The sequence below is a fragment of the Primulina tabacum genome, chromosome 10 (genome assembly GCF_025594145.1).
Source record: "Primulina tabacum isolate GXHZ01 chromosome 10, ASM2559414v2, whole genome shotgun sequence".
NCBI lineage: Eukaryota > Viridiplantae > Streptophyta > Magnoliopsida > Lamiales > Gesneriaceae > Primulina > Primulina tabacum.
The window spans coordinates 7,348,141-7,476,606 of NC_134559.1; the positions used below are offsets into that span (position 1 = coordinate 7,348,141).

Sequence of the window (128,466 nt, forward strand, 5' to 3'; positions counted from 1 at the left end):
AACAAGCCTCAGAAGTACAAAATTCAGAAATCAATCTTTTATTCATAATATTCATTGTCTGATACAACTCAAAGAGCAAATGTTTTACAGGCGGAAATGTACAACCACACATAACAGTATCTTAACAGATGCAGCGGAAATAACATAAACTAGAATCAGAACTGAGAACAACGATCTTCATCAGCAGCCCCAAAATTAATTCTGCTCCTCTTTTTCTAACATTTCTTCAGTATTCTTATCTGAAATGGGTTTAGTGGGTGAGTGATATGGTTGTCACTCAGTAAGCGGGGGCGGGAATAACTCCCAGTTTTCGAAATCAATTTCATACAGAAACAGTGATATGAATAATATACATCAGTTCTTATTTTCGTAACAGAAATCGATATTCAGTATTCCGAAATCAGTAATCAGTATTCAGTAATCAGTAATCAGAAATTTAAACAAGTAAGCACTGAGCACATTCGTGAATTTCATAGCTAAACTGATATCATTCCCCTATATGTTCTTTCATATAAGGGGTGAGGCCAGTAATCAGAAATCAGTAATCAATAATGTTCAGAATATATATTCTACCATTAGTTCACTAAGTTTCAGTGCTTCAAAAATCAGATATCAGAAATCGAACATACAGAAACTTCGCTTTAAAACATAAATCATCAAACTGGATTCAAGATATTTATACATAAGCCCACTTACAGTAATTTGCTTAAAAAATTTCGGTTGAAGTCTGGAAATCTGCTTGCCTCGCTACTGGATTTTACAGCTTCGAAAAATGCACTCTCTTAGCTCTAATTTCAAATAATAACTCAAGATTTTGGTAACCACAATTTCAGATATTGAGGGTGCTATTTATAGGCCAAAATCTGACTGTTAGCCTTCCAATGAATGACCATAATTTGCCATTAACAACCTTTATTCCGTGTTAAATGTTTTAGTTACAAGTCATATGCTGAATTAGTAACTGTCTGCTGGAATTCTGTTTGCCGCTGGAATTCTATCGGCTGGAAAAATATCAGCTTCTGAAATATTAGCTGGTGCTGGAATTGTTAGCTTATGCTGGAATTTTTCTTTGCTACTGAATATTGCTAGCTGCTGAAAAATGCTCGCAGCTGGAAATTCAGGTTCTCACATCCCTCTCTCCTTATGAGAAGTTTCGTCCTCGAAACTTGGCTATACATGATCCTCAAAGAGATAAGGGTATTGTGCTCGCATATTTTCTTCCAACTCCCAAGTAGCTTCTCTTTCGGTATGGTTGGACCATTGTACTTTGACATATGGAATAGTTCGTCGTCTCAGTACTTGGTCTTTGTTATCCACAATTCGAATCGAAATTTCTTCATACTTCAATTCTTCATTTAAATTGCCCTCAACTAACAATGGTTCAATGTCAAGAATATGACTTGGATCAGAAATATATCTTCTTAATTGTGACACGTGGAAAACATTATGGATCCTTGACATATCAGGGGGAAGTGCTAATCTGTAAGCAAGTATTCCCACTTTCTCAAGAATTTCAAATGGTCCGACGTATCTGGGATTCAGTTTCCCAGCCTTATTGAATCTGATTACACCCTTCATAGGTAACACTTTCACATATGCCTTTTCTCCAACTTCAAATTCCACAGGTCGTCTTTTCTGATCAGCCCAGATTTTCTGTCGATCTTGTGCAGCTTTTAATCTCTCCTTGATCAAATCGACTTTATCCACTATTTCTTGGATCATTTCGGGTCCAACAATTGCTTTTTCCCCTGCCTCATTCCAATACAGTGGTGATCGACACTTTCATCCATACAGAGCTTCGTATGGTGCCATTCTAATGCTGCTGTGGTAACTATTATTGTACGCAAACTCGATTAAAGGCAGATGTTCGCTCCAATTCCTACTGAAGTCTAGAGCACATGCTCTCAGCATATCTTCTAAAGTTTGAATTATCCTCTCTGTTTGGCCATCGGTTTGAGGGTGATATGCTGTACTAAAAGTAACTTTTGTCCCCATAGCTTGTTGAAAGCTCTTCCAAAATCGAGAGGTAAATCTAGGATCTCTGTCTGATAATATGTTAGCTAGAACTCCATGCAATCGTACGATCTCATTCATGTACAATGTGGCTAGCTTATCCAAATAATAGTTCATACGCACAGGTAAGAAATGCGTAGATTTCCCGAGTTTATCTACGATTACCCAGATGCCGTCATGACTTTGTCTAGAATTTGGTAACCCGACAACAAAGTCCATGGAGATTTGTTCCCATTTCCATTCTGGAAATTCTTTCTTCAAATTTTTCTTCAAATCTCTGTACATCTTGGTACTGTCAGGAAGGACTGAAAATTTCGACTTATGTGCCTTAGACATTACTTCTTGTAGAAGGTTATCGATGTCTGCTACGCTCAATCGTCCTTTCATCCACAAGATTCCTTTGTTATCCATCTCGAAATCTGGTGATTTCCCTTCTTTAACTTGCTCTTTTAGTTTCACCAAAGCGGAATCTCTATCCTGACTTATCTTGATTGTCTCTCGAAGACATGGTTGTGCTGAAAGTGATGTCAGGATCACCTTACTCATATTCTTTCGACTTAAAGCATCTGCTACCTTGTTGGCTTTGCCTGGATGGTAGCTTATCGTCAAGTCGTAATCCTTCATGAGTTCAATCCATCATCTTTGTCTCATATTTAGTTCTTTTTGAGTGAACAAATACTTGAGACTTTGATGATCGGTGAAAATCTCGCACTTGACTCCATAAAGATAATGTCTCCAAATTTTTAGTGCAAATACCACTGTAGCTAGTTTGAGGTCGTGCGTTGGGTAATTCTGTTCATACGGCTTCAATTGTCTCGATGCGTATGCTATCACCATTCCCTCTTGCATAAGTACACTTCCTAAACCTTCTTTAGATGCATCACTGTAGACGGTGTAGTCCTTACCTTCCATAGGTAATACCAGCACTGGTGTGGATGTAAGCTTCTTCTTCAAAGTCTCGAATGCTTTGCTCACATTTTTCACTCCATTGAAACTTAGAGTTCTTCTGTGTGAGCTTGGTGAGGGGTATGGCTATTGAAGAGAATCTTTCAACAAATTTTCGATAATAGCATGCTAGTCCCAAGAAGCTTCGAATTTCTGTCACATTTTTTGGTGCTAGGCCAATCTGAGATTGTCTCTACTTTCTTAGGGTCCACAGATACTCCTGCTGCTGATATTATGTGTCCCAAGAATGCGACGCTCTCTAGCAAGAATTCACATTTTTTGAACTTGGCATACAGTTCTTTTTCTCTCAGCTTCTGGAGGGTGAGACGAAGATGTTCTTTGTGGTCTTCCTCACTTGACGAGTATACCAGAATATCGTCGATGAATACCACAACAAACTTGTCAAGAAATGGTTTGAACACCCTGTTCATGAGATCCATGAATACTGCCGAAGCGTTCATTAACCCGAATGACATTACCATGAACTCATAGTGTCCATATCTTGTTCTGAAGGTTGTCTTCGGAATATCTTCTGCCTTGACCTTCAGTTGGTGTAGCCTGACCTTAAGTCGAACTTGGAAAAGACTGAAGCTCCTTTGAGTTGGTCAAACATGTCATCTATCCTTGGAAGCGGATACTTGTTTTTGATTGTGATCTTATTCAGCTCTCTGTAATCTATACACATTCTCATGCTTCCGTCCTTCTTCTTTACAAATAGGACAGGAGCTCCCCACAGAGATGCACTTGGTCGGATTTGCTTCTTATCCAACAATTATTGAAGTTGCTCTTTGAGTTCTTTCAACTCTGCCGGAGCCATTCGGTATGGTGCTTTTGAGATTGGTGCAGCATTGGGCACTAAATTAATCTCAAATTCCACCTCGCGGTCGAGAAGTTCACCAGGGAGTTCTTCAGGAAAGACATCCGGAAATTCTTGTACAACCGGAATCTCTTCTAGCGTAAGTGTGGTTTCTTTCTTTACCTCACTTAACATAGCTAGGTAAACTTCTTCACCACCTTTCATGGCTTTCCAAGTTTGAGAAGCAGAAAGAAGAGTCTTTCGTTCTTTTGTCTTACCATGAAATAAAAGTTTCTCTTGGAGTGGAGCTTGGATGGTTATCGTCTTTCCATGATAGTCTACTAAAGCATGATTCTTGGCTAACCAATCTATTCCAAGAATTACATCGAATTCTACCATGTTTAGTTGAATCAGGTTTGCCTTGAAATTCTGGTCTTCTATGAGAATACTAATATCCCGATATAGAGTGCGAGTTTCTAAAATTTGATTTGCAGGAGTTGCTACTTTATATGGTTCTTCTAAGTTATCAGGCTTAGCTCCTAACGTCTTCGCAAATCTATTAGATATGAATGAATGTGTAGCACCACAATCAAATAACACATAAGCAGGTATATTATTGATTAGAATGGTACCAGCTACGACATCATTTGAGTTGTCAGCCTCTGCTTGAGTGATAGCATAGACTCGAGCATTTGGCTTGTTCTCTTTTTGCTTATTTGGAGTTGTTCTGCCTGCTGGGCCATCTCTTGGATCTGGAAAATGACATTGAGCAATACGGTGGCCCATCTTTCCACAACGGAAACAAGCTCCAGAATTCTTACGGCATTCACCAGTGTGATTGAATCCACAATTTTGGCACTTGACTCCCTCCTTGCTTGATGGAGAAGAAGTGGTTCCTTTGGATGGACCACTGGTGAATTGGTTGCTTGAAAACCTAGGCCTCTTGAATTGTTGGCCCGATTGGTACTGGCTTGATTGATGACGTTTGAGTTTGTTCTCCCCTTCACGCCTCTTGATGTCATTCTCAGCTCTGATGGCGGCTCTCATCAATTCATCAAAACTATTGGGCTCGATAATGGCAAGGGCAGATTGAATACGGCTGTTCAATCCCTTCTTGAAGCGATGCATCTTCAAGGCCTCGTCTCCCATGATGGTTGGGGAGTAAGTTCCCAATGAGTGGAACTTGGATGAATACTCCACCACTGTCATGTTTGGTTCTTGAACCAAGCTTTAAAATTCTGACAGTTTCTGCCCTCGAACTGCTGTCGGGAAGTACTGCTTCAGAAATGCCTCTCGGAACCTTTGCCAAGTGATAGGTCCCGCCCTTACCATAGCTGGTGAAACTCCTTCCCACCATTTGGCTGCTTTATCCACAAGAAAAGGTGTAATCACATCTACCTTGATCCCTTGTGGAACCTCAAGTAGTCGAAGATGGTTCTCCACCTCCTTCATCCAATTCTGTCCGACCTCAGGATCGGAGCTTCCGTCGAAATTCGGGACTCTTGCTCTTCGGAGAGCCTCATAGTAGTTTCTTAGTCACATTCTGAGCTGGAGGTGGGGGCGGTGGCTGATTAGCATTAGGGTTGACAAACCCTTGTAGTGTGGTTGCCACAATCGTGGCTATAGCCTTCAGATCGGCCTGACTGAGGCCAACTGCTGGTGGTGGTTGTGGTGGTTGCTGTTGTGCATCCTCATCATTGCGGTTGTTGTTGCGGTTATTGTAACAAGGATTGCGATTGTTTCTAATTGGTCGTCCGTCCATTTCCTACAATTATGAAAGTTCTAAGGTTGATGGCAGAAAAAGAACTAAACAAAGGAATCACAATGATCGAGTAATTGCTCCAAAAATTAAATATGAAACCAATTGATAGAAATAAATTTTTATTGATTTCTCAAGAAAATGCAATTACAACGAAACATCGAAATTGAAAACATAAATGCAATTGGAACAAGTGATATTACAAAGAAAACCACTACTAATGTTCTAATCTATCACTTCTCCTAATCCCAAATCCATAGGATCCTCCTCGACTTCTTCATCTTCTTCGGGATCCTCCTCGGGTTCTTCAATATGACCATGCAGAACTGCATTCTGGTCGCTAAGAACTTCGACAGTGTCCTGCAGCTCTTGAATCTGAGTATCAGTATGTTCTCTATACTGATTATGCTGGTGTATGAGTTGGTGATTTTGATCCTTAAGTACTTGGATCTTCTCAACTAATGTATCACGTAACTCGATGAATTCTGTCATAGTCTCTTGGGAGGTTTCAAACTCTTCTTGAGTTCTCCTATTCCTCTCTTCTGCCTCATGCAGATAATGAGCATAACGTTGAACATCACCTCTCAAGTGTTCTGCTCGACGCTCTAATTCATCTTTGTCCAGCTCTAGGCAGTAGTTATGTTCCTTGAGTTTCTCTAGCTTCCTCTCTAAGCTTTTAATGTATCTACTCTGGTCAGTCATATCCTACAATCAAAACATGAGAGTGAAGTTTCAGAAATGATCTCAAGAGTACAAGTCGAACTATAGACAATTACTAGAGTGAATAGAATCAGTACAGCCTATACATTCAATGGAAGAAAATAGCTCAAAATTTTTCAGTCTCAGAATTTCGTGAAAAATTTACTAAAAATCCTTCACATCAAGAACATGAATTGTACCAAATTTTGTGCAAAAATACTGAGCTGTTTGGAAATGAAAATTCCTCAAAGTTTCAAAAATCTGGAAAATTTTACGGAAATGATGATATCCCTATCTAAACGAAGGATCTTGGGGTTCGTCGGCGGTGCTAGAACAAAAATTAGGATTCTAGGTTAGGTTCTCCTCGTCGAGAGCTTTCCAACGCATACTTTTAATAGTAAAAATTCCTCCTGGATCAAAAGTTATAGGCCGTTTGAAGTTTGCGCGAAAAACACCTCAACTTCTATGCCTTTTCCAGCACTGTCTACTGCTTTCCAGCACTGTTAGAACCAGTCTGCTGCATTCCGAGTCTACTGACCCAGTCTTCTGCATTCAGATCTACTGGTTTCCATCTACTAGTTCTGGTTTAGACTACTGGTCTGATACTACTGTTTTTCGGTCTACTGGTTTTGGTCTACTGTTTTATTTTACCTTCTGGTTCCGGTCTACTGATTTTTGGCCTACTGATTTTTAGAAGTCTATCAGAACTTATTTCAGTAGTCTATTACAGTAGCTTTTTTTCAGTAGTCTATTACAGTAGCTTATTTTCATTAGTCTATCTCAGTAACTTTCAGGACTTATTTTCAGAAGTATATTAGAACTTATTATTTCTAGTTCTTCCTCCCCAGATTATGAAACCTGGTTTGCTCTGATACCACTTCAATGTCACGCCCCGGGACGGGGGTTGGTTGACACCGGCGTTGCTCTCAAATTTACATTCGAAAACAACAAGCCTCAGAAGTACAAAATTCAGAAACCAGTCTTTTATTCATAATATTCATTGTCTGATACAACTCAAAGAACAAATGTTTTACAGCGGAAATGTAAAACCATACATAACAGTATCTTAACAGATGCAGCGGAAATATATAAACTAGAATCAGAACTGAGAACAACGATCTTCATCACCAGCCCCAAAATTGATTATGCTCCTCTTCTTCTGACATTTCTTCAGTATTCTTATCTGAGATGGGTTTAGTGGGTGAGTGATATGGTTGTCACTCAGTAAGCGGGAGCTGAGAATAACTCTCAGTTTTCGAAATCATTTTCATACAGAAACAGTAATATGAATAATATACAAGATTTCTTATTTTCGTAAAAGAATTCAATATTCAGTATTCCGAAATCAGTAATCAGTATTCAGTATTCAGTAATCAGTAATCAGAAATTTAAACAAGTAAGCACTGAGCACATTCGTGAATTTCATGGTTAAACTGATATAATTCCCCTATATGTTCTCTCCTCTAAGGGGTGATGCCAGTAATCAGTAATGTTCAGAATATATATTCCTACCATTAGTTCACTAAGTTTCACTAAGCTTCAAAATCAGATATCAGAAATCGAACATACAGAAACTTTGCTTTAAAACATAAATCATCAAACTGGATTCAAGATATTTATACATAAGCCCAATTACAGTAATTTGCTTAAAAAATTTCGGTTGAAGTCTGGAAATCTGCTTGCCTCGCTACTGGATTTTACAGCTTCGAAAAATGCACTCTCTTAGCTCTAATTTCAAATGATAACTTAAGATTTTGGTAACCACAATTTCAGATATTGAGGGTGCTATTTATAAGTCAAAATCTGACTGTTAGCCTTCCAATGAATGACCATAATATGCCATTAACAACCTTTATTCCGTGTTAAATGCTTCAGTTACAAGTCATATGCTGAATTAGTAACTGTCTGCTGGAATTTTGTTTGCTGCTGGAATTCTATCTGCTGGAAAAATATCAGCTTCTGAAATATTAGCTGGAGCTGGAATTGTTAGCTTCTGCTGGAATTTTCCTTTGCTACTGAATATTGCTAGCTGCTGAAAAATGCTCGCTGCTGAAAATTCAGGTTCTCACACAAACACCTAAAAATCAACCAGGGATCATAAAATAGGCTTAACAGAGCTCGTCGTAAGTTCACCAAAGCTCGGTGTAGGCTACCAAAGACGTCGGAAGTTCGTCCGAGCTCCTGCGGCAGTTGTGTAACGTTAGTTGGTTGAGTAAATTATGATTGATATATGAATTTTAGAATCATTCAAAATTTCAATCAGGATGCATATTGTGTTGGTGCTCAGTGGGGTGAGCGTATAAGTGAATAGGTGTCTAAACTCTAAAACATAAAGTATCAAAATCAAATTTTTTAGATTAATTGTGACTCTTAAATATGATAACAATTATGGATTTCAAATCTATTTAGTTGATTGAATGAATTTTTGTTGAATGAATTTCTTTGCTAATCTGTGTAGTTACAATTTAAATTATGATAGATTTGAAATACATCCAAGATGAATGTCACCTCGAATTCATATTCGAATCAAATTTTCATCTTCAAATTCTTTTCGTCCAAACGTAACATAAATATTTTGTGGTTTTTAGATTTCAATATTTCTAATATAACTCTCAAATAGTGTTTGTTCCTAATATAGTGGTTGTTCTATCTTAGAGGACAGATTGTCGAGAACCATAAGCATCATAGTTAGACACTGTCATCTAAAGAATAAATAGTTCCATTATTGCCTCGACCAAAAAAATTATCCTTCGTTCTACGGAAATTTATGCACTCTTTTTCTTAATATCAAACTCAAGGAAAAAAATTCATTTTTTTGGTACCATATATTTGTCTCTTTACGATTTTGGTACTTTATGTTGTCAAATTACGTACAGTTTTATTATGTTATCTTTATTTTTTTATAGCAATTTTAGTTATTTTTCCGATATGACGCTGACGTGGCATCAATGCAGAGCTGATGCATGTGGCATTGTTGTGTGTAGTACTACATCAGTATTTCCGATGAAAATATTAAAATTGCAAAAATTGAAAGATATATGACTAAAACTTAAATTTGATAATATAGAAGTGTCACTCCCCGAACCCAAGACGTGCCATCGGCGTCGTTTAACAATTTAAAATCGTATAACAAAAGTCACGTAGTACATCAAATAGCCAAAAGTCAGTCTATTACATAAATCAATAATCGTCTTTACAATGCGATTAAAACGAAATGCGGAAGCGTAAAACATGATAATATAACTAAAGATGGAATAACAAGACTCGTCTTGAATTGGATTGGCTTCATCACCATTCCCAAAAAATATTCTTGTTATTTATCTTCGATTTGTTCTTCGTTCTTATCTGGGGTGGGAATGTAAGGGGTGAGTATTTGAAAAATACTCAGTAAATGGGGGTCGATCATGCATAACAAATATCAAGGTTATAATTATACTAATACATTATCATAATCTCAATCATAAGCATGTTTAATCGAATATGAACAAGATACAAACATAGCACTGAAAATCATCTCATTTTCATGGTTTAATGATCAGTCCCCTATATGTTACTCCTCTAAGGGACGAGGCCAAAAGAACGGTTATTATATCCCACTGCATCTGGGTCAAAACATATCAAATATCGGAATTTCCTTGCCATTTCTAATTCGAATCATTACAGTGTATTTCAAATATTTCAAACATGCTTTCGAATATTATAACTAATATTAAACAACAAGTTGTTCAAAGGTTTTCATAACAAATATGAACGAATATATCATGCCGATCGAATTTCAAGAAACATACATAGCGTATTTTTAAGCAATTGCGGAAATACCTACGAAGAAAAAGTATGTGGATATATATATCGAGTAGTACACTTATGAAATGCAAGTGTACGTAATAGTTTAACAAAAGCTCACTTACTTGATTATTATTTTCAAAAATTTGAGGGAAGGACAACTAAAATTCGAAGACGAAAGCTGCTGGATTGCCTCAAAATGGACAGGAACTCGGCTGTTGCAGGTGCTTCGAAAATAGCTGCTAGGGAGCTCGAAAATATGGCTATTTTTCTGCTAAAATTGTCAGAATGTTTGTGAATGTTTTGTGCCTTCTTTTTTGTCATCATCCATGATATTTATAGGCTCATGGAGGGGAGATGAAAAGGCTATCTTTCAAGGCCATTACCGTTATGTTTATGACCTCCTTAAGGGCCTTAAACACCATTAAAGGGGCTGTTATGACTCTTCAAATTCAGCTTTGAATTCATGACTTGAATGAGTTTTAATTCATGGCTTTGTGTAGCTAATTGTGTAGCTAATTCCTTGGGTCTTCACAAGAAGACCATAATCGTAAATAAACAAACATACAAGACCAAAAATACAAATTTTCCCAAAATTAGATACACGTGTATCCAAAATTTTGGAAAAATAAGCAAGATGAAAGCGAAACAATGCGTTAATGTATTAGTATTATTACTGTTAAAAGTAAAAATCTAAAAATCACAAAATATATTAAACTATACACTTTATAAAATTTTCTCCACTCAATTTTGTTTTTCTTGACAAATTGAGAGACATATTTATAGAATTTCTTTGGAAATAATCCAAAAATAAATATATCATTATATACATCATCACACACTAATTTTCAATATTTACAACTTTTATGTTCAATATTCAATAATTTCAATTCTTATTTTCAATAATTACGTGTCTTATGATCAATACGTGTTACTTAGGTAATTTCCAACTGATTACTCTATTCTAGCATCACAACTTTAAAATAGTGTAATGCGTCAAATATAAAAATTATCTCCAAGACTCTGACTTATGAACTCTAAACTCCTCACTAAAAAGAATATTCTCAAAATGCTTTTTTTTTTTTACAAAAGCTAATTTTTTTAACAAAATATTTATTAACACATTTGTCAAAATCCATGCATTAATTTTATGCCTGCTTAATTTCTATAATGAAATTGATTATTAAAATAATTAATTGATTCAAATAATAAATTAAATTTGCTGAAACAATTACTTTAAGATCAAATGTTTGTTTCTTTATCAAAAATGTAGCGGGTAAATATTTTTAAACCCTATAACAGTCCAAACTTGCAAAATAGTTCGATCGTTATCCTAACATGATCAGTTATTGCACTCCAAGAAACGTATTTCGAATAATTGCACTTTTTACAATTCATGATAATCGAACACGTGACATTGACTCTTATACAAATATAAGACTGAGCGCTTGTCAATTTACTGATAGCTCAAATATTAAATTTATTAATTTAAATTATTACTTAATTTAATGTAATAATAAAATTTACTAATTAAAAGTTCCTTATTTTATTCAATTAATTATATAATTATAAAATAATAAATAATCAATTATTTATTAAAACATAAAGTTTTAAAATAAAAGTTACAAATTTCAGAATAATATAATGAGATTATTGATATCTAAAATGAAAATATATTACAGCAAATAAATTTACCACAATTAATAATAAATGAAATAAAAAAATTAAAACAATTTTAAAATAAAAATAAATAATTGTAATGTAACTTTGTTACATGCTTAGAGCTGTTAAAACGAGTCAGCGAAGCGAGCCAACTGGCAACCAACACAACTCGTTTATTTGGCGGGACGGAGTGTAACTGGTCAATCTGTCAATTTTTAATTATATTTGGGGTTGGGATGGGTTGGGCCACATCCTACCACCTGACGAGATGAGATAAGTTGGGAAATTGTCAACCTAATCCGTCTATTTGATGAGGCGGGTGAGATGGGCCAACCCGACTGGCCAACCCACTTTAACATCTTTAGCTACAACCTATAATGTTGCAACAATGTAACTTTGGTCCAACCTAGAGTTGAAAATAGCATTGGGTTGGAGCCGGTTGCTATTTTAGTGTCCGGTTGGAGAAAGGAGTGCGGGCATGCAGGTCGAGTTTTGTTGGGTACCTGACATATCGATTGTAAAAAATAATACCGATCGAGTTTTTTTATTTTTTATTTATTTGAATGTGATATTACTTTGATTATTTTTTTTTATCAAATGTTGCCATATAAAATATTACTTATTTGATTATTGTTTATAATCGTATTGTAAGAAATTCAAAAAAATTTAATCATGAACAAATTACAATAATTTTAAGTAGAAAATATTATTTATTTAACTATCGTTTATAATTGTATTGTAATAAATTCAGAAAAGATTTAATCATGAAAATAAATTACAATAATTTTAAGGACAACTTTAAATAAGTCATGAAGAAAATATTATTTAATTAAATCTAAAAGACGTGATTTTTATTATTTATCGGGTAAAATCTAAATTTAATGTGGCACAAATTAGTTTGGAAAACAATATTTATTATTATTTTTAATTATATGCGGGTACCCATTTGGGTATCGAATAGGACTTTTCCTACTTGATAACCGACTGACATACTACCGAATCCAATTGTTTTTTTTAAATGACCCGATCCGATCGGGTAAATACTCGATCGAGAATGACCGGGTATGGTCGGTTATGGGATACCCGCACCCGAATGTTCAACTCTAGTTAGAGATGATCTTAAGACTAGTGTTTCATAGCACATGTTGCGCGCATTTGCAACATTTTCATGTACAACTATTGTTTATTGAAAATAACTAAATATTTTGATAATATAATTTTATTAGTTTAAATAAGTTTTTGTGTATATGTCACTTTGTAAGAAAAAATTGACCTTAATTAGATCTAAACTGTCGATAGTATCCTCACGATAGCAAGAACTCAATCTCGAGTAGAATTTTTCTATACATTAAATTCTTGCAATCTAATTAAAGTGACTCAGTATATTTGTTAGGATCAAACACTTGTGACTAGGCTAAAAGTTATAACTATTAACAACACACAACATTATTTTCTTTTATTTGTGACAGCGTAGATACATAAGGGGTTGCGCCTACCTGCTAAACTCATGATTACGGGGAGAGGTGTGTCTTGCTGCTGTTAGGGATGTAAACGAACCAAATCGTTTGTGAGCTATTCGAAACTCGATTAGATAAAAGCTCGTTTGAGCTCGTTTAATGAGGCTCGTTAAGATAAACAAACCAAACTCAAGCTTTACAGTATTCGGCTCGTTAGCTCGTGAACATGTTCGTTGGTAAGTTCATGAGTAATCTTGTAGATGAAAAATATTAGTTTTGATATTTGATTTATTAATTTTGCATATTATTTATGAAATATATAGAAAAATTTATTAAATTTATTTATTATAATAAATTTACAAATTTTAATAAGAATAATATATTTTTCTTTAAATATATAATTTACTTTTTAATTAATTTAATGAAAATTTAAATGTATAATTCATATTTATTAAGCTTGTTTAGGCTCGATAAAGGCTTGAATAAGCTCGTGAGCCATGCATATATTCGTTAAATAAAGCTCGAGCTCGGCTCGATTATAAACGAACCAAGCTCAAACATTCAAGAGTTCGGCTCGGCTCGACTCGATTACATCCCTAGCTGCTGTTGTTGTAGTTGTCACATATCACTTTTATCATTTTCTCGATATTAATTATGTTCCCAACAAAGATAGTTTTGAACATTAAGATCTAACATTACTCTTTTACATATCACCTGACCAACTAGTCAAAAGACACAACGTCGATACCTTGATGAACGAGAGCCTTCTAAGAGCCACTCATTTCGGTATTACTTAACTCACTCATTCGCATGCTTAACCAACAATATTTTTCTTCGGTAATATTTTAGTCTTGATATTTTTCATTGACATTATTTTTCTGAATCTGTGCCGTGCAATTTAGAATATATTTTTAAGTTTCAACGGGGAACACGACTTAAGGGACTGCGGGTGCAAGAACCACGCGGTTGGGGCAGCGGGCCTTTTATCTCTTACGCGTGCAAATTGCACTCATTATTAGTCAATTATTATATCTTTATTTTTATTAACAATGGAATATTGGTCAATTTTGCGGGGTGGTCAGGTCATTTTTTTTTATAATAATATATTTTAATATAATATTATCTAATTTTTAAAGTTCATTTTCTAGAAAAAAATTATGAAAAAAAAATAATTAGTTAAAAATCTGTGAAGGAAAAAACCCAATATGGTACTCTTCCGTAATAATTAGATTGTGTTGTATCGGCCTCTCATATAGCGACTGAACAATGAATCGGTCTCTATATTAGAGACTGACTTTAATTAGTCGGTATCTAAATTAGAGACCACATTTACGTTATCGGTCTCTAAAATACATATATAATATCGGTCTCTATTTTAGAGACCGATAACGTAAATGTGGTCTCTAATTTAGATACCGACTAATTGTATCGGTCTCTCACAATAAACGACCAAAGTTATTGATACCAACCAATTCGGTCGGTAATCGGTCTCTATTTTGCTGTAGAGACCGATTAGAGACCGATTTCCGTGTTTTTCTTGTAATGTGATAATTTGATTTGAATTTGAGCAAATAAACATATAGAGATAATATTGTATCAAAAAATATATGTTATATATGTATTAAAAATTATAGTATTAAAAATATTTATACTGATATTGTATCGAAAATTTCGGTATGTATAATTAGCATAGCGATTATACCAAATGTTACGGTGTATTGAGATTTTGGTATGGTATCAGTATATACCACTTTATGCCGAAAAAATATATTATATCTTTTAAAAATTTAACTTTATTATTTAAAACTTTATGTATTTTTTGTTATATATATATATATTATTTCGATATTTCGGTATACAATGAAAATTTTCAAATTTCTATTGTTATCGTACCGAAAATTTCGGTATAAGTTGGAACATTTTATGTTCGCAATCTTTATTTTGATGTGAACAAAACTTGTTATTTTGTCTCTAACAATGTATCTAGTGCGCAAAAAGCTAAAATTGATCAGGTCTCAAAGTGATTAGTTCCCGAGCTCAGACTAAAGATGTCGGGACGCCAACTGAAAGCATCAACTAATTGCCAAAACTGAACCAGTCCAACTGATATATCAAAGAAAAATTCCACCGATTCTCCATGTTACGTCCACTGCTCGTTTTTCTTTACAATGTACTAGAAAAATTTTTTCCTTTCTGAAGCTTTCGCCCTAAAATAAATTTAAGTACCTATATTTTTAAAATACTTTGCACCATTTAAAATAAACCAACCAACCTATTATTTAAAATCCAAAAGAACTCAATTCAAAACATGAGAGCGTAAACCGTCAACCAACCTAAAACTGTCATTTTTTTTCCAAAATAAAGCATAAACTCTTAAATACTCGCATAAGCATAAAAATCATAAATATTTAAAGAAATCATAAACACAATGCAGAAAACTAGAAAAGGTCCTCGGGTTATGTGCATCATCAGTCCAATTAGTTCAACCATCAAGTCCTCTATCAAAATCATGCTCACCTGTATCGATCACACCTAGTGAATCTAATGACTCAGCATACTTTAACCATGATAACAAGTATTACATACACATTTACAAGTAACATTGAAAATACTTTTAATAAAAATAGCTTTTCATGAGTATGCATAAGTTTTAAAAATTTTTCTTTTCATCGTAAACATTTTTATTTCATCATATATGTATACGTTTTCATTTTTATTGAAATCGGATAATTAATTGTGACTTTGTTTCAGCTGTAGGTCGGTGGATCCATCTATCTATAACCATGATACTAGGCGACGGTGACATCAGCGACACTCTCACCCGTCAACTGAGCTTTGGGCTTACATATCATTTCGATGGAAATACGATCGTCGGGCTCCCTCTGAAGCCTTCTCCTGTAAATGGGCTCCCTCTGGGATTTCTTATTACCACAGCATAGCGGACGTTGACTGAACCCTAGAAACCCTGCTGGACTGAGGTTAAGGACCTAGAACCCACAGCCCCCCAAACCCGATCCTCATGGCTTGCGCGACCCCAACCCTCATGCCTACAGCCCTCCTCCTTGCACCAGCACCCCTTTAATCCCTCTAGGACCATCATACAACCCTCTTGAGACCTCTGGACGTGTCCCATATATAGCACACAACCCTGCCTTTCTAGAACCCAAAATTCGAAAACATTAATTTATCAAAATCCAAATTTACGTTCAATATTTTGCCCTACCTTGTCCAACCTTTAAACATGCACCTAAGGACCCTTAAACATGTGGAAAAATATTCTTTCCCATAGCCCTACCATAGCGTCTCCTTATGCAACATAAGCAAGAGTTTTAAAAGATGAAAACTCTAGTTTTATCAATGTTTATGCCATAAAAAAAAAAATACAAAGTGTATCATGTTTTTCATGTAATCATGTATCAAAACACATAATATGGTGTGAAATATGAGTGAAAGAAGATTAAGACGTGTCTTTGCGTATTTCACGCACGAAAACAATTTGCGATGCGAAGAACATCGACAGAGAGGGACGGGACTTGCTGCGTTTCCTTTAAAAACTCACGTGAATGTGCTTGAAAATTATGTGTGTGATCGTGTAGCTATTGCCCAAGGAGAGTCCTGGTGCTTGTTTGATGTGTGCGTTTGTTTGGTGCGTGTAGGTTAGGGTTTTTGAAGCTTATTTGATATATAAAATACATGACACAAGTTTAGGCCCATTAACCTAGTATAATAGGCTCATTAGGCCAATTAGATAGTAATTAGAATATTTTTTTGAAAAGAGTTTTCGAAAATATTAGATGAGTTCCCAAAAAGTTCTTATTTTCGTCAAAAATCGAATATCGATTTAAAATACGACTCGATGTGTAAAAGCACCTCAAAATACTTCATTTTCAAAAATACATATTAAAATATATATTAAATGATTTTATAAGATTTCTGGTCTCCGTTCCTCGATAGTGTCTCGAATACCCTTTAAAAACACAGTTTTATGCATTCTAGGAGAAAATTACATTTTAAGCATGTAAACATGCCTAACATAATCAATTCATACAATTAAAACAATTTAATTAAAATGCATAAGGAATTTGATAACTTGCATGCATGTGGTTCACGTAGACCTTAAAATTTTCGATATGCTACACTCTACCCCCTTAAATTGAATTTCGTCCCCAAAATTCGCTTATCCTTGATAATCAAAAAGTTTAGACTCTTAATTCTAGCAACCCAATAATCCACGCTTGCATTGCGCCACTCTGATAAAATAAGTTTTAGTTTGTCCTCATGTCTCCTCAATCCTAATTAAATTTACCTTCAAGATCCTCGTTTGTGAATCACGACTTAAAACGACCTATGGTGATTTAATTCTATTTTACTATAACCTCAAATTTTGAATTTTCTCACAATTCCCAGTATTAGAAATGGAGGTCTAAACTTATCGTATCTTACTTTCATTATATTATGCCCTAAGATGTTCATCAACCTATTATATTAGCATTTATGCAGTTCAACTTAAGAGATCTTAGCACTAAAATTTAATAATCAACTTCTATCCTAGGTAATACACTTAATAATTAAACATTATTTCAACCTCATAATAATATTAGTCTTGGATCCTTGAATCGAACATTTATCTTACGACACCAAACTAACATAACTTGACTATTTACAAGTACATCCCAAAATATAAAATTGTTGCAAATATTAAATTTCAAGTAATGTTAATCCATAACACCCAAAATATATAATATCGATCTTCTACCTATATAATAAAATTCCTTTTAGTATCAATAATATTCTTAAACTATTTTTTTCACAGTTACAATTTACTTGAGGCCTAAGACACTTGTACTTTCCTCATTATAATGAATGTCGTATTATGACGTACCTTTAATGCTTAATTAACACTAGCGTATAAGAATTAATAAGTTATCCCATGTTAGTGTTAGACTAGCTCTAATAATTCGACTTCACTTATAATCCGTAGAATTCTAGAATTCACATATCAAAATTTTAAATTAATTACTCGATAAAATTTTTAATACTTGTTCATTGATAATCTATGTTGAACACAACTAATTCTTTTTTATTTTATTTTGCCCAAAATTTTCGTATAAATACCGGATCAAAGACCATTGAAGAAAAAGCGGAACTACAACTAAATACCAGTGTGTGAAGAAAACTGAGGGCACACTTATTTTATATCAGCTTACTAGAAGCAGATATCCCAATTGTATGAAAACATCTTCGTGTTGTATTGATTAGATCAGTTCTCACACATTCACACACAATCTCTCACACATATACATGAGAGTTGAACGTCAAAGTTTAGTTGAGTGAGTCTTCACACAAAGACATTAAAGATTGTGTTTGTAGTCTTAGCATAAAGACGTTAAACATTATGCAGATTGTAAGGTGTTGCCTGCAAACTTAAGTGCTAGGAGTTCTAATTGGGTGATGTCTTTCTGAAGTGGGTTTGTACAAAGAGTTGTATAAATATATTAACCAGTTCTTTCTTTTCCAATCGCCTGGAAGGGACAAAAGAAGGATCTTGTTGTTTCTTCAACGATTTCTGATCTCTTAGTGGATCTCTCAGTAAGATTCGAACCCAGATGAAGTTCTGACCATCTATCAGAGAAAAAAGAATATCAAAGTCTTCTAGTTGATCCTATCCGAGGTGGTAGAAAGGATGATGTAGGAGCAATTGAAGTATCCGAACATCCATAAATATATCTTGTGTCTTTAACTGTTTAAATATTGTTTTATAATTGATTTAATCAGTTCAGCTGATATCAGTTCAGTTCTCATCATAACTGATACAAGTCTGAACTGATCCCCCTTATTTCAGTTATTCAGTTTATACAAGCTAAAAGCTTTAAATTGTTCAGTTTTCTTAACGAATGATTATTTCGAGTGTCTTCCGCTTGATTTGAAAACCAAACTCGATTTAATTCATCGGTGTATTAATTTTTAGAACACAATCTATTGCAGTTTATGGAGAATATTGTGTTAGAAGCACATTCAAGGGTTTCAAAATTGATCCTTCAGTATCAATACCATATCGTACCAAAATTTTTGATAAATTCGATATTTTTGGTACAATGATCTCGATATACCAAAAATTCGATATTTTTTCCACCTTTAGAGTTAACCTTATATTATTGAAATAATTATGCATAATAAAATTTTACCGAATTCTATATATATTAATATGAGTATTATGAGTGTTAAAATTATAATCTTGAGCCTAAATTTATTCCAAAAGTTAGCTCAAGAGAGATGATTTTTCAAGTCTATATATAAAACTTTCAAGAACATAATTCAATCTATGTGGGACAATTAACACATCTCCCTCACGCTCGACATCTAACACATCACTTTTATTTCAAGAATGAACATCTGGAGCGGGTGGTCCCTTAGAGCAGTCTAACTCATAACATTGAGTTTGTGTTTTGATATAATGTAAGATCATAAATTTTGGTAACTCCACCTCAAAAGCTAGCTTAAGAGAGATGATTGTTCAAATCCATATACACAACTCTCAAAAACATAATTCGGTAGATATAAGATATTTAACATTTATCAGTATTTATTTATTTTCATACTCATACAAATTGAAATTTACAATGATGTAGTTATTTTATAAATATTTAATAATGAATGTGTAAGTAACGTAAATGAATATTTGGTTTGGAAACAAATCTAAAATTATTAGTTTTTGTTATTTTCGATTTCGTAATGCTAAATATAGTAACTTTTGTCACATATATTCTATAATTTTATTTTAAAAGTAATCTGTTTATGTGAGATAGTTTAAAGTGAACATGATATTTTTAAAGTAAAAAATAATATTTTATTATAAACTGAGTTGGACTGAAAATCAATTTCATAAAATTGATATGTGAAACCGTTTCAGTTATTTAAGATAATATTATTTGAGATAACTTGCTCGACCGTTCGATGCCCTACTTTTCTAAGGATCTAGAAAGGAGAACGCTAGCAAACTTTGTCAACCAAAGCAAACGTTATACATATTTGACATACTGATTATTTTTAAATTATAAAATTATATATATATTTCATCATCTTAATTATCATATGACATTAAGCTAAGAATATGTTGGAAACCGGAAGAACAATTAAAACATGACAATTACACGGATGTACTATTTGAAAATTTTAAATTGCACATTCAGTCCTTCACCACGGGCTATATTCTATTTAATAGTTAATAAGTAATCGATCATACAATTAGTATAAAAATGAACGTGAAACATATATGATTTTCACATGTTGTAAGTTGGTGCAATTATTAAGAAAAGTAGATTATGGAGAGGCAAAAAGGGTGAAAAGACCGTCAAAATTCGAAGTTTAGATCTAGCATTGTACCAATTAAAAATTAAAAGCATGTGTGCGACTGCACAACAGGCTTCTATAAGAATTACTTCGTATCGTTCTCGTTTTACAAAACGATTAGTTCAAGTTGTTATAAAAGTACATTATAAGTTGTTTAAACTTTGATTTTTAACTCACGTGAAACAAGAGTATTACAAAATATACTTTTCGACAAAATAACTTCAAATAATATTCGAATATAAATTTTAAAATCCATAACACTAGAGAATTTGTGTGCAATGATTTTCCAAGAAATCGAACTGATTTGGAATATGCCAATTGCCATAGGAATATGTGCGTTAGGTTCGTTCCCCTTTGCCGCCGAGCCAATAAAAGTGGCGAAAGAGGTCATACATTATTTATTTGCCGCCGAGCCAATAAAAGTGGCGAAAGAGGTCATACATTATTTATTTGACTTTCACTATGTGTACTGTGTTTTCTTTGTTTGCCTTCGCACCAAAGCTCACGTCTCAAATGTTTCAAGTCCACAATGAATAATGAGATTATACTATAATTTTAATTTCAAACTGAATTATTTCAATTATGGGGGTCAAATTTTGAAATTAATTTTTTTTAATTATTATCCCGTCATCGTTAAAATGCCTTAATAGATTTAGGATTACCGATACATCTTGTGATATGGTCTCACAGATTTATGTTCGTGAAACGAGTTGTTTTGATTCACATTTTCAATGAAAAGTAGTACTTTTGACATAAAAAATAGTATTTTTCATGAGCTCGTCTCATGAGAATTTTTTTGTTTCTTTTATATGTGAAGTTTTATAATTTTTACAGGATTGTGTTATTGTATAAATTATTGCAGATTAACTATAAAAGAAATTTTATATTACAATTATTGATTTATTAGTTCATAATGCCCCAAAAAGAAGGTTCAAAATTTTGTTCCTATTGTTATCGTAAGGATTAAAATATTATATTTCATGTTGAAACCTGATTGATTGCGTTTCTGATCATGTGTTCAACATTTTATTGTCACATGCTTTTATTACCTTTTATTTTAACAAATTGTTTTTGCTTTAGACTAGATGGTATTTGCTTGAAAAATCGATAATTTGACTGAATTAATAAATGAATTATTATTTAATCATTCATACTAATAGAATAATTAATAACTATTAGAAAGCCACTATTGTTATATACAAAAATTCTTATGAGACGTCTCACGAATTAATTTTTTGAGACGGATATTCTATTTTGGTCATTCATGAAAAATTATTACTTTTTATTGTACATATGAGCAGAGTTGACTCGTTTCACGGATAAAGATATGTGAGACCGTCTCAAAAGAAACATACTCATTGTCATATTAAGAGAACAATGCATGAATGAATTAATAAATGCAACTATTATCTTTAGTTATAGTTTTTTTTACAACAGCAAGCAATCTATTCTCCGTTGACCCCTAAAAATTCCTAACTCGCAATACTTTCCAAACATGAATACTAAATCACAAATTCATGTAAATTTCTAAAATACCTACACTGATGTAAATGAGAATAAAATCTAACATAGTTCTCGTAAATGAGAGAGACCGTGTCATAAAATCAAGAACTCTTTCGCATAAATCTCTATATTTTGATTTGAGTTAATATTAATTTGAAATTATATGTCCTCAATCTCAAGGATTCCGATGCTACTATGAAGAAAAAACCAAACTTTTGCTTCTCATCATCCACTCTAAATCATCTGAATCAATATATTTTTTTATTACAACTTTAGCACATAAACAACATTGTACAAAAAAAATTATTTATTATCACAAATAGACATGATTGATTAATCTCACATATCAAAAATATGTGAAATCGTCTCACAAAAAATCTACTAACATTCAATTAATAACCATGCCTTATTCATAATTTATCATAAAAATGATACTACAAGGCAGTGTTTGGTTGCCTTGATTAGGTGGGTTTATTTTTTTTTAACCCACCTAATCACTCGTTTGGTACGTTTTTATTTAACCAAGTCAATCCCTCATATGAATGATTATGTTATATTAGGTAGGTTAAAATAATACCTCCTCACCCCCTAGGATTATTTATCTCACTCTTAATTCATCCTATTTTTCCAATTTTACCATTCTTCTAAATCCAAACTCACCACCACTTCCTTCCACCGACCGCCCACCGCCAACCCCTGCCGTCGGCCGACCGCCGCCGACAACCACCGTCGGCCACCGACCGACCGCCACTGCGCTTCCGGCCGACCGCCGCCTCTTGTGGCCGACCGCCGCCGTCGCTTCCGGCCGACCACCCCCGTCGCTTCCGACCGACCGGCCGCCGCCGCCCATCGTCGACGCACAAATGAAAGAGCAATTTTGTCAATTTATCAAAAAATTATTAATTATCAGATTCATACCAAACATAATATTATTTTATCATTATATATTATATTTTTATTTCAATCATTTTTTTATCATGACTCTCTTGTGATAACGTCACCGCATTTTTTCAAAATTCAAGGAAAAAAAAATTGCATAAATAACAAGAAGTCACGATGGAATCAAGAACAAGAAGCGAATCTTCAACATCTTCCAGAACACCACCTCCTCTGTTTTCTTCAGAAGATATTTTACGGAAACAGTTTTTTTCTTCTTCCTTGTACCATAAAACGAAAACCATGATCTAGAAATTCTGTAGAAAACTGCGAAAATCACCTTTGGTCCAAGCCTCGGAAGCTTCCACCACTTACCCTTTTCAGCTGCCATCTCCAAATTTCCGTGACTCACACCGAAAATCTTTAGCCACCTGTTTTCGCCTTTCAAAGCTTTAAATTCTTGGAGGAAAAAAAACCTTTTAAATACGGACCACATTTCTAGTTATTACAAGAGAAAAAGACTAATTTTTTGTGTGTTCATAATTCAAAGTTCTTAGGCTATCAAAAGGGTAACCTTTGTCGAAAGATCATTCATAAACATAATATTTTCAGGCATCCACGGCCATCGTGTTAGTTGTGCTGCGGCGGAGCTGAGGTGAGCGGTGACCTTGATAAATTACAGCACAGGTTTGAAGAATCCAAGAAACGGGTTTCTGGCGTTGGCGACTATGGGATTGGAGTTTAATTCGATGCCTAAAATCGTGAATGGGGAGCATGGTTACATTTTGGAGGATGTGCCACACTTGTCTGATTATATTCCTAACCTTCCTGTACGTATAATTGTTTCAGTAAATGTCTTAAAATTTTGCATATTATGTGTGGTAAGTACACATGATTGAGCTTTAAATGAGTATCTGTCTCTTAAAACGAAGATATTGATGTTTCTTAGTTAGACTTGTTTCTTGTGTAAATTATCTTAAATTTATATAGACTACGTGTTTCCTGACAATTTTCTGTTGTAAATTGGAAAGAAAAATCGTTTTTATGTGATTCCACGGTGATCGAAACACGAATAGTTTCCCGACGAGTTCTGCTCTGTTTTGGTATCTTTTCCCTTGCCCTGTTCTTGATTTTTCCTATTTTTTCATTTCATAACAGGCGTACATGGATGGTTTGAACTTATTATTGATATGTACTTGATTGTACCTATTGAGTTACATTGGCATCATTAAGATTTGATCCGGTGGTAGGGCTAGGAGTTTGATATAGAGTGGGGGAATTGCGTTTTTGTATATGTTTACAAAATGGATGGGGGCGATCACCCCGCCGACTAACCGTGTCTCTGCCGCGGTTTTGATCACTTTGCATGATATTACCAGCATGTGCTCTTATCATGGTGATCTTTCACGTTTTGTGCTTATGGTTTATTTGTTGTGGGCAGGTTCATCCGAATCCTTTGGAAGATAATACTGCATATTCAACTGTTAGGTAAGTTCATTTGTCTCGTTTTGGTTTCTTGTATGGTCATGCTGTTGGTGTACCGTTTTCTCGCACCCAATGAGCAACGAAAGTTTTATCATGATACTGTATTTCATTATTCAAAAACTCTCATGTAGGTGTGATAATACCTGCATTATTAAATTATTATCAACTTTTGATAATACAATATCATAATACACACGCATATATATATACACATATATATTTATTTCTGTTTTAAATTAAATAACTTTTAATTAGACCGTTGAATCGATTAGAGAACAATTTAGAATATTCAGTATAATTCCTAATGAGTTTCATGATCTGCAGACCTCATGGTTCATATTATATATTAAGGACTTTATCTATGCAGCTTGTGTGCGTATACAGATAAAATAAATGTCATAATTTGATGAAAACCGTAAAATATTATTAAAATAAAGATTATTTTTAAATAAGAGTCAAATAAAGCTTAAACCACAAGTTGGCTTGTTGGCCTTATGCATATTCTTTCACATGAGTCGGTTTTCATGATTTGGTGAGGGTTGATCGTTATTACTTTTTTTTTTTGACAGGCAATATTTTGTTCATGTTGATGATTCCGTACCACAAAAGGTCAGTCGTTTTTTGAGAATACACCTTCGAGTGAATAAATTTATGCTGGCGTTCAGCTTTTAGATGGCTTTTTATTGATGAATGGTGTACGACATCCTTGTTTATTTCTGTAGGCGGTTGTTCACAAGGATAGTCCAAGAGGAGTTCATTTTAGACGAGCTGGTCCTCGCGAAAAAGTAGAGTGTATACACTGCTTATATAAAGTCTTATTACATGTTTCATGCGTTGAAATTAGACAAGAGTTTTAATTTTTTCAGGTTTATTTCGAGTCGGAAGACGTACATGCTTGTATTGTTACGTGTGGAGGTTTATGCCCTGGTTTAAACACAGGTTATTCGGGAAATAGTATGCGGTTTACATCATATGTATGGGGTAAATCGAGTTATAGGAATAAATGTAAGTAGATTCCTTATTACATCTGTAGAGTTAAAAGTTATAGCTTTATCTATATTCACCACCTGGAGCTTTGAATGTGTAGGGAGGATACCGAGGTTTTTTCTCGAAAAACACAGTCTCTCTGACGCCCAACTCTGTAAACGACATTCATAAACGCGGGGGAACTATTTTGGGGACTTCTCGGGGCGGTCATGACACCAAAAAGATTGTTGATAGCATTCAGGACCGTGGAATCAACCAGGTACAAGAAAATTTAGTTGCCATCAAAATATGTTGAATATTGTAAAAGTTTATTCTAATATTGCATTTTTGCCTTTGATTTCAGGTCTATATAATAGGAGGAGATGGAACACAGAAAGGCGCTGCAGTAATTTTTGAGGTATTTTTTCATTATCATTTTCCTATATTGAAGCCATTTGAACAATGTCTAGAATCTGAGTTTAAGTTGTTTTTCGTTGTCCTAAAGGAAATCAAAAGACGTGGTCTAAAGGTTGCGGTGGCGGGTATTCCTAAAACCATAGATAACGACATTCCGGTATTTATGCTGTTGATATTGCTCACAAGTGTACCTTGAAACTATCCAGTCTATGTTATCACGGCTTATCCCCTGTTATCTACTACTCTAGGTGATAGACAAATCATTCGGTTTTGATTCTGCTGTCGAGGAAGCCCAACGTGCTATTAATGCTGCACATGTTGAAGCTACAAGTATTGAGAATGGAATCGGTTTTGTGAAGTTAATGGGAAGATATAGTGGTACATTTTATAACGTGTTCTCTATCTTTCTAGTACACTCATTATTTTAGAGTAGTACGCTACGTATTTTTGTTGAAAGGAACACGTGATTGCCTGATTTGTGCATCAAATTTTATATTTGACACCGCATGCTATGTGCCATTTCTCAGGATTTATCGCCATGTATGCTACCCTTGCGAGTCGAGACGTGGATTGCTGCCTTATTCCGGAATCACCCTTTTATCTTGAAGGAGCTGGTGGACTTTTTGAATACATAGAGAAACGGCTGAAAGAACAAGGGCATATGGTGATTGTCATGGCCGAAGGGGCCGGACAGGAGCTACTCTCTGAGGATTTTCGAACTGCAAATCAACACGATGCTTCTGGTAATAAGCTTCTGGATGATTGTGGACTATGGATGTCTCGACGGATTAAGGTTCGACTGCCTTCTCAAATTTCTAAATTTTCCTTGTATTTTCTTCCTTTTGTGCAGCAAGTTTGTAAATTATGCTCTTGGTTTTATTTTCAGGATCATTTTTCGAAAAAAAGAAAGATGGCAATTAATCTAAAATATATAGGTACAAAACCTCTGATTTTGTGATTAGTACAATGATACCGAGGATATCGGATTCTTACAGTTTTTGCACTTGTTTGACCAACAGATCCCACATACATGATTCGGGCTATTCCTAGCAATGCATCCGATAACGTGTACTGCACCCTTCTTGCTCAAAGTGCTGTTCATGGAGCCATGGCCGGGTTTACTGGTTTCACAGTAGGGCTCGTAAATGGCAGACAAACTTATATACCCTTCTATGTAAGTTCTCAGGTTATCGTAGTCTTCTACTCTTTTTTAGCATTTACCATGATACAAGTCTATGGAGGTTCGATATGTCTTGTTTCGCTTCGCCTGATTGTGCATTTAGTGTCTTAATTTTTATATCCCCTTCGCCTTCTGTGGATCATCCACCTTCGTCTGTCTCTACTTTCTCCTAATAATCTTGGCTCTTTTATTAGTAATAATTTGCATACACATAACTTTGATCCAACTCCAACTATTTCCATTTCTGAATTTTTTTTAGAATCATCACTCACTTCAGTGCATCCTCTCTTCTTTTGTTTACTTTTCTCGCACTTGTGTATATTTCAATCCTTGGATCCTTAAGTTCTCATGCTGATAAAGAGATCGACCCGAATAATTTGCAGCGAATTAACGAAGTACGGAACAAGGTCATAATCACCGATCGAATGTGGGCAAGGCTGCTGTCTTCCACAAATCAGCCAAGTTTCTTGTCTCAAAAACAGGCCACTGAAATTGACGAGAAGGAACACCCGGATACGCAATTATTAGACGACAGTTTCGCAGATGGAGAAGCTGAAATTAAAGATATCACACGCTAGATGTCGATGCTAGTTAGCGAACTCGCTCCTCGATTTTCTAGTAGAAACGCAGATAGAAGATATCCATATATAGAGTACACTGGTTTGTCGCAGAAGTTGCCTTGGTTTTGTTATGTAATGAACTGCTTGAATAAATGCTAAAAGATTCAATATATTGTGTGGAAAATAACAAGCTGTTTAATAATTTGAGCATGTATGTGAGAGTTAATTGGAGTAAAATATATTTCATATATTATTAAGACAAAAATTTGTGTGAGTCAGTCTCACGGGTCGTATTTTGTGAGACAGATCTCTTATTTGGGTCATCCATGAAAAAATATTATTTTTTATGCTTAGAGTATTATTTTTTATTCTGAATATCAGTAGAGTTGATCCGTCTTACAGATAAAGATTCGTGAGATCATTTCACAGGAGACTTACTATTCTATTAATTAAATAGTGCTTGGTCCGTGTACCGGATGATAAAACGATATGAACACGTAAAATGAGCAATAACAAATTTTGATAGATATAAGAAATTTATGCGGTATAATTTTACTTGTTATATGGTATTTAACGGGTGCGTTGATTATATATGCACTACATTATATTTCAACAAATCGTCACAGCATTGGATTAGATAATTTTGAATCTTGCTTCGTGGTTGTATGCTTATAAAAGCATCCACAGTCGAACATTTCAAACATTTATGGACATGTTAATCCACATCATCAAATCGAATATCTTCGTTCTCTAGTATCTCTCATTCCCCGATCAAATATAATATCAACCAAATATTTATGGGTTTTATTGTTACTTTATTACTCTTTATTTATTTTTTATTTAAATATAATGATTTATATTTTTAAGGTTAGAGAAGTGTAAAGACATTTCATATTGGTTCATGTTATAAAATTTATCGTTTCATCAAAAAATGGTAGGTCCACATGTACATTATATTAAGACATCTATTCTTTCATATATATTTTAACATTATTACTCTTTATTTGTATGTCTCGTTATTCATTTATTCAACTTTATTCTTATTTTACATTAAATAAATAAAGTTTCAAATTTAGTTAGACAATTTAAATTATTGTTATTTAATATAAATAATAATATAATTTATATATACATTTATTGCGTGAAATTATTTTATCTTATTTTATGAAAAATATGGATAATTTAGTAGAATTTGTGTATTTTGGAAAGAAGTATTTTCTTTGACATTTTTGGATAATTCACGGAATTTCTAAAAAAACCTCGGTTATTTTCATCCATTCAGAAATAAAATAGGATTTTAGAAAAAAAAATTTAAATTGAGATGATGAAAATAGAAGAGAGAAGATTTTTGGAATAATTTATGATTTAGAATAATGTGTTTGAATGTTTAAAATAATTTGTGGAATGTGTGAATATTTATATATGAATATTTGATTTTTTTATTAAAAAATCCGTTAAAACAATTTTTAATTTTTTTTTAAAAAAATCAACAGTTAATTTTTTTATTTTAAAAAATAAATATTAAAATATTTTAATTATTTTAAAAAATAAAACTAAACAAAATATATATAAAGTGTCTTGTTAGCCCACCCCTCAATCTTTTTGTCGGCATTGCTGTACTTAATTTATTTTTTTAAAAAAAATTTCAAACAATTGAACCCATCCACATTGTTTTGAATACCAATGTAAGTGCTCTAATAAATGAATTCAATGACGAGGATCCAATAAAAAATTTCAATTTTAAACTGATCTAATTCATGTCCAAGTAAGCATATTTCAAATTTGCAAATTCATTTGCTCCGAAAATTTATATATATATCTCGAGCGGAAGATTTGAGATCTAAATCAACTCAAATGCCTCGACCTAAACATATCTCAACGCAACCCCAATCCTGGGCCAAAATAACATTTGTGCGCTGCGCCAAATTTAGTGCAAATCATTTCTTTCTTCTTTTTTTTTTTTTTTAAAAAAAAAATCTTTTTATTTAGTTTTAAATTATTATAAATATTTAATGCATAAGAAAATAATTATTGTTTTAATTCAATAGTACAATTTCTAATTAATGATTTTATTATATAAATTTATTTAAAACATCTTATAAGCTCTTACATCTTATAAATTGTTTTAAGAGTTTATAAGATGTGAGACTTATTTTAAAAATATGTCGTTAAAGTATTTGGATAAACTTATTTTAAACAACTTAAAGATGTTAATATATTTAGTATTATAAAAGCTTTTTATTGTCAAAATTACCAAAAATATTTATAATATCTATACTATATTATTAATTGTGAGACTCTTAGAGTAACAAACTTAGAGAACACCAAAATATATAATTCCATAATTATTCCTTTACTCTACGAAAAATCTCTTCAAGTCACTCCATATTTACATAGAAAAAAATCTAAACAAAACTTCCCTTTTAAATCGAACAACTCTTCTAAATTGAAAATAATTTCGTGTTAATTTTTTAGTATTATTTTATCAAATTAAAAATAATAATAACACATATAATGCGTGTATATCTCTTACTGGTATATATATATATATATAGACACACACACAGACATGTATGAAAATAGTTTTATCATTTTAAAATTTTTTAAAATAAATTTATTTGATATTTCTATTTAGAAAAATTTATGTTATTTGAAGAAAAAAATATTTAATATTATTTTTAATGTGTGTAAATAAAATGTTGATATTAACACTTTTGTTTTTTTATGTTCTAATAAAAGATAGAACAAAACTGTATTTTAAATTTGAAAAAAAAAAAAAAACAAAGTGATAAGATGAAGATTTTAGAAATCATGATGATAATTCATTTATGGATAAGTATAACAATATTAAAATTGTTAGTGTTTATTTGTTTTTAATTTTTGTATCCTATTATATTATTTTTAATAATTATTAGTAACTAATTTGATTTACAAATAAATAACATAACAATCGATGAGCATATCAGATTTTAAAAAAAAAATTCACTTGATATAGAAAAATAAAAGAAAAAGAATCTCATTTCTCATTTCACATTTACGAAAATACTTTAATTGATCATTTATGTATTAATATAATTGTTCAAATGTATGAACTTGTATTTACATTATGTGTATTAATTTGTAATATATATGATTTAATTAATATAATAATTATATTAACAATTTAAATATAATAATATTTATTAATAAATATAATGTTTTTTTTATATAATCTAAACATTAATTATTAATAAATATAATTTTTTTTATATAATCTAAACATTAATTATTTTTAAATTTATAAATAGATATTAAATAAAGGATAAGATATCATGTATGTAATGTAAATAAAATATTTTTTTGATGTTGAATTTGGTATAGAAATTACTATATTTAGTGTAGAATTTGTAATAAAATTGATTTTTGGGTTGAAGATGAACTAAGTAATTTTCATGCATTTCTTTTTTGTATACGACACTATTAAAACCAATTTCTTTGTTCCAGATTGAATTACCGAATTTGGATCGGTTCCGGATCGATTAACAATACTTATAATTGGTTTTGATTTGAAAAAGGCTAAATTTGTATCGGTTTCAGATTAATTCAATCCGTTAACCATGCATAGATTTTGTCGGCAATTGGTGCATTAATTGCAACAGACAACTTTGACTAAAGAAAAATGGTTGGCAAAAACGTTTATAAAACGTGGGATGCAAGGTTTCGTGGAAAGATGGAAGACGCGTTTTACACGCGTCTTCACACTGACAGAGGATCTATAAATAGAGCTCCCTCCTTCATTCTGAAATCATCCATTCTTCGAGTTTTCTCTATCTTATAAGCATTTGAGTGCTTAGTTCTATAATATTTGTGAGGTGTTTGTTCTCCTGTATTAAGAGAGTGTGTGTTCTTTTTGGAAACACAGTGAGTGAGTTGTACACCACAAAATATTATAGTGAAATTCTTTTCATCTTACCCGTGGTTTTTACCCTAATAATTTTTAGGGGTTTTCCACGTAAATCTCGGTGTCTAGTTTATTCTTTATTTTCGGGTTTTATTATCTCAAATTCCGCACGTGGGACCAACAACTGGTATCAGAGCATTGGTTTAAAATTTCTTAAAATTCTAAGTATGCTCTGTGGTTGCAGCCTAGACTGATATTCCACATCAGAAAAGATTTTTTGAGATTTTTTATTTAAGGAGGAATTAATTTTATCAAGTCTACTAAATTGTTGTAGACATAATGGCGGGAGTGTATGAGATAACAAAGTTCAACGGAAGCAATTTTATGCTGTGGAAAATAAAGATACAAGCAGTTTTAAGAAAGGAGAATTGCTTGGCTATTGGAGATAGACAGGTGGAGATTACAGATGATGGAAAGTGGAACGAGATGAATGATAATGATGTTGCCAATTTACACTTGGCTATAGCTGACGAAGTTTTGTCAAGTATCTCTGAGATAAAAACAACAAAAGTTATCTGGGATACTCTGACAAAGATGTACGAGGTCAAGTCGCTACACAACATGATTTTCCTAAAGAGAAGGCTTTATACTCTTCGGATGGCGGAATCTTCATTGATGACCGATCTTATCAACACACTCAATACTCTATTTGCCCAACTCACTTCCATGGGGCATAAAATAGGGGAAAATGAACGTGCGGAGCTTCTACTTCAAAGTCTACCAGATTCATATGATCAACTTATCATCAACATAACCAACAATATTCTTATGGGCTTTCTAAGATTCGACGATGTCTTAACTGCGGTTCTCGGAGAAGAAAGCCGGCGCAAGAATAAAGAAGATAGGTTGGTAACCTCGAAGCAGGCAGAGGCGTTACCGATGATAAGAGGAAGATTTATGGACCGTGATTTCAGTGGGAGTCAAAGGCGAGGTAGATCAAAGTCGAGAAGTAAGAAGAAAAATATTTACTGCTTTAAATGTGGCGGTAAAGGGCACTTCAAGAAAGAGTGTACGAGTATCGATAAAAGCTCTCAAGGAAATGTGGCCAGTACTTCAGGCAGTGGTGAAATATTATTCAGCGAAGCAGCAACTATTGCAGAAGGCAGGCATAAATTTTGTGATACATGGATTATGGATTCAGGAGCGACGTGGCACATGACGTCTCGGAGAGAATGGTTTGATCATTATGAACCAGTCTCAGGAGGATCTGTATTCATGGGAAATGATCATGCCTTGGAAATCAATGGGGTCGGTACTATCAAAATTAAAATGTTTGATGGCACCATTCGCACCATACAGGAGGTACGACATGTGAAAGGACTGACGAAAAATCTTTTGTCCTTGGGGCAATTGGATGATATCGGGTGCAAAACTCGGATCGAGAACGGGATCATGAAAATTGTGAAAGGCCGCTTGTGGTTATGAAGGCGGAAAAAGTTGCTGCAAATCTGTATGTACTTTTGGGAGAAACACACAAAGAGGCAGAACTAGCTGTTGCATCAATTGGTTCAGGAGAAGAATTAACAGTGTTATGGCATAGAAAGCTCGGGCATATGTCAGAACGAGGGTTGAAAATTCTCTCAGAACGGAAGCTGCTGCCGGGACTTACAAAAGTGTCACTACCCTTTTGTGAGCACTGTGTTACCAGTAAACAACACAGATTAAAGTTTGGCACTTCTACAGCCAGGAGCAAAAGCATATTGGAGCTGATTCATTCGGATGTTTGGCAAGCACCGGTTGTATCCCTAGGAGGAGCGAGATACTTTGTCTCGTTTATTGATGATTTCTCTAGGAGATGTTGGGTGTATCCAATCAAGAAGAAATCAGATAGTTTTCCAGATCTTCAAAGATTTCAAAGCGCGGGTTGAACTTGATTCTGAAAAGAAAATCAAGTGTCTCAGGACTGACAATGGAGGAGAATATACCAGTGATAAATTTGATGCATATTGTCAACATGAGGGCATCAAGAGACAATTCACGACGGCTTACACACCTCAACAGAATGGAGTGGCGGAGTGGATGAACAGAACCTTGTTGGACAGAACAAGAGCTATGTTGAGGACTGCGGATCTAGAAAAGTCATTTTGGGCGGAAGCAGTCAAAACCGTTTGCTATATTATCAATCGTCCTCCTTCAGTGGCGATTGATCTGAAGACTCCGATGGAAATGTGGACCGGGAAGCCGACATATTATTCTCATTTGCATACATTTGGAAGTCATGTGTACGTTCTGTACAATGAGCAAGAAAGATCGAAGTTGGATTCGAAATCCAGAAAATGTATCTTCTTCGGTTATGCTGATGGAGTAAAGGGGTTTCGCTTGTGGGATCCCACTGTTCACAAGCTTGTCATCAGCAGAGATGTTATCTTCGAGGAAGACAAAGTAAAGGGAGACAAAGGCACACCGAATTCAGAAACTACTATTTTTCAGGTGGAAAATAAGACGAACGAATGTCAAGTTTCTTGTGAAGCAGTACCAGAGCACGAAGAACAAGAACATGTTGAGTCTGAGGTTTCCAATGTGAGGCAGTCAACTCGAGACAGAAGACCACCATGTTGGCTTTCAAATTATGTCAATGAAAATAATATTGCATATTGTCTATTATCAGAGGATGGTGAGCCATCGAGTTTCCACGAGGCTACTCAAAGCTCGGATGTATCCTTGTGGATGATAGCAATGCAAGAAGAGTTGGAGGCATTAGACAGAAATAAAACTTGGGATCTTGTTACACTACCACGAGGGAGGAAAGCCATTGGAAACAGATGGGTCTATAAGATCAAGCGTGATGGCAATAACCAAGTGGAACGGTATCGTGCTAGATTGGTGGTAAAAGGGTATGCTCAGAAAGAAGGCATTGACTTCAATGAGATATTTTCTCCTGTGGTTCGACTTACAACAGTCAGAGTGGTGTTGGCATTGTGTGCGGTGTTTAACCTACATCTAGAACAGCTAGATGTGAAAACAACATTTCTTCATGGAGATCTTGAAGAAGAAATTTATATGCTCCAGCCAGAAGGTTTTGCGGAAAAAGGCAAAGAGAACTTGGTTTGCAGGTTGAAGAAATATCTGTACGGTCTCAAACAGGCGCCGAGGTGTTGGTACAAGAGATTTGATTCCCATATCATGAGCCTTGGATACAACAGACTGAGTGCAGACCCTTGTACGTATTTCAAGAGGTCTGGTGATGATTATATTATTTTGCTGTTGTATGTGGACGACATGTTGGTAGCAGGCCCCAACAAAGATCATGTCCAAGGATTGAAGGCACAGTTGGCTAGGAAATTTGATATGAAGGACTTGGGACCAGCAAACAAGATTCTAAGGATGCAAGTTCACCAAGATATAATTAACAGGCAGATTTGGCTTTCCCAGAAAAATTATTTGAAGAAAATCTTGCAACGCTTCAACATGCAAGATAGTAAGCCAATTTCGATCCCTCTTCCTGTTAACTTCAGGTTATCCTCCGAAATGTGTCCTAGTAGTGAGGCAAAGAGGATGGAGATGTCTCGAGTACCGTATGCATCAGCAGTGGGAAGTTTGATGTTCGCTATGATCTGTACAAGACCGGACATTGCTCAAGCAGTGGGAGCAGTTAGTCGGTATATGGCGAATCCTGGACGAGAGCATTGGAGCACTGTTAAGAGGATCCTTAGATACATTAAGGGTACCTCGAATGCTGCATTATGTTATGGAGGATCGGATTTTACACTCAGGGGCTATGTCGATTTAGATTATGCAGGTGATCCTGATAAGAGGAAATCTACTACTGGTTATGTGTTTACGCTTGCAGGAGGAGCAATAAGCTGGGTTTCAAAACTGCAGACAGTTGTGACGTTATCTACAACAGAAGCGGAATATATGGCAGCTACTCAAGCTTGCAAGGAGGCAATATGGATTAAAAGGTTATTGGAGGAGATCGGACACAAACAAGAGAATGTTCCTTTGTTTTGTGACAGTCAGAGTGCCTTGCACATCGCAAGGAATCCAGCATTTCATTCCAGGACGAAACACATTGGAGTACAATTTCATTTTGTGCGAGAAGTAGTAGAAGAAAGAAGCGTGTATATGCAGAAGATCCATACGAAGGATAACATAGCTGATTTTCTGACCAAGTCAGTGAACACTGATAAGTTTGAGTGGTGTAGATCCTCAAGTGGCCTAGCGGAAACGTAAGCAGCAGGGAATGGCAAGATTGAAAGGATGTGTGGAGATGTGTTTGATTCTCAATCAAATCTTCAAGTGGGAGAAATGTCGGCAATTGGTGCATTAATTGCAGCAGACAACTTTGACTAAAGAAAAATGGTTGGCAAAAACGTTTATAAAACGTGGGATGCAAGGTTTCGTGGAAAGATGGAAGACGCGTTTAAAACGCGTCTTCACACTGACAGAGGATCTATAAATAGAGCTCCCCCTTCATTCTGAAATCATCCATTCTTCGAGTTTTCTCTCATCTTATAAGCATTTGAGTGCTTAGTTCTATAATATTTGTGAGGTGTTTGTTCTCCTGTATTAAAAGAGTGTGTGTTCTCTTTGGAAACACAGTGAGTGAGTTGTACACCACAAAATATTATAGTAAAATTCTTTTCATCTTACCCGTGTTTTTTACCCTAATAATTTTTAGGGGTTTTCCACGTAAATCTCGGTGTCCAGTTTATTCTTTATTTTCGGGTTTTATTATCTCAAATTCCGCACGTGGGACCAACAGATTTGAGTTTTCGCAGTCTGGTTTATTTGAATCTGCGGAAAGATCAAGAAGATAGGGAGATGATCAGCATATTTGAATTGAAATGGGGATAAGATTCGTACTGATGGTAAACAAGCAAGGACAGACCCGTCTAGCTCAGTATTACGAATACCTAACCCTCGAGGAACGACGCGCTCTCGAAGGTGAAATCGTACGCAAATGTCTCGTCCGCACAGAGCAACAGGTCTCTGCTTTTCTGTATTTTGCTACGATTTCGCGTTTGTTTCGATATGATGTTCGTTGAAAAGATGAAAAGAGAGTATTTTTTAGTCGCTTCCGTCGACTGGGTCGAATTTAGCCCAAGAAGATGAAAAAAATGCACATGATTTGATTGATTGCACTTGCTCCTTGATCTTCCATCTCCTTGTTTTAGTCTCTTATGGATTCTTGTCGATCAATTTTGTCCTTTTCATGTGGATTTTACTCTGCTATCTAATTTGGTGAGTAGCTGCATGAAGTTGACTTTGAAACTTCCTGGCGGTTTGGATTCTGATGGAGGAAAAACAATATATGGCTATTTCGATAGCATAGTGCCATACTAGCAGATGTTATGGTTATTTTAATTTATTCGATTCTCATTGTTTCTTTGGAACCTAGGTTGTGGACTTGGTGCAATTTTTAATCACAACTATGTGTTCATGTTGAAAAGTTCTGATTGTACATTGTGAAATAGTTTCTAAGTACAGTGAATAGGATGTGCTGAAAGCCACTTTCTCCGGTCACTGAAAATGTACTTTGAAAGCTCAAATCACTTACTTTATTACATGATAGGGGCTTTTAGTCTTTTTTTTGCTGATATAGTTCTATTTTTCCATCTTCATTTTCATGTTCACTTCGCTGCTAAGCTACTACTTGTTAAGTTGAATGATAAAGATGTGTATCTTTAGGTTAGGGGTATCTCTCTGGCCAAATGTAAGGTGCTTAAGTTTTTGGTAATCGTGCTTGTAATAAAATTTGTCTGCGTTGTCTTGAAATCTCAAATAACCTGCCTTATTACAGGATAGTGACTTTGAGTTGTTTTGGCATCTATTTTTATTTTTCCATCTTCTTTTCCATGTTCACTTTCCTACTAGGCTAATTCTTGTTAAATTGAGCGACAGAAAATATGTATCTTTAGGTTTAGGGTATTCCTCTTGCCATATGTAAGTTGCTCAAGCTTTTGGTAATATTGCTCGTGGTTTATTATATATTCTAAACTTTTATTTTTGCTATTTCTTGAACAGTGTGCCTTTGTTAAGCATCGAAACTACGAAATTGTGTATAGGCGATATGCATCACTATTTTTCCTGGTTGGTGTAGACAATGAGGAAGTAAGTTTTACAGTTCTAGAGTTATTGATCTTCCTTTGTGCATTATATTCTACACCTTCCTATTGTTGTTTCTTCCATAGTCTGTTTGACTTGTGAATTTTAGGTCAATAAAATATTCAATAGTAACAGTAATAATGGTAACAGGTCCATGAAAATTGAAGGATAACCGCAAAATTGTTTCCTTTTGGAATGCTTAATATTATTGAGTGGCTGTGTTGATGATATCTCCTCTTACAGTTCTGTTATTTTGGATTAAATGTGAAATGGCTTGTCTTTTGCAATTAATGAATGAGTATTATAGAGTGGCTGTGTTGGGTATGTCCTCGGCAAACAGCTTTCTAATTTGGAATCTAAAATAATCCACTATGGCCCATTCACTAGACTTGCAGTGTTGCCACTCCACAAGATGAGCATTAGATGATGGGGCGTCGATACTAAGCTTCAAAGTGTGATAATTCAAATTAACTTGATCCTCTTTGGGTCACCACATTTTTGTGGCTACATGAGTTCTTTTCACTGACTTGAAAATTTGGTCAAGACTATGATACACAACAAATTTATTGTAGTATTCACAGTCATCAATATGTGCATCTCAAAATTTGATAGATTGAACTAAATAGCACCAGCAGTTGACAGATTTGTGTACCGTGGTGTGTACTTATTTCATTATGAATTGTTACTGCCTACATTGTCCATATATTGGCATAACCTATTGTTTGTCGATGATCACACGTATTTGTCGTGGGTTTTTCTGGTGAAAGACAAATTTGAAACTTCCAACTTTTCAAACAATTCCACACCATGATTTAGACTTAATTCTCTACAGCCCGTGATTGAGGTTACCTGCTAATCCCAAGGGACTATTCGCCAAAGCTCATGTGTTGATACTCCCCAACAGAATAGTACTATGTCCGAACGAAAAAACCGTCATCTCTTGGAAGTTACACGATCCTTGTTCGCAAAAAATGTCCCTAAACGCTATTGGGGGATGCCATTTTCATAGCCACATATCTCGTCAATAAAATACCCTCGCGAGTCCTAAATTTCCAGACATCTATCCAGACTTTCCTTAAATGTTTCCCCAACTCACACCTAGTTCATGATATCCCCGGCAAAGTGTTAGGACGTTCTGCATTTGTTCACATTCATTCCCATAACCGCAACAAACTCGAACCACATGGTGTCAAATGCATAGGTATTCCCCAAACCAAAAAGGTTGCAAATGTTACTGTCCCACTTTTAAGAAGCTGTACACATCTATGGATGTCACTTCGTAAATGATCCCTTCTATCCTAATTCTATGCTTCAGAGGGAGAAGTCAAATGCAGAACCGAATAATTGAGATCCCATCACCCAATATCTTGAGTTAGCCATACTCCATATTGAACCAGAAACATTGCCTACTCCTGTGACCAGCAACCCCTCAACCTCTAATGAACAAATATCATCCAACCGCTTCAGGTATACTCTAGAAGGAAACATTATCATCAAAAGAGTCAAGATCCAATACAAACTCAACCAGCTCAAGATTCTTCCACGACACCAGATTAAGGTAACCTTGAAAAAAACATTCATATATTGGAAAATGATTTGGACGATAGAGCCATTGCTTTAAGAAAAAAAAGTGAGAACATGCACACAACACCCCATTGGAAATTTTGTCTCACTTGAACGGTTTTCACCTAACTTATATGCATTTCTCTCAAACTTTGATCAGGTACAGGTTCCATCGAGTATCAATGAAGCCCTCAATGAACCAAAATGGAAAGCCGTTGTATTTGATGATATCAAGGCACTTGAAAAGAACAAAACATGGCATATTGCAAATTCAGCCAAAACTCAGCCAGCTCTAGATTCTTCCACGACACTAGATTCAAGTAACCTTGAAAAAAACATTCATATATTGGAAAATGATTTGGACGATAGACTCATTGCTTTAAGAAAATGAGTGAGAACATGCACACAACAACCTGTTGGGAATTTTCTCTCACTTGAACGGTTTTCTCCTAACTATCGTGCATTTCTCTCAAATCTAGATCAGGTATAGGTTTCACCCACTATCGATGAAGCCATCCATGAATCATCAAAATGGAAAGCTGTTGTATTTGATGAGATCAAGGCACTTGAAAAGAACAAAACATGGAAGATTGTAGATCACCCACTAGGAAAGAAAACAGTTTGTTGTAAATGGATTTTCACTGTTAAACACTTGTCTGATAGAAGCTTAGATCGGTTCAAAGCACGACTTGTAGCCGAAGGGTACACAATATCTCATGGTATTGACTATCAGGAAATATTTGCTCATGTAGCCAGACTCAACACCGTCAGAGCCTCTTGATGTGAAAAATGCATTTCTTAATGGAGATCTCGAAGAAGAGGTGTACATGGAAATTACTCCTGGTTTTGCGTCAGCTGCTACAAAGAATAAGGTATGCAAATCACAAAACTCGTATGGCTTCAAATAATCAACTAGGGCATACCCAATGTCAAGGTGACCACGCGTTATTTGTTAAGAATTTGGAGGGAGACAAGATTACAGTACTCATTGTCTATGTACACATGGAATCACAAAGAAGAAATGGCCCTTGTAAAATTAAACATTTCGATGGAATTTGAAATGAAAGACCTCTGTTATCTTAGGTACTTTCTCCCCGGTGGCCAAGGGAAGATATCAATCGGGAAACTAATATATCTATCACACACATGACCAGATATCGGATTTGTTGTGAGCGTCAGTAGCCAATTCATGATAATCCAAGTGAAGAACAAATGAGTGTTGCCTACCGAGTACTAAGAAATCTAAAAAACACTCCTGGACAACGACTACTGTTTAGAAAGACTTCAATAAGAGCAGTCAAAAGTCTATAACAATGCTAATTGGGCAGGGTCTCCCATAGATAGATGTTCCACATCTGGATATTGTTCATATGTATGGGGAAATTTGGTGACAGCAAAGCAAGAAACAAACAGTAGTTGCTCGTAGTAGTGCAAAAGCTGAATTCCGATCGTTAACGTGTGGGATTTGTGAAGGAACGTGGCTAAAGAGACTACTGAATAAACTAAAGATAGAAGAAAATTTCCCTGTGGAGCTTATGTGTGATAATCAAGCAGCTATCAGCATATCCAAGAATCTAGTCCATCATTATTGAACCATGCGCATTGAAGTGGATCGACATTTTATCTGTGAAAAAATTGAAAAAATAATCCCTAACTCAATTGCAAGTGGTAGATATTCTAAAAAAAGTACTTCATAGACCAAGTTTTCAAGAGTTGTGTTTCAGGCTGGGCATGATGAATTTATATGACCCATATCTAAAGGGAGCGTAAAATAATGGATTATTATCAGATTATCATGATTGATATGATATTGAAGTGGATTGACATTTCATTAGTGAAAAGATTGAAAAGTGATAGTTTTGCCGAATTATATCCCTACTCAATTACAAGTGACTGATATTCTAACAAAAGTACCTCTTAGAGCAAGTTATCAAGAGTTGTGTTTCAAACTGTGCATGATGAATATATAAGACCCAACTTGAGGGAGTGTAAAATAATTGATTATTATATGCATTATCTTTATATTTGAATTCTTAGGAATATAATAAGTAGTATCTAGTTATCCCTTAGATTCAGTAATTTAGTTAACATACGAGTCCATAAAGTTCAATGTATCTAACCTTTAATTTCTATTAATTCTAATGAAGCGTTCATCTTCAAGCTAGACATGATGAATCTATATGACCCAACTTGAGGGGATTGTAGAATAATAGATTATTATCAGATTATTAATCTTTTTCTGCTACTCTCTTGTAAACTACACTTATTATTCACGAATGACGTATTAGGGTTCAGTTGATTGTGAAATATGTCTGTTGACAAGCATGATTATGTTAATCAAATTATCTCTTGTTTCCCCAGAGTTTCATACCAAAATAGCATTCTTGCTCTTCACCCGTGTTAAAAAGTTGAAGATTCACGATTTGCTTGGTGGCCCTGTTTGCAGAATGAGCTTGCGATTCTGGAGTTCATACACCTCCTAGTTGAAACTATGGATCGACATTTTGGTAATGTGGTAAGTTTCTTTTTATATCATAAAATTAAAGTTTGAAATGATGTTTCGCCATCTCCGCCTTTAAAAGATCATTGAGCATCTGAGTTGTAAATTTGCAGTGTGAGCTGGACATCATGTTTCATTTGGAGAAAGCACACTTCATGCTGGAAGAAATGGTGATGAACGGTTGTATTGTTGAGACAAGCAAGGCCAATATTCTGTCTCCAATACAGCTAATGGACAAAGTAGCATAGGCTGGTGAGTCTTTTGCGCTCAAAATATTGCAACATTTGGTACCATGTTAGCCGTTAGGTTTTGGATTCCTTTATAATGTAATTCTCGTGTAATTACTTCTCTGTCTGCAAAAATTGATTGAATTCTTATTTCAAAGGAGCTGAATTCTGAGTTCTTGTTTATGCAATACGGTATGATTGGATGATCATATCATGAAGAATAAAGAATGATGCTCGGCTTATCGAATCACATCTGATAACAATCGATGCAAGTCCAACAGCCCAGGCTTTTAGCTCGAACTAACCGGGGTATAAAAAATGACAAAAACTTATGTGAGATGGTCTCACGAATCGTATTTCGTGAGACAAATATATTATTTGGGTCATCCATGAAAAAATATTACTTTTTATGCTAAGAGTATTACTTTTTATTGTGAATATCGATAGTGTTGATCCGTCTCACAGATAAAGATTCGTGAGATCGTCTCACAAGAGACCTACTCATAAAAAATATCCTGATTAGTCTCCCGGATTGGTTAGTCAGAATTTTAAAAGTTCATATTCTCTTTTAAACATTTATATCCTCCTCAATTCTCAAAATAATAAAAGCTATAGAAAAGAACCACCAAATTGTATAAATACTACCTCAAGTTGAGTAACTACATCGTGTCTCCCAAAAAAAAAAAAAAAAAAAAGAACTATACCGTGAACAATTCCACCGTAAGGTCCAAAACCTAATCCACGTGACGACCTTTTTATATTCAAATTCAGATTATGATCTTGACAACTTCTTTATATCCAGGAAAATACAAATTCGGAAACAAAACTGAAACTTACTTGAATTCGAAAACTATGATTAAAAAGCTTACTCATCGACAACAGTAGTGATAAAGACAAAGTCGTAACCAAACATATTTCAATAATGATGCACGAATTGGACATGCCTATCTTGGGACCAAATATGCGTTACTGACTTAATCTTGTTCAAACTAACACAATTAAAAACCCTTCATCGCCCTTCATCCATGGTAATTGTCAGTTCATTATTGGAGATTGTCTCTGGTTTTGAAGACGAAGAGGAAGACGCAACGGATAGACGTCTCCTCACTACAAAAGCCGGTTGAGTCGGGGGTGGAAGAGGAGATGTTTCACTGTCAAGCATTACAACAACATTTGACATGGTGGGACGATCACCGGGATCTTCTTGGACACACAACAACCCGATATTTATGCACTTCATCACTTGAGATGCATCGCATGTTTCCACCAGTGTAGGATCTGTCAAATCTAGGGCCTTGTTTTCTGTCCACAGTATCCATGCCTGTTAATGCAACTAACAGAATGAAATACACAGAAGAATCTCTTAAGTTTATATGCACTCCGAAGTTGCTGGTGTAACCATGTGGGATCACAATAAAACATTTTAGAATTTGAATGAGTGATGGAACTCACATATCTTAAGAGATTTAACACATGTTCCGGATTGTAAAATCCGGTGTTCTTCTTCCCACTGACTATTTCAAGCAACACAACTCCAAAACTGAATACATCAGACTTGGTTGAGAATTTCCCTTCCAAGGCATATTCAGGCGACATATAGCCCCTGCTCGAAGAAACACGAGCAATTTAATTTTGGGATAATCGTTTATGTCAACTTGGAATGGTATGTGTTTCAGAATGTGTAAGAAAACTTACAGTGTCCCGATGACATTCTTGGTGCTTGCCTCGGCTCTGCCTTCAACAATCCTCGCCAATCCAAAGTCTGATATCTTGGGGTTCATGTTTTCATCTAACAAAATGTTGCTTGTCTTCAAATCTCTATGAATAACCCTCAACCTCGAATCTTGATGAAGATAAAGAAGCCCTCGAGCTATCCCTAAGATAATGTCGAATCTCTTCTTCCAGTCAAGCAACAATCTGTTTTCTTGATCTGACAAAACAAATTAATAACCCGAGAAATATTTTGATGCTAATATTCAAGATAATGATTGCTAAAGTCCTACTAAATAAATGTCCTACCAAATATGAAGGCATCTAAGCTTCTATTGGGCATGTATTCATATAGTAAGAGTTTTTCGTGTTTGTTGAGGCTGTATCCTAGAAGTCTCACAAGGTTTCGATGCTGAAGCTTGGAGATTAAGACAACTTCATTCTGGAATTCCTTGATGCCTTGACCAGAGCAACTGGACAGCCTCTTCACTGCAATTTCTTGTCCTCCGGGAAACTTTCCCTGCAAAAATTTAGAACAGTAACAACCGTCGATGCATAAGAAAGAATAACCTTCTTTTCTTTCGAAATAAGTACTATGAGTAGCAGCGACGTGCTCACCTTATAGACCGGGCCAAATCCACCTCGCCCGAGTTTATTTGCTTCAGAGAATTTATCAGTAGAAGATGAAACAATATCCAAACTATAGAAAGGTACATCAATGGCCTTCGTGCTGTCCTTTTCGATATTCATCAAGTCATCCACCGGTCCTTCATATTCATGTGAGAAGATCACCGGCTCCTTTTCAATGTTCCCTTCATTGTGATTTGTGCATAGAAATTGAAGTGTTTTATAAAAAAATAGATGGTAACTAGAGATCAAAATGAGATACTTGCATTCTTTTCTTCTAAGAGATTTTGAGCTTCAAGGTGTATTTAGTCCAACATTCCCTGTTCGAATTATGGGAGAAATCAAGAAAGGTATTATTAGCCAAAATTGTAACGCTTACCTTCTCCTTTGAACAACCTTGTTCGGCGTACGATATTGAGGCAGCATAAAATAAGTACAATCCCAGCTACAGAAACGACGGAAACAATTACATATTTCATGTGTTTCTTGTTTTCAGGTCCTCCCTCAATGTTTGTTGATGCTGAAGAATTGCAAAATCAGTAGTCAGAAAATTTTATTGAAGTAATAATCCAACAACATAATACTGATCCGAGTACACCTACCATTGATACAACTTACGCTAGGTTCTTCCCATTTATAGCCTCGGTTGCAATAGCATCTTTTCTGTCCATCACCCTTGTCCTGGCAATATGAATTAGGCCAATCTTTACAATCTCCCGAATAATTGCACATTGGCTCCATCGGGATTCTCCAGCTTATTTCTATCTGATTTCCAACTTGAACATTCCGAATGGCGTTACCAGGTTCTATGTAGCATGGGTTAGTTACAGTGAATGGTGATGATTGGTCAAGCTTCAAATTTTGGATTGATATGTTTCCTGTTTTACATCCAATATCACCTTCAGAGTTGTATTGAATAACAAAACTATTTGTTGCTTTATGAATGCCTATCACTGGATATTTGCCACTCAATGTGAGGAAGCTGATTACACCTGTGGAGTTATCACAGCTGAAACCACGGTATAAAGGATCACCACAGTCTGGTCCGCTGCTCAGAGGATAAGGTATCTGGTTCAGAAAACATGGCTGACAGTTTCGTGTGGATTCTGTAACAAATACATAGAAAAGCTTCAGTAAATAACTCCGGTAGATTCTTCCCCAAGATGTCGGAGAATTAATATAGAAAACTGTGGGCTATCTGGCAACTGATTATGTGGCACGCCTTATTGATTGAATTGTAGAGCTTGTTATATTGTATGGTTTGAAAGGTTTGGGTTGAACCTGCGGTTAATCTTACTAAAACAATACATCTGTTGCAGAAATTTGACTCGAGAGATATCCTATGACAATACATTTTTGTTTAAATTTTAGCATATTTAACGAGCTGCATAAACATTAACTAATATGATTCAAAATTACTTGTGTCTGGTGCACGAATGGAGATCCGGTTATCATCACGATTGTCACCAATCTGGAGATTTGTAAGATCTTGCGTCCATATCCAACAATATAGATGATTATCACCTGTTTCCCGGTTTGTGCTATCATCGCTTCTGGACAAATACGCCCTGCATTTGCAATCACTTAGACACTCTCTCTCGCATGTTGTATTTTTCCCAGCTATATCAAATCGCTGTGCGTTGGTGCTCTCCACTTTCTTCACGGGCAAATGCAAAAATTGCTTCATTATATCAGCATCCTCTTGGCAACTTATGAACTCCTCCTTAACACAACCTCCCGAATACCGTCCTAAATCCCAGTCTTCCTTAAATTGAGGCTTGAAACCAGGCAAACACTGGCATATTGGCTGACTCTTGCTGTCACAATTGGCTGAGTTTCCGCACGGTTCATACACTTTACATCTATCATTGGGCTCTGACCACCGCAACGACCATCCTCCGTAGTCATCTCCTTCAAAATACTGTATCAGTCCTGAAGAATTCATCAAAACCCGGGTGACATTGTTATAGACGCCATGCTTTGAAAAATTATAACGTATGTATGTTCTTCTGTCTACAAACAATTGTACGCTAGTTTGATCAAGTCCACCGAGCATTTGATCTACATAATTCGGTACGTCGTTATAAATATTTAGTGAACCTGCATCATGACTTTTCCAATAATAATCAGTCGAGATCTTCTTTATGCTGTACACATTTTGATCCTGGAGAAAAGTATAGTCTCCTGTGGCGGGGTCCCCTGGGGAATTCCAAGAAGTCAGACTCTTCCCGTCCATTTGCATACCGGGGAGAAATGTATCAGTTGGATAGTCGAAACTTTGCCATAAACTCGCCCCCGAAGACCCACCATCAAAAAGTACCAAGTTCCCAGAATCAAGAAGCTTCAGTGTCCTGTTCAGATTCTTGGAGTTCGCAACATTTTTAGCACTCCAAAACAATTTGTCTCTGATCCAGAGCTTGACGATTCCATCGTCCTTAATCCCGAAAACTCCGGAATTATCCGGCAATGGTGCATCTCTACCGGCCACCCACACAATGGTCCTTGGGTACTGATCATAATTATACCATATGCCTATGTATCTGTTACCTCTCTCATTGCCGTCAGGAGTAAAAAAACCAAGTTCGAATCTTTTTCCTTCTGATACAAGAGTTTCACCAGTACCGTCAGTTAACGGGTATCCTCCACTGATGATGCTGTCTCTAGCCTGGCACTTGAGATGATGAAAAACAGTGGATAATAGAGTGATGTAGGAGACCAAGAAAATGAAGGGAGACCGCATTTTTATGGAGATATTAATTATCATGATCCCTTCATCTTGTGCTCAGATTATGGTGGAATGATGGATGAATGAGTGAAGCCAAGTCTTGAAAAAGATAGCACTCGAGTCTTCGTTTTTCTTGGCTTTCTACACCAAAATTTAAGTCGAATATCGTACAGCTGACTAATGATTATGCTTGGTGGAAGGAAGCTCTGTGAATTATAGTCCACGCACATGATCAGGTTGTCCCCACTGTTTTCACGCACAGAATCTCTATATTTTGGGGATTCAACACTTTTAAAAGGAATTTGGGCATATTTTTCATTCTGAGTAATTTATCGACTAATCACGATTTTAGTCCACTAATTTTACTTTTTTCTATTTCAAAATTAGTCATTTTTCATCGAAGTATTGACGCGGCATTGGACACATCAACAATTATCGATGTCACGCCATCATTTTCCGACGTCACATCAACGTTTTGGTAAAAAGTGACTACAATTGAAAAATAAAATCGGTGGACTAAAATCGTTAATCATTCTACAACATGATCAAAAATAGGGGAAAAAAACAAGTTTAAGAGCTAAAAATGTAATTTTTCCATGAATATAGTTCGAAAATGTTGATGACTTTAAATTTATCAACCGAAAAATAACATCACAACATGGAATTTTTTTACTTTGGTACAAAAGATCACAATTTGATAAATTTATATTCTTTATAAAACAATACAATATATATAAAGGCATCGGAATTAATTATGTTGGCAATATTGTCATTTACATGCACATGTTTTATACAGTGGTATATATCATATAATGTCATATATACTGTAATAAAGGATGGGAAGGAAAATTGTTTGACACAGTGTGAAATCGATAAGTAGCCAACAAATGTGTCGCCACTAATGCTATCGGTTTAAAGTAATGGAGGAGGAAATTATTGTCCTCGACTGCGTCGCTGCAGTAACATCAAATTTACATTTCCATTCTTCAACTGTAGTCAAAAACTTGTGTGAGACGGTCTCATGGGTTGTATTTTGTGAGACATATATCTTATTTGGATCATCCATGAGAAAGTATTACTTTTTATGCTAAAAGTATTACTTTTTATTATGAATATCGGTAGGGTTGACCCGTCTCACAGATAAAAATTCGTGAGATAGTCTCACGAGAGACCTACTCTCAACTATAAAGAAAGAGAATATTGCAAGATCGAATGTTTATCGATTTAACAAATGTCATAATTGGTGATAACAGTATAATTCAAGTATTTTAAATCGTACAATAACTCAAACATTATTTGTCAGACCGACTTTTGAACCGATACAATTATTACATTATCAAAAGATATAATTCCATAAATCATCATGATATGAAATTTATAGATCAAAATTTATAAACTGATATTTACTTTTTTTTAAGTATAATAACAGTTTTTTATATCAAAGTTTTACGCATGCTTGTGTATATTTTATGCCAAAACAAATATATATATATAGAAAAGTTGAAAAATCATCATGTAAATTCACATGTTCTGGTTTTTGTTATTGCAAATAGTGAAAATCTGGTTTTTTTTATTTTCAGTCATTTTTTCTCAGTTTTGACACAATACCTGAAAATAACTAAATAGAGCCAGATATTACTACCAATAAAGCAGACGAAGAGTTATTATATATGGGAAAAATACAAAAATCATGTAAATTAAATTGTTTTGACTTGTAATCCCATAAATAATAAAAGTTTGGTATTAAATCAATAAGTTACCCGAGGAAAATGAACGCAAAGCCGCCCCTAACTTCAGAATTATAGCAAAAATATAAGGGGTGTTTCGCCTCGCACAATAGCTTTAGACACTTAATTATGGTATGAGTGAGATATATTGAAAAATCAATGGTTAGTTCATTTCTGGAGATTGCATCCGGTTTTGAAGACAGAGAGGAAGACACGAACGTTAGACGTCTCCTCACGATGAAAGCTGGTTGAGTCGGGATGGAAGAGGAGATGTTACACTGTCAAGCATCACAACATTTGACATGGTGGGACGATCACCGGGATCATCTTGGACGCATAATAACCCAATATTTGTGCACTTGATCACTTGAGATGCATCGCATGTTTCTACCAGTGTAGGATCTGTCAAATCCAGGGCCTTGTTTTCGGTCCGCGTTATCCATGCCTGTCAATGCAAATAACAAAATGAATAGACGGAAGAATCTCTCGAGTTTATATGCCACTCTGAAGTTGCTGGTGTAAACATGTGCGATCATAATAAAATATTTTGGAATTTGAATGAATGATGATATAAAAACATCTTGATCTGACGAAAGAAATAAACAAAGAAAATCGTCGGTGCTAGCTAATATTCAAGAGAAAGGCTGCTTATAAAGGTACTGATAAATAAATGTCCCACCAGATGTGAAGGCATCTAAGCTTCTGTTGGGCATGCATTCATCTAGTAAAAAATTTTCTTGTTTGTTGATGTTGTATCCTAGAAGTCTCACGAGGTTTCTATGATGAAGCTTCGAATTTTCAATTGATATGTTTTCTGTTTTACATCCTACATCACCTTCAGTGTCACGCCCCCGGGCTAAGACCTGCGTCTGCGCGCCTGAACAATAGGCCGAAACTATTTCGTATCTGTCTTCGCTTTACGAAAATAGTTAACTCAAATTGCTATAGGACTCTATTGTAAGCTCTTATAAAGCATTTTAAATTTTCATTTTCAACCCATTCGAGACAACGTATTACAATCACCCCTACTTCAGAACGCGACGTCCTTGTCCCGGCGTGCCCGAGGCCGAGAATCTAGAGATGTCTCCTACACGTTTAAGAGGTGACTCTCATAATATAGCACTTTGCTCTACAGGTTCAAGAGGTGACTCTCATCCATGTAGCATTTGGTCATACATAACACTTATTTCTCGGTGTTCATTTGGTGACCGGTTCTGATACCACTTAAATGTCATGCCTCGGAACCGAGACATATCGATACTGACGTTGTTTACATTCATTTAATCCTATCCAAAAATCCCAATGAATGGGGGATAAAACGTGTAACTTGTAATGCTTATGGGCCATCTAATATTTTAAGTCTGCAATAACATATCTCAAAATATCTCATGTACACTACTCATTACGTTATTCCACTCTTGGCATTGGTTTCTTTAGCCTTTTCCAACACTCGAACTCAGTACCTCCATGTCAAATACAAAAGTTCTTAGTGTAATTACCAATTGACATGTATGGACCTGCTGATTTTTGGGCATATTGCAATAACATCTCTCACATCACATGTGCATGCACTACTCATAGTACTATCCTCTCCATGGCAGTGGTTCCATTCATCTTTCACAACACTCAAACCTTGTACCTCATGTCAGATACATAGGTTTTTAGAATGTGAGTACCAATTGAGTTGCGCCTTCTTGTAATGCTCATGGGCCTATTGATCTTTAGGGCCTGCAATCATAACTCTCACGGTATCACATATGCACTACTAACAGTGTTATCCTAATCATGATAATGGTTTCTTTAGCCTTCTTCGGCACTTGAACCCAGTACCTTTAACCTATCTATTTGACATGAAGCTATTGAGTTTGAGTGCTGGGAAAGGTAAAAGAAACCATTGTTAGGAATTAGATATCACTGTGAGTATTCTACATGTGATACCGTGAGAGATGTGATTACATGCCCAAAAGATTAGTAAGTCAATAGCAAAAAAAAATAGATCTGCGTGAATAAGTAATGTAAAAATGTATTGCTAAAATTTGAATCTTGAGTGTATTTCAAATTTATCATAATTAATATTACTTTAACATAAATTCATACAAAAAAATCAATAGACTTAAAATGCATGGTTTCAAAAGATTCACACTTGTATCACATTGGAATTTTATGACTTCAGTTCTTCCATATATATCATTTTATGTCTAATCGTGAAAAGCCCCTTCAACATTTGGAAATGTATACTAGACCCCAACTTTTTTTAAAATCACCGGAAACTTCATCATAAAAAATATCTAGAAGTTCGTGTGGTTTTTTAATTTGGGGTGTTATCTTATTACAAAACGAAAGTCGTTATATCTTGAGATATGATTGTCGTGTATCATAAGCACCGTGTATGATTCAAATTTGTCTTAAAAAATAGAATTAACTCTAGCCTCAACTTGCATTCTGCTCCTGCCTTGTTCACCTTGACAGTTTCAAATATACACTTTTTACGCACCCAACAAAATTCAAGCCCACCATTATGGCATGAGTTAATTTAGGTTTAGTGCATGCAAGGTAGCATGATTGTGAGATACGAGTCAACAAATAAATGTATTCCCATAATCCCATTGATATATCACTCTAAAGTAAAATATTTTATTGTTAAAAAAATCACGATGGAAATATTAATTAGAGTATGTCTTTTGTGAGACGGTCTCACGAATTTTTATCTATGAGACGGATCAACCCTACCGATATTCACAATAAAAAGTAATACTCTTAGCATAAAAAGTAGTATTTTTTCATGGATGACCCAAATAAGATATCTGTCTCACAAAATACGACCTATAAGATCGTCTCACATAAGTTTTTACTCTATTAATTAATGTCCTTAAATTCGTCGGTGCATTAATATTATGATAACATCGAACCCAAAGATTTCCTAAATCTTTTTTTTGTCGTACAAAATTACCACTTTTGTCAATAATATTCCATAATATCCTTTATTTCTTGTAAATGTTGGGCTCTTTAAAACCATTAGCTTTTCCATGACTAAATGCATATTTATGCATTCCACCTATTTTTAGAGCAATCACTTTTGGTGACTTTAGAATGTTGTTTGTTCAATTTTTGATATATTTGATTATCTTCTTTTTTTAAAAAAAACACCCTCTTAAGTCTAATAAACATGAAAGTTACTTAGTAATATCTAAATTCATTTATTTTCTAAAATATCATAACATACTTTAATGAAACATGTATGCTTTGTGCTTACAAGGTTATACAACTCAAATAGAGTCGATCTGATCATCAGCATATATATTGATTTGGGACATGATAGAATGATACTAATTAATCGTCGGTCGGAACACCGAGATTTAACTATTGCATGGGACTAAAGGCTATCATTTATACTCCAAGCGCGATTGCTATGATATATACTTTTTCGACCACTTCAAGACAGATTGATCTATGAGGTTCTTTGGGGCTCGTCAGTCTCTGTAATCCACATGTGAAAAGAGAAACATAAACTTCGAATCTTTGGGGTCATAGGGAAACAGATTGCTTCTATATATTTTACCAAGTGACTCAAAAGCAGAATGGAACACTTTTTCTTCTCTCATATCAGACCCCCATTTCTTCATTTCTTTAAAAATATATAGTTAATAGTTTTAAAATAGAGTTAATGGATTTAAATTAATTTTAAGATTTATTTGATTATTTGATATTTGATAAATATATAAACAAAAAGATTAATATTAGAATTATTTTAATAAATAATTAAAATTTATATTTTATTATTTGAAAGAAAAGTAGAGAATATTATATTTTAAATTTATTAATGATATTATTTTATAGATAAAATTATTTTAATATTTTTCTTAAATAATAACATTTAAATTTAATATACAGTTAAATAATTTGTGAAACAATATAACTGTTAAAAATATGACAATAGGGAATATTTTAAGAATATTTTTTTAGAGTTGATGAATTGAATAAGTTTTATATTTGGTGCAAAATTGTGTTATTTTGAAGTTAAAATTACACTAAAATAATGCACGAATTGGAGATAACCTAAATAACATAACCTAATTAAGCTAGTCTTCTCTTAATTATTTTTTATGACGCCGTTTATTAAGGCCATTAAAATATAGCTAAGCCCGTATAGGGCCAAGCCTATAACATCTCCAAAAATATATAAATAAGTTATAGTTCTATAATTCTCAATATAATTTGCATTCTCTTCGGGTATTCGATGACTTAGTATCAAAGTGTTTTCGTCGGGTGACCTCGATGGCTTTGATAATTGTTTATGACGCAGGTAACGATCCGCCAAGGTAGTTCTTTGGATTTGTTGGAACGACCATTCATTAAGATCAAGACACCATAAACTATATATTAAACACACACTATTATGAAATGAGTGATGCTATTTAATTTTTTTTTGTCTATTTTGTTTTATAATATTGGGCCTTCAAGATTTTAATCTGAGTTTACTGAACTTACCGTACTAAAATTTTGTGTTTCGATACCAATGAAACATATGACGTTGAAGAGATGCTAATACAAGGGTCATTAATTCACTTTATATCTAACAATCTAATTATCACGTTCTACAACTGAGTGTTGACATCAACGTTGTTCTCAATGATGCACTCGAAAACAACAAGTGTCAGAAATACAAAATTTTAAAAATTAGTCTATTCATTCACGATATCAAAATATATTGTATTATATAACTTTGAATGTTGTTTTCAGTTGTGAAAATGTAAAACAAAGTATATAATAGAAATGATGAAGTGTCTAATAAACAACATTTGTTAACTATAAAATTATTCAGTCAGGTCTCCTTCACCAGTCTCATAACTGGGTTTGTTCATCTTCTTCGATCTCTACTTTATTATTATCTGAGAGGGGTTTTGAGTAGGTATGTGATATTGTTGTTACTCAGTAAATGAGAAAATCATCTCAGCATTTAAATCATTTTCACGAAATATCCAACATAACATTAATACGGACTATTGCACTGACGCACGCGTTGTGTGCTTGTACAATATTTTTACAATTCATTTGGTTTGTATTTAAATGGAGGTCAAATTGTAATTATAAGAAATAATGAGGGACTACACTGCAATTTTGATATATGAATTAAAAAAATAAATAGAAAAAAGAAAGGAAAAAAAAATACCCAAGTAGATATTGAACCTTACAACTTAATGTTGAGGGAACAAAAACATTATACACTAACTTGCAATAAATTTTTAATACTTTATTAATCTATATAAGTATTAAAACAGACATGATACCGAAAGTTAGTTATTTTAAGTGTCTCAAACTTAATAATATAGTGTATATATATATACGAATAAAAAGGCATCCAAAATCATGTATTGAACAGGTTTGAATTTAATGACTAGCTGATATCAGTCTATTATATTTTAATCATCTAAAGGGTCACGCGTGAATCATGAATAACAAAGAATCAAGTGTGTTCAGCATATATATTATCACCATTTGTTTATAAAAGTCAGTGATTCAAATATATAGATTTCACCAGTCAGATTTTAAATCCATAACATACATGTTGGTCGATTTTAAATCAAAATACACAAGTTGAAACAGAAAACTCGCTTACAGTAATATGCTTAACATAGTTTCGATTAATATTTGAAAATTGTTTGTTTTCGCTAAAGAATTGATGTTCAAAAACTAGGCTACTCCTTGCTCGAAATTTTTAGAGTGATTTGCTCAAAAACTTGTCTAACAATGATTCAAAAAATCGACTTTTACTTACATGGCAAAATATGACTGTTATTCTCTCATTTATCTATCATGATCTGTCATAACTTCGAATTAATTTTCCAGTTATAAAATTTGAATGACTGCTGACTGTTACAATGATCTGCTTAAAATCAGTTGTTGCGGATGAAACTTGGCTACTAAAAATGGTATGTATTCCGTCGTGCTGAAATTTATAACAATGCTGAAATCGCTAGCTTCGCTGGAATTCGATACGTTGAAATCTCATTTCTCACACCAATTTTAATTTGGCAATGTAAGATCTATATATTTTTATGAACCTCCACATGTCCTGATCGATTTTATACCCTTAGATTTTGTATTAAAGTATTATCTTAGTTTATGCTAACAAGAACTCAATCGTTTATACATATAAGTAAACTGTAAACTTCAATCAATTTTTGAAACACTCCTTTCACCTTTCACTATGGTGAATCCATTTTATGCGTGTATATTGTTTGTATGTAATACATATAATAAAGGAGAGAATATGTAAAACAAAACAAAAAACGAAATTCATTACGAAAATAAATAATTACAAATCCGGAAAAGAGATCTGGCCGGATAAATCTTCTTTCACGAAATCTATTTACATAAAATCCAACGTCTTGCAATAAAAAAATAAATGAATAAATATAATCCAATTGCTCTTGCCAATTAATTTACCATCGAAGCTTCGCTGGAAAATACTGCAATAAATATGTGGATTTGAATTTAATTATAACCTCGAGGAGAGAATAAAAATCAAAGTTCATAATTATAATTTAATTTCCAAAAAAAAAATTCGTTTACCTTCTCAATGAGGGAGAGGTAGTATGGTTTCACTTTTTCAACATCAACTCGAACTTTGCTCTTACTGTACAAGTCATACTTGCTGCAATTTTATCAAATAAATATCCAAAAAAAATCCAATTACACCAAATTATATATCTAATAATAATAATAATAGACCAGAGAGTTTTCTGTGAGACGATCTGACAGATATAATAATAGAGTGAGTCTCTTGTGAGACGATCTCACGAATTTATATTCGTGAGACAGGTTTGATCCAATCTATATTTACAAAAAAAAATTAAAAAATAATATTTTTTTATGGACCGAGTCGAGTTCGAAAATTCGTCTCACATAATTGACACATAAAACGGTTTGAGAGGAGCTTTTGTATAATAACAAATAAAAAAGTAGGTATCTTGTGAGACGGTCTCACGAATCTTTATCTGTGAGATGGGAATATTCACAATAAAAATTAATACTCTTAGCATAAAAAGTAAAACATTTTTATGGATGACCCAAATAAAAGATACGTCTCACAAAATACGACCTGTGAAATCGTTTCACAGGTTTTGCCCAAATTAAAAATAACACTTTTATTTCCAAAAAAAAAAAAACCTTACTTAAAAATATGTAGCCATTTCAGGTTCTCTTTATCCTCCTCATTCATCAAGTGTGTGTATGCTCCAGCTCTGTGCAACGCTGCAACCGTACATGCCAATAAATCAATTAGAAATTAACCAACACATTTTAAATTTTTATTTTCATTACATAAAAAGAAAGATGTTGGAATTCTTACGATAAAATGAATGGTATCGGATGACGAACAACGCAGCGGAAGGTAGAGTGGTTCCATTTTCCTTGGCCACCTAAAAAATATAAAATAAAAATAAAATCATATTATGCAAAATTATAAATTTGTAAGATGATTTCATAAATTTTCTGAGCGCAATTACCAAATACATATAGTCGTCGTGCCCAAACGACATCAAGACGTTCTCTAATCCGCAACCCTCTTCGTAAATTCCATTTTTAGTGTTGTAAGAAGGGTTGTTCACGTCGGGATTAGTCTTGAAATACTGCATCGCATCAAATTGAGTTACTTAATTATTGATAAAAGTAGAGCCAGAAATTGATTCAACTAATTTAGGCAATGTTTTGTTCATGAAAGATCACTCATTCAACAATATAATGATGTATAGTCGTATAGATGAATAGTCATGATTCATCATTCAATACAAATATCATTTACAAAATGAACGAGGGTATCACCCATATATATAGGTGGTATCTAATAAGCGATCGGAGAAAATCAGGTCGAAATTAGACGAGACCCACACAATGTTCTTTATGATATACAATGGATTCATCACTCAACAAAAATGTCATATACAGAATGAATGAGGGTACCACACATATAAGTGGCATCTAACAAGCCATTTAGGCAGATCGGAGAAAATCAGGTCGAAATTAGACATGATCCACACAATGTTTCTTATGATTCATCACTCAACATAAATATCATATACAGAATATATGAGTATTACCCATATGAGTAACATCTAACAAGCCATTTAGGCAGATCGGAGAGAATCAGGTCGAAATTAGACAGGATCCACGCAATGTACCTTGTGATGTACAATGGATTCATCAAAGGAACAGCCAAGAGGGAATGTGTCACCAACAACAGCCCATTGAGGCAGCGGTCCAAATCTAGGAAGCAGCAGCACTTTTCCAAGATCTGAAAAATGTGTTGGTCATAACCATTCAAATTCTATATTCAGAAAAGTTAGTAATACATGCGTATAGATCGATTACCATGAATGAGGGCGGTCAAGTGCAACCAGTCGTCGTCCGGGTAATCTTTCCTGATCGCCTCGGCAGTTTGCAGCAGATGCTCGATTTGGGGCTCGTCCAAATCGGGATCGCTATCGTCCACCACGTCGTTCAGAAGCTCGCAACATTCCCATATGCTCATCTCTAGTTTGTCAAGTTTCCTATATTCTTCTCTCATTTTCTTCACCTGCATTTGCAAATATTAAATATCTTGAATCAATTTAAATCTTATAATATATAATATATGTATGTATAAACAAACTTACAAATTCGACTGTTTGATTAATGTGGTTCAAGCGGTAGAATTCCTCCACGGTCTTTTGCCTTTCACTTTCAGCGTTGTAGTCCCTGCAATTCGTGAAAGCCCATTTGAGTATTTCCCCAAGATTTTTCTCCACGAATCTTTATCCGTGAGACAGGTCGATCCTACCGATATTCACACTAAAAAATAATACTCTTAGCATAAAAAATTAATATTTTTTCATGTATGACCCAAATAAGATATTCGTCTAACAAAATACGACCACCGTTTCACATACGTTTTTGCTTATTAATTTCGGGTTTTTTATATTTGTCACAATAATACATGAAACGCGAATGCAAAATTTACCTTTTAATATTTTATTTTTAACAATTTTTATCTCAAAATACTTAGTATTTTTTAAAAAATTAAAGAATAGTTGATGCACACAAGTGGCTCAATTTCCCACGTTATTATGAAACAGAATATACAAATTGTTCTATAATTATGATCGCATCATCAAAAACTTATCCATCATATGTCCCACGTAATCTTCTTGTATATATATCGCACTCATATATATTTAAAAAATTTATGTAAAGTTTTTTTTTAATATTAACTTTTTATGTCATAAATGAGGTGATTATTTAATTTAAAATTTTAAAATATAAATAAAGATAAAAGATAATTTACTAAGATAATTATTTGATTTAAAATTTTAAAATATAGATAAAGATAAAAGATTTTCTATTAAGTTAGAGTAGATAGATGAGATGTAAATTTATTAAAATAAGTTTAATAATTTATTTTATTAAACAAAAAATGAGATATTTTGTAATTTGAGAAAAATGGTATTTTTTCTTTATAAAAAACAAATAGTAAGATCAAAATTAATTATTCTAAGTGTCTCGAACTTAATAAAAAAAGTCATATATATATACATTCTCGACACTAGATGATAGACACAGATAATATACGATACGACCCGTGACACCGTCTCGTACCATTTTTACCTTCTTATTTGTGAGTTTATTCAACACCTTTTTGTAAAATAATAATATATAAAAAATACGATAGAAAATTAAGTTTGAATCGAGCATAAAAACAAAGAAAACGACCTGAACGAATTGCCAAAAGAGTTGATTTCGGGTGCTTCGAATTTCACATCCGATTCCAACTTCGGCGTCACAAACCCTCCATCCAACACGAGATCATTCATATCATCATATCGGACTTTGTTTTCATCCGCGTCGAAATCTACCATCAGAATTCAAAACAAAAAAGTACATTAACGAACCGAATCACACATTCATCCACAAAAAAAATGATATAAATTTCTTATAAAATGTGTACCCAGGGGAGGATGCTCGATTAGAATCGTCATCGTCTCAAACAGATAGAGTCCAACCAGCGAAAATCGACAAAAATGAGGATACTATAAGTATATGTATATATAGTTGGTTGATGCAAAAAGGGTGGGTGTAGGTTTCGGAGAAAAATATGGATATTTATAGTGGGGATAAAAAATGTCCTTGATTGACAATTTTAAGGTTTCAAGTCCTCGACTGGAATATCTGAGAAAGTTAGTCTGATATATATAGGTATCCCGCGAAAGATACGTCACATTTGACCAACCTAACAGGCTACGCGTGTGGACCACCGCTGGCGTGGAACGTCGTAAGTGTGGGCCACGCGCTTGTTTATGCGTGGGGAAGGATGGGGAGATAATAATTGGGGTGAGTCAGACTAACGTGTACTTTGATTGTTATCTTTATCGAATTCTAGCGTGACGTTTTTTATATTTAAATATTTGATTTGTTTTTTAGCTGAATTTGATACGTTTGAATTTTTTTAGCTGAATTTGACACGTTTCAAGTCGAGTTCGAGTATAAAGGTGGTGTATTGGTTATAGATTTTTAATGATTTTTATGAAGTTTAAAAGTCTAGAGATATTCAAACTAGACTTTTATATACTCCATAAATGTTTAGTGGTATTCAATGTAAACTTTTGTAAAATTTTAAAAAGTCGTGTGGTATTCAAACTTGACTTTTAAAAACTCTACAAAAGTCTATAGGTATTCAAAATGTCAATAGACTTTTAATGACTCTATGGAATTCTATTAAGTACAAGAATTATAGCTTAAGGTACAACAATAAAATGTCAACAAAAGTCTTTGATTCAACCTAAAGATTTGGATGTACATTTAATTGAGAAATCTCCCAAATTCAATACAAACTTTCATTCTTTTCTCATCTATTTATTTTTCCTTTTATTTGTACTTTTTAAACACATAATTAAATTTTAATTTTTTTATTAATCATTATATAACATTTTATTTTTAATTATTTTCTTTAATTTTAGTTAATCTATATATTAAATTATTGTATAAGCAAATTCATACCGATACTATACCAAAATTTTCGGTATACCAAACCAAAAAAACCTTACATTTTAAAAAAAATTATAATTTATTGTTTTAAAATATTATAATTTTAAAATTTTTGTATATTTTTCCGGTATTTCGGTATATACCAAAATTTTCAAATTGGATATCGTTACCATACCGAAAAATTCGGTAATGTTACCGTACCGTATCGAGAAATCTTCGTTATACTTAAAATTCGGTAAATTCAATATTTTTTTGTTATGGTAATCTCGGTATACTGAAAATTCGGTATTTTTTTCCACCCCTAACAGGGCTTGTATTGGCATGTGCTATATTACACAATTTTCTTTGGAATAAGTGTCAATTTGATGAATTTCAAATTGAACTAGATAATGAAGCTCAATTGTCTTCATCAGCACAAGTTTATGAAGGTGACGACTTTGATCAGTTATTTAATACTCAAAAACAACAACGAGCAAATGCTAATGCATGGAGAGATATCATAGCCAATGGAATGTAGAACGATGTTGATCAAATTGTCAGGTAATGATTAGATTTTTTTATAAAAGCCTACTCATTATTTTGGGTGTTCTTCTAATAAAATTTTATTATGAACTTATAAAAATATTATTCATTAATATGTTGAATTGATATAAAGAATTAAAATTTTGATTTCAATAAATTGGATAGTTCATTTGTCGTTTTTCACAAACTAAATTGATTTAACTTTTAAGTAAGTAAAATTCATTTACATTCATAAATAAAAATAATAATTTAAAATTGAAGAGGTTATTTATGTCCAATAATTATTTTTAAAAAATTAATAAAAATAAATCACAATTATAAACTACAAAATTCACATAATTCTATGAAAAAGTTTACAAAAAGTCGACAAAAATTTGAAAAAAAAAAGTCTATAAGAGTCTATGAAATTTGTTTTACAATTCTATGAGATTCCATAAAAGTCAATAAAAATCTATCAACTTCACAAAAGTCCATCATTTAAAAAAAGTCATTAAAAATCTTTGAAAGTATAGAATGAATATACCCCCCTAAGAGTCTATGAAATTTGTTTTACAATTCTACGAGATTCCATAAAAGTCAATAAAAATCTATCAACTCCACAAAAGTCCATCATTTAAAAAAAGTCATTAAAAATCTTTGAAAGTATAGAATGAATACACCCCCCTAAATTATTTTGTTCAGTTGTTTTTGAATTGCTCGTGATCCTTAATATTTTAGCTTTATAATATAATTACATGTTATATAAATAAATTTTGAGCTTTTCGAATATTTGTTTTCAAGTAATAGTTCGCGAATATGTTCGAATATTTCAAGTCGAACTTGAGTTTTAATTCAAACTAAATTCAAGCAAAAAAATTAAGATTTTCGAATTTCAAATCGAGATTGAACTCGAATAGAATTAATTCGAGTCGAATTCGTGTTGATCTCACGTGCGGCAATTTAAGATAATAAATATGAAAATAAAGAATAAATTGGATACCGAGATTTACGTGAAAAACTCGATAAAGGGATGAATGGAATGAGGGGAGGAGACCTTTATTTATAGAGATTATTAGAAAACATTTGTTGAATATTCTGTTGTGTTTGTGAACAAATATCATTAATATTTACGCTACCATCATTCACATTTGCCGACAATTCAAACTTTCAGATTTTCGTCATATTTAATTCGATTCGATTCGATTCGTTTACACCATATGCATGTATATATTAAGAGAGATGACCCCGACTTAGATCCTGTATCATTTAAAAAATTGACGGAAGAAAAGCGCGGAAATAGATTAATTCATGTAGTGAATATATATTGAGCTGCATGTGAATGTTGTTTGGTTAAATTAATGCAACCAATTATTTAAGATATTTTGGTTTTATAATTTTAAATGCATAAACCAGTTACAGAATTACTCAACACAAGTCCTAAAATTTTTTTAATGAAATTCAAATATAAAAACACAAAGAGAATTTGATTGAGATAATGAATATTGAATATCTCTAACAGAATAGGGTGCACAGAATTTGTCTATAAAAAGTGCACGCAATCTGTCTATAAAAAATTGGGTTGAGTTACGATTTTGTCAACTCATTTGAAACAAACCAACCCACCAAGATTCATGATAAAAATTAATTCTTTTAATTAATTATTATTAAAAAGCGATTTTTTCCATTCCATTCCCAATTTTTATGAATTATTAAAAAATTAATCTTATTTACAAATTAACGATTTCATGTAATTTATATGCAGATAATGTAGATGTTAAGATAATTTTATCTTGTGATGGTTCAAATATTTTAAATGATCAACAAATAAATGAAAAGATATTGGGAGAAAGAAAAAATTTAAATGATATAACCTTTTATGGTCGATGAATTTTGAATGATAGTTTAGATTTTTTAAAAACTTCATTCAATATTAAATAGTAATTTCTTATGCTAATAATAATGCTTAACGAATTCAGGAAATGAGCTAAATCTACTTTTATTTTTAATATATTTAATTGAAAAATTATTTTAAAAAAATAAAAGAAAAACAAATTTTAAAATAATTTGGTTTGATTTTATCAATTTTAGTTTTAAAATACATCGAGTAAATTATAATATTTTGAGTTTTATGTTAAAAACAAAATAAAAATTTGCATTTTGGTTTAAATTTATTTTTATATTCATTTTCTTTACTATTTTCTTAAATTAATTTTTTAAGAATCCATAATCTTTAATATTATTATTAACAAAAGTGGTAATTTTAAGGTATATAGAAAAACTCTCCGAAGATACAATTAATTTTTAAACTTAACCGGTGTAAATGTAATCTTGATACAAACTTTTGGGAGGTACATGTAATTTTCAAAGTTAGTTGAGTCTTTTTGTAATTATGATAAACTTCGGATGATATATACATAATCTTTTTATAAAAAAACATAAACACAGGTAATGTTATTAAACCAAATCGGGAATAGTTACATTCGAAATAAATGTGGAGAGTAGATCTCTTGTGAGATGATCTCACGCTAGATCTTATAATTGGTATCAGAGTCAAGCTCATAATTTCGATTCTTATTGATTGCAAAAAACATGGATTTCATCACAAATTTAATTTTTATTTTTTAACACCAGTACTTATATATATAAAAAAAAAAACGTACAAGAACACAAGACATGATGAAAGACACTATTTTGAATTACTATTATTAATATTTACATTTTATACTATATACTAAGCATGAACCCCCTCCAATCAAGACTTATCATAATCAAACTTAGCTAAAAAATTATAGGCATAAAAATAAAATTTATTAAAATAAAAATATAATATCACCTGATTATAAAAATAGTATGCACAAATTTTAATAATATCCCCAAAAAAATATGACAAATACATTGTGAAAATTTGTAATACATCTTAAATCATGAATATGATATTATTCAGGAATATAGACAAATCTTAAATCATGTATCTCGATAGATTATCAATTTTAAGATCGTTATTTTTCGAAAATATTGAGAAAGGAGAAGAAAGAATTCAGATAATGACTCAAGAATGAATCCTCATACTTTTAAACCAAAAATACCTATTTATAGGGTAAATTAAGTGTGATATTTGGAATCATAATCATCTATTAATCTAACCATGTATAAAAGACAAAAACATGTGTGCGACGGTCTCACAGATCGTATTTTGTGAGACAGATATTTAATTTGAGTCAATATTATTTTTTATGATAAGAGTATTATTTTTTATTGTGAACAAATAAAGATTCGTGACACCGTCTCATAAGAGATATACTCTTTATAAAATAGTTTTAAAACATTTTTGTGGACATGACCTTCACGGTTTACTGGGCTGCTCCATTGGACTTATTTTCATTTAACCTAGCCCAAATGAGAGACCCGGACCACAAACTGAATCATCTTGCCTTGCCCGATTATTATACCCATCTGCAAAGCGCGCGAATATGGCCAACGTTGGAGAGTCAATATTCCCGCCATTTTTCCCGCCGAAGATTCCTGCCACCGCGAATTCCCCAGGAGAAAGAAGAGTGGAATAAGAATCAAAGGAGTTAAAATGGAAATTGTGAGGCGTAACAAGGCATCCTCGCCGGGATCTGCGAAGGGCGGCGCCGTTTCCACTATCCCGCTGTACCGTTCTGCTCCGGCAATCGAAGTTCGGCTCGAAGATTTCGAGCTTTACGCCATACATCGTCTCCGAGGTATCGCCGTATTTCACTCTGTAATGTCAGCTCTACGGATTTGTGCTGACAGGATTGAAATTGACAGAAATTCCATGTCGTACAATTTTAATTATAGTTTGTCCAGTGCTTTCTTAGATTATGCGTAGTAATTTGCACTATTCTTCCAATTCTTACTTTGTTTTTACGTTGATTTTCGATTTTTTATGCAGTTCTTAAAGGGATATCAGATGGGTTGTCCCGTGGGAAAAAGGTCAACGAGATGGAAAACCTGGTAGGCGATTGATTTTTTCCTGTGTTGTCTGCCTTCCATGATTTTAAATATAGTGCAAGTTGCTATCTTTTTTGTTGATGTGTTTGCTAATTAATATTGATATATTCGGCGCAGGTTAAAGAGTTGTGGAGGGCAAATATGATGCAAGTAGAAGCGTCTGAGGTTGTCAACAAGGATGTCATTTCACATTTCGTGTTGCGCCTCGTTTACTGCAGAGAGTAATACATGCATTCACTTCACCCCGTTCCGCTCCTTTCTTACCACCATTTTCTTGTAATTCTCTTTAGCTTTTGTTTCTCTATGGTAGGGAGGAATTAAGGAAATGGTTTCTTTCCATGGAGTCTACACTATTTCGTTATCGATTTCAACTTGAAACTCCTGAAGCCCAGGTGCGATTTCACTTCTTTCAGTGATAACCTATGCTTCCATTGCTAGTATTCTCAGTATTTGTTAGGTTTGGTGACTGACCTATCTCTTGTGGGTATGGACTTCAACACAGAGGGCATTGTTGGTAGAGTTTGATCTGCCTTACAAAGCTGTAAGCAGTGCCGAATATGAGGTACTCTATTCTGTTTTCATGTTTTTGAAAATCAACGACTGTTTCTGTGAATGCTAAGTTGCTTGATACCAAAAAGTTATAGCCATAGTCCAATCATCCTCTTTAATGCATGAAATCGAAAAGACCTGGTTGATATGTAACTCTATACTTCAATTTTTCAGAGTATAAAAGACAAATTGAACCAGGTGGTGCGTTCCATTGGACAACCTTTATCCACTGGTAGAAGCTCGATTACTTCATTTCTGGATCATTTATTTGGCATTTGGAATGGTTTCTGATTACTTTATTATTATTTTTTCCTTTTATTGCAGCTGATACAATATACTACAAGGTAATAACATGCCCCATTCCTCTATATCTGCACCTGTTCGATAGATGAGCGTGCACATCTTGAAATCATTTTGAAATAAAAATGATTTTTTGCTCCCCGACCTGCACCGTCACCCTAATGTTCTTAGAAAGAAATGGAACCACATGTAAGAAGTACCAAGAAAATCACTCCTCTGTCCAAATAACGAATAAAAACTATAAATGTGACCCGGACACTGTATCTTGTTGACTTGCATTTAGTTGGACTTTTTTCCCTCGTGTAATGAAGGTACCTTTTGAACAAGTTCCTGATCTTGTGGCAAGTCGGCGAGTGTTTCTCCTGAAGGGGTACGCTTATGTTGCAACAAATCAGGTCAATATGCTTGATCCACCACATTATTTACACATCTGAACTTCTTTTCCATTAGTTCATGATTGAATTTTAAGCTTTTCTGCAGGTGATATCACTTCTCATGACACAATATCGCAGCCATTTGTCAAAAGCACTTGTATTGACAAACAGGTTCCTTGAAATTCTTGCTACGCATCCATTCATTATTTTTCCTTCAGCGTTGTGCATAATATTTGTTGATTAAGCAATCCTATGGTTTCAAGTACCAAAAATATAGTTGGAGACATTGCGATGAAAGGTCTTCGATTGACACACTGTGATATTATAATAAATAATTTTTTGGTGATTGGGTTACGTCAGAAAGGAGAATTTATGTTCACTTTGAAAAGTTAGTTGATATGCTTTGAGGTGTAATCCGAATTTGATGTGGGAGTTTTGAAACATCTCAAATTCATCTGTTTTTCATCAACATTCAGTCCAAGTTTTATCTCGCTCCAGTTTGTGAGTTTGCTTGTTTTTGTTGCACGTGAAGATTATTTTTTACCTCAACAGTTGACAGTTCCTTGGCAAAATTCTGAAAACTCAAATTTTCAAGGAGACATGTTAGCCTAAAGTTGTTAACATATTGCGCATCCCACCCAATAAATATACGCATATGGTTTTAAATTATCTGCCATTTCATGACATACCATTTTGGCTGTTAGAAAATGGACGTCAATGATTAGAGAGCAGGAGAAGGACAGACTAACTCCGGTAAGTATCCAGTAGCAATTTCCATAATATTTGTCTCAGAATTTCATGATTGCCAAAGTTCTTTGCTTTGTTTAGATCATTGAAGCTCTATCGACAAGTTATTTAGGTCCTGATTACAACCAGGTAACATTGAAGGACAGCACAATCAATTAATCTGTTTTCCTTCTCCTGAAATTTTAGAACACCAACTCTGTTGGTTGACTTAGTGAAGTTCCATGACAGCCAAAAGAGTTCGCAGAAATAACATTGAAAGATATTGATCAAGTTGCCAAAAGCTCATTCCCTCTCTGCATGAGTCATTTGTTTGTAAAGGTGACGATTTCAATTTTTTTTTAGTTTTTTTTTTCACAACCATGCATTTTATGGGACTCGTAGCCATGACCTTTCTTTGAAAGACAACAGCTCTACCTATAAGCTAGTGGGTCGACCACGAGGTTTTTCCCTCTTCTAGCTAGCTGTAGTTACAAACATTGGTGTACTTAATACCTTAGTTAGCAACTACCAGAGTCTTGAACCTATTTCCTTCCATTTCACCACCTATACTTCCATTTGCAGCTTAGAGAGGATCATCACTTGAAGCATGGAGGACGGATGCAACTAGGTCTCTTTCTCAAGGTCATTTACTTCCACAGTAAACACAAGTTCAATGATATGCTAATGTGGATTTTAAAATAGGTTCCTAATTTTTTATTAATTAATTAAAAAAACTTGTAAAATAAGTTGTCTGGTTGTTTTCTTGGGCTGAAATGCTGTACCATTGTTCTTTTAGGGTGTCGGACTTAACTTGGATGATGCCCTTGCTTTCTGGAAAACAGAGTTCTCCAAAAAGGTTATTGTTGTGCTTGTGTTGTTTCTTTTTCTTGCTGCTGATTTGTATCAGTTGATGAAAGAGCGCGGAGGACATTTTTAGGGTGCAAAACAACAAGTTAAGCTATAATTATGTCGAATAAAATTCTTCAAAACCAATTTCTGTAGTCTTTTAATCGTGCAAGTTTGAATCTGCAGCATTAAGAGAATGTGTTGATTTTAATGCATGGCTTATTATACAGACTTATTCACAAATTAAGGATAAAACTCCTGTAAATAAGTAAATTGCACTGAGCTAGGCTGCAGCAATGGCTATTTTGCCAACATGTCTTTTTACAAATAATTTTGACAGAGTGAGAAAAAACTATTGTAGACAACTGAGAAAGACGAGTTAAAATTGTGTTCTTGTTACGTTTTGTTTGCCATGCCTCGTGGAATTCGTAAACCCTTCTATTCCTTCAGAAATGAGTGTCTTATGCAACTTTTGTAGGTTGGAGCCGAAAGATTTGACAAAGAATATGCATATAGCATACGCCACAATTATGGGAAAGAAGGGAAGAGAACGGTATTTCATCTCTGACATGGCTCATATTATGTTTGTGCCATAGGAACCCTTCCTATAAACTTCATTTATTTCAAAATATCTCCTTCCTGACCGTTTGATAGATTATTGGGATTTGTTTACAGAGACAGATGAGTTCATGCTCGTATGAACTTTTAAAATGATAATTTTTTACAAGCATTTTTGTTGTGGCTTGTAAAATGGTGTCAAGTGTCGTTCACAAGAAGTTGAGAACATTTTTAAGACAATGTTTAAAAAAGGTTAAAGAGGCTAATAAACAAGCATATCCTATTGGCATTTGATTTTTTTCGATTTGTTTCTAATGTTATCAAAAGAGTTACGGAAGTGTAAACAATCTGTGACTAGGCTTTTCGACCTCATGGATTCACTTTCCAGGAGAGAGAAAGAGGAAATGTCTTGGCACTCGTAACTCCTGCTCCATATCAAGTTTTGTGAATGGCTCTGGGGTATAAAAATTGGAAAAGGGTAATTTAAACAATCTTCTTTCATAACCATAGAAACAAGGGAGAAAAAAACATGAGTTGGGATGATCTAATATTGTTCTTTGTTTTTTTGTCTTTGATAACTCAGATTATTATAATTGAGTCTTTACTCACTTCTAAAGATGCTGCATAAATGGTTAACACAAAGCGGTGGATGGAAAATTATTAAGCTTATCACTGGTTTCACAGCTCAGAAATAGTATTAACTTTCAAAATTCTAGGGAATATTACAATTTCATCTCATCTTCTTTTTCCCTGTTTGTAGGATTACACGCCTTATTCATGTCAAAAAATAATATCTTCAACACCAGGAGTTGGGGATCATCATGGATGTCCTTATCGCCATTTCAGGTCAGTTCTTCTTATTGGCAGCAGCTGTCTTTTCTATTTTAAAGCAATGAACTGCACCTTCTAATGTCAGCAATCCATCAAATGATGCACCAGTTAGTTTTGTTCAACCAAGGTTTTATTAGACTTCCACTCTAGCATCCTCCACCATGATTATGTTTTGCTGGAAAAAAATCTGAAAATATGTAAGAATTGTTGTGATCTGCCAATTTTCATCTTCAAATTGCGTAGTCATGTTTAACTTTTTGCTTAGATATGAAGATAGATCTTGTTCCGGATTGGTCTTACTTTCACGTACTGAATCTAAACTCTCTTTTACTGTCAATATTTCATTTACCGCAATCGAATTATTTGACTTGACATGATGGTTTAAAGTGAGTCATCATGATTTCCCTAACATTATAAGGGCGAGCGAGAGTTAACTGACTCTCTTGCAACTATACTACTCTGGATGCAGCTGCTTTGGCAATTTTCAGTCTTGATTATTGGTTTAGTTATCTAGTATTTGACAATATGCGACATCAATTGCATAGTCTATATTGAGTAATTATTTCGTCTAATGAGATAATATGGAATTCACTTTTAAGGCTGAATATGATTTCTGTACTGAATAGGCTGAACAGACATTATTTACTCCTATATCATGCATTCTGATCGAATTTCTTGACGATTCAATCTATCAATACTCATTTGTACTGCTAAACCAGTGAGGAAAACTTGAGAGCAGCACTTGGTAAGATGGGAGTAGGCAATCGTGCGATGGAGGAGGTCACTGATAAAGTGCGGAACAGACACTATCAGGTCATTGTTTCTCATAATCTTTTTTCTGTTATGTTGCCATAAGTTTTTCCTTCTAATGGTTATCTTTATCCTCAAATGTTGATTCTGCAGTTGGCATGTAGCTTGACTTTTGAAGCTATTCACGGGGAATTATGTGATGCGGGAATAAATCATCCAAACCAATATTACAGTGACAGCAGAAAGATATTGGATTCCAAGGTAATTCTTGTACGATTAATCCAAACTTAATCCTAATTTCCTACTATCCATTAATGAGATAGTATACAGGATTTCTCGAATTTGTTTGACTTATAATCTTTGACGGAGGAGGATCCTTATCTTCCTTGAAATTAATGGATAGGAATTTGGTACAATAATATGACTGGTGAATTTCAATGGTAATTGCTTGTGTTTTATCCTATGTACCACATATACTTCTAATTTTTTTCTTCTGAAGTATCGGACACGGATACAAATACGACACGCATATGCGTGTCGGATATGTTAAAATATGTGTCGTCGATTTTTTGTAAGTTTGACCAGTCGGATACGTCTTAGACATGGCTAGAATACGACATGGACACGACAAAGATACGTCTCAGCAAAATATTTATATAAATATATATCTATACAATTTTTAATTTTTAATACTAAATTTATACAAGTATATATACATATGATATTTATTTATCTTTATATAATTGTCGTATTCTAGTCGTATCGTATATCGTCATATCCGATATGATACCCGTACTCGTATCCATACAACATAGGTTATATCTGTCATCTGTGAGTATGATAGATTGTGTTTTATTATATGTTTCTTTATTTGATTTTTCTTTTGTTCGCATCTCGAAGTTTTTATGTCATGATTTTTATCGTAGTGTTGTTATCAACTCAACTTATTTGGTACTAATTTGGGGTGATGAATCTAAATCTTTGAAAAACTAATGAATTGAAAAAGGGCTTCTTGTGTCTCTTCTGTTTATTCAGGCAATTTATTGCCCGTGTTTGCTGATTCCAATATTTTTAACACCTGCTTGCTTGATGTTCTCTAGAACAAATCCAGGGGTAGTTAGGTGACAACTCCTTTCTCATTTGAAGGATCGACGGTGCTGTTGCTACATGTATAATATGTAAGTATTTTAATCCCGAACTGCACATAATTCTTCCTACTTTCTCCTTGCAAAATCTCTCTTTGTTGAAACATGATCTTGATAGTATTTGTTACTCAGTTTCTCTTGATCATGAGTTATATATTTTGGAACGAACAATAGAATATGAAGCAGGTTAATCGCTGATAACTTTCTTTCAATTTTTGTTGTGAATATTTTCTGCTAACTTCAATGTAAATGTACCAATCTAGTACTTGGGGGCATTTAAAGCAATCGATTGTAACTATCATTTCGCATATCTTGCTATCATGCTACGGTATATCAGAGGGTTTGGGCTAAGTTTCTAAGTTTCGTATAGCTTAAGTACTTTAAGTGCTTTAACTGTTTATTGATGTCCATTTACCTTAAAAAGCAATGAAATTGTTGTTACATTTTTATTGGTTAAAAATTTTATTAAGTTTTTCAGGTTTTTAAAAACAAGAGCAGCAAATAATAATCTTTTGTTGTACTTTAAAGATCTTCAAAAACTTAGATTCTTACATCGGAATATATTTAAAGTAATGGATCAACATTAATGCTTGAACAGTTGTACCAAGGGTTGCAGGCACAGGCTTATGATTGGAGACAAAGATAAAATGGAAGAGAGGCCAAAGTTATTCCCACAAGTATTTGGTGCTATATTTAAAGTATTCCTTTAGGGTTGGGCAGTGAGTTTTGCAAATATTATTTATTAGTTTATCTATTTGACATATATCTTGAATATGAAGATAATATGGCATAAATGTTAAATGTCAGAAATCATAAAAGTACCAAAAGATGGTGAAATCCATCGACATACTTATTTGGATGGACAAATTCAAGATTATGTTTGGATTGATTGATTTCAAATTCGTTGTTTTCAAATTTTGACTTGTTAAAAATTAAATTCAAGTTGATTCCAAATTCATTCTACATAAGGTTATGTAAATTTAATAATAATTGGATTGGATTTCGAATACACCATTTTCTAAAAAAAATATTTTTTTCAAATCAAATCTATCATCCAAGTGCAAATCAAGTGAAATTAAAATCCAGTTTATAGTAAGTTGAACAATTTTAATAATGATTTTGGTGGATTTTAATAATACATTAAAGAAATGTGTTTTCTGAAATTTATTCTACGATTTCGTCTTATGAATCAAATTTTTTTCGTCCTATATATGAATCAAATCTTTAGATCAAACGCAATCTAAGCTAGTTTAAGTAACATTTATCTTTTTCTTTTGTGTGTTTCTTACTTTTCTTTTTATTTGGTTAAGTATGTGTGTAAATGTAACCCGTGTACATTTTGGTATCATGTGTGTTCCCACTATTTATTCATATGCATCTCAAGTAGATGTCTTGGACCAGTCTATACTTTCAGAGTTTTTATGGGTTATATAAATTATATTCTGTATGGAGGAGTGTATTGTACTCCTCCATGTGTTTGGTACTAATATTGAGCGACTAAGCGGTTAGTTTCGCCTGCTTGACGCTCTCGGATGATTGTCCATGCGCCATATCTTGCTTATTTGGGTTGGACCAAGTCATTCATGCAATCCATGGGTTCGTAGGCATCAGTTTGGCAAGCTCGTCGAACTTCTTGTTAAGGTCAATCTTAATAATGGTATACAGACCCATTGGGATCGTTTTTCGTACTTGATTAACATTTTTTAGATGAGCATCCGTTTCTAACTGCTTCATTATAAACTGAATGGATCCTCAGCTGTATTCCCCTTTATCCTTCGTTCCCATACATACGTCCCTCTTTCCTTCATTTTTGTTGTGTGTTTTCTCAGTTTTTGGTGGCATTTTTGGTGCCAGAAAAAATTGCTTGACCCGAGTTTTTGGTGGGTTGTGCGAGTATTATGCTAGTGTCCTAAAATTGTTACATTTTACTATTAAAATGAATATTTTTATGCATGTTCTCTGTTAAAACGATATTCTATATTATGAAGAGAGTAGACATATTATGTTTGTTGAAAACATGGAATGAAAATTAGTAATATATTCAACCAAGGAAAATTACATTGGTGATAACCTGTTCTGGTGAAAACAATTACATGTACTGTGCATTTCTTTTAAAAAGAAAAAAAGTAACACTAGCAAGGGGAATATATAGGGTGTAAACGAAGTAAAACGAGTCATGTATCACCAAAATTTAATGTTCGAATTTGAGCTCGAGTTCAATTGGAAACTCAAAAGTTTAAATATTTTTTACTCGAGTTTGATTAGAATCAATTCTCGGAATATCTAACATATTTGCGAGCTATTCGAAAATAAAAATCTGAAATATATTTATTTAGTATTGAATTATATTATTTTAATAAAATTTTAAAGCTTGCAAGCAGCTCGCGAACTATTGACTTGAGTTCAGCCCCGAAAAAATTTTTGAACATGTTTGAGTTCGGTTCGAATTGGATAATTTTAAATACGAATCAAATATTTCTCGAGCCAATTCGATTTAATTCATTTATAATCATGGGAAAGTTATTTAGTATGGATACAGGTGGGTAGAAAAATTTTAAATAACATTAATTAATTATATATCTATATATGTAATTAATTAGATATAATTCTAAAATTTTGTAATAAAATAAATCTATGAATAATATTTTTTTTACTTGGTCGGTTAGATCATCAGAAAACATTATTTAAACTAACAAACAAACACACGTGATATGTGTGTGAAATAATGATTATTATGTATATGAATCATGATCATGAATATTAATATATCAAATTGATTAATAAAATTTTGTTATAGTTTTTAAATTATTATTTGAATAAAGATAATGTAATTATATTAAATGTGTGATTTGTAGAGATAATACGTGAATTTTGAATTTTTAAAATATATTAAATATTATATTTATTAGTAATTTATATAAAACACATTACTAATGGTATTTTCATAAAAATTAATTTGTGTGACAAAGTTGGACCAATAAAAATATCGACCTTTATATATAGTATATATCTTTATCCTGTTGAAAATTAATATTTAAAATGTGTGTATTGAATATTTGAATGTTGAAAATAAGAGTCGTAAATATTGAAAATTAGTGTGTGATGATGTAGGTAATGATGTATTTTATTTTTGGATTATTTGTAAAGAAATTCTATAAATAGCCACACCATGTGTGAAGAAATTCACAAGTGAGTAGAGAGAAAAATTTTATAAAGTGTGTAGTTTGGTAAATTTTGAGAGTTTGAGATTTTTACTTTTTACCATAAATTTTTACTTTTTCACAACACGTTATCAGCACGAAGCTCTAAAGGTCCTCCATATTTTTCCAAGCTCCAAAACATAAGAAAAATGTAACAAAATTAATAATATTTATTTTACTGTTTATTTATTGTGTATATATTTAATATATAAAATAATGTTATAAATTTTTCAAAAACTTGTTATAAATCCTGGGAGGATGTTAAGACGACATCCCACACTCTCGGTAAGGGATACGACAAGTATAAAAGCCTATAAGGTTTTTAAACAGAATAACTTATGACACCTCATTATAATAATGTGATATGATATACATAATTATTTAAACATGACTAATATTATATACATCATATTATTACCATAAAATTATACAAATACATACATTTATTTTTTTGTACACCAACGGTCATAAACGGTAACAAAACGGCTAGTTTTTGCCCTATAAATATGATCTCACAAACACAGTCAATCACTCCAACTTTCTATTCTTCTCTAAACAATTATTCTTCATCAAATTTTCGAAGAAAAAAGAAGATGGCTTTCTCAAGGTTATTTTTAATTATTTTGGTCATCATACTTACAAGTCTTGTATTTATCGGAGAATATCCTCCTCGTGTGTTTTCTTTATTTTTACGAATGCCAGAGTCTCTTACCAACATCCTAAGGTATGGTTTGAACAAGGCTAAGGGCCCTAGGCCAAACACAATTCCTGCCAACACCTATGACAATACAAGCTTCACCCGAGAACACACACATTGCACGCGTGGGGGCGTTGCTTGTTTTGCTGTCAAATGAAGGATCCAATGGCTATGAGGTTAACCATGGTCCATGCTAGACATGCTAATGTGGTGTATGAGTCATGGTTAAGTATTAAGTTTGTTGGGCGTAATAGTCTCGTTTTTAGTTCGATTTTGAAGCGTTGGTCAAGATAAGTTATTTGCATGGTCAAGTCAAGTTATGTGCATGTTTTTCATGTTAGAATTAGGTCGCATCGAGCCTGGGAACGATCCAACCCAAATTTGTAAAATAACTCGGGAATTTAATTATATTACGTGCATAAAAATATAAAATGTTCATTTTTGAGATATATGCGATATTGCTTGTGGCCACCTCACGTTCATGGGATTGCAGCTTATCATGGGATTATTACTTCATCCGGTGGCTACTGACCGGTTCATGTTCATGTATGGGTACGGATATCCAGTCCAAGGGCTGTGATGATCTCTACCGCCCAGTATACTGTGGTTTAGTCTGATCAGACGATTCATTTCACGTTATGGGCCACTTGAGTAGAACATATTCTCAACAGAAAATTATTATATGCTATTTCATGATAGGGCTCTATCGAGCAAGCATTTCACTTACAATTTTCAGTTCAGTTATGCACATATTTATAATTACTCATGACAAGATATTTTCATGTATGCTTTACGACATGATATTTTTACCCGGCATGAAACTTTATGATATATTTTACTCGTTATTCACGATATATGCATGCTGAGTCTTTAGACTCACTAGACTTGATTGTTGTAGGTGCTAATGAGGTCGGGACCGAGGGCGGGGACCAGTGAGCCATCTTGGGTCGGCAGTAGTAGGAACCCGAGGACCTCATTTATCAGTTTATTATTATTTTATGCAAACTCATTTTATCGCGATGAATTATTTTAAGTTGTTGCTTTGAAACAAATATTTACTTCCACTGCTATCTCGACATTTAAAGCTTTTTTTCCGCTGCTACTTTAAACATTGAATTTTTTATCAGTATATTTTATGAATGAGACATTTTATTTATTTAAAGAGAAAATTTTAAATTATTCCGCAAATTTTCAAGTACGAAACACGGGCCACTATAGCTTGTACTTGTTGTTTATCCATTACTTTGTATTGCAATATTCATTAACTAATAAAATGCATCGTAATTTTTTTTAGTACCACTATGTCAAACTTGACAAAGCTCGAATTCATTGCTCTTGATATTACGGGGAAAAATTATATGCCATGGACTCTCGATGTAGAAATGCATTTTGAGTCACTGGGTCTAAGTGAGACCATAAAAGAAAATGGCATATCGACATCACAAGAAAAGGCAAAAGCCATGATATTTTTGCGTCGACATCTCGACGATGGATTGAAATGTGAATATCTAATTGAAAAAGATCCAATGGCTTTGTGAAAGGGATTAAAAGAAAGATTCGAACATATAAGGGAAGTTATACTTCCGACCGCCCGAGATGAATGGAATACGCCGAGATTCCAAGATTTTAAAAAAGTCAGTGATTACAACTCGGCGATGTATAAAATAATCTCGCAATTGAAATTTTGTGGGCACGAGATTACTGAATTGGAAATGCTTGAAAAAACATTTTTCACTTTTCACGCATCGAATATAACTCTACAACAACAATATAGAGTGCGTGGATTTTCGAGATATTCTGAACTTATCGCCTGTCTCCTTGTGGCGGAAAAGAATAATGAGCTGTTAATGAGAAATCATCAGGCACGACCCACTGGTTCAACGGCATTTCCTGAAGTAAATGTCGTAAACAAAAATGAATTTAAATCTGGAAACCAAAATCAAAGTTATAGACAAGATTTTGGCCGAGGACGAAATCGAGGTCGTGGTTGTGGATGTGGACGTGGACGTGGAAGTGGTCGTGGACGCGGCCGTGGTTTTGAAAATAATCGAGATAGTTACTTCCATAACTCATCTCAAAAGAGTGTCTCAAACCATCCAGAGAAAAGGCATCATGAAAATATGAGTGTTAATGAGAATCTCTCAAAAAAATTTGAAAGTTCTTGTTTCAGATGTGATACTGCAGGACATTGGTCCCGTATTTGTCGAGCCCCTGAGCACCTTTGTAAACTTTATAAAGAATCAATAAAGGGGAAAGAAAAGGAGACCAACTTCACTGAACAAAAACAAAGTGAACATTTGAGTGATTCAACTCATTTTGATGCTGGAGATTTTCTGATTGATTTCTCAGACAATGATCAATTTGCTGGTGGAATAAATATGTAAAATATTTTATGTACCCGTATGATAATGTTTTATCGTGTGCTATGTTTTTTACATATGTATTGTATTATATTTTATTGTCAGTAATTATATTTCATTGCATATTATTTTTTTTAAGTTCAAACATGGAAAATGCTATGAACAAAACTGAAGTTTGCATATCCGATAGTGGTACAACGCACACTATCCTCCGAGATAAAAGATATTTCTTGGAACTAAAACCAACAAAAACAATGGTGAACACAATATCAGGTCCTGTAGACTTGATTAAAGGATGCGGTAAAGCACAATTTTGTTACCTAATGGTACAAAATTTTTGATCAATGATGCTTTGTATTCACCACAATCGAAAAGAAATTTGTTGAGTTTTAATGATATATATTCCCATGGGTATGATATTCAAACAATGAATGAAGGGAATGAGAAATATATGTGTCTTACCACATATAAATCAGGAAAGAAATATATGATTGAAAAACTAAGAATGCTCCCTACTGGATTGCATTATACACATGTAAGTCCCATTGAATCAAACATGGTAATTGATAATTCTTCAATATTAACAAATTGGCATGACCGATTGGGACATCCTGATTCAACAATGATGCGAAGAATCATAGAAAATACACATGGTCATCCACTGAAAGACCAGAAGATCTTTCAGAATAATAAGTTTCAATGTAAATCATGTTCTCTTGGAAAACTTATTACAAGACCATCACCAGTCAAAATCCAAACTGAATCACCAATGTTTCTTGAACGTATTCAGGGTGATATTTGTGGACCAATCCATCCACCATGTGGACCATTCAGATACTTTATGGTATTGATTGATGCCTCCAACAGATGGTCACATGTATGTTTATTGTCAACTCGAAATATTGCATTTGCAAGATTACTTGCTCAAATAATAAAATTGAGGAATCAATTTCCCGATTATACAATCAAGAAAATTAGACTTGATAATGCTGGTGAATTTACTTCCCAGACTTTCAATGATTATTGTATATCTATGGGAATCATTGTTGAGCATCATGTTGCTCATGTACATACACAGAATGGATTGGCTGAATCATTGATTAAACGTCTGCAAATGATTGCTAGGCCAATGATTATGAAAACAAAACTCCCAATTTCTATATGGGGACATGCAATTTTACACGCTGCTTCATTAATTCGCATCAGACCAAGTGCATATCATAAATACTCCCCATTGCAGCTTGCATTTGGTAAAGAGCCAGACATTTCTCATCTGAGAATTTTTGGATGTATGGTGTATGTGCCTATTGCACCACCTCAACGAAAGAAAATGGGACCTCAAAGAAAGATTGGAATTTATATCGGTTATGATAGTCCATCAATCATTCGATATCTTGAACCTTATACAGGCGACGTGTTCACAGCACATTTTGTTGATTGTCATTTTAATGAGGAAATCTTCCCAATGTTAGGGGGAGAAAAGAAACCTACCGAAAAAGAAATTACATGATATGTATCATCATTGTTACATCTGGATCCAAGAACAAAACAATATGAAAAAGATGTACAGCAAATTGTGCACTTGCAAAGAATAGCAAATCAAATACCAGATGCATTTGCAGACACAAAAGGGGTGACTAAACCATATATACATGCTGCAAATGCCCCTGCTCGAATTGAAATTCCGAAGAAACAAATTGAAGAAACTCATGATGTCATAAAACGCCTGAAGCGTGGAAGGCCAGTCGGTTCCAAGGATAAAAATCCTCGAAAAAGAAAATTCATTGAGAAACACGATGATCACAAAATAGAGAATGGTGTTCCTGAAGAAACACATGATGATCATAAAATAGAGAATGATGTTCCTGAAGAAACACATGACGATGAAAATGTTCTGTCAGAACCACAAACTGACGAGAATTGTGAAATCTCTATCAATTATATTAATACTGGAAAAATATGGAACCGAAAAGATATAGAAGAAATTGATGATATATTTTCTTATAATGTGGCAATCGACATCATAAATGATAACGAAGATCATGACCCAAAATCTTTTGGTGAATGTAAAAATCGACAGGATTGGATAAAATGGAAAGATGTCATCCAGGTTGAATTGGATTCGCTAAATAAACGTAATGTTTTTGGACCTATAGTCCTTACACCTGAAGGTGTAAAACCTGTTGGATACAAATGGGTTTTTATTCGAAAGCAAAATGAGAAAAATGAAATTGTAATATATAAAGCTCGACTTGTTGCACAAGGTTTTTCTCAAAGACCTGGAATTGATTATGAAGAAACGTATTCTCCCGTGACGGATGCAATTACGTTTCGATATTTGATTAGCTTGGCGGTATCTGAAAATTTAGAAATGCGTCTTATGGATGTTGTTAAAGCTTACTTATATGGATCACTTGATAGCAATATATATATGAAAATCCCTGAAGGATTTAAGATGCCTGAAGCACAAAGTTCAAAACCCAGAGAATGTTATTCTGTGAAATTACAAAGATCATTATATGGGTTAAAACAATCCGGTCGAATGTGGTATAATCGACTAAGTGATCACTTGATGAAAAAGGGATATGTAAATAATTCAATATGCCCTTGTGTTTTCATTAAGAAAACAACATCCGGATGCGTAATTATTGATGTATATGTTGATGATTTAAATATCATTGGAACGAATAAGGAAATTCAAGAAGTTGTGTCATACTTGAAGGAAGAATTTGAAATGAAGGATCTTGGAAAAACCAAGTATTGTCTGGGATTACAAATTGAACAAAAAGAATGTGGAATGTTTGTTCACCAGACAAATTATACAGAAAAGATCCTTAAACGTTTTAATATGGATAAAGCAAATCATTTAAGTACTCCAATGGTTGTTAGATCATTAAACATAGAAAAGGATCCATTCCGTCCATGTGAAGATGATGAAGATATTCTTGGTCCAGAAGTACCATATCTAAGCGCTATCGGTGCCCTTATGTATCTTACAAATTGTACAAGTCCTGATATATCTTTTGCCGTAAATTTATTGGCAAGATTTAGCACATATCCAACAAAGAGACACTGGAACGGAATTAAACATATATTCCGTTATCTACGAGGAACAACAGACTTGGGACTTTTGTATTCAAAAGATACTAATCCAAGTATAATTGGTTATGCCGCTGCTGGATACTTATCTGATCCACACAAGGCACGTTCCCAAACTGGATATGTATTTACTCGTGGAGGCACTGCAATTTCTTGGCGTTCACAGAAACAAACGCTCGTAATAACTTCATCAAATCATGCCGAGATTATTGCACTACATGAAGCAAGTCGTGAATGTGTGTGGTTAAAATCAATGACCCAACATATCCAAATCTCATGCGGATTATAATTCGACGAGAAGCCTGTGATACTATATGAAGATAATGCTGCATGTGTTGCTCAAATGAAAGAGGGATACATAAAAAGCGACAGAACTAAACATATTCCTCCTAAGTTCTTCGCATTCACCAAGGAGCTTGAGAAGAATAAATGTATTGATGTTCGTCACATTCAATCAAGTGAAAACTCATCAGATCTCTTCACAAAGGCACTTCCTACGACGATATTCAGAAAACACATATATAATATTGGGATGCGCAATCTACGAAATTTGTGAAGAATTGTTCGTGTCAACATGAGGGGGAGTTTACGTGACTGCACTCTTTTTCCCTTACTATGGTTTTTATCCCAATGGGTTTTTCCTATTAAGGTTTTTAACGATGCAGTATAAAAACACGTAATGAAGACAATCATTATGATCATCATCACAAGGGGGAGTGTTGAAAATTAATATTTAAAATGTGTGTATTGAATATTTGAATGTTGAAAATAAGAGTTTTAAATATTGAAAATTAGTGTGTGATGATGTAGGTAATGATGTATTTTATTTTTGGATTATTTGTAAAGAAATTCCATAAATAGCCTCACCATTTGTGAAGAAATTCACAAGTGAGTAGAGAGAAAAATTTTATAAAGTGTGTAGTTTGGTAAATTTTGAGAGTTTGAGATTTTTACTTTTTACCATAAATTTTTACTTTTTCACAACATATCCTTCTATTTCAAAACACCTTGGGTGCGCCGCTGCACAACATTTTACGTTTCATTGGAAATGCATACTTTACAATTCGTTTTCAATTTCCGTAGTTAAATTTGTTTAACAATGAATTAATTAAAGTGAATAATAACTATATATATATATATATATATATATATATATATATATATCGCACAACATTTTACGTTTCATTGGAAATGCATACTTTACAATTCGTTTTCAATTTCCGTAGTTAAATTTGTTTAACAATGAATTAATTAAAGTGAATAATAACTATATATATATATATATATATATATATATATATATATGTATGTATGTATGTAGTTGGGTTTCGGAATGCAAACAATTTTGACTTTGATAATAATAAAAGTTGTTATTACATTTCTAATATATTTACTCAAGTGTGTAATTGTTTATTCAAGTTGGAAATTTTGAATGCTGAAACCAGAAATCAGCAGAGTTGAAAGTCTAGTGACTATAATTTTTTTAATGATATCTCATAGCTCGATGATTCAAATAACCAACCGCCAAAATGGTTAAAGAGATAACTCAAAATGCTACAAATAATATTCAGAAGTCAAGATCTGAATCAGAGTCTAAGAGGACAAAAATTGACATTGATATTACTGGTTCTGTGCTCAAATTCAATATAACAGAATCTCTGGCACAACTGAGTATTTCGAACATATATCTCTTATAGCAGTTCTAAATTGAGTGATTCTTGATTCTATGAAAAAGTAAGAAAAAGAACTACAACTTTCATGTTCATCTCTTTGTCCATAAATCAAAGAATCAGGAGTTATAAGAAAAAAAAGCATGGCTACTGAAATACATATATAAGCTAAAATTATGAGTGCTGAAAAGCAGCAGACCCAGAAATGCAGCATAACTCAAACCATTAGAGATGGCTATTGAAAACAAGTAGCCTCTGTAACCAGTAGTTGTTGCATCGATAGACAACCAGTAGTTGTTGCTACGTCCAGTATGGCCCAAAATCAACATAAGATGATGAAAGTGGCCAGAAACAGGAATATGATCGTTTCACTTTCAAAAACATTACAAAAACTTTATTAACAATCATATTTTTATATGTAACGGTTATATCATTCTTGGAGGCCATAAATATAACAACTTTAAGATCAAAGACAAGCTTTTGAAAGGGATTCACAGCATGTGGAACTTACATGAAGAAATTAGCTAGAATGAGAATAATACCAATTGTGAGGATACATTTGAGATATATACTATAAATGATTAAATTCTCACACACAATCACTCACACATATACATGATAGTTGATCTTCAAATTTTAGATAAGCGAGTCTTCACACAAATACATTAAAGATTGTGTTTTAATCTTGTCATAATAGACGTTAAACATTATGAGATTGTGATTTTACGACTTACGATCGAGTACGTTAGGAGTTTCAATTAGACAAGAGGTAAGTTATAAGTTGAAATGTGTTTGTACAAAATTTGTATAAATCAAAGTGTTCTAGTGATACCTTATGGATATAGAAGAAAGGGTGATGTATGTTATTCTCGGAACATTCATAAACAAATTTTTGGATCCTTATTTTATTGCATTTACTTATTGTTACAGTTTTTAATATGAATCATTAAAAATATTATGCGTTTTTTCAAAATACCAAAATATTTCATACCAAGTTTTTGATAAACTGTTTCAACCAAAACATTTTTACGCATTCAAATTACATATCTTTTAAATTGTTTTACAAAATATTTAATTGGTTTCTATGAAATATTATTTTATATTTCTTCCGCTTGATTTGAAAAACAAACTCAAATTAATTTATCAATATTCAATATTTTAAAAATCAAATTATCATCTTTCAATCCATCCTATCAATATCTCTTCGATAAATATAAAATCTATTATTGGTAATACAGTTTTAATATGTTGGGTGTAACTATATAGTCTGGAGAAGTAAATGAACCCTACCACGTCCCAACCTCTACATTACATGCCTATCTCGTTATATCCCTAACATTATTGAGAATTATTCTCGTATATTACGACAAAAAGTCAATCATAAATTGTCCGATTTTATATTTTTTTCCAAAAAAAAATCTCCTTCACATCACATCACATCAGTTCTAACAATTACAATTTTCTTTATATACACATACATCTCATTTATACTGTGTTAATTTCATTACAAAATGAAACCATTAATTCCACGTTCAAAAAGAAAAAAAAAAAACAAAAAAACCATCAAACTCCATTGTAAACATAGAAAAAGACAGCATGAAAATTACGGATTTAGATCATCTACTGTGTTGAAAAGACAGCATTTGATGCTGTGCATTTTTTACACGAGATGATCACATGATCATCTTGTAGACATCACATCATATAAGATAAATTTAAAAAGTTATCAGATTAAACGAGATGATCATGTGATCATCTCGTGTAAAAAATGCACAACACTTGGTGCTGTGTGTTCAATACAGCAGAAGATCCAAAACCGAAAATTACTTTGTAACTGTTAAAATGATCGAACCTAGAAATATAATGAATATGGCATGTGACTGCGGAATAAAGAGGTGAAGCCAGATGTAATAAGCTCCACCGTCTATGTGTCCCCCGATGTCGCAAGTCACGTGGAGCAGAGGATACGTGGAGCAACATCGTACTCGATTTTTAACGTTGGTGGCGTCTTCGCATGTGCATCACGTTACGTGACCCCGACTCCTCACCTTATTTCACCAATTTCTGTCCCCCCACCCCCCACCCAGCATTTTTTTTCCATTAAAATTTCACCCATTGCACTTACACGTGTGTGACCCATATCCAAAGCTTTACTGTTTGTGCAGTAGATTAATGATATCTTGCATATGACTAAGCAACAAGTGCTTCGCACGACTCATAAAAAGTAAGAGGAAATAAATACAGCCTTTTAAAAATATACCAACCGGAATGAAAGCATCGCTGTGTGTAAGGATCAGACCATATCGATATTCTTTACATGTTTGTTGTTCGAGGGATTACCTTAACATCGTGTTTCGACCGAGATAATCCATCACATATGATAATACCATTAAATAATCAACGTAGGACTCCAACTCGAGATTTTGCTAAATGATGTTTTCCGATGTATTATCCCGATGCTAAGCAAAGGGTGCTTAATTTAGTAGTTTTGAAAATATTATTTTTATTTATGCATTTTTTAAAATCTGAGTATGTACGTGCTTTTCCTGGGATAAGAATTATTTTGAAAATGAGAGAGATAATTTGAAAGTTAGTTTGTGGTTTTGTGGCATCGACGTTGAGGAAGTTAAGAAGTAAGCATGTGGGTTTTTAGGACTGATTTGGATATGTGTGCCAAACGTTTTTATAATTTTTTTAATTAAAAACATATGTAATTGTAATTTTTTTATAAGAATAATTTTGTCTGAACACTAACACATATATACATATATATATATATATATATATATATATATAAGATCTTTATACACATGTTCTGATTATTGTTGATATGAAGTTCATTTATTAGATGTACAATTTCATCACATTTAATAAGTATACGTCACCTCAGTGATATTCATATAAATGTTCACAGTTGGTGTTCACGAAATCAAACATATGTGTATTGTTTTCATTTAATTTTAAAATATTTTAGCAAGCAATTGATTAGTCTGATAGTTTATCAAATATATATGTATCGTAACATATATTCTATTCTATTAAGGTTGAAGGCATGATAGTAACTATCTAGAAAAGACGCCAATTTTTTCTTCCAACTTTATCCTTATATGATACTAATATTACACTTTTGTTTTTTGTTTTTTGTTTTTAAATTTTCAATACACACTTTTACTTTTATTTTTTTATTTAAAAAATTCAAATATCAATTTAGTACCTCCATAATTTATCAAATTTCACTTTAATCCATCAATAATGATAAAAAGAATGTACACACACGCATCACATGTGCAGAATAACTAATATCAGTTAAGTTTCTTCGTTATATAAAAAAAAAACATATGCATATAAATTTTATTTTGCAGAAAAAGCAAATGCATTAATACTTCAACGTGCGTCAAAAAGAATTATATATTTTAATAGGAATAGGAGAATGTAGCAAAAAATTATTATTATTAAACCATAAATTATTAATTTTTTTTTAAGAAATGAGCAAAAGATGGCGGAGAGTATGTATAAAAAAAATAAAATATTTTTAATTAAATAACTTACACAGAAAAGATGCAGGAATTAAATTTCCATTATTGAAGGCAGTTGGATCATATTTTATTTCCAGCAATTAACATTTAATAAAAATTGGCCTCACATTTTGTTAAAGATATAATTACTCGTACCCTCGTGTAAGATTAAGATTTTAGGGTACCAAATTTTTTAAATGCCTAATAAATAATCTATACGTGTACCTTAATATTATTCGAATTTATTTTTTTAAAAAAAACTTAAAATTATCTTAAAATGCAAAATACAAGGATTAAACCCTCAATAAGAATAAATTTCATCAAAATAAATTAGAAATTAAATGGTCCGATCCAGCTTTTTAAGAAAATCGACTTAGAATAATGAGTAGGTCTCTTGTCGGACGATCTCACGGATCTTTATCTATAAGACGGGTCAACCCTACCGATATTCACAATAAAAAGTAATTTTTTTCATTGATGACTCAAATAAGAGATTCGTCTCACAAAACACGATCTGTGAAATCGTCTCAAACAAGTTTTTGTCTAGAATAATAAACAATAGATTAAAATAACGTGTATGGTTTGGTTTCTAATGCATTTTCAATAACACGTACCATATCAACATAACCAAGAAATATTTATTTATTAGAAATATTTTATATTATTTTTTACACACACACACACATATATATATATATATATATTATTAATCTATGTGCGTAGATGAAGAAATATATTCAAATCCTAGTTAGATAAGAGATCAGAGAAAGAGAAGTTGCATAGTTATTCTTGTCCAAAGTCAACTTAATATTAATTATATAATATGTTTTTTTTATGTATTTATCATTCCTAATTAACGATGGAAGGAAATTACATTACACGTTCACAATTTGACAAAATTTATAGATGAGGACGTAAAATAAGGTTGAAATAAATTACCAGAATCGACCTGATTTGACAATTATTCTAACGAATTAATTAACGAATTGTTCAGTTGTGAAATGTGATTGCGAATTTATGGAAGGAGAAAAATTGACATGAAAAGTAATAATTCTGATCGGATTGAAGATTCGTCTCATGATATTAACATGTGGTCTCATATGAGTTTTTGTGCTGATTATTATAGGAAAATTGTCATTTTTTTAGTAGGAAAACTGCAATTTTTATAGTATATGTTTGTTTCTTTGTAATTTTGATTATCTATTTATATTGTTTAATTTTAGTCTTAGTCATGTATATTTTAATTTTTGAAAGTTTTATTATTTTTCATCGGATCTGAACAAGCGTCGCGTCGTTCCAAAACCACGTATGAGCCGCGTAAGTGCCACATCAACACTACGTCGGGAAAAAAAATAAAAATTACAAAAATAACAAAAATTGTGGACAAAGATTCGAATTCGACAGCATATAAGATCAAAATTGTGAGATAAATATATCATCGCATATTTTCTCGATCATATTCTCTGAAGAGTAGGTCTCTTGTGAGACGGTCTCACGAATCTTTATTTGTGAAACGGGTCAATCATACCGATATTCAAAATTAAAATTAATACTCTTAGCATAAAAAGTATTACTTTTTCACGGATGACCCAAATAAGATATATGTATCACAAAATACGACCGTGAGACCGTTTCACACAAGTTTTTGCTTTCTATAAATCATCATTTTACCAAGTGCGCTCGTGGATTTGATTTTATACATACTGATTTTCTTTATTTGACAACAATCAAAAAAATTTATCAGGACTGATGAAACTTTTTAGTTATTTCCTCTTTTAAAAAAACAAAACCAATAGGATTCGAATGGACAAGTTTATTTTCCAAAATGCTTAAAAAATATATCTAAAAATAAAATAATAGTCGTCTCTTCGATTCTGTTTTAGTTTTCTTTAATAAATGAAACAAAAGCTATTGAACTTACTGAATCTAAACAATAAAATATTTTTATTTTAAAATATTTTAAAAGAAATTATTAAAAAATATATTTGAAGTATAATTTTATATTTAAAACCGACCCTGAATGATGCCAAAGAAGACAGTAGAGAACGAGAACAACAACTGTGTTCTATTCTTGTGAAGGTTGGATATGAAAAGATTATGTATACATAAAACAATGAAAATGAAGCTATCGTCCAATATATATGGTGAACAAAATTTCTATAAAATGGAATAAAATTTAGGTAAAGAAAAGGATGTGAGTATGAAGGAAATTACACTAACAAAAACAAGAATTCGGAAATATCTAAAATCGCAAAAATATTCCAATCCATGGATATTGGAATAATATCTCTCTCATCGTAAATTGAAGAATAATGTTAAAGGTACAACGAATATATCATACAATGCGTTTATGTTCGTGACAAGGTTGGACGTCTCCTTACTAAATCTAAAACAATATCAAAATCAAAATCAGGAGGATGCAGAATAGGTCAACATACTCTCGAAATAATAGCGTATATATAAATATGTTTACAAAAATTGTCTCTGTTAGTACAGCAATCGAAACATAATATTTGAGCTAATATATTGTTTAAAAGAGTCAAGTTGGATTATTACCATCGTTTATATTTTTTGAATAAACGACAAATACTCGATCTTATACTATCATATCAAAATTGATTACGTTCAAGTTAAAATCAACCTGAGATTTTATAGCAACCTGAGATCCCAAGAGGGAAGGAAAGGAACTGATATCCAAAAAAAAAAAAAAAAATCCGTACACAGTGGCTCAGATCAAATGGCGAATAATGTGTCTATACCTGTCAATTCGAGATTGAGTATTAGGTTTTCATGTTTGTATATTCGAATTGAAGTTGAACTCGAGTTATGATTTTTATGCATATATTTATATATAAATATACTTAAAAGTTATATATATTTCATATTTATTATGTTAATCATTATTTTATTTCTATTTTGTTATCAATACATGTATTAACAGCCAATTAACTTGCCAATCTAAATATTATTCTCGTGAATACATTGCAAAGACAAAAATATACAACTTACTCGCAAAATTTAAAATCATTGATCAAATTTATTAAATTTTACTTACTTGGATAAATATTGTTAGGATTATTTTATCCGACGGATGCTAAAAATAATAAAAATATCAGTATATGATGTAAAATGGTAAATTTGTGTTTTATCAGAATTAAATGTTGTTCCACATGTTACAACATCTCGGACAACATGCAGCGAAAAAATAAAGTTTGTAACACAAAATCGCTCAACGTAAATAAATGGACGAGATTAAATATGCACAAGTATAAATACTTGTGCGGTGCCTTATGGCGAAAATTAATCACTAGAAAATCAAACCGATTACAAAAATCTAACACTAGTGATTATGACAAAAATCAATTTTCTCAACAAGTTGAGAAAATAAAGCTTTCTAAAAACAACCAACAATATTAAAACATGAATAAGAAAGCAAAAAAAAAAAACGAGATCCCTAAAAACACGAGCAGCTAAGCACGATCTTCAGCCAACATCGTTACGGATGTTGTCTGTAGATGTTGGCAACATTCAGGGCAACACGTAAACCAACACTCTTCAAAACAGCAACGTCTTTGTAGAATTATTTGTCTCTGAAATCTCGACGTGCAAAAGTGCATCAGTTATGCATTCATGAAAACCTCCAAGCGAAGAGTGAAAACCATATAAATCGAAAAAGCTCTCTCTTAAAAGTATGCGTGAATCCTCAATCCAAGAGCTCTCTCCAAAGTGCGTGTATCAATAATCGAGAAGGCTTGTGCACAAGAGAGAGAGAATAGAGAGTGAGTGAGAGAGCTTCAACAATGTCCTTGATCTCTTATTTATAGTTGTAGACTTTTATTATTCAAGGAAACCTATTTCATAAGGAAAGTGAGAGTTTAATTAGAAATAAACTCCTTTTAAACATTGATATCATATCTCATTAAATCATTATCATAAATATAATATCTAGAAAAGGCAAACCCAATATTCCACATAATCTTATCAATAATGAAATTAGATTTAAGGAAGATATTATATCACAATAAAATTTTAACATAATTATCTAGAAAGGCAAAACCATAATTAAATATTATACTCAATCAAATCAACAAGAAAAAGATAATATTAGGGAAATCAATTTAATATGAAAATTATATTTCCCTTCAATCTCCCCCTTTTTGCCTTTTTGGATAAAATCAAATCAAACTCAATTTCTCAGTTGAACTCCAGTTAACTCCCCCTTAATATGAGAATTTTTCTCCCCCTGAATAAAATCAAATTAGTACGGGTGTTGACAACACCTGAGACAACACCTGCAAAAATCATTAACAGTTCATTAAAACAGAAACACATCAGAGATACCATATCTCATTAAATCATTATCATAAATATAATATCTAGAAAAGGCAAACCCAATATTCCACATAATCTTATCAAAAATGAAATTAGATTTAAAGAAGATATTATATCACAATAAAATCTTAACATAATTATCTAGAAAGACAAAACCATAATTAAATATTATACTCAATCAAATCAACAAGAAAAGATAATATTAGAGAAATCAATTTAATATGAAAATTATACTTCCCCACAAATATAAATTGTAAATGCATCCAAATTTGAAATCTTTTTTCCAATCAAATTCTTCCTCTCAAATCAAATCAATTTATCGAAACATAAATATTTTTCTTCGAATCGGGGCGGCTATATATTACTCAATCTGATATTTTTTCCAGAACTCGAATCGAATTTAAAGTAAACCCTACTTGATTTTTAATAATTGAGTAGGTTTCTTGTGAGACGATCTCACGAATCTTTATATGTGAGACAAGTCAATCTTACCGATTTTCACAATAAAAAGTAATACTCTTAGCATAAAAAATAATATTTTTTCATGGATGACCCAAATAAGATATTTGTCTTATAAAATACGATTCGTGAGATTTTCTCACACAAGTTTTGGCCTTAATCACTGGTATCCTTAACTTAAAAGTCAATCTAATTTCCTAAAAATATCTGATAATTTTTTTTATTTAAAAATTGTTAATATTGTCAAGTATTATAAAAAAATATGAGATCATCTTGGTATTAGACGAATTATAAAATAATAAGTCGATGATAATTTTTTATTTTGACCAAAAAAAATTACTATTAATATTTACTGCCCAATCACATAATTACTTCCCGCCACATTTTAATTACTAGCATTCACTTATTAGGGCACCCACATTGATGCATTAATGGGTGATTATTAACACCCATTAATATTCATGCACCAATGTAGGTGCATGAATTATTAATCTTGGCTGTCATATCAGCCAAGAAATTCATCAGAATGAATGACATTATTTCGCAAATAGCGACGGTTTTTCGTAAACCGTCGCAAATTGAAAACCGTCGCTACTTGCGACGATTTTTTACAAATCCGTCGCTATGTGCGACGCTTTCTCACAAACCGTTGCTAATTAAGGCATGTTCTGAAGAAATTCTCCCCACGGCTCTTTTCAAACGGCTATATGTAGAATATAATGTCAAACTAGCCGTTTGATATATATATATATATATATATATATATATATATATATATATATACTAAAATTTATTCACTATAAATACTAATCAATTTCTATAAATTCATCCCAAAACATTTATCTTTAGTAATCACACTCAGTATCTCTTCTATATCTTCTCACACTCTCAATTTCATTTTCATCATTTCTTTGTTGAATCATAATTTTTATCCAAATGGGTGACAATAGTCAGAACTCGCAAAATCGATCTCGATTTGTTTCTTCTACACAATATCCACCACAATTTCCAAATTGGCCGTTTGTTTCAAATTTTCAAGGTTATGAAAATCCTTCGAATCATCCAAATTACACCTCCCGAGCTCCGTATCCACCGCCTACACCCGAATATTGGCAAAGTATAGGCAACCTAGATTTCATGCCGCCTTATTTTTATGGATTACATAATCCACAATCCACTGTTATGCCAATCGAAAACTGAACCGCCAACTCCTACGTTTGTCCCAGAGACTCAGTTGTCCGACCGTGAAACACGAGTTGATCTCGAAAATGTGCAAAATGCTGATGTAGATGTTGAGGGTACGAAGAAGCGAATAATATGGAAAAAGGAGGAAGACGAGCTACTAGCGAGATCGTATGTCACAATGAGTGATGACCCAGTCATCGGCAATGATAAGAAGGGGAATGATTTCTGGAGACGTATTGCAAGTTACTACAATGACAATCGTCCCGCTGGTTCATGTCGGAGAGCTTTAAACGTGATTCGATCTCATTGGCACAATACCGTCCAAAAAAAGGTAAATCGCTTCAACGCAAATTATAATAGTGTTTACAATACTTATCGAAGCGGCCATAGTGATGAAGACATATTGCGGTTTGCATATGAAAAATATCGTGATGAAAATAATGGAGTTGCATTTAATCTGGAGCATGTGTGGAGAATCATGAAAACACGTCCACTGTTTACTCCACAGTCCGATGATCACTTGGTTGGTACAAAGAAAGCGAGAATCTCAGAGTCGGGGGCTAGCAACACCTCATCGAACAAAGATGCGAGTGTTGATTTAGATATAAATGAAGAAGATATTCGTCCAATTGGTCAAAAAGCCGCAAAAAGAAAAGGTAAAAACAAAGCAAAATCATCGATGGAGGATTTGACAACAAGATACGACAGTATGTTTGAAAGTTTTACTCAGTATACATACATAAAGAAGAACGAATCTGAATGGAAACAAAAAGAACTTGCAATAGAGGAGATGAAAGCAAAAGCGACTTTGAACAAATCTGAAGCTAAAAAGAGCAAATATTTGCTTAAGGAATACGAAATCCTTTCGAAAGACACTTCACAAATGACGCCGGAGCAGCTTATAGTTCATGAACATCTGTGTGACCAAATTAGAGAGAAATGGAATATGTAATTTTCAATTGATGTAATTCTCTTTTCAATCATCGTAATTCGTGTTCAATGAATAAATTATCTTACAATGGGCCGAAAATTATGTATTTTGTGGTTTTTTTTAAAGAGATTGTGTTGAATCTGCATTTTTGAGAACATTGAATCTGACGGCTAGTTACATTAGTGTTTACATAAATGAAACTCGTAAAATAATCAATAAAACTATTAAAATTTTGTTTTTTTATTTTTAAATAAAAGAGTCCAACGTTTTTTTCATTTTTTAATAATATTTTAATGAATATTGAAATTAAGTTATTTTTAAAATAATAATACTATTTATTTTTAATAATATTTGTTGTAAAATTTTAACAAAATTAGAAAGATATTGAATTAATTAAAATTAAAAAAAATGACTAAGTGGATAGTGGGACCCATAAATAATGAAAGTTGATATTAAATGAACGTGAGTGTGTGTTAATAATGGGAAAGTGTTAATGTAATGAATATGTGGCTCGTGGATCCCATAATTTTTGAGGAGATGAAAGTTAATAACATAGATTAATGTGGACGGATGCGGATGTCCTTTACGTCCCTTGAGTTAAAAAATTAACAATAATTTGCAATGAATAACCATGGTATAATCTACCTAACCATGGTTAGACCCCCACTTCTCCAGCAGTTTATATACGAACACAAACATCCATTTCAATCGCACAACACAGTTCCATCCCATAACAAGAATTCTATATTTTCAGCAAGTCAGTGAATGGTCAAATGATGCTCGGAGAAAGAAGCCATGTTGCTCCGCCGTGGACCTTCGACGCGGAAGATCCCATGTCCATCTCTCTCAGCCCAACTATCGCTGCTAACTCATTTGCTTCCAATATTGACGATTACTACAACGGTGTGAAGCCGCTTCAGGTCTACCTCCCTTCCAACAACATTGATGTGGTCTATCCGGAGCCGGACAACGGTGGCGGTGGAGACTTCCTGGTGGACGCGCACTCGTGCGATCAGTTCCGGATGTTCGAGTTCAAGGTGAAGAAGTGCGCGCGTGGTAAGGCGCACGATTGGACTGACTGCCCGTTCGCTCATCCGGGGGAGAAGGCCCGGCGGAGGGACCCGAAGAAGTTCCACTACACGGCTAACCCCTGCCCGGATTTCCGCAAGGGGAGTTGCTTCAAAGCCGACTTGTGCGAGTTCGCGCACGGTGTGTTTGAGTGCTGGCTCCACCCCGCCCGCTACCGCACGCAGCCATGCAAGGACGGCATGAACTGCAAGCGCAGGGTCTGTTTCTTCGCCCACTCTCCTGACCAGCTCCGCGTCCTGAGCCCACGCGCGGAGCCGGTCTCTTCCCCGATCGAGTCTCCGCCTATGAGCCCAATGATGGCCAACTCTGTGACCGATCTGGTACTCTCCCTTCGGCAGCTGCAGCTGAACAAAGTGAAGTCCATGTCTTCTTCTTCCTGGTTGGGCGCTGGCGCAGGCTCTCCTCCCAGGATGATGATGGCTCGTAACGGGTACTTGAGCCTGCCCACCACCCCGACCCGGCCCACGATCGGCTGCGTGGACCCATGGGACATCTCTTTGTGCGAGGAGGAGCGGCCGATGATGGAGAGGGTTGAATCTGGGAGAAACCTGAGGGCCAAACTGTTCGAGAAGCTAAGCAAGGAGAATCCTCTGGAACGGGTCGACCAGGATCCGCAGCCGGACCCAATCCCGGAACTGGGCTGGGTATCAGAGCTGGTAAAGTAGACCATTTCTCACCCCCTAAATTTTGTGAATAGTGGCTGAGAAGAAGGTGGTGCGGGGAAGTGGGCAGAATGGTCTTTTCGCAAGTAACCATTTGAGAAACAAGTGTTGATTTTCCTATCTAAAATCAATATATTAATAATAATTATACTAACTGATGAATCTGGAAAGAGTAACTGAAATTCTTGGAAAGAAGAAGAAGATGGGTTTTTATTTATTAAGCTTGTTTTATTATTTTACTAGTATTAAATGTTGCACTTATTGTAAATTTTGTAATGCTTGATTTTTCTTTTTCTTTTTTTTTGAAGTGATTTGAGTTTGAAGTTGTTCAAATTTCAGTTTACATTTACGTGTTTGGTTCTTTTATTTTGATTTTTATGTAAAAGTAGTGATTTTTACTTCAAAATTTGATTTAAGTTTATCCGTATAAATGTGGAAAAATGCTTCAAAATCGTCCAATTCTTTCATTGTCCAACTTTAGAAAAAAGCAAAATAAATAAATTGTTTGTTAGCATTTTGACGGTAAAAGACAAGAATGTGAAACAGAAAACCCTGTAAGAAAATTTGTAAAATAATATCGTTCAATTATTTAATTAAAAAAATAATTATATATATATATTTAATTATATAGATGCTCGAAATTAAAAAAACATACAAACAAATGATTTAAAATAGAAAATAAATGGTTTATAATGTTCATATTCTTTTTTAAAAAAAATATTTTTTTTAGTTGGAGAGATGCGTCAAGCTACGTTCTCTCCTACATAATCAATTACCGAGCAAATACGCAGCCTAGTTTCAAGAATGCCAGAAGTAAATATTCAGCCTTTTAGAAAAAAATGCGAATGTGGAATGTGGTTAATGAATTGATTTGGAGTAGATTTTTTGTGGGATGATTTCACGAATTTTTATTTGTGAGATGATCAATTCTACAATATTCACAACAAAAAGTAATATTCTTAGCATAAAAAATAATATTTTTTCATGGATAATCTACATAAGAGTTCCGTCTCACAAAATACGACTCGTGTGATCATCTCACACAAGTTTTCGATATAACTTTCCATGGTCGTAGACATTTGTATGTTTGCAAAAACGATTTTTTTTTATAGCCAGATTAGTTCGTTAAGATAATAAAATCTCGAATTTACTTGAGATGTAATGGTCCATCGACTTGCAAAATAAGGCAAGAGGCTGATTTTCGTTAAATACACAAGATATTTTGTAACTACAACGATCATGAAATTGTTTTCGTGGTATGGTACGACATTTAATTTAATTTAAATAAATGAATAAAATAAAATAAATTAAAGAGTTGATGATTTGGTCAAACTCCCTGGAAGATGGATACAAGTGGCATACGCGTGTCTCGTCTCTTTGGATATAGCTAGGGAGATGGGGTACGGGGCATTATTCTTTTAGGAAATAGGGTATTATTACTTCTTTTTTTTTTTCCTTTTTATTAATTAATTAATTAATAACACATCTTTTGGAACTGTGTGTGTGCAGCAGATTTGGTTATTATAATCTTATTATATATTATAGCTAGAGCACAAGAACAAAAATATCGCAGGGGTTGATAAGGATTACATGTTTTGTATATATTGAATTAAGTTTGTGATAATTGTATATATGAATTTGGATATTTTTTTGAGTTAGTTTTTGAGTTGAGTTATGTTTAGATCGTATTCTTTAACATGATATCATATCTAAGTTCGGATCCTGACCCATATCACACTTATGTATTTAATTAAGTGTCTTATGAGTCAACTGTACTCACTAATATCTTGTAAACTACACGTTTTAGTTGTTTATTGTTGGACATAATGAGGTACTTTAGACGTCTTATCTCGACTATATTAAGTCATTGTGAGTTATATATATTAATTTGAACAAAAATCTTCCTTTTTTGAACTAGTTTTTGGAGTTGGATCAAAGAGTAGTCTCAGTCTTGAAATCAAGTAGGCTAAATAGAGGATATAAAATATAAATTAATATGCTTTGATTTATATTTCTATTTTGTAGGATCTTAGCTAAATTGGCGAAAAAAAATTCTAAAATGGTATGTTAGAAAGAGATAAAATAAAATTATAACTTACTAGTAATTATTTTAAAAATATTCATCAATCTTTACTCATTTAAATTAGGGCCGGGAAGCTTAAAAATAAACGGGATTATTTTAAGTAAAGCAAATAATGTTTCATAAAACGTAAAAAAAAAATAGTTTCATTACAAATCTCCTTTTAACATGCGATCATAGATCTATGCTCTATGTACATCTCTTTCTACTTTATTAAAGTTGTGTTTGAGTCGATGAATTTCAAATGTATTTTTGTTGTTTAGATAAATAAGAACATAAACTTTAAATTCACTGCGTATTTGTTTATATAATATTTCATGTTAATTAGAATGAATTTAAAGTTAAATCAATAATAGTGTCGTTTGAAATTCAGTTTATTTTTTCTTACTAATATATAAACAAAGTAATGTGAGAATTTAATATTTGATATATTATTTCATTGTAAACAATAGATTTCAAATTCATTTCCTCAAACACGACCTAAATATGAAAGTCTCTTGAAAACTGAATGGTATGTTGGTATTACACAAAATTATATTACATTTTCCCCCTCATTTCAGCCGTCATACTAAGAAAAACAGTGTTGTTGAATCAGACAAAACAACAAGCAATTAAACCAAAGACGAATGAAGCACCTAAACTATAAGATAAATAAGCCTCGACGGACCATAAAAGAGCACGTCGATCCCACACAGGGGGTTTTGTTTATAGAAGTATTTATTTTTCTTTATCTATCTATCTATATATATCAGTAAATTTTTAGATATCTTTGGTAATAAAAAATATAAAAATCAACTATAATTATTCCGATCGTATACACACACATCGCGTACACGGAAAGAATAGTATATTTTGATTTATGTAGCAATTATGTTGGGAGTTTTTTTGAGTAACATTCCATCGTTATATTATATATATCTTGTTGGTTCGACAAAATAGTTAATTTAATTATATTTTAAATACAATAAAAAAATATTTAATATTGTAAATAATTTAATAATATGAGAAGACTTTTTATGTAACTTTAAACCTAACATTTTATCATTTTTTAATTAAAAAAAGTAATGTTTTTTTTTTTATTTTTCCAAGTAATTTAAGGCCTGCCCCAACTCGTAAATTTGGGGTAGACCAAGGCTGAGTCATGCTGACCCGGCCCATTTATGCTTACAATCAGGCTACAGATCCAAAACAATGAAAAGTGCGTACAGACTACAGAGGAAAATATATATTGATAAGCTTTTCAAAGTGGGTTGGGTACGTCGGATCAGCTGGTCTCGTCATTGAAATGAGACATTCTGAATTGGAGAAATCTCAACCTGTTGGATGCAGGTCAAACGGATTGAGCCCGCGCAGGTACGGGTTAGGACGGTGCGGACTGGTACGCTAGAATATGAGTTTATTTTTATTTATTATTATAAAATTGTATTTTTAAGTTTTTTTAATTTATTTTGAATGAATTTTAATGATAAATAATTTGTAGTATTTTTTTATTTTTATTATTTCAAATGTTTTTAGAATTTTCAAATTAAAAACAATATATTATATATTTTTTAATAAAAAAAATTAGATGAATCGATCCGACTAACTTACAGTTGGGCTGAGAGGAACATTGCAGGCCCGCCCCGATCTGGCCAACAGCCGATTGTGGTGGACTGCGGGCTGGCGCGTTTTGCCATTACTGTATCTGATCGTCGTTTGATTTTTTATATCGCGCCAAATTCATATTTGTTCCATTTAAAAGATCGAATCGATTGCGTAATCTATACTATTCAACACTCGTTCCGGATTCCAGCTTCGATTTCGCAATGGTACGTGCTTCACATTCCCAAATCCTTTTTTTTGTTCAAATGCTTGTGCTTATTTGAGTCGAATTTTGGGTTTTATTCGCGCTATTTTCTTCTGAGTAGGTTTTAGAAGATGAATTGAGCTGCGTTCAAATGTTGGGAATCATCGGAATTTCTGTATTCATCGGAATTTCTGTATTCATTATATATCGTTGTTTAGTTAGTTCAATCACATTCCGGTGAATTTGATGAGTGGATGGGGAAGTAAAATAGGCGAGGACGTGATTTGGGAGAGCTTAGGATTTTTTTTGTTTAGAGCAGTGAAATTAGCTTGAATGTTGAGTATTTTCTTAGGCTTCATTTTTCATTTGGTTATACGTGCTTTCTCACAATGCTTATGCTCTAAGTTTGTTTTGTTCACCATCTTATGGTTCACTTAAACCTCGCACTTCTTGCTATTTTTGTACTTTGTTTTATCTAGTTATTTATGTGTTTTCAATTATTTTCTTGATTGAAGAGCCATCACACATCTCTGTAGAATATGAAAATCACGTTTCTTGATTATCGAGTTTGTTCAATAAAGCATAGTTATGAGACGTTTGAAGATTATGAATGTTTCTTTTCTAGTCTAGTTGTGTTAAATCTGTTGTTAGTTTCCTATTTCTGAATTCCGACTGATTCCATCAATCTTTTTGAGCTCATGGTTCCCGAGAACAGACATGGTAGTTGTGGCAGTAACCACCATTTGAATTCCAAGGTCATTCATGGAAAGGTTTAGGTCGTTCCATATACTATTACAATAGACAGCTCTAAATAATATAAAACATATATATTGCAATAAGTACCAAAATCAAACATTTTGTACATGATTACTGTAAAAAATAATGATTCATATCGAAATACCCTAATATGCTACTGTTAATACTTCGAAAGAATCATAGTGAAAAACACAATATCCTCCAGCTGTGTTGCTGGGCAAATGATTTTCACGAGTATTTTCTGTTCCATGTCAAAACAATGCCTGTTCCATTCCTTACATACTGTTTCATGTCAAAATAAAGGTCCTTCCTCTGTTTTTTAGCAAGTCACACACCGTTTTTTGTACCTAAATATATACAAGCATGAAACTGTGGAACAGAAACAGCTGTTCCAGTTCTGTTATGTCTATCCCGTTAATTCCACAACTGTTCCACACTTCCACCATCAAACCATCTTTGGCTGAATAAGTCATTACTTTGAAAATTCTAACTTCCTTTTGATTATTTCCAGTCCAAAAAAAGAGGACTTTCATTGGAAGAAAAGCGTGAGAAAATGCTGCAAATTTTCTATGATTCACAGGACTTCTTCCTTGTAAGTATCTGTGACTTGTTTATAATCCAGTTTGAGATGCTTTTCTTTTTGTGATCACTGAGGATGATGGGCTTTACGAATGTTACCAATGCAATTTCTATTTCACATACCACATTGTGCATATTTTGCAGTTTTTTTCTCTCTATTCAGCGACAAATTGCAGTTTTTTCTCTCTTGTCTGCTGTATTGTCCCTTTTGATGATGATTGATTATACTGAACTTTTTTTAAGCTCAAGGAGCTTGAGAAGTTGGGCCCAAAGAAAGGCGTCATCTTGCAGTCAGTAAAGGATGTAATTCAAAGCTTGGTGGATGATGACCTTGTTTTCAAGGACAAGATAGGAACTTCAGTAAGTTAACTTATCCAGATGGTCGATGGGAGCATTATATTCTTTTTGAACTCTTTTATTACGCATTATATCATTCCCCTTTGACATATCTTTGCAAAAGTTGTCATAGTAACTGTCCTTGAATCATATCATAATAAAATTCAGGTATATTTTTGGAGCCTTCCTAGCTGTGCTGGCAACCAGGTGATCTAACAATTCAATTCATATCTGGAAATTAGAAGTATATTTTCAATCACCCGATTATGCCAATACATCGGTTGGTGTCTACAGCTAAGAAACATACAAAAAAAACTCGACTCTGAACTCCAAAGTTGTAAAAAACGATACATAGAACAAGTTGATCACTGCAATTCTCTGAAAAAGGGACGAGAGGAATCTGTGAGTGCATTTTTTCCACGTTCATGCTTTCGTGTAGCTGTATAACTTGTTTTCCATGTCATATTCAATGACTTATCACCTTCACTAATATATTAGGATGAACGAGATGAGGCACTTGACGAGCTTAAAGCTATTGAACTGAAATATAATGAGCTTAAGGTTGAGTTTCATATTTTCTTTCATTGAGAACGAGATTCCATTTCTAATACTTTGAAATTGAAGTTGATTTATTGTCCTTTCTTCTTAGGATGAGATCGCACAATATGCCGACAATGATCCGGCTACCTTTGAAGCAATGAGTTGAACATCATCATCCTCTCCTGTTTCCGAAATTTTAAAATTTTACTGACTAAATTTCAAATGAAAATCTCTTGTGACCTCTATGGTTCTCAATAACTCTACTGTTTGCCGTGTTCTTAACTTTGATGCCTGTTTGCAGAAAACACTATTGAAGTGGCCCATTCAGCAACCAACAGATGGACAGGTTATTATTATAATCCAATATCATTTCAATTATTATGAGATTTCCCCGGTCTCCGTCTATCACGTTCATATTATACTTTACAGATAACATCTTCACTCTACGACAGTGGTGTTCAAAAAACTTCCCTCAGGCAAAAGAGCAACTTGATAACCTTTACAACGAGGTATGTAATTTACATAGCAGCAATTGAATCGAAGAATAAATCCCATCATCTCTAACAAACAAAGTACAAAAACTAGAAAACAAAAATGGTGCTTTATATCTTATGATTTGTATCTCTGCTGCTTCTACTTTCTAGCCAGCCAGCACACACCTAAACATTTTTTCCATTATGTCGGATAGGTAGGAATAACTGAAGACTTCGATTATGTGGAGTTACCTGCTGCTATTCCAAAATGCTCTATCGGAGATCAGATGCCTGAAGTTGATATTTAATATGCATATATCGGGTAAAATGCTTCAGCCTGTGTGCAACATCGCCATTCCGACGGATTTTAAAATTTTCAAGTGTTTTACTTAATTTGGTATAGCTATCAACGACTCAGCTGTTTTAAATTAGCGAGTTAACCAACTGGACCTTCTTGTATGTTGTGAATCTTTGAGCGTGATACCATGATATATAGATTTCCTACCTATTCCAGTCCATTTATTGTTCTTCTCCATAGTAAAGCTGACGTCAATTCATCCATAATATAGATGAGTATGGGTATAGATTTACTCACTTACTTTGAAATTCATATTAATAAGAATTAATGTAAACTCGTCTGATTTAATACACGTGCATTTAAGTATGATGAGAAATTACAGTTTGGATTAATTTAATTTTAAAATAATTCAATACATTTATTTGTACAAGAATAAATGAAAATAAAAGAAATTATAAGTGATTCTTATTATAATTTTGAGAATTTTTCCTGAGATTTATCAATATAACGATTTGATCTTATTAGAACAATTCGGCTTCCAAATAAAATAGAGGAACTCCACTTCCTCACATTTCTTTGCAATTTTTCAAAACTGCCAAATTCATGCCCAAGAAGAAAGAGCCAACCAATGCCGACATGCCTAAAAATAAACCATTACAATACAACATTTGGAGAAAAAGAACATACAACTCTTGTCACGCCCCGGGACGGGAGTTGGTTGACACCGGCGTTGCTCTCAAATTTCCATTCGAAAACAAGCCTCAGAAGTACAAAATTCAGAAACCAGTCTTTTAATTCATAAATACAGAATATCTCAATGTCTGATACAAACTCAAATGTTCTACATCGAAAATGTAAAACCGAACATAATACTGTCTTAACAGATGCAGCGGAATCTAATTACATAATTCAGAACGGAGAAAAATAACAATCTTCTTCACCTGCCCCAAAACTGATGTTGTTCTTCTTCTTCTAGTAATTCTTCCTCGCTCTTATCTGAGATGGATTTGGTGGGTGAGTGATATGGTTGTCACTCAATAAGCGGGGCGGGAATAACTCTCAGTTTTCGAAATCATTTTCACACAGAAACAGTAATACGAATAATATACAGAATTTCTAATTTTCAGAACAGAAATCAGTATTCAGTATTCAGAAATCAGTAATCAGTATTCAGTAATCAGAAATCAGGAATTTAACAAGTAAACACTGAGCACGTTCGTGAATTTCATGGCTAAACTGATATCAGTCCCCTATATATTCTCTCCTCTAAGGGGTGAGGCCAGTAATTAGTAATCAGTAATCAGTAATGTTCAGAATATATATTCATACCATTAGTTCACTAGGTTTCTGTGCTTCAAAATTCAGATATCAGAAATCGATCATACAAAAACTTTGCTTTAAAACATAAATCATCAAACTGGATTCAATATATTTATACATAAGCCCACTTACGGTAATTTGCTTAAAGAATTTCGGTTGAAGTCTGGAAATCTACTTGCCTCGCTACTAGATTTTACATCTTCGAAAAATGCACTCTCTTAGCTCTAATTTCAAATGATAACTCAAGATTTTGGTAACCACAATTTCAGATAGTGAGGCTGCTGTTTATAGGCCAAAATATGACTGTTAGTCTTCCAATGAATGACCATAATCTGCCATTAACAGCCTTTATTCCGTGTTAAATGCTTCAATTACAAGTCATATGCTGAATTAGTAACTGTCTCCTGCAAATTCTGTCTACTGCTGGAATTCTATCTGCTGGAAAAATATCAGCTTCTGAAATATTAGCTGGTGCTGGAATTGTTAGCTTCTGCTGGAATTTTCCTTTGCTACTGAATATTGATAACTGCTGAAAAATGCTCGCTGCTGAAAATTCAGGTTCTCACATCCCTCCCTCCTTATGAGAAGTTTCGTCCTCGAAACTTGGCTATACCTGATCTTCAAAGAGATAAGGGTATTGGGCTCACATATTTTCTTCCAACTCCCAAGTAGCTTCTCTTTCGGTATGGTTGGACCATTGTACTTTGACATATGGAATAATTCGTCGTCTCAGTACTTGGTCTTTGAAATTCACAATTCGAATCAGAATTTCTTCATACTTCAGCTCTTCGTTTAGATTGCTCTCAACCAGAAGTGGTCCAGCTTCCAGAATGTGACTTGGATCAGAAATATATGTCCTCAGCTGCGAGACGTGGAATACATTGTGAATTTTTGACATGTCGGGTGGAAGTGCTAATCTATAAGCAAGTGTTCCCACTTTCTCAAGAATTTCAAATGGTCCGACGTATCTGGGATTCAGTTTCCCAGCCTTATTGAATCGGATTACACCCTTCATGGGTGACACTTTCACATATGCCTTTTCTCCAACTTCAAATTCCACGGGTCTTCTTTTCATGTCAGCCCAGCTTTTCTGTCGATCTTAAGCAGCTTTCAGTCGCTCTTTGATCATAGCAACTTTATCCGCTGTTTCTTGGATCAGTTCGGGTCCAATGATGGCTTTTTCCCTTACTTCATCCCAATACAGTGGTGATCGACACTTTCGTCCATACAGAGCTTCGTATGGTGCCATTCCAATACTACTGTGGTAACTATTATTGTAAGCGAACTCGATTAAGGGCAGATGTTCGCTCCAATTACCACTGAAGTCTAGAGCACATGCTCTCAGCATATCTTCTAGAGTTTGAATTGTCCTCTCTGTTTGGCCATCGGTTTGAGGGTGATATGATGTACTAAGAGTAACTTTTGTCCCCATAGCTTGTTGAAAGCTCTTCCAAAATCGAGAGGTAAACCTAGGATATCTGTCTGATAATATGCTAGCTGGAACTCCATGCAATTGTACGATCTCATTCATGTACAATGTGGCTAGCTTGTCCAAATTATAGTTCATGCGGACAGGTAAGAAATGCGCAGATTTCGTGAGTCTATCTACGATTACCTAGATGCCGTCATGACTTTGTCTAGACTTTGGTAACCCGACAACAAAGTCCATGGAGATATGTTCTCATTTTCATTCTGGAATTTCTAGAGGTTGCAGAAGTCCTCCAGGTCTTTGGTGCTCTGCCTTGACTTGCTGGCACACGTGACACTTGGAAACAAACATTGCCACGTCTTTCTTCACTCCACTCCACCAAAAAATTTTCTTCAAATCTCTGTACATCTTGGTACTGCCAGGATGGACTGAAAATTTCGACTTATGTGCCTCAGACATTACTTCTTGTCGAAGGTTATCGATGTCTGGTACGCACAATCGTCCTTTCATCCACAAGATTCCTTTGTTATCGATCTCAAAATCTGGTGATTTCCCTTCTTTAGTTTGCTCTTTCAATTTCGCCAAAGCGGAATCTTTATCTTGACTTATCTTGATTGTCTCTCGAAGACATGGTTGTGCTGAAAGTGATGTCAGGATCACCTTACTCATATTCTTTCGACTTAAAGCATCTGCTACCTTGTTGGCTTTGCCTGGATGGTAGCTTATCGTCAAGTCGTAATCCTTCATGAGTTCAATCCACCGTCTTTGTCTCATATTTAGTTATTTTTGAGTGAACAAATACTTGAGACTTTGATGATCGGTGAAAATCTCGCACTTGGCTCCATAAAGATAATGTCTCCAAATTTTTAGTACGAATACCACTGCAGCTAGTTCGAGGTCGTGCGTTGGGTAATTCTGTTCATACGGCTTCAACTGTCTCAACGTGTATGCTATCACCCTTCCCTCTTGCATGAGTACACATCCTAAACCTTCTTTAGATTCATCACTGTAGACGGTGTAATCCTTACCTTCCATAAGTAATACAAGCACTGGTGTGGATGTAAGCTTGTTCTTCAAAATCTCGAAGCGTTGCTCACATTTTTCACTCCATTGAAACATAGAGTTCTTCTGTGTGAGCTTGGTGAGGGGTATGGCTATTGAAGAGAATCCTTCAACAAATTTTCGATAATAGCCTGCTAGTCCCAAGAAGCTTCGAATTTCTGTCACATTCTTTGGTCTAGGCCAATCTGAGATTGCCTCTATTTTCTTAGGGTCCACAGATACTCCTGCTGCTGATATTATGTGTCCCAAGAATGTGACGCACTCTAGCCAAAATTCGCATTTCTTGAATTTGGCGTACAGTTCCTTTTCTCTCAGCGTCTGGAGCGTGAGACGAAGATGTTCTTTGTGGTCTTCCTCTACTTGACGAATATAACAGAATATCGTCGATGAACACCACAAAAAAATTGTCAAGAAATGGTTTGAACACCCTGTTCATGAGATCCATGAATACTGCTGGAGCGTTTGTTAATCCGAACGGTATCACCATGAACTCATAGTGTCCATACCTTGTTCTGAAGGCTGTCTTCGGAATATCGTCTGTCTTGACCTTCAGTTGGTGGTAGTCTGACCTTAAGTCGAGCTTGGAAAAGACTGAAGGTCCTTTGAGTTGGTCAAACAAGTCATCTATCCTTGGAAGCGGATACTTGTTTTTGATTGTGATCTTATTCAGCTCTCTGTAATTAATACACATTCTCATGCTTCCGTCCTTTTTCTTTACAAATAGGACAGGAGCTCCCCACGGAGATGCGCTTGGTCGGATTTGCTTCTTATCCAACAATTCTTGAAGTTTCTCTTTGAGTTCTTTCAACTCTGCCGGAGCCATTCGGTATGGTGCTTTTGAGATTGGTGTAGCATTGGGCACTAAATTAATCTCAAATTCCACTTCGCGGTCGGGAAGTTCGCCAGGGAGTTCTTCAGGAAAGACATCCGGGAATTCTTGTACAACCGGAATCTCTTCTAGCGTAAGTGTGGTTTCTTTCTTTACCTCGCTTAACATAGCTAGGTAAACTTCTTCTCCACTTTTCATGGCTTTCCAAGTTTGAGAAGCAGAAAGAAGAGTCTTTCGTTGTTTTGTCTTACCATGAAATAAAAGTTTCTCTTGGCGTGGAGTTTGGATGGTTACCGTCTTTCCATGACAGTTTACTAAAGCATGATTCTTGGCTAACCAATCCATTCCAAGAATTACATCGAATTCCACCATGTTTAGTTGAATTAATTCTGTCTTGAAACTCTGATTATCTATGAGAACACCAATATCCCGATATAGAGTGCGAGTTTCTAAAATTCGATTTGCAGGAGTTGCTACTTTATATGGTTCTTCTAAGTTATCAGGCTTAGCTCCTAACTTCTTGGCAAATCTCTTAGACATGAATGAATGTGTGGCACCACAATCAAATAACACATAAGCAGGTATATTATTGATTAGAATGGTACCAGCTACGACATCATCTGAGTTGTCAGCCTCTTCTTGAGTGATAGCATAAACTCGAGCATTTGGCTTGTTCTCATTGGGCTTGTTTGGAGTTGTTCTGCCTGCTGGACCATCCCTTGGATCTGGAAAAGGACATTGAGCAATGCAGTGGCCCATCTTTCCACAACGGAAACAAGCTCCAGAATTCTTACGGCATTCACCAGTGTGATTGAATCCACAATTTTGGCACTTGACTCCTTCTTTGCTTGATGGAGAAGAAGTGGTTCCTTTGTATGGAGCACTGATAAATTGATTGCTTGAAAATCTAGGCCTCTTGAATTGCTGGCCATATTGGTACTGGCTTGGCTGAGGACGTTTGAGTTTGTTCTCACCTTCACGCCTCTTAATGTCATTCTCAGCCCTGATGGCGGCTCCCATCAATTCATCAAAACTATCGGGTTTGATAACGGCAAGGGCAGATTGAATACGGCTGTTCAATCACTTTTTGAAACGATGCATCTTCAAGGCCTTGTCTCCCATGATTGTTGGGGAGTAAGTTCCCAATGAGTGAAACTTGGATGAATACTCCACCACTGACATGTTTGGTTCTTGTACCAAGCTTTCCAATTCTGACAGCTTCTGCACTCGAACTGCTGTCGGGAAGTACTGCTTCAGAAATGCCTCTCGGAACCTTTGCCAAGTGATAGGTCCCGCCCTTACCATAGCTGGTGAGACTCCTTCCCACCATTTGGCTGCTTTATCCACAAGAAATGTGTAATCACATCTACCTTGACCCCTTGTGGAACCTCAAGTAGTCGAAGATGGTTCTCCACCTCTTTCATCCAATTCTGTCCGACCTCAGGATCGGAGCTTCCGTCGAAATTCGGGACTCTTGCTCTTCGGAGAGCCTCATAGTGTTGCTTAGTCCCATTCTGAACTGGAGGTGGTGGTGGTGGCTGATTAGCATTAGGGTTCACAAACCCTTGTAGAGTGGTTGCCACAATCGTGGCTATAGCCATCAAATCGGCCTGACTGAGGCCAACTGCGGTTGGTGGTTGTTGTTGCGCGTCTTCATCGTTGCGGTTGTTGTTGCGGTTGCCGTAGCGAGGATTGCGATTATTTCTAACTGGTCGTCCGTCCATTTCCTACAATTATGAAAGTTCTAATGTTGATGGCAGAATAGAGACTAAACAAAGGAATCACAATGATCGAGTAATTGCTCCAAAATTAAATATAAAACCAATGGGTAGAAATAAATTTTTATTGATTTCTCAAGAAAGTGCAATTACAATGAAACATCGAAATTGAAAACAGAATGCAATTGGAACAAGTGATATTACAAAGAACTACTACTGCTAGTCTAATCTATCACTTCTCCTAATCCCAAATCCATAGAGTCCTCTTCGATTTCTTCTTCTTCTAGATCCTCTTCGGGTTCGACTTCATGGTTGGCTATCACTGCTTGCAGGTGTTCGATATGACCATGCAAAACTGCATTCTGATCGCTAAAAACTTCAACAGTGTCCTGCAGCTCTTGAATCTGAGCATCAGTCTGTTCACTATACTGATTATGCTGGTGCACGAGTTGGTGATTTTGATCCTTGAGTATTTGGATCTTCTCAGCTAATGTATCACGTAACTTGATGAATTCTGTCACAATCTCTTGGGAGGTTTCAAACTCTTCTTGAGTTCTCTTATTCCTCTCTTCTGCCTCATGCAGATAATGAGCATAACGTTGAACATCACCTCTCAAGTGTTCTGCTCGATGCTCTAATTCATCTTTGTCCAGCTCTAGGCAATAGTTATGTTCTTTGAGTTTCTCTAGCCTCTTCTCCAATCTCTTAATGTAATTACTCTGGTCAGTCATATCCTACATCCTAAACATAAGAGTGAAGTTTCAGAAATGATATCAAGAGTACAAGTCGAACTATAAACAATTACTGAAATGAACATGATCAGTAAGCCTATGACATTTAGTAGAAGAAAATAGCTCAAAAATTTTTCGATCTCGGAATGGCGTGAAAAATTTACTAAAATTCTTCACATCAAGAACATGAATTGTACCAAGTTTGGTGCAAAAATACTAAGCCGTTTGGAAATGAAAATTCCTCAAAGTTTCAAAAATCTAGAAAATTTTACGGAAATGATGATATCACTATCTTAACGAAGGATTTTGGGGTTCGTCGGCGGTGTTAGAACGATTGAATGGTTCTAGGTTAGGTTTTCTCGTCGAGAGCTTTCCAACGCATACTTTTAATAGTAAAAATTCCTCCTGGATCAAAAGTTATGGCCGTTTGAAGTTTGCGCAAAAAACACCTCAACTTCCATGCCATTTGCGAAGTCTACTGCATGCACTTGCTGGAATACACTATCTACTGCAATTCTGATGTTACTGCAATCAGTCTGGTGTTTTTCCAGCATTGTCTGCTGCTTTCCAGCACTGTTAGAACCAGTCTGCTGCATTCCGAGTCTACTGACCCAGTCTTCTGCATTCATATCTACTGGTTCCCATCTACTGGTTCTGGTTTCGGGCTACTGGTTTTGGGTCTACTGAATTTAAATTTTTTTTTCTACTCATTTCAGACATGCTGCCGAAACACTCAAAGCTCTACTGTATTCTGATTTGTTTCCCTACTGATTTTTCTAACTCTACATAGTCAGTCTATCATTTCAGTAGTCTATTACAGTAGCTTATTTCAGTAGTCTATTACAGTAGTTTATTTTCAGTAGTCTATTACATTAGTTTTCAGAACTTATTTTCAGAAGTCTATTAGAACTTATTATTTCTAGTTCCTCCTCCCCAAATTATGAAACCTGGTTTGCTCTGATACAACTTCAAAGTCACGCCCCGGGACGGGGGTTGGTTGACACCGGCGTTGCTCTCAAATTTCCATTCGAAAACAACAAGCCTCAGAAGTACAAAATTCAGAAACCAGTCTTTTAATTCATAAATACTGAATATCTCAATGTCTGATACAAACTCAAATGTTCTATAGCGAAAATGTAAAACCGAACATAATACTGTTTTAACAGATGCAGCGGAATCTAATTACATAATTCAGAACTGAGAAAAATAACAATCTTCTTCACCAGCCCCAAAACCGATGTTCTTCTTCTTCTAGTAATTCTTCCTCGCTCTTATCTGAGATGGAGTTGGTGGGTGAGTGATATGGTTGTCACTCAGTAAGCGGGGACGGGAATAACTCCCAGTTTCGAAATCATTTTCATACAGAAAATGTAATACGAATAATATACAGAATTTCTAATTTTCAGAACAGAAATCAGTATTCAGTATTCAGAAATCAGTAATCAGTATTCAGTAATAAGAAATCAGGAATTTAACAAGTAAGCACTGAGCACATTCGTGAATTTCATGGCTAAACTGATATCAGTCCCCTATATATTCATTAGTAGAAAAATCGCTTTTTACTTCGCGTATTCAATGAAGTAATAAGGTAGTTAATTTCCGAAGTATATGGACGTGAAGTAATAGATGTACCTTTTACTTCGCATAATAACCGAAGTTGTATGTTTGAAAATACTGAAGTCTTTGGCCGGTTTTCGAAGGAAAACCGGTCCAGAATTGGACCGGTGGCGAAGTAAGAAATGTGTTTTACTTCATCGATTATTGTAAATAATGAAGTAATATATTATATATAAATTCGTCGTAATTATTATTTAGCGAAGTAGTTTATAATAGTTTACTTTATTATTTACAATAATCGACGAAGTAATTCATCTGAAAGACTTCGTAGTTATGTATTTTGATGAGGTAATAGACACAAACAACTGCGCAATTTATCCTATTTGTCGAAGTAAATATTATCTATAACTTCAGCATTTATCCTATTTGTTGAAGTATTTTATATTATGTTACTTCACAATTTGCATTTAGTGACGAAGTAAGTGGTTCGAAAGACTTCAGTAATTTGTGTTTTGGTGAAGTAATTGCGCAAAACAACTTCGTTTTTACATAACAATGTTGAAGTAAATTAATTCTATCACTTCGTCTGATTTCTTATTGACGAAGTATTTAATATTATGTTACTTCACAATTTGCAAATAACAACGAAGTAATTTACCTGTTACACTTCATTATTTTTTATTTTGATGAAGTAATTTTTAAAAAAAGACTTCGGAATATATGACTTAATACACTAATATAATTAGTGTATTAATAAATTACACTAATATATGACTTAATACACTAATATAATTAGTGTATTAAAAAAAGACTTCGCAATATATGACTTCGCAATCTATGACTTAATGCACTAATATGATTAATATCCACGAATCCACAATTACATATTCATCAATCCACAAGTAACCCAAAAAATGTATCCACAAAACCAAAAGTATATCCAAAAATCCACAATAACAAACAAAATATTTATCCCAACATACACCATCCATCTAAGCACCTACATAGGAGTAAACAAATTCACTCCATTCACTTCTGACCTCGTCATATTGACATTGAGTGTAATATTGGTTCTTGATGCATCCTGCAAACTGAAATCTGAAAAAGAAAATACATTAGATTCTTTTCTTTCAAATAAAAATTGACAGATATAAAATATATCAGTACTGGTAGAGGCATGTTTCATTTGAAAGTACGAACTTATTTCATTTGCATCTTGAAATAACACCGGATAAAAATTCATTACAGATTATCCCAATTGCATGAAAACAATTGCATTTACTAAACCAAAAACACACCCCATTTCAAATGAGACATGATGAAAAAATATTAAAACAATAGTCAACGAAACATGTTTCTTGCTAGAAGCATGTTTTTTTAGTCTCCTAAACCCATCTCACGAAATATTTTCCCAAATCATAAAATTTAAACTAAAACATTGCATTGATCTTTAGAGAAACAAAATATTGCACCTTGACAACAAGTGCATAAAAAATAATCATCTACTTCTATAACTAACAAAGTTTATCCCAACACGCAAAAATATAACAAAAACATTTCCATCGTAAATTGACATGTTATTTTGACTTGAAAGTGAAAAGTTTGGGTACACTAACTTTCATACCCTCAAAATTAAAGCTGAGCAGGGTAAAAGGAAATTCAGAAGTAATTTGATATCAGAAAGCAGATAATTATTTAGGGGCATACAAAAATAAAAAGAGGATGGGAAGTTCAATACGAAAAAATAGAGGGAGTAACTAAAAAAATTGGATTGAATAAACAATTTTGAGGACTTCAAAATTGAAAGTGCATGAAATGTGTTGCGTGGCACCGGTATTTCAAATAGCTGAAATGACCCATATACAACTCGTTTGATTCAAAGAAGAGTAACAGTTTCCAAGCAGGGTGATTCTAGAATATTTTCCACAAAGAAAGAATCTGAGGACATCTGTTTTAGGTAATTTCCAAAAAAGAAAAACCAATCTTCAAACAACTATATACAAGAAGCACTTTACAAACTATAGAACCGCCAGAATAACAGTTATTTAAGATCATAAACAGCATTTTCATGAAGTAAACCTCAACAAATGGTGCACACATAAATACACATATATATGTTTATCCATACTGGGTTTGAACTATATTTTTTAAAGCCAATCATAAGATAATCACTTCAATTCAGAGTAAAAATACTTTTTAAAGAGCACAATAGTTGTCAACAATAGAAACTAGAATACAGGCACGTTACAACAACAACCAGATCACCTTAAACTCCAACAAAATCTGAAGCAACACAACTTCTTGTTTCAAGAAGCAAAATCAACTTAAAAGTAAGAACATATTGAATTTGTGCCACTTGGAAATGATACAAGAATCTTGAAAAAAAAGACAACACTTACAGGAACAAAATTTCCTTTTTTTATCACTAATATAAAATATATCACAATGACAACAATTCATCTCAAGCAATTATCTCAACAATAAAATATATCCCAATGGCAACACATTATCTCAACAATAAAATATATCCCAATGGCAACACATTATCTCAAAAATAAAATATATCTTAATGACAACAATTCATCTCAATCAATCAACAAATTTATCCCAAGAAGAAACTCATCATCTTCTCCAAGTGTGGATCATCGCAATCAACTATCTCTTTCATGTACCTCATGACACAATATCCACACTCAACCGAACCACTTTGTTTCAGATTACCCTATAATAGAATTGAAAAGTTAATGCAACAATCACAATCTAATTAATCCACTACCAATTCATGTATTCATAAATAAGTACGATACATACCGTCAATACTTTAAAACCTGGCCCTTTAGAAATACCCTTGGAGGCATTGTACATCTTCACCCCACTACATTTTAAATAGTAAGAAGTTATTTTTTTGCGTATTTATAAGTTAATGTATTCAAAATCAACATAAGCTACTACCTACTTTGTCACAATAGTTTTTAGCTTATCATCATGTACTCCTTGTATCATCTCAACTGTAGCATTTGTGTCCTTTTTTTTACGACCCATTGAGCCTTTTTCTACATATTTACATGAATGAAACCAATGTTAAAACCTATACAATAACATTAACTATTAAAATAACATAAACAATAATTGTAATAAGACATGTATAAACATGACATAAATAATAACAGAAACAATAATAACATAAATAATAAACATGACTTGTAGAAACCTGACATAAATAATAAACATGACATAAATAATAGCAATGAGGTTATGTTTATAGCATAACAAAAAACATGACATAAAAGTGAAACACATCATTTTTTCTTGTTCGTTTCCCAGCCACCCTCAGTTTCTGATCTAAAGTAACTTTCATGAGCCGGAATACAATGAGTATCAACATCATCAATTGGTCGAGAATCAGGAATACTAGTCCAACCATCATCATCTCCCTCGTAACATCGATTTGGCACAGGGAGTACAATTGACCACCTTTTTTGTAATGGGTCATCAATATAAAAGACTTGATTGACTTGACTTGCAAGGACAAATGAGTCATTCTTGTGCCCTATTTTGTTCATATTGACCAAGGTGAATCCACATTCATCATTGTTGATTACTCCTTTGTCATTTGCAACCCACGCACACTTGAAAAGAGGAACTTGAAATTGATGATAGTCCAACTCCCATATTTCTTCAATCACTCCATAGAAAGTCACATCAGTCATCAAGGGATTCTTATCTTTGGCACTACAGACAAGCATGGTGCTAGCAACTAGAGAAACCCCACTGTTTTGGCAAACTCTTTCATCATCCCGTGCCTTTGTTTGGTATAAATTGCCATTTATCACGTAACTACTATACTTAATGACTTGCCCACGTGGACCATGAGCCAGCCATGTCAATGTTGATGTTGTTCCACCATTGCAGCTATCTATTTCAGCATCCACCTGACATTTATACAATTAGAATAGGGTGATTAAAATAATAGCTCCAAACTGTTCACCGCAAAATGCATAAAGCAGATTTATCCACCTAACCTTTGCACGAAACCAGTCAATGAACTTCTTATTGTGAGCATCTTTTATCCACCTTTCATCTTTCTCTTTTCTCGGAAACATTGACTTCAGGAAATATTTATGTTCAATGTGGAAATATTTATATAGAAATTTGTGTTGGATATTAAATATTGACAATCACATGGGTGCAGAATTATAGAATAATGCAATACACTTACATAATGTAGGGAGATACTTCTTCTGTATTTTCCAGCACAGTCAAATGTGCTTGTTGAAGGTCAACTTGTGGCACTATAATTGGTGTTTTGCATGTTAAGAAGCCATCAATGTTTGATTTGGGATCGCGATTTGATTGAGGGACCCCAATAGGATCAAGGTCATTTAGGTATTCCGAACAAAACTCAATTGCTTCTTCTGCTGAATATCTCTGAACAATGCAACCTTCAGGATGTTTTCGACTGCCTACATAACTCTTAAGCACCTTCATGGATCTTTCGAACGGGTACATCCATCGGAAGTACATTCGTCCACATAATCGAACTTCTCGAACAAGATGAACTGTTAAGTGAAGCATGACATCGAAGAAAGAAAGGGGGAAATACTGCTCCAATAAGCAGAGTGTAATAACCAAGTCAGATTGCAGCTTATCTAACTTGGCTACATCTATCACCTTGCAACAAATATCTTTGAAGAAGAAGCATAATCTTATGATGGCATATCTAACATGTTTTGGTAACGCATCACGTATGAGCATTGGCAGGAAATGCTGCATTAGAACATGACAATCATGAGATTTCAAGCCAATCAATTTCAACTCAGACAAGGACACAAGATTTTTCAGGTTCGATGAGAAACCTTCTGGGACTTTTATATCCATTATCGACTGACAAACTTGTAACTTTTCATTTTTTGTGAATGAGCATGCAGCAGGAGGAAGATATGTTCTTTTTTCACCAAATTTAGGTGCCAATTCAGGCCTAACTCCCATTTGAACCATGTCCAACCTAGCTGCCACATTATCCTTGGTTTTTCCTTTAACATTCATCAAAGTATTAATGAGAGATTCGAAGACATTTTTCTCTATGTGCATCACATCGAGACAATGCCTAACATGCAGGTGTTTCCAATAAGGAAGATTGAAAAAAATTGATTTCTTCTTCCAACATTTTCTGAAATCTGTTGATCCAAAATCTTTTTCTTCTTTACTATCTTCCAAATTATTGTCCTTTGCATTCTTTCTCTTTTTACCTTTCACAATAATCTTCTTTCCGAAAACACACCTTATGTCAGAAAGCTTGTCAAACAAAGCAACCCCAGATAATGGTGTAGATGATTCTCCATGTTCTTCCATACCATCGAACTCTTTCATTTGCCTCCGATATGGATGAAACCGTGGTAGGAATCGTCTGTGACCAACAAATGACATTTTCTTCCCATTTTCCAAATGCTTTGCACAAGTATCTTCTTTGCATACTGGGCATGCATAATAACCAAGTGTAGTACATCCAGTAAGGTTATCATAGGCTGGAAAGTCATTGATGGTCCATAGTAAGACTGCTTTAAGAGTGAAAAATTATCTTCGATAAGCATCATAGACACCATCAACTCCATCCCAAAATCGTTGCAAATCTTCAACTAACACATCAAGATATACATCTATATCGTTTCCTGGCTGTTTAGGCCCTGAAATGAGCATAGTTAGCATGATGAATTTTCTCTTCATACACATGTTTGGAGGCAGATTATAGGTGACCAACATAATTGGCCAGCAACTGTACCGACTACTAAGGTTGCTATAAGGATTAATGCCATCAGCTGCAAGTGCAAGGCGAAGGTTTCTTGGTTCACTTTCAAAGTCGGGCCACATATGATCCACCAACTTCCGAGATGGCGAATCAGCTGGATGACGTAACTGACCGGGAACTCCTGTGGTTTCTGCATGCCATGTTAAATTTTTCGAGGTATGTAGAGATTTAAACACGCGCTTAAATCTTGGTACGGGAGGGAAATACCACAACACCTTTGCAGGAACACCTTTCTTCTCAACGTTCTTCTTGGTTAGCTTCCACCGTGACAAGCCACATTTAGGGCAGTTTACGCAGTCTTTATATTGCTTCCTATAAAGAATGCAATCATTGGAACAAGCATGAATCTTTTCATGACTCAACGCCAAACAACTCGATGTCTTTTTTACATCATACATTTTGGTTGGCAGGTTGTGATTATCTGGTAGCATATCCCCAAAATCCATTAGTAGATCGGAAAATAGAGCGTCACTCATCCCATGCTTTTCTTTGGTGTTGTATAGTTTCACAATTGCACTCAACTTTGTGTAACGCTTACATCCATTATACAAAGGTTTCTCTGCTTCCTCCAAAAATTTCAAAAACGCTTCTGGATTTTCTGTATAGTTATCATATGCTGCCTCACACATATTAGTGGTTTCAAAGTGTCCGTGATAGTTACCAATTGGCTCCTTGTTCGTGCTCCAATTTACTTTGTCACTTTCAGCAGACTCACCGTGCCAAATCCAATTCACATAATTTTGACTAAAACCATGGAAATAAAGATGCTCTCGAATGGACTTAGCTGGTCTTTTTTTAAGATTTTTACATTTGCAACAAGGACAATGAATTAAATTGGGGTCAATATGGGGATTCTCTAAACAACCTCTGATAAACAGTTCCACACCATCCTCGTACTGTTTTGACCTTCTATCCGAGTGAATCCAAGATTTATCCATTTCAATACTGCAAAATACCAGAAATATATAACAATAAATTTGATCTAAACCTGAAAATATTACATTTAATAATGTCATTTTCAATTTAATTTGTTGAGCACAAAAAAAAAACGAAAGAAGACTACCTATTGACTAACAATAGGTTGCTGCTAGCTATAATGTCAGATCAAGGACACGTACGTACGTATGCCAATTTTCATGACGGGAGTATAATGTCAAATCAAGGACACGTACGTACGTATGCCAATTTTCTTGAAGCATATGTTAAATATTAAGACAATCCGCGGATGCTGCTAGCTAAGGTCGAAAATTAACAGTAAAACAAATAATAAGTGAGTTAGTGTTTTATAAAATAAAAAATATTAATCCCTAAACTTTTAATTTCAAACATATTGATGAATCAGTGCGTCGCTTGACCAACTTCTAATGCTAAATTCGTAGAAATTAATACATAAAAAATCTTATGTTATATTAAAAATTGATTGCCACTGTGTATTGAGTTTTATGAACAAATAGTCACTTGTTAATTTAGTAATTAGCACAAATATCGGGTGGCTAATTATAACTCGTAATTTCGGAACGATTTAAAACAATTAGCATGGTAGCATCAAACGAATTAATTATTTTAAACACACTTCCTCAACTTCTCCATATATACTTTCCACAGAGAATGCGTATTGTTAACTAAATACATAAGTGATATATATAAAGGATCAGATACTTGAAAGACAACCTGTGAAGGCGGAAACGGATATGAAATCGCAGTAGGTAAAATGCCACAGAGAAACAAAACCATGACAGATTTTGATCCTCCCCTCAAAAGCTTCTGGCTTTTAAACAATATATATTTATATTGCTGCGCCAGAAACTTTTAAGGGAGAGGAACAAAGGCGGCCAAGGTGAAAAGACGTCGTTTTAAGAACACCGAAGAAAAACTAACAAATTAGCATTGTTAGTTTTGTAGACCACAAAGAGCATTTGTCACTGAAACTGACAAAGCTTGGAAAAAAACGAAAGAACACCGAAGAAAAACAAACCATTTTCCGTCAAGCCAGTAAATCTGCAAGTTTCTTGAAAATTTGTAGCATATTTTCGACTAAGATCATAATGCCTCAAATCGAGAAAACAAAATATCAATGCAGGAGAACATATACGTATCTGTTTCTTGCTAGAGAAAACAATTCCCAGATACGTATAGAAAATTAGAAATCAGCGTGGAAAATGCAAAATGGAAGGGAACGGTGGTGTTTTGCTTCCCTCTCGGTGAGTGGAACGGCGGTGGTGTTGGTGGTTCGAAGCGAACGGCGGTGAGTGGAACGGCGTGGTGTTAGGGTTAATTTTGAAGGAAAATGTGGATCGATATAATGAGCTCGTCTTTGAAGGATATGTGATATAATCGATATTAATCAGCGACGGTTTCTAAAAAGCCGTCGCTAATAGCGACGGGTTTTGAAAATCCGTCGCTCATAGCGACGGTTTTTTAAAAACCCGTCGCGGATAAAATCGGCGAACCGTCGCTGATTAAATGGGTTTCGGTTGAAGTCTGGAAATCTGATTGTCTCGCTACTGGATTTTACAGCTTCGAAAAATACACTATATTAGCTCTAATTTCAAATGATAACTCAAGATTTTGGTAACCACAATTTCAGATAGTGAGGCTGCTGTTTATAGGCCAAAATCTGACTGTTAGCCTTCCAATGAATGATCATAATCTGCCATTAACAGCCTTTATTCCGTGTTAAATGCTTCAATTACAAGTCATATGCTGAATTAGTAACTGTCTCCTGGAATTCTATCTGCTGGAAAAAATATCAGCTTCTGAAATATTAGCTGGTGCTGGAATTGTTAGCTTCTGCTGGAATTTTCCTTTGCTACTGAATATTGATAGCTGATGAAAAATGCTCGCTGCTTAAAATTCAGGTTCTCACAACTCTAAACACTTGGCGGTACGTTTGGTTCGAAAATTTGGAATGGGAAACGAGTGGATTTCAAATTCCTCACTCAAATCCATTATTTATGTTTGGGTAAGAATCTAAAGTAGGTATTTCAAATTCCTCACTTTTTGCAATGTATATATATTCCTCAGCATTTTGGAATGATATCAAGTGATAACTAACTGCATATCAATTGCAATCCATGAATTTCAAGTTATTAAAATTCTTTTATCAAAATACAACGTAAACACAATGTTCAGTCCTTTATCTGTAACACCACTCAAATCCAACATGACAAATGTTCACATTAAAACCCAATTTAACTTAGATAAACACAATTCGACAGAGACGAATAATTTTAAGTTTGCAAACGTACGTTAGCGACGTTGAATTTGCAATTTTCGTAAAACAGATTAGTTATCTAACAAGTGCTTTGAAACTCAATAAGTCTCTTTTTTCCATGATAAGTAGTTTATTCATTTATTCAATATATGAATACTTTTTTGATACCTCAGTGATGAGCCCAACCAAATCGAACTCATACCGGGTCATGGGCCCCCGCCCATCCCTAGTCAAGGTAGAAGGACCATGACCAGCCCAATTATTCTCCTATAAATATCAGGCTTATGTGTTAAACTCATTCATATTCACTATATTAATTTTCAGCAGCACCATTAGTTGCTCTCCACTTATATCCTTAGTCTATGACTTGAGCGTCAAAGGGGTTACGCCGAGACACCCTCACGGGCCCCCTTCTAACGGTACTTTTCATGATTTTAGGTTCAAAACAAATTCGAAGCCTGCGTTTGGATTAGTATCACTTGCTGGAATCGGACTCAAAAATTTTAGTGAGTATCACTTTTCAAATCAAATTACAATAATATAATATGATATGTGCATACAATTTATAGATCATTTAAATCTATCGAAAAATGGTCTCTAGAAGCTTAAGATGGAATCGTGATCAATTGCAAGTACAAGACTAGCCACGGGGAAATTTACAGTCAAAGTTCTACGACAGCAACTCTTCTACGAATGTTCTAATGAATCGCCAGACAATCAAAACGGACAGTCAAAAACGTCAGCCATCCCGAAAATTCAAAATTTTAAAATATAAAATCTAATAATAGAAAAAAAAATAAAAAATAAAAAAAGAAGAATATTAAAACAAGTGGGCTGGAAAATTGGAATCAGTCACATTGCACAGGTCCAAAAACACCTAGACCTACAACGTGCGGCCATTATTGGCCCTACACGTGTCATCCATCGACGGCTGTGGATAAATCTGTCGCCTAGGCAAAAACTTTGACAGGGAGGAAGATTCCTTGTTCAGAATTGTGCTTCCAGATTATAAATAAAGCTCCCATTTTTCGAGTTTCAACAATCAAAAATTTTCTGGGTTTTCAAGATTCTTGAGTTTTCAGAGCAAAAATTGAAGAGAAAAAAAGGATTATAATGGAGGTTTTGAGATTGTACTCTTTGACAGCGATTTTGGCTCTTTTCTTGGCTTTTATTGTTCCGGCCATTAATGCTCAATTTCCTCAGCCAGCACCGGCGCCGGCGCCCAATTCAAATGATGGTATGTTTGATGTTCCCATTTGTCTTCCAAATTTAATATATCTGGGATTTGTTGAAAACTTTAGAAAATCATTGGTTTTTTGCTCTAATTCTTTGGTGGGTTTTGATTGATTTGGTCGGTTTTGGTTTCTTCTGTAGGGGTGTCAATTGATCAAGGAGTGGCTTATGTGTTGATGCTGGTTGCTTTGGCTATCACCTACATGATTCATTGATTTAGAACATATTGTATTTGAAAAAAAGGCTCTGTTTTTCTAGTAATTGATAGTATTATTCTTTGAGGATTGTATCATTTTTTGTGTGTTATCCCAATTCTTATTTTTTGTTTAAATCAAGTTCGATGGGCGATTGATTTCTTTGTTAATAACTCCCATACTTTCATGATGAAGAGACAAGAAAAAGTAAGATGTACATCTTAGTTTGATCCGTCATACTTCAAAACTTGTAGTTTCCAATGTTAATAAGACACATGAATGACTTACAAAGGAGAGGGGAAAAACCATTACCGGTTACCATACCATTTATTTATACTAGTTATTTGAGAATTTAGTACTTGTTAAGAGAAATTTCTGAATTTTGGGAATATTCAAAATGATCTTTGGTACCAAAAAATTGATATATACTTTGAAAAAGATGGATAGAAAATATTCTGAGAAGAAAAGAAGAAGATGAAAGAATGGATCAGGAATGTCTTAAAAAGAGAGAGGAAAGAAACCATGAGTGATTACCATATAATTTATTTAAGGTATGTTTGATGCATATGTTTGTTACATTTTTCAGTCATCACATTTTCATCAATTCGTCCGTGACGACACTATATGTTAGTTCAATTTGTGATCAAGAACTTATTTGAGGCGATCTCACATGTCGTATTTTGTGATACAGATATCTTATTTGGGTCATTTAGAAAAAATATTACTTTTTATGCTAACAGTATTACTTTTTATTGTGAATATCGGTGGGGTTGACATATCTCAAAGATAAAGATAAGTGAGACCGTCTCACAAGATAACTACTCCTCACATAACGATAATATGATATGAATAAAAATTTCCAATTATACCATTTGACAATAAAATTGAGTTAGTTTTTAATAAGATATTTAAGATATTATAAAATAATAAACACTATAATCATACTAATTAAAAACATATAAAACAATATATTATTAATTTTTATACATTGTTCATCTCTATTTTATCATATTTTTATCATATTTATTGCTCATCCCTTCTTCATTTCATCTATAGCATCAACCAGTATCTTTAAGTTGATTTGAGGATTTATGAGTGTGGAGGGAAATGTCTGAATTTAGGGAATATTCAAGATAATTGCCAAGAGATGGCTGATGACTAATTATGATTTTTTTTTTCAATTTAAAATAAAAGATTATATAAGTGGGGAATGATTACATTGGGTATCTGGAGTTGTTTCTGAGCTCATGTGGAAAAACCCTTAACCATTCGCATTGGTTCGCGTTGTAATACTCATCATAAAAATAATTAGGTTCATATGCCACATATATTTTATATTAACACGTTCATTCTCAACTTCATTTTAATATTATCATTCATTATTTATGGGTCATGCTGTCCAATTTTCATTATTATTATTATTTTACATTAAATAAATACATTTTCAGATGTATTTACACAATTTAAATGATTATTATTTATTTTTAAATATATTTTTTACGTAAAATAATTTTATCTTATTTTATGAGTATCATTTATTTAAAATTAAAATTTTATTATAAATCTGAAATAAAGTAGTACAACATATAAAAATAAATTACATTTTACAACACATGAATAATTTGATGGATATGAACTATAAGGATAATTTAGGGATATGAGTTATGTAGATAATATGTTGGCTATGGAAAAATATGGGTAATTTGGTAGAATTTGTGAATTTTGAGATGAACCATTTTTTTCGACATTTTTTGGTAATTCAAGAAATTTCTAAAAAAACTAGGTTATTTTCATCCATTTCAAAACAAAATAAGATTTTAGATATAAATATTAAAAATAAAATTGAGTTGATAAAAATAAGAGAGAGAATATTTTGGTGTGATGTTGTAAAATAATGTGTTTGGATGATGAATATTTTATTTTTTTAAATTAAAATAGACGTTAATTAGTCATTAAACATCCGTTCAATTTTTTTTGAATTTTTTTTTAAAAAATTCAACCGTTGAAATTTTTTCCATAAAAATTGTTTTATTTTTTTAAAAAAAACATACTCTAATATTTGAATTAATTTTAAAAAAACACTAAATTATATATAAAGAATAAATAAAGATGCATGTGGGGTGGGCCAAAGCTGTTGCCACCCCACGCCTTTCACGCGTCAGACACAAAATGTTCAATTGTTTGAAACGTGCAGGCTGATGTGGTCGAGTGGATAAGTGACCAACATCCGTTCACATTGGTTTGAATATCATTTCGACATTGAAACACATGGTTTTGAACACCAATTTGGGTGTTCTTATGATGTAACAAACGATTATTTATCAGATATCACACATTTTTTTTCTAGATTCAATAACTCGTTCAAGAAACTTAAATAGATAGATATTAGGAGAGTATGTCTCTCGTGAGACCGTCTCACGAATCTTTATATGTGAGACGGGTCAACCCTACCGATATTCACAATAAAAAGTAATATTTTTAGCACAAAAAGTAATATTTTTTTCATGGAGACCCTAAATAAGAGATCTGTCTCACAAAATACGACCCGTGAGACCGTCTCACACAAGTTTTTGCCGTATTAAGAAGGTCTTTCTTGTTAAAATTATTTTAATAATATCAAAATAAATAATTATGCATTCAAAAATATAGAATGAATTATTATACTTACGAAAAATTTGAGAAAACTGTTTGGGTCTACATTTTTTTTTTGCTAAGTTTGAGTTAATTTTTCTACACAAAAACTCATGTAAGATAGTCTCACGGGTAAATTTTGTGAGACATGTCTTTAATTCGATTCGATACATGAAAATATTACTTTTCAGTGTAAATTTGGAACAAATCAACCTGTCAACGTGATTGGTAATTGTGATATTAGTTTGATTTGATGGATGAGTGTGGTATTGGTAATTAATCATTCCTCATCGAACGTTTGGTAGCTCTTGATTCAGCTTATATTGATACATGGATCCCGGGTACGAGTACGAACACATTAATTACACAAAATAACGGAGCAAAAAGTATTTTAATATATAAATTATTGATAAATTGACAAATTGATACTTAAACTATTTTAAATGACTTAATGAGTACACGATCCATTTAAAAAGTCAATTTTACTTTTAACCTAAATTATTTTATAGTCAAATTACTTCTTAAATTCACCTGGGTAACTATTTTCATTTTAAATATTATTTTATTGATTATTTTTTAAAAAATATATATTATTAATTTAAAATTATAATATGATAAATAATATCAAGTTCTTTATATTAAAATATTAAATAATTCTTCTCCATATATACTCAAATATAATATATTTTAAACATATTTATAAATATATGTAATAAAATAATATTATTTTTCTTTATCAAACTTTATAAAATATATTTTAATATATTGATATATATATAATAAAACAAATATTTGTCAAGTTAGAAATATTATTGATGACCAAATCATTCTTAATAACAATTTTATTTTTTCGAGATTTGATATTCATTTGTTAAGAATTTGGATAAGAATTTAATATGAAAATTGTAAATCATTATTAAAAAAATCTCTTCAAAATACAGGACCAGTGCACTGACATGGTGGAAGATGAATTCTTAATCATTGTTCTTATTTGTTTGATTCCGACGACGAAAATTTTATGCGCTTGATTTATTCATTTCGGGTAAGTTTCGTGGTTTTTCTAATTATACTTTAATTTAAAAATAAGAAAAAGATATTCATTTTATTATACTTTTATCAATATATTCACAAAGTTTATTTTTGAATTTTTGTCAGATTATCCACATTTAGAAACACACAACGGTTGTTCGACCACTACATGATTTGAATATGTACAAAACAAACCAAAAGCGCATGAAATTTGACAGGAGCTGAAAAACAGTGCAACTAATATGATTTATAATGGCCGCCCTTGAGAGAAGTAGTACTGCTCAGTTCACCATAAAACACTCGATTGTCAGCATGTTCAAGCACGATAAAAGTTTAAAAAAAATGTAAATATTCGAAGCTAGTAGATATAGAAGATGTTTTCACGATATTCAAATTCATGTACAAAATCAAACGCTGGTACGATATACTTGTGTTCATTTCTGACGGATCGAGAGAGTCTTCTTAGACGGATCCCTTGATCAAGATCCTCTTCGTTCAAGAACCAAAAGATGTTGCGTAGCTGTTGGAAAAGATGATGTTAATGAAGTGAAACTAATTCATCATATTTTTCTTGACTCCATCTTTGTAAAACTATCAGTTATCAAAGCAAACATATATCACAATATTTAGTACTATGATCACTTTACAAATAAGTCTTAACTGTCTAAGATATTGTTTGATAAAGAAAAATAATATTATTTTATTACATATATTATCACGGAACCATTGTCCCGTCCAAGTCAGAAATCCCAATGGCCTTTATACTATACAGTCAGTGATAGATACTAGATCACCTGCCTCGAAAATACTATCGATCCAACCAAGAAAACCGACTCACTTATAGTGCCATTTCTGCTTGCAAAGCAGCAAGTTCGTCTTCCTCCTCTGTCCGTCTCTGAGGGACTGGGCGAGAAGGTACTCTGCCTGATGGGACGTGCATTGGAGCAGCGGAGGCAGTGGTTGCAGGTTGAAGAAGCTGTTCCTCCAACTCAGAACTTTCTAATTCTTCTAGTTCTGCCTCCAGTTCATCCTATATTAGCCAAATATGTTTGATTGATACATGAGAAAATTGCAACATAAGAAAATAAACTTTGGTAGTGAGAAATCGGCCAGAAACCTCATCAAAATCAGCTGCTGCACCAACAGGTGTGGCCAGGGCTTCCTGTATTAGCTTCATGTTCTCCGTCTGCTCGTTTATCTGGTCCATTGTTTTGTCCACATCGTCAATATTCCTGTGTATAAACAAAATATTCTACTTAACAATCGATAGCAAGAAACAATGGGGATCGAAAACTAATTAAATCAAGTGCTTGTGATAATTTCAAAAAATTCAGAACAGTTGATTTGGCCTGTTTACTTACGTTGCTTTATGCATTACTTTCATTGCAGACGCTCCACTTCTCAAGGCATCTACAGTATCGGTAGTAGCTTTCGCACCTTCTAACAGTATCATCTACAAATCATTTAAACAGGCCCAAAGCAAGTAATGTAAGAAGAAATTCGTCAGATAATAATTGAATGTTTTGAATAACATTCAATAAAACATCAATACACCTGGTCGTGGATTCGTAGCTGGAAATTTGCAAGTTGCCCCATCTGTTCTTCATAGAGTTTCTTCCTCTTCAAACACTGTATAGCCGCTGTATTAATATGTTTTGCGAACATAGGTCAGTTGAAGATTCCGAATTAAATTTTACACCAACTTAATAAGGAGAATCAGTAATAACGATAAGGCCGACTCTATTCAAAAGGCAAACACTAGAACAAGTTACATCCGTAAATAATGAACTAAAAATACTTCCCTATTCCGTTATTTATCAACAGTGAACCAGTGACATTCACGCAAGTAGAAATATGGGAACTCAAATGAGAAACTATAAAAAGATACGACCATGTGCAAGATAAAGCATTAATTTGCTGCTACATAAAAAACTAGAAATCAGATGAAGAAACCAAGGGATCTACTTGAATATGATTACAGGAGTAAGGATAAATCCGTAAGCATACACGTCTGTACAATGCTATCACAACATCTTTGATAAAGAACTTCGGATCTTTAATTGAATTCTAACTACAAAGTAGAAACGGAACAATTTGAAACAAATTTTCAGGGGTTAAATGAGGAGAGAGATGTCAGACAATAAACATGATCATACCTCTCTTGTTCTTAGCTTTTGTATAGTTTCTGGCCTTCTCAACTTCTGCAGAAGCCTTCTTTTGAAGCACGCTTTCCTTCTTCTCAAGCATGTCGAGAGTCTAGTAAAAGGAAAGGATAATTTTTCAGTATAGAAACAGGTAGATAACAACTAACGTACATCAATCATCAAACCTATAAAAAATCTAGTTAAAATACAAAGGTGTCATATTTATCTTCAGATCATATTTAGTTCTCATTCAGAAATAGTATTATACTCTCATTCAATTTAAGCACATAAAGTAGTGAGATACACAAACATGAACCACTCACTCCACAGTGCTGGTGTTTACCCTTCAAACCCCCAGGAACATTAAGCTAAAGAGACACATTAGGCAATAATAACATACCACTGTTACCTTCCTTAGTCTCAAAATTAACTAAGTTTTTGGCCACTATGGTATTTCCCCTCCAGCATGCAATAAAATTTTCTAACTTTTGGTATGGACTTCACATAACCGAATTTCAGAAACTGTAGGCATAATTCCCAAGCCAAATAGGCAATTTCAACAAATAAAAAAACATAATTCTATAGTTCTAAAAAGATTGTGGGAATGAAGAAAAAGTTCCTTTCATAAAAAAGAAGCATAACCCATCAACCAAAATACAGAACCGTGAGTTCTAAAGCGAGTTTACAAGAATCACATGGGGACGTTTATCAATCCATATCAATCCACAATGCAGAAGAAACGATTTTAAACTCATTAGGCAAGCAAAAATATGAATTAATTAATCTGCAGGCCTCCTTTCCTCTGAAAAAATACTCGCAAAACATCAACAAGACTAAAAGTTCACCGAAGACACAGATCATCCGAAAAATTCATCCTCTTATTGTGTCCAAGAAAATCTCACGTTTCATCACGTAAATATTTAATCTTTCATCTCAGTAATTATCATCAAAGACACACAAATCCACAAAATAACCACCTAACAACACCAGACTTCGCACCAAGCAAAGAAATATACCTCGTGCAACTTATCGAGAGAGGCCAGAGCATTAGTCTCTTGCTTAGGCTTGCCCAAAATCCGGGAGAACATCTTCGATTTAATCTGATCAAACAATTTCGCGCCGATCACAATTCCTTCCCTTCAAATGATCCTATCAAAACCGCTAGACAAGAACCAACCGTCAGGGAAAAAAAGGCATCGAAATCCAGCTCCAGATTCAAGCAATCATTAAAAATCCTCAAACAAATATGGGCAAAAATCAAAATACTATTATCAACTAAAACAAAACTTCAAAACAGTACCTCAGGATCAGCCTTTCATAAGATCGATCGAGTCCAAGTTAGGGCCGCGAAGAGGAAGAAACGAAGCGTATTTCGAATTTTCGATTTACGGGTTTGCTTAAACGCGTTGATGATTCGGGAAATGTTGATTTTTATTATTCAACAAAATGGGAAAGTCGGGAGCTTTCTGGGTGGAATCGCAGCCTACACGGCAAAACATTTGAATCAAACATGGGCTGCGATTCCACCCAGAAAGCGGCCGAGCCGGGCTCGGGGATGCCAACTAACCTCAGCCGTTGGATGATGACTAGTATTGCACCACTTTTAATTTTAAGTTCATGCTCATGTAACTCAATATGATTTTTAGTTTGATAATATAATTGTTAATATTACTGTTACAAAATCAAAAACTTGTCATATTAATGTTGCTTGGAGTTCGGTTCTACTTCAGGACTTCCACCACGCGAACACATCTATCCTTGCTAACAACGTTGGGAGGCATAGGGTCCATGTGCATCATTGGTTATCTCCGGCTATATGATCATTAAAAATGAATATCGATGCATGCGTCAACCATGATTTGAACAGGTTCAGCATTGGGGGCGTACTGAGGGATAACCAAGGTCGCCTTCCCATGGCTTTCGACAAATAGATTACACGGCCACTTTCAGTAGTCCATGGAGAACTCCTAGCTATCATTGAAAGTGTAATGCTACTCTATGAGAAGAACTTTCTTAATGTACTGATTGAATCAGATTCCTTATTAGCAGTGCAAGCAGTCACAACTTCTCAATATGATCTTGGCTATGTTGGTGTACGTGCTACTGGAGTTGGAAAGCATATAAGAAAACCAGTAATTTCAGATATTGCACATATTAGTAGTTCGGCTAATATGGTAGCCCATAAAATTGCTTCTTTTGTTTTTTCCATCCGTCCATCGTTTGTCTGGATGAATCGTGACTTTCTTTCCTGGCTAGTCAGGCTTGTAATGGATGATTATTCTTAATACAATTACAAGTTCCATAAAAAAAAAATTTGTCGTATTTTTGAAAAAATATTGATCTAAGATCAAAGATCTAGGATATATCAATATCTCTGAAGTATACTGTAATGCCTGAGATTTAATTGATGTAATCAGACGTTGATTAATTGACAGAATTGAGGTTATAGGAAATCAAATGAAGAAGCAGGGCATCGTTACATATAAGCCAAGATGTTGGACCGAACATCTCGCGCCCGAGCGGTAGAAAAGAACCGCCCGAGCGCCAATGCACCATGAATTTGGACAGAATGTTTGGCGCCCGAGCGGTAGAATATTACCGCCCGAGCGCCAGGAGATGTTCAGCCGAGTATCTCGACAGAAACTTCCGCGCCCGAGCGGTAAAGATTAATCGCCCGAGCGCCGAGCAAGCGCCTGGGCGGGAATTTATAACCGCCCGAGCGCCAACCAGAATTGAGGAAAAGCTAACACGTTGCTTGGACATGCAACGTGTGAATATATATATGTATACAAACCTTCAGAATTCAGTAGAAAAGGAGGAGAGAAATCGAGAAGCCTCCAAAAATTCTTACGCCTTTATATTTCGATCCGTCCGTCTGATTTTGAATCCGACTTCGGTACTGTGTTCCTATCGACGTAGGCTACAACTGGACGTAAGTTTTGCAACGTTTTGATATGATTTGAAATTATGGTATTGTCAAAATCTGATATGATTCATATATGATGTTCTTGTCATGTTAGACATCGTATAATCGAAACCGGACTGGAGAATAAATACCATATGAAATTGTTATGATTTTCGGAGTAGTTTTGGAGTCGATTTGATATCAGAATTGAATTGTTATCGATTATGAGGTGTTGGAATTGATATCTGACTGATATGGTAGTGCTGGATATATTGAAATTATGACATTATATTGTTGAAACAGAATTTGATTGAATTCTGATTATATCTAGTATTGATTGAGTGGTGTGTTGATGTCGTACCCTCAATATTGTTATTGTCAGATTGAGTATTGACAGACTTTGAGTTCAAGACTTCGACAGAGTCAGAGTATCAGAAAGAAAGGTATAAATTAATGTGGAGTTGGTATTGCACAACTCGAGTGAGGTTTGACTCGAGTTTCCCTAAATCACATACTTAGTTTATT

The 128,466-nt window shown here is 33.8% G+C and overlaps 9 protein-coding genes and 1 long non-coding RNA gene across 18 annotated transcripts; 6 read left to right on the forward strand and 4 right to left on the reverse strand.

Annotated features, from left to right (window-relative positions):
- The first annotated feature begins 23,017 nt into the window (after positions 1-23,017).
- Positions 23,018-27,653, forward strand: LOC142505274 (ATP-dependent 6-phosphofructokinase 3-like). Its single transcript, XM_075618187.1, is given in 14 exon segments — positions 23,018-23,673; positions 24,285-24,331; positions 24,898-24,937; positions 25,051-25,113; positions 25,195-25,266; positions 25,268-25,333; positions 25,416-25,574; positions 25,659-25,712; positions 25,800-25,868; positions 25,960-26,089; positions 26,239-26,504; positions 26,598-26,646; positions 26,731-26,885; positions 27,275-27,653. Coding segments are annotated over 14 exon segments (1,467 nt in total). The 5' UTR covers positions 23,018-23,571; the 3' UTR covers positions 27,470-27,653.
- Positions 27,654-36,097: 8,444 nt separating this feature from the next.
- On the forward strand, positions 36,098-41,996 carry LOC142506166 (AP-4 complex subunit sigma-like). Of its 3 annotated transcripts, XM_075619329.1 has the most exons (5): positions 36,098-36,319; positions 37,359-37,445; positions 41,449-41,517; positions 41,616-41,754; positions 41,888-41,996. In XM_075619329.1, exons 1-4 carry the CDS (start codon positions 36,179-36,181, stop codon positions 41,748-41,750), a joined length of 432 nt encoding a protein of 143 aa, XP_075475444.1. In that variant the 5' UTR covers positions 36,098-36,178; the 3' UTR covers positions 41,751-41,754; positions 41,888-41,996. The 3 variants fall into 3 exon arrangements, with proteins under 3 accessions (XP_075475444.1, XP_075475443.1, XP_075475445.1); XM_075619328.1 differs by lacking the exon at positions 41,888-41,996 and having other exon boundaries at positions 41,616-41,878; XM_075619330.1 differs by lacking the exons at positions 41,616-41,754; positions 41,888-41,996 and adding an exon at positions 39,163-39,322.
- Positions 41,997-42,244: 248 nt separating this feature from the next.
- LOC142505224 (G-type lectin S-receptor-like serine/threonine-protein kinase At4g03230) lies at positions 42,245-46,977 on the reverse strand. Of its 2 annotated transcripts, XM_075618113.1 has the most exons (9): positions 45,486-46,977; positions 45,059-45,172; positions 44,669-44,944; positions 44,446-44,586; positions 44,058-44,251; positions 43,749-43,959; positions 43,425-43,659; positions 43,182-43,332; positions 42,245-43,050 (listed from the first exon to the last, which is right to left on the reverse strand). In XM_075618113.1, the coding sequence occupies exons 1-9, from the start codon at positions 46,828-46,830 to the stop codon at positions 42,739-42,741; spliced, it is 2,979 nt and encodes a 992-aa protein (XP_075474228.1). In that variant the 5' UTR covers positions 46,831-46,977; the 3' UTR covers positions 42,245-42,738. The 2 variants fall into 2 exon arrangements, with proteins under 2 accessions (XP_075474228.1, XP_075474227.1); XM_075618112.1 differs by having other exon boundaries at positions 44,669-45,172.
- Positions 46,978-54,792: 7,815 nt separating this feature from the next.
- On the reverse strand, positions 54,793-58,699 carry LOC142506163 (inositol oxygenase 2-like). Its single transcript, XM_075619322.1, has 10 exons — positions 58,501-58,699; positions 58,266-58,404; positions 57,173-57,254; positions 56,889-57,093; positions 56,699-56,811; positions 56,027-56,149; positions 55,870-55,939; positions 55,694-55,772; positions 55,092-55,173; positions 54,793-54,988 (listed from the first exon to the last, which is right to left on the reverse strand). Exons 1-10 carry the CDS (start codon positions 58,529-58,531, stop codon positions 54,962-54,964), a joined length of 951 nt encoding a protein of 316 aa, XP_075475437.1. The 5' UTR covers positions 58,532-58,699; the 3' UTR covers positions 54,793-54,961.
- Positions 58,700-63,503: 4,804 nt separating this feature from the next.
- On the forward strand, positions 63,504-70,976 carry LOC142506130 (putative DNA primase large subunit). Of its 2 annotated transcripts, none has more exons than XM_075619283.1 (20): positions 63,504-63,763; positions 63,955-64,016; positions 64,131-64,234; positions 64,324-64,405; positions 64,516-64,575; positions 64,737-64,794; positions 64,887-64,906; positions 65,174-65,257; positions 65,343-65,407; positions 65,941-65,989; positions 66,065-66,112; positions 66,212-66,301; positions 66,545-66,604; positions 66,759-66,818; positions 67,287-67,361; positions 68,127-68,212; positions 68,917-69,010; positions 69,101-69,208; positions 70,048-70,125; positions 70,691-70,976. In XM_075619283.1, exons 1-19 carry the CDS (start codon positions 63,619-63,621, stop codon positions 70,066-70,068), a joined length of 1,371 nt encoding a protein of 456 aa, XP_075475398.1. In that variant the 5' UTR covers positions 63,504-63,618; the 3' UTR covers positions 70,069-70,125; positions 70,691-70,976. The 2 variants fall into 2 exon arrangements, with proteins under 2 accessions (XP_075475398.1, XP_075475399.1); XM_075619284.1 differs by having other exon boundaries at positions 70,709-70,976.
- Positions 70,977-92,237: 21,261 nt separating this feature from the next.
- LOC142505666 (zinc finger CCCH domain-containing protein 20-like) lies at positions 92,238-93,689 on the forward strand. Its single transcript, XM_075618750.1, has one exon. The coding sequence runs from the start codon at positions 92,314-92,316 to the stop codon at positions 93,292-93,294; it is 981 nt and encodes a 326-aa protein (XP_075474865.1). The 5' UTR covers positions 92,238-92,313; the 3' UTR covers positions 93,295-93,689.
- A 2,744-nt stretch (positions 93,690-96,433) lies between these two features.
- Positions 96,434-100,347, forward strand: LOC142506230 (meiotic nuclear division protein 1 homolog). Of its 4 annotated transcripts, none has more exons than XM_075619420.1 (10): positions 96,434-97,179; positions 98,425-98,505; positions 98,736-98,852; positions 98,997-99,035; positions 99,123-99,230; positions 99,327-99,389; positions 99,478-99,529; positions 99,670-99,714; positions 99,798-99,877; positions 100,057-100,347. In XM_075619420.1, exons 1-10 carry the CDS (start codon positions 97,177-97,179, stop codon positions 100,147-100,149), a joined length of 681 nt encoding a protein of 226 aa, XP_075475535.1. In that variant the 5' UTR covers positions 96,434-97,176; the 3' UTR covers positions 100,150-100,347. The 4 variants fall into 4 exon arrangements, with proteins under 4 accessions (XP_075475535.1, XP_075475536.1, XP_075475533.1 ...); XM_075619421.1 differs by lacking the exon at positions 96,434-97,179 and adding an exon at positions 97,310-97,933; XM_075619418.1 differs by lacking the exon at positions 96,434-97,179 and adding an exon at positions 97,310-97,927.
- Positions 100,348-111,387: 11,040 nt separating this feature from the next.
- Positions 111,388-115,529, reverse strand: LOC142505930 (uncharacterized). The gene is made up of 4 exons (XM_075619074.1): positions 114,988-115,529; positions 114,799-114,903; positions 111,614-111,632; positions 111,388-111,507 (listed from the first exon to the last, which is right to left on the reverse strand). The coding sequence occupies exons 1-4, from the start codon at positions 115,527-115,529 to the stop codon at positions 111,388-111,390; spliced, it is 786 nt and encodes a 261-aa protein (XP_075475189.1).
- Positions 115,530-118,414: 2,885 nt separating this feature from the next.
- LOC142505434 (uncharacterized) lies at positions 118,415-119,369 on the forward strand. Its single transcript, XR_012804415.1, has 2 exons — positions 118,415-119,042; positions 119,180-119,369. It is a non-coding gene; the product is annotated as an uncharacterized LOC142505434 (long non-coding RNA).
- A 4,061-nt stretch (positions 119,370-123,430) lies between these two features.
- Positions 123,431-126,532, reverse strand: LOC142506043 (vacuolar protein sorting-associated protein 32 homolog 2-like). Of its 2 annotated transcripts, none has more exons than XM_075619181.1 (7): positions 126,337-126,532; positions 126,053-126,197; positions 125,049-125,148; positions 124,447-124,532; positions 124,254-124,345; positions 124,010-124,124; positions 123,431-123,922 (listed from the first exon to the last, which is right to left on the reverse strand). In XM_075619181.1, the coding sequence occupies exons 2-7, from the start codon at positions 126,122-126,124 to the stop codon at positions 123,731-123,733; spliced, it is 657 nt and encodes a 218-aa protein (XP_075475296.1). In that variant the 5' UTR covers positions 126,125-126,197; positions 126,337-126,532; the 3' UTR covers positions 123,431-123,730. The 2 variants fall into 2 exon arrangements, with proteins under 2 accessions (XP_075475296.1, XP_075475295.1); XM_075619180.1 differs by having other exon boundaries at positions 126,053-126,185; positions 126,337-126,531.
- Positions 126,533-128,466: the final 1,934 nt, after the last annotated feature.

Bases quoted from the DNA above. Each gene is read 5' to 3' on its own strand.
- LOC142506166 (XM_075619329.1), top strand. From the start codon at position 36,179: ATGGGGATAAGATTCGTACTGATGGTAAACAAGCAAGGACAGACCCGT. The intron at 36,320-37,358 runs GTCTCTGCTTTT...TTTCTTGAACAG, and splicing joins TCGTCCGCACAGAGCAACAG to TGTGCCTTTGTTAAGCATCG. The intron at 41,518-41,615 runs GTAAGTTTCTTT...GTAAATTTGCAG, and splicing joins ATCGACATTTTGGTAATGTG to TGTGAGCTGGACATCATGTT.
- LOC142505224 (XM_075618112.1), bottom strand. From the start codon at position 46,830: ATGATAATTAATATCTCCATAAAAATGCGGTCTCCCTTCATTTTCTTG. The intron at 44,587-44,668 runs GTAGGTGTACTC...GCAATTCTTCAG, and splicing joins TAGCGTAAGTTGTATCAATG to CATCAACAAACATTGAGGGA. The intron at 43,051-43,181 runs GTGAGTTCCATC...TTGCATTAACAG, and splicing joins TGTTAAATCTCTTAAGATAT to GCATGGATACTGTGGACAGA.
- LOC142506163 (XM_075619322.1), bottom strand. From the start codon at position 58,531: ATGACGATTCTAATCGAGCATCCTCCCCTGG. The intron at 56,812-56,888 runs GTAATCGATCTA...CACATTTTTCAG, and splicing joins CTTGACCGCCCTCATTCATG to ATCTTGGAAAAGTGCTGCTG. The intron at 55,174-55,693 runs GTAAGGTTTTTT...ATAAAATTGCAG, and splicing joins AAATGGCTACATATTTTTAA to CAAGTATGACTTGTACAGTA.
- LOC142506130 (XM_075619283.1), top strand. From the start codon at position 63,619: ATGGAAATTGTGAGGCGTAACAAGGCATCCTCGCCGGGATCTGCGAAG. The intron at 64,235-64,323 runs GTAATACATGCA...TCTCTATGGTAG, and splicing joins CGCCTCGTTTACTGCAGAGA to GGAGGAATTAAGGAAATGGT. The intron at 65,258-65,342 runs GTCAATATGCTT...GCTTTTCTGCAG, and splicing joins CTTATGTTGCAACAAATCAG to GTGATATCACTTCTCATGAC.
- LOC142505666 (XM_075618750.1), top strand. From the start codon at position 92,314: ATGATGCTCGGAGAAAGAAGCCATGTTGCTCCGCCGTGGACCTTCGAC.
- LOC142506230 (XM_075619418.1), top strand. From the start codon at position 97,856: ATGGTTCCCGAGAACAGACATGGTAGTTGTGGCAGTAACCACCATTTG. The intron at 99,530-99,669 runs GTTGAACATCAT...GCCTGTTTGCAG, and splicing joins GGCTACCTTTGAAGCAATGA to AAAACACTATTGAAGTGGCC. The intron at 99,878-100,056 runs GTATGTAATTTA...TATGTCGGATAG, and splicing joins TTGATAACCTTTACAACGAG to GTAGGAATAACTGAAGACTT.
- LOC142505930 (XM_075619074.1), bottom strand. From the start codon at position 115,529: ATGGATAAATCTTGGATTCACTCGGATAGAAGGTCAAAACAGTACGAG. The intron at 114,904-114,987 runs GTATGATGTAAA...CATTCTTTATAG, and splicing joins CACAACCTGCCAACCAAAAT to GAAGCAATATAAAGACTGCG.
- LOC142506043 (XM_075619181.1), bottom strand. From the start codon at position 126,124: ATGTTCTCCCGGATTTTGGGCAAGCCTAAGCAAGAGACTAATGCTCTG. The intron at 125,149-126,052 runs GTATATTTCTTT...TCCTTTTACTAG, and splicing joins CTCTCGATAAGTTGCACGAG to ACTCTCGACATGCTTGAGAA. The intron at 124,125-124,253 runs GTAAGTAAACAG...GTTTATACACAG, and splicing joins AAAGTAATGCATAAAGCAAC to GAATATTGACGATGTGGACA.